Source organism: Euleptes europaea, chromosome 7 (genome assembly GCF_029931775.1).
Source record: "Euleptes europaea isolate rEulEur1 chromosome 7, rEulEur1.hap1, whole genome shotgun sequence".
Lineage (NCBI taxonomy): Eukaryota > Metazoa > Chordata > Lepidosauria > Squamata > Sphaerodactylidae > Euleptes > Euleptes europaea.
The window spans coordinates 75,603,532-75,741,350 of NC_079318.1; the positions used below are offsets into that span (position 1 = coordinate 75,603,532).

Sequence of the window (137,819 nt, forward strand, 5' to 3'; positions counted from 1 at the left end):
TGCATATGTTTGTCGTTCCTCAGTAGGGTTGCCAGTTCTAGGTTGGAAAATACCAGGAGGTTTTGGGGGTGGACCCAGGGGAGGGTGGGGATCGGGGAGGGGAGGACCTCAGCAGGGTATAATGCCATAGAGTCCACCTTCCAAAGGAGCCGTTTTCTCCAGGGGAACTTATCTCAGTCGCCTGGAGATAAGTTGTAATAGTGGGAGATCTCCAGGTGCCGACTGGAGGCTGGCAACCCTATTCCTCAACATGCTTTGCAACATTTCAAGGAATCTTCTTGAGCAGGTCTCTTGAATCTTGCTGCACAACTCCTTGGGGTAGGAAAACATCTTGGGCCAGGCCTGATCTTGCACCAATAATTTTGGCTGTCCACCCTGGCCTAAAGCACGGCAGTTTATTGGAAGGAATGGTTCATCCATCCTGATTGTTGCTGGGTTTTTTTTGCTGTTGTCCATAATTGTGTCCACAAAGGGTTGCTATGAACTAACTGCTTAATAATGCTCTGGGCTCTTATACCCGATAAATCAGTGTCTAAATTCTCATTTACTCCAATGGGCTCATGATTTGGTTCCAAGAGACTAGCAGATGGATGGGGAATGGCTTTCTTAGCTCCAAGTGTGAAATTACACAATAAAATTCTCAGCAGAAATGAGATTTTATCTCTATAATTTCTGGGAATAATACCAAGAGAAGGTGTAGGTGCATAAGCCAGACCAGGCCATGTGCATGTGTGTGGTGCAAAAGCAAGGGTTATTTTCATTGCAACTTACAGCCCATTCCTGGGGTGGTGGTGGTGGTTAGGCAGAGGCTGGAGGCAGCACAGCCCGGCAGCCTCCACAGCAGGAACCAGCTCCTCCGCTGAAGCCAGAATGCTGCCCATATTTGCAAGCGCCGTGGAACCGCTCCAAAGCGTTCCATGGGGCTATGCCACCTAAAAAGGTGGCATAACTTGCAGTAAGGGCAAAGGTGGCATTCCTGGCCTGAAAGGGGTTAGGAAGCTGTTTCCCAATATGGGAAGATGAATGATCAAGTTTGCTTAATAATATGGCTTATCTTTTGATTAAGATCACTCAAAATACCCCCAAAATAGCAAGCGCTTGATTTCCCTAGAACTTCTCCTTAGATTGGATGTTCAGTACCAAAAATGAGGTACTAGGGAAGAGATAAAAGACATTTCAGGACATCCTAGAGAAAACCCCAATCTGCAGTTTATAGGAGTTTCTCCCAGGTGTCCTGAAGTACTTTTTCTCTCTCCCTCTCTTCTTTTTTGCACTGAATATCAAGCCTGATGAAGAATACTGGGGAACTCAAAAACTTGCTATTTGAGGTCATTTGGTTGGTCCTTTTTAAAAGGCATCACGTGACTCTTGTTTTTGGGGTTGTTTCTATGGCTACCTACAAACTTAAAAGATTAACACCTTTCAAGCCTCTGGTCAGACTGGCAAAAGGATGGATAGTCTGTCTCTGTTCAAGGCATGAGATTTTAATCTATTCTCATGTATGAGCAAGAAATCAGGGACTGGAGTGCTTCCTGACTGATTTTATTTATTTACCTCTTTTATAGTCTGCCTTTCTTGCTGAGACTCAAAGTGGGTTACAACATCTAAGACAATGCAATATACACAGTATAGTACACACAACAATGTGATGAACTGGATTGCAAAATCAGAAAGCAAAGCAACAAAATAGTATAATGCATAAAATGAAACTATGCAATAAAACAGCCTAAAATTATCACAAACATGAAAGCTGTGAGTGTTGTGAGTGGCTTTTTTGTAGAAACTGGAGAGGTGGGGAATCAACATTTCCCAAATCATATCTGCTGAAGATAGTAGAAGCCAGAGAGCACATAACATCAGCTCCTAGAGAACCCACCAATGGCTGGAGAGAATTCATGTGGGACAGCCCAGCTTGGCGGACCAGGGCTAGTGTAATGATCTGCGTGTGCAGGCAGGAGAGGAGTAGCCCTGGCCAAAAAGCTAATGACATCATTTCCTGAAGTGGCCACCACTGTTGTGAGACAATTTCTGCTGTTTATTGCTTAATTGTTTAACCTATTTTATTTTGAATTGTAAACTGCTTTGAATGTCTTGTCAGAAAGGCTGCATATAAATGTATTAAATAACTATCATGAATAAACACATTGTGCATTTCCTCTGATGGTCTACTCAAGAGAAAACAGTTAAAATTAGCATAGCTGTCTGTTATAGAAAGGTCTCCTATATTTGTTCATATAGTGTTTTTTTTTTTAAATCTGCAGTTTTAATAAAGCTTCGCATCTCCTATCAATAGCTGGGGAGGAAACTAGAAGAAGAAGAGTTGGTTTTTATATGCTGATTTTCTCTACCACTTAAGGAAGAATCAAACTGGCTTACAATCACCTTCCCTTCCCCTGCCCACAACAGACACCCTGTGAGGTAGGTGGGGCTGAGAGAGTGTGACTAGCCCAAGGTCATCCAGCTGGCTTCATGTGTAAGAGTGGGGAAACAAATCCAGTTCACCAGATTAGTGTCTGCTGCTCATGTGGAGGAGTGGGGAATCAAACCCGGTTCTTCAGATCTAGTTAAGACTAGGCTGGTCAGTCCCCTGGTTGGCATCAGGAGAAATTTTTAAAAAACGTGGTGGTGTCATATGTGTCACTTCCAGAGAAAATGCGAAAATGGCAATTCCTCGAGCTACCCTATATCGCTATCATAACTGATGTAATGGCACCTGCAATGCCCTGCCATCCATGTGCTCAACCCCAAACCTCCAATTGGTGGTTAGGCATGGCAACCCTAGAGGAAACACTGCCAAAGTGTTAGAAAAGTCAATGAAAGGAAATTTGTCAGAACTTCCTCTGCTACTTGCGAGTACAGTGCGCAAGGAAAGTGATCTGGTTTGTCTTTTTCTTGTGGTTCAATGAAAATGTTAAAATGGACATAACATACCGTTACCAGCATTGAGAAGTTTTGTTAATGCCTACAAAGATTCTGAAAACAAAGGCTATATTTTGAAAATCAGATCACCACCAAACATAAAAGCAGATTCCGCTACTGGTAGAAATGATGCATTAAAGATTCCATATGACTCTCCTGAGGATGGGTGTTCCATAGGATGTGTGTTCAAATGCCTCCTCCAGCCCTTTGAGCTTTAACTCAATATAATAAGGAATTCAGGACAGGGACAAGGGTCTTGAGATGCTGCATGCTTTTGTAGCCCGCTTTTCTTCCAATGCAATTTAGTATGAAATGTGGGTAATAATAAATATTTCAAACAATAATTTTCAACACAAACTAATAATAAACAAACAAACAAAAAACCCCAGCAGCCTATAACCATAAAGCCACAACTGTGCATCCGCACAATACAGCATTTTTCAGTCTCAAGGCCATGAAGACCCTCAAATGCCCCTTTGCAACCATTTCAGCAGCTCATGGCTTTAACAGGAAAGGCACAGTTAGGATGAGTATTGTGTTGTGCATACAGCACAGCAATACAAATCTCCGTGATTTGTCTATAACTTCCATTGACTCACCCTCCTCATCTATTAAGACCCCTATCTTCAAGATCCAGGCAAATACTTAGAATATATTAGAAAACAGACACTTATCTATGCTTAACAGACTTCAGAGTACCTTCAAGGAGCAGCAGCTGGCTTTGACCGAAAGAAGTCTGTCACTGCTGACTCACAGTTTTACAATTGCTGAAAAAGACCCATCAAAGAGCAGCAGCTGGAACAGGTCCCTGATTCTTTTAGTTACTGGGGCAAGAATGCTGCAGCGGTGATCAAAAGAGGGGCAGCCGGATGCAGCTGAGCTAGGGTTACCAAGTCCCTCTTCGTTACTGGTGGGAGGTTTTGGAAGCGGAGCCTGAGGAGGGCGGGGTTTGAGGAGGGACTTCAATGCCATAGAGTCCATTTGACAAAGTGGCCATTTTCTCCAGGTGGACTGATCTCTATTGGCTGGATATCCACTGTAATAGAAGGAGATCTCCAGCTACTACCTGGAGATTGGCAACCCTAAGCTAAGCTGCTCAACCTGGGGCAATTGCCACCACTCACAGGTGGAATGCACCATGAGCACAATGTCTGCATAAGAGTGAAGATTGATAACGTGTTCTTTGGTATCTGAAGAAGTGAGCTGTGGCTCACGAAAGCTCATACCCTGCAGAAATTTTGTTAGTCTTGCTACTGGACTCTTGCTCTTTTCTACTGCTACAGACAGACTAACACGGCTACCCATTGTGATTTATGTTCTTTGGGTTACCAACCTCCAGTTGTGGCCTAGAGATCTCCTGGAATTACAACTGATCTCCACACTACAGAGACCAGTTCCCCTGGAGAAAATGGCTGCTTTGGGTTCTATTACATTATACCCCACTGAGGTGCCTCCTCTCCTCCAAACCCACACTCTGCAAGCTCCACCCACCAAATCTCTAGGAATTTCCCATCTCAGAGTTGGCAACCGGGGGGAGGGGATGTGGCACTATTTCAAAAATATTGTCAAGGTTGTCAGAGAGGGGCCAATATGAGAAAGTGCATGTTCAAGTTTGCTTAATAATACGTCTTACCTTTTTTACTGTGATCACTCAATCTGAAGTTGACAACCCTACATCATCCTACGATCTGGGATCTGGAGACTGCTCCCATAGGATGATGCTGTGATGGTGAAAAAGGTTTTTAAAAATGCCAGGAATACAGCAGAGTTGAAAAAATGAACCAATCTTGTGTACATTGAGAGAGGACTTTGAACAAAGACCCAGGCCTAGATCTCATGGAGGTGGGTGACTGTTTTGGGCTTGTACTGTTTCATGGTATTAAATGCCCCTTCTAACAAAACTATTTTAGACCACATAAGAACCAAGTAGGTAGGGACTGGCCAACTCTGGGTTGGGAAATTCCTGGAGATTCCTGGGGGCAGAGCCTAGGGAGTGCAGAGTATAGGAAGGAGAGGGAGCTCAGCAGGGATGTGAGAGTCCGCTCCACCCTCCAAAGCTGCTGTTGTCTCCAGGGGAACTGATCTCTGTAGTCTGGAGATCAGTTGCAGTTCTGGAAATATTCCAGCCCCTACGTGGAGGACCGCAACCCTATAAGCAGGTCAGGGAGAAGGCTAGGGTAGAATCTTTCTCCCTGATGTTCTAGTTTTCTACATGAAGGGACTGTTTTGTTTAAAGAATCATTTTGTCATGGGAGCATCGCCGCCTGTAGTCTTGAGAATGACACAGTCTAATCTCATCAGGAAGCAGTAGCTACAGATTTCATGAATGACGCTCCCCATCGTGGACTTTACTGGCAGGACAGACTAAACAAAGTCAGACTAAGCCAGATAAATATACAATAATTTACCGATTATAAAAAGAGGGATGAACTGGTCCTGCAATATTTGGCTCTGTGGTTGGCACACAGTGAGAAAAGCCTTTGGATTAGCTAGGCCTAGCATAAATTCTGGGAGCCTGTCTCCAGGACCCACCTGGAAGCTGGCAATCCTAACATTGCAGGTGGGATAAAGGGAGTGTCAGTTCTTGCCCCCTGGAATACTCCATTTACTAGTGTGTGTGTGTGTGTGTGTGAGTGTGTGTGTGTGTTTTAATGTACTCTGACACAATCTCACTTTCAACTAGTCAGCAAGAGGTTTGGAGTGATCTTTGAGCGACCATAATACTCCCTTAAAATTATTTCTGCAATGATTTTGGCCTGGTCCACAGAGCAGGGCCGTTTCCTGCTCTAAAGACGAGTGTGGTTGACCTAGCTGGCCCCAACCTGCCCTAAAAATGACTGTAAGTGGTTTGCCTATTTGATAGGTTGAAAAAATAGTTTTTAAAAAATTAAGAATGCCAAAAGGGAGGGGGGATGAAAACCCCCCAAAAAGTGTCAAGCAACTTTTAGATTTCAACACTTTTGCCAGGTTCCTCAGCTAACTCCAGTCCCATCTTATTTATTTCCCATTCATCTCCATCCCTGATAGTGGGGTGAGTCATACCCATTTCGATAAACATCAGGGGCTGCAGTTCATGGGAGCCAATGATTAGAATAACCTGCTAAAGAACATAAATCAACCTTCTTATTAGAGGGTTGGATTTTCCCCCCCCTCCTTTTCCATTAGTATTTTAGGAACTGATTAGATGACAATCAAGCTCCTATTTACTCTTCTGCAGTTCCACCGATGCTGCAGCAAAAAGAGCAAAGAAGCGCAGCATCTTGGCTTGTGTGTGTGCTGCAGAGAGCCAAGAAGGCCCTTCAAGAGGCCTCATTCTAGTTAGCAGCGTGGTGCAATGGTTAAGAGAGGTGGTTTGGAGTGGTGGAGTCTGATCTGGAGAACCGGGTTTGATTCCCCACTCCTCCACATGAGTGGCGGAGGCTAATCTGGTGAACTGGGTTGGTTTCCCCACTCCCACACACGAAGCCAGCTGGGTGACCTTGGGCAAGTCATTCTCTTTCAGCCTCACCTACCTCACAGGGTGTCTGTTGTGGGGAGGGGAAGCGAAGGTGATTGAAAGTTTGATTCTCCCTTAAATAGCAGAGGAAGTTGGCATATAAAAACCAACTCTTTTTCTTCATCATCATCATCATTATGAAAGTAGCACATGACTTGGCCCACACAAATAGACAGAGTGCCCAGAATGAGCTCCTGCCTTTCCTTACCTAGGGTGCCAAAAGTCCTTGAACAAGCTCTGGCTTGAGCAGATCCTTTTTCAGGTGTCCACATGAAACTTTGGACCCCAAGGCTGACAACTCACTGGTTTGTCACTCATCTCAGACCCTTGGACACTCAAGGTCAGCATTGTCTCTGATGGCAGTGGCTGTCCAGGATCTCAAGCAGAGGCATGCCAAGGACTGAACCTGGGATCTCTTGCGTGTAAGGCAGATTCTCTACGATTGAGCCATGGCCACACCCCTAAAATTTGGGTTGCCATGAAATACAAAGCTTCATTTTCCCCAGATGTGCTTTCCTTTGTACAACCACATATGAAACAGTGTAGTTCCTGCTTTCGGTTGTTTTGCCAGCTTGTCTGGAGAAAAATGACCTGCCCCTTTCGTACAGGCTCAATGGGAGGTTATTTACTAGGTGATACTATTTCCCCTTTCCATACATTAAATGGACACGACATTTTCTCCAGGCCAGTTGGTAACTGTACAATTGATTCCAGGACTACCCCTGCAGCACTGGTTACCACAACTGGTTCATCTTGAAGATGCCACAACTCTGTTTCTGGTTTCTTTGGTTCATTGATCAGCTTTGCAGCAGCCAGTCTTACAGCCAAATTGCAGACTGGGCAACTGGCAATTAGGTGCATGTAGAATGTGCTGCTCTGGTTGAGTAACATATTAATTTGGGAGTTCATCCTCCTTCCCCATTTTCACACACACAAACCATCTCTCGCTTTAGTAATTTGATCCATGCAACTTGCCCTTTTGGGGTGGTTTTTTTTAGGGGGGGGGCTTTTGGGGTTCCACCAGAATTAAACACAAAGTGCTAGTCCTCTAATTTCATCCTGCCACCTCGAGAAGTGCCTGGTCTCCTCCAGCAGGTTACCAAGAAACATGGTGAATCCTCAGCAGGAGCGTTGAGTAAGTCTGGCTGACCTGCCAGTGCTAAGGAAGGGGTATCCTGGCCCTGCGGTCTGTGTATGAACTGTCATTGCAAATTCCACCATTCAAGGCAGGGGTTGGCAGTGCATTCCCCATACCGAGTTTGCCAGATCTCTAAAGCAACATTCATTAGGCATTCTGGGCTCAGTCTCTCCCTGCACCCAGCATGAATCATCTGCTCCAGAGGTGAGATAAACTAATCCCCAGAGAAGTATCAAGTACTAGTGACGTCTGATTCATGCTCGGTATTTGTAACTGCTAGGTGTAGTCCTAATTTCTGTTCTCATTTTCTCCAGTTTCCTCCTAAATTCCCAGTGAATCTCAGTTGAGTGAATGGGGATTAAGCTGTTCTACCAATTCTGTTTAGTGCAGGATTCTGAAACTGGAAGCCTCTCTACAAACGGGTGTGGAAGGAGAACAGGCCACTTCTTACACCACATAGCATTAGGGTTGCCAGCTCGGGCTTGGGAAATTCTGGAGATGGGAGCTCAGCAGGGATATGATGCCATAGAGTCCACCATCCGAAGCAGCTGTTTTCTCCAACTGATCTCTAATCTGGAAAGATCCTCAGGCCCCACTTGGAGGTTGGCAACCCTATGTAGTATCCTCTTGGGTGCGGTGGGTAGGAGTGAGCTTACTTGGTGGAATTCTCTTTTGAATGAGACCAGGGCCCTGCGGGATGTTATGGAATTCCGCAGGGCCTGCAAAACAGAGATATTCTGTAGTTTGAGGGCAACAACAGTTCCATCAAATCTGGCTTTTCTACCCCCTCCCCTCTTTTAGGTTTCATCCAGCTGTATGAGGGGGGCCCTGATTGTGTTGCTGGGTGTGTGGTGGCCCTGGGCTCGAATGATGCACCATTAGTTTTTATGGAATTGATCTATTTTGAGATGATTTTAATTATTTTAGGTAGTATCTTTTATGCTTTTATTGTGTTAATATTTGATTGTATATAATGTTGTGAACTGCCTTGTGCCTGGCCTGGCCATGGATAGAGGGTGGGGTAGAAATCAAAGAATGAATGAATGAATAATACCTACCTGCTGCAGATGACTCTGTAGTGAGCACACAGGACACTCTGGTAGGTTCAGCAACAGGGCTCTTTATTGCTTCCAGCTTGGAAAGAACATTTACTAATGGAGAACACTGATTAGGGTTGCCAACCCCAAGGTACTAGCTGGAGATCTCCTGCTATTACAACTGATCCCCAGCCAATAGAGCTCAGTTCACCTGGAGAAAATGGCCGCTTTGGCAATTGGACTCTATGGCATTGAAGGTCCCTCCCCTCCCCAAACACCCTCAGGCTCCAGCCCCCAATTTTCCAGGAATTTCCCAACCCGGAGTTGGCATCCCTAGCTGCTATGTGCAAAGATCTGTGTATTGATAGCACTAATCCAATAGAACAGAACATCTCTGACCACCCACAAGATCCGTGAGTACTTCTGGAATTCTGAGAAAGTGTAGTTGACGCCACCACAAAATGCCATGGGTGGCAGGACCAACCACAAAATGGCTGCTGTGGGAGGCAAGACCAACCATAAAATGTTGCTATGGGGGGCACTTATGGGGGACAGTTCAAAGCCTATGATGGTGATAGGTGTTTCTGAAGTGACATCCCTGAAGGCAGGAGGTGGAATGGTATAACACAGACCGATCTAGTCAGATCTCGGAAGCTGAGCAGGGTTGGTACTTGGATGGGAGGCTGCTAAGGGAGACTTTTTAAAGGAAGGCAATGGTAAACCACCTCTGCTTAATCACTTGCCTTGAAAACCCTACGTGGCCACCATAAGTTGGCTGCCACTTGATGGCCCTTTACATACATGCACTCATCCTTGCAGGCCCAAAGGTGATGCCTCCAGGGGTCTTCCAAAGCACATTCTGCTTCAACGAGTTGGGTGGAAGAAAGGCAGGACTGACTTTAGGAAAGAGATACTCTTTGGGGAAGAAGCAGCTGATTACTTCTAGAAAGCATGTGAGTCCTACATTGGAGATCACCACTCAAAAAACCAAAGACGGAAACATTGGCAGGTGCAAGCAGCAGCCCTTGTATTTAGCACATTGATTACACTCTACTTTTCATCCACCCTGGAACTCAAGATAGCTTACAGGGGATTCCCGGGAAGTCTCAAAATTAGGCCCAAAGAAGACCCAGATCTGCATTGGTCTGGCTACCAGCAGCTGAACAAAACCTGGTTGAGTGAGCGAGCGAGCGAGCGAGCGAGTGAGAGAGAGTGAGAGAGAGTGAGAGAGAGTGAGAGAGTGAGTGAGAGTGAGAGTGAGAGTGAGAGTGAGAGTGAGAGTGAGAGTGAGAGTGAGAGAGAGAGAGAGAGAGAGAGAGAGAGAGAGAAATAAAGCCAGCGTACATCACCAATGTTCTTCGCTCCTGCCAAATATATAAATGTGACCAAGCAGCCATGCTCTCTACAGCAACCCCCATCCTAACTAGTCTTCTGCCCATGGCTGTTGCAGCAACTATCCGCATTCTGTGGCTGACCTTTTCCCCAGGGAAGTCAGGGTGCCCTCGAACAAAGTGATGCAGTACCATTTGTATAAAGTCTGCATGAGCTTAATTTAGTTTATGTTTTGAATTCTAATTTGCTCCGTGCAGAATAAGATGTTGGCCTGTGTGAACTATTACCAACCAAAGAAAGTTTTCAATTCGGAGTTCGTGTGACAATCTATCAGTCTGAGTTCATTATTATTAACTGGCGAAATGAGTTTGGAAAAGTTGCCTGAGGATGGGTGAGTCATTGCATAATTAGCAAAGTACATTTAACAGTTGTGTTGAAGAGTGAATTTTAAGAAACAAGCATTCCCTTGCTGGATCAAGGTCCATCGGGGAACACAAGAAACTGCCTTGTTGACTGAGAGTCAAACTACGCAAGCTCTAAAGTTATGCAAATAACTTATGCAAATAACACCCCGCTGGGCTGATTTGGCTTGGGAAAAGGCACAGAAGGGGAAGCAGGAGCCTCTGCTGCCCCAACACACCAAGGTCCCAAGCTGAATTGGGCCAACACAGGCTTACAAAACAATCTTCTCTGCAGCCCTCATTTTAGGGTTGCCAACCTCCAGGTACTAGCTGGAGATCTCCTGCTGTTACAACTGAAAATGGCTGCTTTGTCAATTGGACTCTATGGCATTGAAGTCCCTCCCTCCCCAAACCCCGCCCTCCTCAGTCTCCGCCCCAAAATTCTCCAGGTATTTCCCAACCCGAAGCTGGCAACCCTACCCCGTGTGGCTGTGGGGAAAAGAGAGTCAAGTCCAGTTCCCAGACCTGATTTATTAAAAAATGTATAGTGTTGTGTGGCCCTGCATCAGATCACTCGTCCTTCTAACCCAATACAACCTCTGTTCTGACTAGGAGTCACTCTTCAAGGTCTTAAGCAGAGGGCTTTCCAAGCCAAACTACTCAAGTTCCTTTTCACTGGAAATGATGCGGGTTGAGGATGTGGAGATCAACAGATTCCCCCACCACCACCACCACCACCATCACCTTTCTCCCATAACTTGGGGTTAACCAAGAAAATTGTCTGGTAGAGAATTCAAGATAGTTAAAAAAAATTCTTCACAAAATGATAATGACAAAGTTATCTCTGCTTCATAAAGGTTTATGCCATCATAAATGTGTTAGTCTTTAAGGTATCACAAGGCTCTTTTGTTATGTTTATCATATATAACTCACAGCTACAGGATAGCAGGCATACATTTTACCGCAGAGCTTTATGCCCTAGGGCCAACCTAGACAAGACTGTGTCTTTGTGGCCACCACAATGATGCTGGCACCATTTTAAAATCATTTCAAAGTGCCATTAGGCTGCGGCAATAGGGTGCCTCTCCTAAAATATATCCCAGTCAAGAGTTTAAAGGTCCAGGAACCCTAACCCTGAAGCCTGTTCCAACTGGGAAACCGTGCTAGATCTAGGAAGGCCCAGAAGAACACACTATATATAGCATGGCCTCTGCACAAGTCTGAGGAGGGTGCCATATAGGGGTTGCCAGCTCCAGGCTGGGAAATACCTGGAGATTTTGGGGGCAGAGCCTGAGGAGGGTGGGGTTTGGGAAGAGGAGGAACTTCAATGCGATAGAGTCCAATTGACAAAGCGTCCATTTTCTCCAGGTGAATAGATCTCTATCGACTGGAGATCAGTTGTAATATTGGGAGATCTCCAGCTACTACCTGGAGGTGGGCAACCCTAGTGCCATACAAGGCTGTCGAGTGTTTCTCATCTCATTACAAATGGAGGATTTATTGAAAGAACAAATTGTACTCATTTACCTGTCACAGTGCAGCTGCTCATTAGCCTTGCAAGAGTGTCACAGGAGGATGGGAAAGCCTTTGACATGCTGGGAGAGCCACATATGCTTTTGGAAATGGCGTCTTCTGAGTGGTAAATTAAACTTGTCAGCACCTAGCTAGTTTCCAAAGCATAAATTGCCTGAGTTCCAGACAGAAATAAAGAAAGCATTTCCTCTTCAGCCTGAAATGAGGTGGTCTCAGAAAACTCAAAATCTGGTGAATCTTAGCAGGCCAAAACCAGCAGTTGCATAAATACTTTATTATTAGAGGCAACCGAAAGATCATAAAATAGAGAGCACAAGTTTTCAAGTTCCACAGAACTCTAGCATCGGGTTGTTTACAAATAAAAGGGAGAGGGAGGGAAGAGAGAAAAAAAGATGATATTTCAAGGCATGATAGAAGAGCCCAAAGTCTGCAGCTTGTAGCTCGCTTAAAATGGAGACCAGAACGCCTTGTAGATTTAGCCCACTTACTAACAGCTTGTTTGCTAGGGTTGCCAACTTCCAGGTACTAGCTGGAGATCTCCTGCTATTACAACTGATCTCCAGCCGATAGAGATCAGTTCCCCTGGAGAAAATGGCCGCTTTGGCAATTGGACTCTATGGCATTGAAGGCCCTCCCCTCCCCAAACCCCGCCCTCCTCAGGCTCTGCCCCAAAAACCTCCCACCAGTGGTGAAAAGGGACCTGGCAACCCTATTGTTTGTGTTGGTTATGATGCTATTGGGATGTGGGTCCCCACCCTCCGCTGATGCCACTTCCCCACAGCATTATGGTGCTTCTGTGCACATCCTAGGTTGCCCCCATCTTCCCTGTGATCTTTTCCAAACCTGCTTTGCAGTGATGTTTTTGGAAAGATCACGGCCGAGATGTGCACAGGAAAGTCCACCTTTCCCAGTCCCACCCCCATGAATGCCCTTTTCTCTGTTCTAGTCTCCTGCGACCCCCACTGCAAGACTTTTTTTAAAAAAATGGCAATGGACTTATAACAATCTGTCTAGCAGGTTCTCTAAATTCCCAGCTTTAACTGCTTTTTTAAAAGTAAGCCTCTAGCTAGGGAGGGATGGTGGCGTGGTATAGCCGGATTTTGTCAGCACTTGGAAGCTAAGGTGGGTCAGTATTTGGTTGGGGGACCACCAAGGAAGGCTCTGCAGTGGAAAGCAATGGCAGATTGCCATTCTCACTCACCTTGAAAGCCCCTTGCTGGGGCTGCTAGAAGTCACTTGTGACTTGATGGCACTTAAATGTGTAAGTTTCTAGCCCCTTTTGTGGAAGAGATAAACTTTTCTCCTTATAACTCTATCACAATAGGGGCTAGTGACTTAGGTGTTGTTGTTGTTTTTCAATGAAAGCTGGGGACTCAGAGAATCTGACAGCCAGATTGGTATAACACTATAGTGATGTTAAATTGCCGATTAAAAAAAAACAACCTTAAAAAAGTCCTCTGGTAATGTGGAGGGGGGAGAAGGGCTGCTCCAGGGAGCTAGGGCAGAGGAAACCTGCCTAAGGAAGCTCCGTTGCCACTGTGCTGCATCTGCAGGAGCATGAGGAAAACCACACAAGCCTGTACTGTGAGGAAAACGCCTTAGTCCGAATTAAGGGTTACATGGAATTGGGTGGGAAACTGGTTTCGAGATGCCCCAGAGGCTCCTGGGGTGGAGAAACAAAAGCAGCAGTTCATCCGAATTCACCCCAGCATCTTCCGGCGTGGCGTGGTTAGTGAGCCGCAGGGAAAGTGACAATATGGTAGTCGCCTCCGCGATGCGGGAGTATAATTACAGGTGATGCTCCAGGTAGCATCATCGGCATCTCTGTTCACCTTCGCCGGGCTTTGACCGAACCCGTATTTGATTTTGACAACGGCTCGGTCGTGCCACCCCTCCCATTTGCAAACTAGCTTATTTGTAGACCGCCGCAGCAGCGTTCCCAAGCTCGCCTTCCAGCGTCAGGCCTGTGCCCTCCTTTCCTGGCTCGCTTTCATCATGATTCTCTGCTTGTCGAATGCGACCACGCCCTTGTGCCACTCAACGGGGCTGCCGCGACAAGCGAAATGTTCTCCCGGACTCCTTTTTTTCCCTTCCTTTGATCGGGGCACAGCTGCCTTCCAGCCCCCTGTGTGGTTAATGCAGTCAAGGGGGCACGGCCCCCTAGGAAGGGTCCGGCAATCGGGTTGACCCTGAGGGAAGGAAATGGATTCAGGGCCAGCAGCAGAGGCACAGCAAAATGGAAACAAGGCGGGGAGGTCAGCAGAGAGGCTGCTCAGTGCTAATCTTGGCGGGTGTTTTTTTAAAGGACCGATTACATTTATTTTTATAATGAATATCTCCAAACGTGTAAGTGTAGCAATCAGACAAGCATTATTGTTATACATTCTACTCTTTTATAAAGTATTTAGTTCAATGTATACAATGGGCAGGTCGCAGCTACTGGTCCGTAAGAGATGCAGGACATGAAACAAGGGGAAAGGAGGGTTGGTGTTGTATCAAATGACGTCTTCTAGCCGTCAGCTTTATAGCAGCTTCACAGCCGTGCTATGATTCCCTCAAGAAATCCTGCTTTTCAGCCTCTCACCAGTTGCTGATCCATCTAAAAGGCCACAGGAGGAGCTGCCCCCACCCAAGGACAAGCAGGAAGTAGACGTTTCTTTTATGTGTTCCCATGGAGTTGAAGGCTCTATTTACATATTACAAAATCCAGATCCTAAGAAAAGCTAGATTTTGTGATCCCTGCAAATTATATTTGCATTTATGCATTCCAGTATTCATTCTGGTTCTAATAAATAATTATTTGTTTGGATACCACCCTCTTCTTCCAGCCGGCACTCATGGTGGTCTCCAAGTAATGAAATAGTCAGTAACAAAACTACTGTCAGTAACAAACTAGTACTGATTACATTTTTTTTTAATGAAACAGGGTATGGAGGAGGGAAAGCTGCCTCTATGGGGAGTGATCTGGACTGAGGTAGTTGTGCTTTTTTAAAAGGTACTGCTCCGAAATCCTGACTTTCCATTGCTAAGGTAGATTGCTCCTTCTGCTTGGTGCTCTATTTTACATTGTTTATACTATGCCTTTCTCACTGGGACTCAAGGCAGATTACACAGAGTGAGTCTATAGGGGAAGCTAATGTACTGATCGCTCCTGCCCAATCAGCAATCACTAACCAGTATCACAACTCTCTGAATTTCTCCTCTACCACCAGTTCTATTTAATGGCTGAATGCACTTCACTGTGTCAATTAAGCTGCAGGTACCGGGCCAATAAGACACTGCCCTCACTGGGCCTCTCAGTAAATTAATCTGGGTTTTCATTTATTTATTTATTTTGCCGTCAAGTCACAGCTGACTGATGGCAACCCCATATGGCTTTCAAGGCAAGGGACTTTCGGCGGTAGATTGCCATTGCCTGTCTCTGGGTCACCCTGGTGTTCGTTGGAGGTCTTCCATCCACATAATAGCAAGGGTCACGGCTGAGTGTGTGTGACTGGCCCAAGGTCACCCAGCAAGCTTTCATGGTACGACTGGGGATTTGAACCTGGGTTTCCCAGGTCCTACTCTGACACCTTAACCACTACACAATGCTGCTCTTGGTTTTTCATCTACCACCTTAAAAACCTGCCTAATAAATACACTGCAAGGTTCTATATTGCAGCCACACTGCCTTTTGCTATTTTCAAAACTGGATGCAAATTAAAAAAACAAAAAAACAAAATAAAAACCAAAGCTAATCCCCGCTCGTACCACCAAATGGTGGACTTAAGAGTTAATTTGTAGGGAGACCCGCAAAAAAAAAAAAAAAAGTAACTCGCAGCCTACCGGGCTTGTGAGGTGAGCTGACTTCATTAAAAGATAATTTTGCTAGCACCTGTCACCATGAGATAAGAATTCCAGCAGCATCCCCAACCACTTCCATAGGCCGATCATCACTTCCGTTGACAAAAAACGATTTCTTGCTGGGTTAGAACGATTTGGCTGAACCAAACCGTACCTAATTATCTGGATTCTTAAGGATTTGAGCAAACCTTTGTGCTGACGTTTTGATTGATAGGAGCAAATTTACATCTCTTTCCTTTCGATGTTATGCGAGGAGAACGTTGGAGGTCAGAATGGGGGTAATGGTGTCTAACATCTTTGTTCTGCGAGATAATGTTTGAATTAACCACCTGAGCAAATAAAGATTCCGCAGTTCTTCTGAGCCATTTAGGCAGAACACGTCCTTCCGTCTTTCCCTTGCTAGATCTCATCCGTTCACTGAGCAGGGAGGTTCCAGTGATTGACAGGGAAGCTCACAGCAGAGAGCAGTTTTGTGGACCAAATATCAGGATGATTTTAAAAGTGTGACTCACAAACCAGTGATTCCTTATGGGCCCAGGAGCAGCAAGATACACAAACAATTCCAACATTGTGCAGAGCAGATTCTCGGAGGAGAGGTCCATCAAAAGCCACTACCCATGGTGACCAAAGAGAACGTACATACCTGTAAATACCAGTGCTAAAAGACAACGTTGGCAGATGTTTATTTATTTACTTCATTTGTATCCCACCTTTCTCAGTGGGGACCCAAAGTGGCTCTCATCATTCTTCTCTCCTTCATTTTATCCTCACAACAGCAGGTCAGAAATTTGATAAACAAATATTTTCATATAACGGGTGGGGAACCTTTTTTCTGCCAAGAGCCATTTGGATATTTATAACATCATTCGCGGGCCATACAAAATTATCAACTTAAAAACTAGCTGACCAAGCCCCAAGCAGGCAGCTGCCCCAGATGACCACCCCCCGGTGCGGGCAAGCAGGCAGGCATCCAACCAGTGGCGCACTCACCCACCTGGTGGGACAGGATGGTCTGTTGCACCAGCTGGGCATAGCCGTCCAGCCACACTCCGGAGTTGCTCCTGCTCCGCATGGTCGGGGCTGGATTCTACAGCCGGCTCCTGCTACCTCCAACTGCAGGGGTGAAATGAGGGCACACTGGCTAAGAACTCTCTCGCGCCCCCCCCCCCATTCTGGCCCTGCCCCCATTAACCCCTCCATTGACGCCACTTTTGCCTCCAGCCCTCTTGTAGTACAGAGGGAATTCGTTTCTCCATGGCCTGGGTGGGAAAGGGTTAACACAGTTTCTTGGGCGGTCCTAGCAGCTCCATAGCTAATGACTCTTATGCAAGAGGGGGTGTTCCTTTTCTTGGCAGAACAAACTCACATCTTCCTTGAATAGAGGATATTCCTGTCCGCGGGAGGGGGTGGATCACCAGTCTTAGATCCTTCTGAGCTAGAGATCTGCCAGGACCCACAAAGGGCCAGACCAAATGATTTTGCAGGCCTTAAATGCCCCCCCCCCGGGCCTGATGTTCCCCACCCCTGCTGTATAATATTATCACAGATTGTATAGGTTAGTTTGTGATTGGCCAAGGTTACCCCGCAAGCTTTCATGGCATTTGAACCTGAGTCTCCCAGATCCTAGTCTGACCACACTGGCCAGACTAGGATCTGGGAGAGCCAGTGTGGTATAGTGGTTAATAGCAGTGGTTTGGAGTGGTGGACTCTTATCTGGAGAAGCGAGTTAGATTCTCCACTCCTCCACATGAGTGGTGGACGCTAATCAGGTGAACTGGGCTGGTTTCCCCACTCCTACACATGGAGCCAGTTGGGTGACCTTGGGCCAGTCACAGCTCTCTTAGAGCTCTCAGCCCCACCTACCTCACAGGGGGTCTGTTGTGGGGAGGGGAAGCGAAGGTGATTGTAAGCTGGTTTGATTCTTCCTTAAGTGTTAGAGATAGTTGGCATATAAAGACCAACTCTTCTTCTTCTTCTTCTTCGAGTCCACCTCTTCTAACCACCACTCTTAACCACTACACCACGCTGGCTCATGTCCTCACATTCAGTGATCATTTGGGGAGAGGCTGTGAAATGCAGGAAATCTTGCTCTAGCATTCCAATTTGTTATGTAATTTGACTGGCTATGTGGAGTCATGACACTATCATGCTGGCTAGATGATTCCTGATGGGCTGGATCAAGTACCTGGCAAAAATAAGAGTCCCCTTTAAAAATTGGACCAAAGCAGCTGCCCCGAGGGCAGTAAAGAGGAAGGAAATTGAGTCTTTCAAATAATATTTCAGGTCCTCACAACTGTTTTCCCACACACACACACATTGGGCAAAAACGGACGGTCACTTTATCCTCCTTTAATCCCTGTTTTAGCCAGGATCGAACGCACATTAGGCAAAACGCATGCATTTGATCCTGGCTGAATCCTGGCTGAAACAGGGATTAAAGGAGGATAAAGTGACCATGCATTTTCGCCCATTGAAAGTGTTCACCCACTGCAGTTCAGCACTTAAAATTACTTCCAAGTTAGGAAAGACTCTTGATTCTTTTTCTTGACTACCCTCTTATTGGATCTTGTGAAGATGTGGTGCTGTAGAGATTAATAAACCCCTAGAGGGATTCCTTGAGAGCGGGGGTCCATTGAGTGCATCCTGAGTGGCAGATTTTTGGAGCTACCCAGGTGAAAACTGCTATGTGGGAGCTGAGAACAGGAGACACTTCACCTGTCGCATTTACACAGCATCTTCTGTCAACGGGGCTTCTCCCCATACAAAGCAGCTATGCATGCTTAATAAGTGCAAAGCCTGCCTGGGCTATAGACCTCTGGCATGCTAAGTCTGCATAGCTGCTTTGTGTGGGGAGGAGAGGTCAGCTCAAAACAGGATGCTGTGAAAGTTCAAAAGTCCCACAGGAGAGGGCTTTTGCCTTGCAGCATCTTTAAAGCAAGCTTTAACCTGGCTTGAGTGGAGACTAATGCTGGTGCTGCTTCTGTTGCTCCCTTGCCTTATACCCAGATGGCTCTGCTATTTGTAAAGGAACACTGCAGAGTTTGTGCAAGAGGAGACTCAGTGAAGGCTGCCTCTACCTTGAGCCTGTGAGGCAAATCATGCATTGCTAGGGTTAAAAAAAATTCCACTCTGTGAGACTCCGTGGGAAGCTCTTTGAAATGATACCACAGGCCCGCTTCTCCTTGCTCCAAGGCCTATATGTATCATCCAATAGCGCTACTGTTTTGGAAAGTGGGGTGTTATTTGGTCAGAATGCGCTCTGTCTAATTTCCCACTTTCTCTGCTGGGCCTGCTGAGACCCTCTGTTCCTGCTGAGGGTGCTTATAATGTGGCCAGGCAGAAGCAGATCCCGCTGTTTACTGACACCACTGGAAGAAATGAATGGTTTCATAGGAGGAAAAAACACAGTTCGCGTAGTCAGGGCTCAGTTTCAGGGGTAGAGTCCAGAAGTCTGAGCTAAAAGAGTCTGCAACGGAATTAAGTCTGTGATTTAGGTTTCATATCTATTTGTAATGTTCACTGTGTGCAAAAAAATAAATAAAAAAATTAAGAGCTGGAGCACACCAAAGGTCCAGCTAGTCCGGCAAGATACCAGCAAGGTAACCAGCTCTGTTTGCTCTCCAGGATCTTATTCAAAGGCGCGCTGCCTCTGAACATGGAGGTTCCAGGAGCAGCATGGGAGGGCAATCAGAGGTCTACAGCAATCAGCAAAAGTCACTTCCCCTCCCCATGCATGGAAATACTCCACTGGATCCATACAGGGCTAGATGAACCAATGATATAAGGCAGCCACGTCAATTCATGTGTTCAAACCATGAACACAGACAGGATCTAAGGCAGGGGAGTTGAATTCAATTGTTACGAGGGCAGGATATGACATAAATGTCACTTGGTCGGGCCGGCCATGCCTTGCCAGCCCAGATCGAGAGTGGGGGGTGGGGTGGCTGCCTCAGCTGGTTCATGGGCCAGATAAGAGCTCTCAAGGGGGCATATGCAGCCCACGGGCCTTATGTTTGACACCCCTGATCTAGAGGGTGAAAACCCTCTCACAAAAAAAGGTACAAGATGGTGTCATACTGAGTTAGCAGTTGGTGAAAGAATACCTATGTGATACTCTCAAGTTTTGCCTAGCTGAGCCCATTTGCCTTCTTTTCTACAGGGTAAAGATTGTATGTTGTGACTGTTTTTTGACTGCGGTTTCACGCCAGACACTGAATGGACACGACAAGGCCAAGACTTGTTTTGTTGTGCCATAAACCAAGGAACCGTGTAAAGTTATGCTCTCCACTCATCTTTACAGCCGAGTCTTTCTAAATATACTGCCACATTTTTTATTAGGATCTTCAGCCTGGAGTTAACAGAAATCGGGCTTCCTGGATTCCTTGCTGCATTTTCTGCCATAAAGGCAGGGAGACACAAATCACTGACCCAAACTATTGCTTTTTTTTTTTGCAACGGATCATTCGTAGTAACTTTATATATAAACTACCTGTCTATTCTAACAGCAAAGCCAAGTATATGAAGCTAGAACCATTTTTGTGTACTTTGTTACAGTCCTGTGCTACTGTTTGTTAACTTGTTGCTTAAGTAAATCTTTCAGCCAAGATACCAAGAAAGCATATGCTAACCATTTTTTTTTTTTTTTTGGTGCTTAGGAGACCGGAAACTGGCTGAGTTATAATTTTGTATTTCAAATATAATCTCTAAATATAATCTATACCACAGGGATAGTGTGTCTGGGAGCTATGTCATATTTTTCAAGAGCCTTGAGAGCTACCAGTCACAAAATGGCAGCCTGTACAAAAATCACCAAAATCAGTATAGGCTAACACACAATCGAATTATATTAACAATGTTATTTATAGTCATGAACCTTACAGTCCACAGTAGTGCAGTAAAACAGATCATGTATCACACTCCTCTAATTTTCTACCACATAAACGTGTCCCTAAATTGTACAATTTTTAACACAATGAAAGAATCATATCACTCTCAGCTCATGCTATATGTATGTAAATTTAACAACCAAAAGCATATAGTCCAGACTATATGCTTTTGGTTGTGAAATTTACATGCAAATAGCATGAGTTGAGAGTGATATGATTCTTTCATTGTGTTAAAAATGAACCAATGAACTCTGATAGTGAAAGCCTTCGACACTACTTTTAATTGCTTGGAGAGTGACTGGTCAATCCAGAGTGACCTTCTGACCACCCCTGAGCTATACCTGCTATGGTCATTTGCAAAACTGCTAGAAGCTACAGATTTTTTTTAAAACCCATTTATTTATTTATTTAAAACATTTCCATCCTGCCTTATCTTGGCCTTTTTGGGTGGTGGTGCATTTTGGGGTACATTCAGTCCCCGCTATAAAGCTGCAGCAGCGAGGCATCAAAATTAAGCTGGATTTCTTGCATGACATCCCTACCTCTTCAGTGTTCCTGGCTAAGGTGAGGGACGAAGACTTTCCAAAGGGCCCCGAGACCATTTCACTCAGTATATAAGGAGCCCTCTATTGCTATTGCACTTTAGGACACTCTGTACTGAACCCCCTGAAATGAGAGGAGGGCATGTGGTTGGCAGGCGTCAAGCTCACCTCCAAACCCATGTCAAAGTGCCCCGAGCACCTTCCGCAGTAATGGGGTCTCCCCCCCATCAAGTCCCCCTTTCAAGAAAGCAAAAGGACGTTTCCTCTGGCAACAGCACCAAGAACTACAATTTTCTGCCACACATTAAAATCCATCAGGAGCGAGCCGGAGCAGCAGTGAAAGAAACGGTCACCTTTGACCCCCACTACAATGAGCTGCCACGCTTGGGTGCTTCGGCCCAAACGGCAACCGTGACATTTCGTGGGGAAGGCAAAAGAACGCTTCCCCTTCTGTTGCCTCCCCTGATGGAAAATGGGTCGAGGCTCCCCCCAGTTCATTTTCGTTCAGGCAAAAGCTTTCCCCTTTGCTAGGAGGGGTACACAGGAAATCACAATGGGACCACTGGCTCTGAAGAGAAAGGGGTCGGGAGGCAGTGACAAATGTGCAATTGGTGATTTAGGAGAGACCGGTCTTTAAGAGGCAAGACAATTATTGCAAGGATCTATGGAGGCTACTGAAGACCGTTATTTACCCGGCCCATGGAAAATGGAAGAGACGGCCTTAGCACAAGGCACTTCCCAGCAAATAAAGGAATAATGCTTGTCAAAATGCATAGGAGCAAGTCAGGCCCCTGACCCTTCTAGCCTTTTAAAGCTGGAGATGCCAGAGACTGGCAAAGCAACCACATACTCTGTACCATTTAGGCTATAAGCCACACACAAGGCTCCATTTGCTGGTCCAAGAAAAATGCTGTTCGGCTCTTATTCTCTTCCGTGGAAATCTTTAGTTCTAGCTAAGCCACAGTATGTCAGCATGGCTGCAGCTTCCCTTAGAAGACAGAAGGATGCCTTAACACTCTCTGCTATACATTTAACAAAGAAATTTGATGCAACATACGCCAGGACTTCTGTATCTCCAAAACATGTCGTGGAAAGCCTCTCCAAGAATATAGGAGAGAACCATCGTGCTTGGGGTACAGACAGCTGTGAAATACTCGCGTCTGCAGCCGAGATCCCAACACCCCATTTCATTAGACACTCATCACAAGGGGATCATGAAAACCATGCTTTATTCCTGCAAGCAGGCCTACACTGGACAGGATACCTATTTCAAAAGCCTGCCCATATTCAACCCTCACTTTGGTTGCCTGCATGAAGATCTCAGAGAAGCCTTTGCCTCTGATCAAAGAAGCACTCTCAGAGTCAAGTTAATTCACCTAGGAGTGATATTGCATCTTCTCCCCGTCCCCTAAAAAAACAAAAACACCTCTTGGCAGAGACTACCTGTAAACGCAAAGTTCTGTTTAAAAAAAATGTTTACAATTAATGTTCACTGTCTGTTTTTGTTCAGCATTGGGGGAAATTCCAAAATAATTCTGCACTGAGATTCCAAGCAGATTCTCCCTTGCTACAGGAGAAAATGGGTAATGTCGGGCAGCAGGATTCTGATTTGTAGCTTCCTAACAAAGAAGTGAAAAATACTAAACTCCAACACAGACTTTATTACAACACACTCTACAGTTTCAGCATTGCAGAAAAAGGAACTGTGTCAGGATTCCTCACAATCTTGGGAGAAGCCTGGCGAGAGACCAAACAAAAACTCCTTTCTTGGAAGGATGCCCGTCGGATATAAATAACTTCAAAAGATCATTCCCCCTGCCTCAAGTTCTCAATGGGAAAAAAATGGCTCTCCCGCTAACCCAGTGAAAGCTGTTAGAATATGTGAATAGAAACATTCTAGCCCTTTTCAAGGGCCTTGCAGATAAAAGCAGGGTTTTACGCACCCCTCTCCCCCCCCCCCAAATAAAACCAGGATTTCTCATTAAGAGTAAAAAACCAAGCTGGCTGATGCAAAACGGAAATGCAACAAAACATCAATATGGAAATTTCAGACTGGGCGCCAAGCTGCTGCAGAGGGCGATCTCCACTTCATTGCGTGATCAATGGGACTCTGAATATAACTGAGGCCTGCAGTCAAAGGCAACGTTGTTTTGTTTTTGTGTGGACCATAATAAGGGAAGGGCAGCAAAGGTCAAGTCGCCTCTGCCATGCTCGGGGCAAAGGACAGGTCATTTAGGGGAGCCCCTGCAAAGATTCTGGGACTGTGACAGGGACCTCAAGCAGAACGGAGCTCTTTGCAGTCAGCTGATGTTTGCTGGGGACCAGCGTTTGTTCTCTGAGCAGGAATATATCATTTCCTCCCTGCAATGCACCTGAGCAGGATGAACGGTGCTAAGACAGGCGTTCATAATATGTCGGGCTAAATCCATCAGTCCAGTCTTTTCACCATATAGGGTCCTTCCAGCTCATAGCCGATCTTCCGGTAGTAATCCCTGGTGCCTACACCTGCAAGCAAAAACCAAAAGGACAAATTTATCAGTGGATATACTGGCAATGGATATTAAGACTGCAAAAAAGATGAAGTCTGACAAGAGATGCTCTGTACAAGAGAATCCAAATTGACTCCCTACTTCTAATGATTAAATTTATTTTCTGTCACTGCTTCCTTCAAGCCTTTCTTATCTATTTGCCTCAAGCAGCACACAGACCCCGCCTGCCACCTCTCCCACAGGAGGTGCTTTCCCATCTCTCTTTCTGTATTGGCCAGCTAACTGCCTGCCCTCGAGCCATACCTTATTCCTTTCCTTAAACTCTCTGTGGCATGTTTCCGCCACTCAAACCAACCATCTACGTCTCACAGCAGCGTCAATACTTTCTGTGCTTTTCCCTCACCAAGAATGTCTGTGCTCATTCCATAGTATCACAACACCTCAAATCAAGGACAAAGGGTAGAGATTACAGATAAATAGGCAGCCAGTTATTTTGCAATTTTTTCAATATTTCCCCACCCCAGATGTGGAATTCAGGCTGAGACAGTGTGACTTAGCCCAAGGCTACTCAGTGTGTTCGTGACTGAGCAGAGCGCATCCACTTATGCCTCTCATCTCCAACACTTTACCACTAAATTGTGATGGTTCTGGATTGAAAAGCTGCTAACGTGAAAACAAGGATGACTCAAATGCCAATCCAATGTGTGCATGAAACAGACAGATCCAGTTTTGTAAAAATGCTAGTATTTACACAGGGGCCCTGACCTGGATGGCCCAGGCTAGCCTGATCTCGTCAGATCTCAGAAGCTAAGTAGGGTCAGCCCTGGTTAGTATTTGGATGGGAGACCACCAAGGAATACCAGGGTTGCTGTGCAGAGGAAGGCACTGGCAAACCACCTCTGTTAGTCTCTTGCCATGAAAACCCCAAAAAGGGGTCATAAGTCGGCTGCGATTTGACGGCACTTCACACACACACACAGGGCCCTGATTTAGAGAGAGGGGGAGAGAAGGGTTTTAAAATCTACCCTTGTGCAGTTTCACTGCTCACGCTCTCCAGCTCCAGTGCAGTAATTCACCATAAAAAGAAAAAAGACGAGCTGTCTGTCTTTTTCTCTTTTAGAGCTAATTATACTGCGTATCTCTTTTGTGTATATCTGTTTTATAGTTTTTTAGTAAGACCACAAGGGTATGTGTCAAAGAATAAAGCCCCCCCCCCAATGGCCTGAAGATGAATCAAGAGCGGTTAACATCATTTTACAAACCTTGGGAGAATCCCGTCATAGATCTCCCAATATCCTAACTCTGAGCATGGACAGTATACTCAAGAGTGTACTGTGCAGTCAATTTCAGAAGTTGCAATAAGGATCTACTGTTAGGAACACAGGAGCCTACAAAACTTGAACACTGGTCCCCCTAATTCAGTACTGTCTGCTCACAGTGGCTCTCCACGGCCTCGGGCGCAATTACCTTTACCCAGCTTTGTCACCTAAGAGCTGTTATGTGGCAATAATCAGGGACTGAACTGTAGATTTGCTGAACTAAAAGGCAGAGTTCTACCACTGAGCCTTGAGCCAAGTCGTTTAGGGATGAGTAGGTTAACAGTCTTATATTTGCATAAAAAGAGGATCCTCTGGATTTCATTAAGTCCCATCAGTTGAGGTACCTTCTAAATCACTGTCCTAAAGACACACATAGTATGCCAGGCTTTCAACCAGGGACAGAGAGAGAGGCAACACATGGGGGCAGAAAAGCTGCATTAGTTTCTTACTGTGGAGGCACATGCTCGCCTCAGAGGCCTGAACGCGGCTTGACCTCAAGCTACCAAATGTGAATAAGGAGTGACCCATCTGCAGAGATCGTTACCGTGGGCAGAAGAGCCCTGATATCGCCAGAGCGCCGACTGATCTCCAAATAATCCTTGACCTCCATTTCGCAAAGTACAAGTGGGCTCTGCAACCACAATTAAATTTTCTCATCGAGAGGGAAGAGGATTTCGAAGACAATTGTTCTTCATAAAGGCACATTCATCCCCCCCGCCCCGCCTCTGCTCCCTAATCAGATCCTGCAGAGCTCAAATCTTGGATAAATCCCACTCTGCGGAGGAACAGTGGCTCTTTGTTAGCGCCCTACGGAGAGGCAGAGCCATTACAGGAAAAACAACAACAGCTGCAGCCACCCCTGCTAGCCAAGCTCTAAATTGCAGAAAGATAACGGGGCCCTTGCCTGTCACCAGAGACATATCCATTTAAGGTTTCTGTCCCATCACAGAGCACAAGTAGAAAGCCATAAATTCACAGACAGACATGCAACCACCGCAGCAGACTACTAGCAAAAACCGAAACTAAAGCAGCATCCTCAGCAGCCCCAGGGATGGTCTAGTCTTCACTACTTTTCCAGCAAAGGAGCCCGGTGGGCCTCTTTGGGGAGAGAGTGCCATAGCAATCAGACCCCCATTTTTTGCAGTCACCCTTTCCTCACCCTTGGAAGGCAGAAGCACTTTGTGAGAAGGGCCTCCCCATACACTTTAAATTAATATGCTCCCATGTACATGATCACATATTTTTTTGTCTTGCCCTTTTCTTTTACAGAGCTTAGGGGCACATGGAGAGCTACACCATTTTATCCCACTTAGATCAGCCTGAGAGATGGTGACTGACCCAAGAGCCCTCTGCAAGCATCATGGCCGAATGGAAGCCAAAATGCAAGTATTCTTTGTTAAAGCCTTAACAAGCAACTAGGTGTCGGGAAGCCTGAAGCAGTTTAAATGGGGTTTCCATTCAGTTGACCATTCAGGGCCTGACTGGGCTCAGGCCTGCTTAGCTTTAACAAAGTAATAGCATCCCATACCCGTAGTCCATTCTTTGGGGTTCAGAAGGTTTGTAGTTCTGCGCAGCACATTATTAGCAAACTGATCCCAGGAAACAGGTGCAGCCAAGATCAAGGTATCTATGCATTGCAGCCCTTTAGCTTCCAAGTGAACACAAGCCCTGGAAAGTTTAAATTAAGTTTGCCTTGAGCTGGATTAACACTGGAAACTGCTTTCATCATTCAGGGGCTTAAAAGTTTGTGACTGATGGAATTCCTCTTTTCATAAACTCAAGATTCAGCTGTTATTTCTATCTGGCCTGATGAAAATGTGAGTCCCTCAGAAGTTATGAACACAGAAGCTTATTACAGAAAGAACACCTTACCAATTTTTACAAGCCTTGCCAGCAGGGACGGGGAGGGGCATCCTGTTCTCTTCTATGATGGAACCTGTCCCCCCCCCCCATTTCCTGCTGGTGCATGAACAACACATTCCCCTGCCCAACAGAAGAGAACGCAGAGCTTTTGCAAACATGGAGTTCTTCCATGTGTATAAAAACCCCACATGTAGCCCAGTCTCTGAACTCAGGGCACAAAAATGAAGGCACAAACGTGTTGCATTTTATTCTAACATTCTTGGGAACAAGACAGTGGCTTAGATCCAACTGAGTACTTCTATGGAGCCCCGTGGCACAGAGTGGTAAGCTGCAGTACTGCAGTCAAAAGCTCTGCTCACAACCTGAGTTCAATCTCGACAGAAGTCGGTTTCAGGTAGCTGGCTCAAGGTTGACTCAGCCTTCCATCTTTCCAAGGTCGGTAAAATGAGTACCAGCGTGGTGGGGATAAAGTGTAGATGACTGGGGAAGGCAATGGCAAACCACCCCATAAACAAAGTCTGCCTAGTAAATGATGGGATGGGATGTCACCCCATAGGACAGTACTAACCCGGTGCTTTATCTTTTATGGACCGAAGGGATTTTTTGTCCATGGAATGCAACTTTCTCACCTCCTACTTCCAACGGCAGCCCAAAATACCCCCTGAAATGCTGTTGCTAGGGGATAGGGGATTTTTGGCTGCATCAGGAGAGGGGAGGTGAGAAAGTCACACTCCATGGACAGAAATCCTTCTGTCCATGGAAACACTACCTTGGATGTAAGCCAGTGACTTTCCCAAGGTTACCTGCTGAACTGGGTAGCTGACAGGCAATTACACCCACATTCCCTTCCCACTAAGGATGATTCCTCTAGCATATCTGATTGCAATAATGCAGGCGATTTTTTTTAGGTTTCATTGTACGTTGGAAAGTTATATAAATATGCTAAATGCAGTGTTATAATAGCTATAACAAATTAGGAAAAAAAGGTCAGTTTATTCAGGACAATGTCGATACTTATTCCAGTATCCAGCAGCCTGATACCTCAGCCTAGCTTGATCTTGTCAGAGCTCAAAAGCTAAGCAGGGTTGGCTATGGTTAGTATTTGGATGGGAGACCACCAAGGAAGACTGGGGTTGCTTTGCAGAAGAAGGCAGTGGTAAACCACCTCTTGTCAACTCTTGCCTTGAAAACCCCAAGGTCCTGGGGTTGCCATGAGTCAGTTATGAATTGTTGACACACAATTATTATTCATTTTAGTATCTAACAAAGCCCGGGCCCATCTCTACAACAAATTATCAGTTTCAAGACCAATCCCTGAGGCAGGCATTTAATTTATTATCTCAGCGGTGATAACTGCTTTGCTTAACTCTTCCAAAACAAAGGTAAAATAGCTGATCTCCTCTTCTTGCAAAATAAATGAGGGGTGTATATATTTGAAACAATGAAATCCAGCACCTAGCATCTAAAATATGAGATGGCAAAAGCCTTATGACCATCTGGAATCCATTTTTTCACCCCCTCCCCCAATATGTTGGCTGGCGGTGCTTATTCAGTAATGAAGAACAGGCAGTTAGCAGATGCTCAGAGACACTGTTCTTCAAGTATTAATTCCATATATTCTAGAACTCTGCCCTGGAACTGAAAAACTACCCTGGGTTCAAATTAAGCACATGGTAAGTTATTGGGAAGTTTTACAAGAATGAAAAACATTTAATTAATTTGAAATCTTTTTTAAAAAATCTTTTCTGTACATGTTTTTTCTCTGCTGTAGAAAGTGTCTCCTGTCAAGATGCTCAGTACAGCTGGGGATGGGGCAGAGCTGCAGAGTCATTAATGAAATATCACCATCTCTCTAGGAGATCAATGAGATGTAATCACTCCATCTGGAGCCTCTGTGGAAGTTCTTAGACTACTTTCAAAGGCAAGAATAGAAATATAACAGATACCTCAACCTTGTTTAGCTGTCCTTTCATATCAGTTTGATCTGCAGCAAATACCAGGTGATGTTCTTCAGATCCACGCCATGAAAAGCTTTAGCAGCCCATTTCCACACATTTAGCCTCTATTAAAGGGACAGGACAATTTCCCCCGGCTTGTTGGCAAACCTGAACTCTGTATTCTCCCCTTAGTTAAGCATAATAAACTCTTCCACTATTACAAACTTCCCCGTTGGCATTTGATGTACCCCTGCCATAGATCTTAGGGATGCTTTCCACCATTAACTTTGGCACTTGAAAGATGGTTCCTGAAAAGGTCTCCAAGGGCCTGCACAGAGTGTGAAACATAAATGAAATACCCATACAGTAGACTCCCTGATGAACCTCCAGAGGGCAAATTCCCAGGGTGCTGGGTGCCTATGCATTACTTTCCCCTTATACTTCTCAAATAGGAGGGACTTGTAGGAGGCATCCTGTGGGGCACAACAGAAGAAGGCATCTTATGGAACTAACTGCCAGAAGAGGTAGCCATGGCCGCTAGATCAGACGGCTTTAGAAGGCGATTAGATGAATTCATGGAGAATAGGTCTACCAATGGTTATCAGCCTTGATGGCTAAGTGGAACCTCCATGTTCAGTATACTTTTGAATACTGGTTGCTGGAAGTCAAGGGAGGCCTTTGGGACCCATCCTTTGTTTGTAGGCCTTCTTGAGGCAGTCTGGTGGCCATGGTGGGAAAGAGGAAACTAGACTCGATGGATCTTGGGTCTGTTCCAGCAACTCTCCTTATCTTCTGATATTTTTAAGGATTATTCACAAAGAGCCTTTGGAGAACTGGGACTCTCCAAGATTATTACTCACATAAAGTATTTCTAGGCCCAGGTGTCTCCCAAACAAATGGGATGGTTTTGTTGCGCTAGGCAGTTTTGCTTTGCAGTGTTTCCCAGTTTTTGTAATCCTAGCCCTCCACACCGTGGAGGCCTTTGCTGTCTGAATTGCTGGTCATATTTCGTAATCTGCCTTGAATCTTACTGAGAAAGGTGGGCTATGAGTGAAGTTAATAACAGTGATGATTAGGAAATTTACATGCTGCCTCTCCAGAGATCAACTAGAAGACCACACTGTTATCAGAACAAAATTCCAAGTCCCCTATTCATTTTTGCCCAAATTTGCAACCTGCTGAATTTCTATAACTCAGGATCTTTAACAAAGAACACTCTTGTCCTGCTACCCCAAAGTGGAGGTCTGACCCATGGCTCTGCTCACCTTATACAATCACCACCAAATGTTCCCAGGTTATACCCCTGTAAAGTAACTGGTGCTAAAGGAATCTTCCCTTAACTCAAGGAATCTGTGCCTTCTTCTAAGGGAGAGGGGCATGTGCACCAGACCTCTCTAAAAACAAAAAAAGGATATTTGGAGGTTGAAAGCAGCTGTCCTTGCCCCTGGCCATTTTTTTAAAAAACTGGCTAACAGAAGGCCATTGGGCTCGGACGTCATCCATTCCTAGAGTCCAGCCCTCCTTTTGAGCCTCCTCAGCTACAGCGCGCACTCAGGCATGGCACGTTTCTGGCCTGTGTCCATGTTAATTTTCTACTTGACGGCACACAAATCGAAATCTGGTCTGGGGGAAAGCTGATCAACCTTGCTACGTGGTAATTAATTCATAGCAGAGACCGGCAGTTCTTCAAGCTTCCCCTCCTCTTCCCAGTCAGATATCGCCCGTACAAAAAAAAAAGTCAGATATCTTTACCCCACACAATTGAAAAAAAAAAAAAACGCAACACAGAATACTGATTAAACACCTTCAAAACAAAAAAAACCCTTTGCGTAAATGCTGCATGGCTTTGGGCTCTTACAAGGCAGTAGCCACATTCTACAAGAAGGCTAGAAGCCCTGCATGAAGCATGAGGAAAGGAAGCACACCTGAACTTACTTTAAAGGGTGGGGTGGGGAATATGCCCAGCAATGAGGGAGCTTGACATGCTTGATGTAGGGTGGCCATTTCTTTCAATTTCCACAGGAAGACACACTGTGAGCTATGGAGTGTGTGTGAGTGACAAACAAGCCATGATAACAATGAGACGAGGAAAAACAAAGCCCCCACTGCGCGGCGACAAGGCAGCCGCCAACGCCATCCCTTCAGGGTGAAAAAAGTCCTTATGAATCAATGGGGGAAGGGTGGGGTGGAATTAGCTTTCAGAGGGGGAAAAAACGGTTCAAAAGGTTCTGAAGGGAAAGAGTTGGAAAATCCAAGTCCTTGAGGAAAGACGGAAAAAACTGGGCTACTTCGTCTTGTTTAGGTGTACATTCAAGATGTGTTAAACGTACAGCTAAGTGCGGTTCAAAACAGCTACTGACTGCTCTTTCATTTGAGCACCTATTGAGTGGCAACACTGGGGTTAGTTCCTGGGCAAGGAGTAAAGAGGTACAACAGCTTCTTTATTTAGTCCCCCCTTTCCAAATTCCTTGCCCTTCTCTTCCTATTTTCCTGCTGCTCAATGCATGCGAGATATACATTCTTGGAGACTACGTCCTTCCTTTTTTTACACGTTTGCAGGGAGCGCTCACAGATCACCCCAAAGGTAAATTTTTTAAAAAACCCACTCAAACTATCTTTCCCCACTTCTTAAACTGCATTTACCCTCTCTTGTCCTAGCCACAATTTTCCTTTGGAGCTTTATTTGAAGGATGCCTCCCATCCGTCAGCTGCAGCAATTCCATGGCCAGAAAGACGACAGCCGCGCAGCCGTCATTATTTCCCCTGGCTTTAAAATGCAGAGAGAGGAAACCGTGACCATGCCACCGAGCAGTCGTGGCCAAGAACAACACACGTGTCTCGCCGTTCACCCAGAGGCCCCAAGCTATTATCAAGCTACACTTCTGATTTTTTAGTTAGTTAGTTCGACAGCACCAACTAGTACCAGGCCATTCCACGGAGCCAGAAGCAGGTAACAGCACAAGGAACCCAAGCAGTACTCAGGGCAGCATCTTTTTTGCAGTCACCAGGGAAGCAGGATGTGATCCAAGAGGGACAGCCAGTGCTCTCTTCCAGTGTTGAAGGAAATGCTGCAGCTCATGCGTTGGGTCTTGTAGCTGCTTGGGACAGCAAAATGTTTCCGGATAGCACTGACACGTCACCTTGATGATTTCTGTGCAAACACGAGAGCCGGTGTGGTGTAGTGGTTAAGAGCAGCAGGTTTGATTCCCTGCTCCTCCTCATGAGTGGTGGACTCTAATCTAGAGAACTGGGTTTAATTCCCTGCTCTTCCACCTAAGCGGCAGACTCTAACCTGGAGAACCGGGTTTGTTTCCCCGCTCCTCCACATGAAGCCTGCTGGGTGACCTTGGGCTAGTCTCTCTCAGCCCCACCTACCTCACAAGGTGCCTGTTATTGGGGGTGAAGGGAAGGCAATTATAAGCCTCTTTGAGACTCCTTACGATGGAGAAAAGGGGTATAAAAACCAGCTCTTCTACTATTGGAGGTTTCACACACAAAGTCAGAGGTACCAGAATCTTGCACAAGAATCCCAGTTCTAATTATCAGAAACAGGAATGGGTCCTAATACTGAGGATTATGAGCTTGGAGCCTTGTTTCTTGTTTTTGCTCAGCATATCCAATTATCTGCTTTAACTGTGTGGCGTTAGATGTGGAAAATCCTGTGCAGCAGACAAACACCCTACCGCCCATCTTTCTATCCCCACAAGGCATGGCATAAAATGCTGGCGGAGCACACAGGCTTCTTCCACACAGTGACTTCAAAGATGGCAACCAGTTTTCTGACAACATTTTTGGGGGTGGGGAGGGGGAGGAACCCCATCCAGTTAAAACCAAATGCGTGTCTGCAAACCCAATCCGGGAAAGACTAAATGTTGTCTAGATTCACGAATGCAAAAGAAAAGAGAAATTATACACACATACACCCCAACATTAGAAACATTAGATGGCAACCGGAATTTGGGTCAGAACTCCTCTGTGCTCTGAACAACTGGGCTGATGCTTCGGGGTTTCACGTGCAGACGCAGGCATGCTAATACGCTATTCACATTGCAGGAGCAGAAAATTACCTTAAATGAGGATCAAGTTCATTATAAACAAGTTGTTTAATTTAGGTTTGGCGTGTTAAGAGTGCTGGCGGGCGGGAGGGGAAAGGAGTGGCTCTCTCCATTCTGTTGCTATGGACAGGAAGCCCACCTCTGGCTCCCAACAGCAAATCTTCTGAGCAGGAACAATAGAGGCCTGATTTTCTAAATGAGCAAGGTTAAAGTATGGCTGCACAGAGCACTTCAAGAATAAAACCGAAAGCCATTCAAGTAGGCAACCCACAGGTCTCTCCAGCCAGTCTGACTGCTTGCCTTCCTTCAGCCATTCCCCATATACCACCTGCTGCTTCTAGAGGTAGCTGATTCCCAAGGTCTCCACTAAAATATCTCGTGTTCTGCAAACAGGGGAAGCATCCCCCACAACGATCCCAAAGGTCTACCTAGTTCAGTATCCTGTTCTTTATCTGTGGCCAACCAAATACTCCCACAGAGCCTACAAGAATGCATAGAGGCTGAAGTCTCCTCTTTATAGCCCCTCAGCAATTGGTATTCAGAGATGGCTGCCTCTGAACATGCAAATTCCAATTAACCAAAATGATTAACCGCCGTTGACAGACCTGATTTCCAAGAATGTATCTAATTTATTTAAGCAAACAGCTAGCTCTGTACCCTGTGACAGTGAATTCCACTAATTACGTACTGTGTGAACAAGTGCTTTCTTTTATGTCTACCCTGAATCTACTGCCAATCAACTTTACGAGGTGTCTCCGAACTCCAGTATTATGGAAGAGGAATTCTGGGGGATTATCTGCATAGCATGCTGAAGGTTCCAGGTTCAATCCCCGACATCTCCAGTTTTAAAAAGTAACAGGTAGTACAGGTTGAGTATCCCACATATGGAAAGCTTGGGACCAGCCATGGTCCGTAGCTTCAGTTTTGCTTCCTTCCCTGCTGTAATCAAAATCTGGCGGGGGGGGGGGGGGCAGGGGACAGATGTTAAACTGAAAGCTGGGCATGTTCGCCTTCAGTTTAGTGTCCCTCTACATCGCTGATGTTCGATTTAATTTGCAGGTATGCTGCCCGGCCTCTCCAGACTTCGGAAACACCGGGCGGAACTGCTGTGAGTTAGATCTCGGAAATCAGGAGATGCCAGGCTGTGTGAAACTGTCTGCACGCCAGTTTAAGGGTCCGATTTTCAGATCAGTAGGTGAGGAGAAAGACCACTGCTGAGATGCTAGGGAGTCATGGCCAGTTAAAGGAGACAATGCTGACCATGATAGACCAATGGTCTAACTAAAAAGTTCTTCCTATCTACTATACAGAATTTTATAAGCTTCTATTATTTCTTCTTCTTCTCTTCTTTATGACCACTTCTTTATGTAAAGCACAGTCTGCCTAGTAAGCGTTGTGAAGTCTCCAGTTCTTTAGAAGAAGAAGAGTTGGTTTTTACATGCTGACTTTCTCTACCTTTTAAGGAGAATCAATTGGGTTTACAATCTCCTTCCCTTCCTCTCTCCCCACAACAGACACCTTGTGAGGTAGGTGGGCTGACAGAGTTCAGAGAGAACTGTGACTAGCCCAAGGTCACCCAGCTGGCTTCATGTGGAGGAGTGAGGAAACAAACCCGGTTAGCCAGATTAGAGTCCACCGCTCATGTGGATGCGTGGGGAATCAAATCCGGTTCTTCAGATTAGAGTCCACTGCTGTTAACCACTACACCATGCTTAGCTTATCCTTCCAGAGCTTCAATCCCTTGATCACCTTGGCTATCATTGCTGTATCTTTCCCAATGTAACAGTGAGATATAAAAATAAATAGCACCTTTCCCCTCTTGCAAAATTGATTATGTTCAGACCTTCACTCCAGTGCTTTCCCAAACCCTCAACCAGATGGTTTCATGCATTACCCAAGCTGTCTGAGTATCCTGGTCCATGCTACAGTAGAAACATAAATAGAAGTCAACCCAAAATAAGAAAATAGCCTTCTCCAACTCTGGAGTTTTACAAATTTGCTTAGTGTTGCGAAAAACTATCAGAAAAAAATAACACCTCATTATACCAGACTTCAGCCACAGACTTTAGTTAAAGATTAGATTTCATTAGGCTCAGTCTCTGAGGGATACAATACAAACATTCTAGGGAGCTGGTTCCCACTTCTTGACCAACTAGGTAAACTCCCTCAAGGTAGGTTAAGGAACAAGTTCTCAAAATGAGCACAGCTGGTGAAGCTTATCCCAATGAGCTTCATGTATGTATCTCAAATTAGAAAGATTATCTCAATGAGCTTTATATATGTATCTCAAATGTCCTTGGAAACACACCAATACAGAGCAATGCAGAGAGTGATCTGAGCCGTGTACAGATACAGCTTCCAGGCAGCAACTCCAACAATTGAGGCTAACTGAGGTGGCTGAAAAATGTGCGGCCACAATTGGAGAACCGATGCAAGGACGTTATGGCTGCGACTGTGGAGGGCTGAGGATGATTAACAAAGTTTGTGTGACCGCATCTCCAGGGATACTTGGGGTAAATCAGAAGGAGACTTTCTGTAATGCCGGGCCCGGCCTTTTACCAAGTGTCAAGCCTGCGCCTGAGCTTAGCATAGAAATTTTAAACATGCTCTCAATAATTCTTTGACTGATGCATTTTTCAGGTTTGCAGCAGATGGCTTGAATTCATTAACCACTGACCAGAAGCTGAACAAATCAATTTGTCGGCCAAGGTCGGGTGAGGAAGAGGTAGCTCAGCCAAGATCACTGGAGTCCATGAACCAAGATGGAATTCGGGCTTGCTGGGCACTGCCAACTCTGGAACAGGCCATGGCATCTCACATTTCCTCTTGTTTGAGTTTCTTCTTCCTCCTTTCCCTCTGATGCCACTAGATGAACAAGTTCATCCTTCTTCTAGAATTCTTGCCAACACCTCATCTATTTAATGGCCTCCACCAAATACCCCATCCTCTGCTTTACGTATGGTACCTGCGGCCTCCTTTTAAAACAGGAGCCTCTTCTTCAGGCTGAAGTTTCCAGGAAACCAGCCAACCCAGTGAGAAGTTAACATGCCATCTCAGAAGATGACAGACTCATTACTATGCCTCATTATCAGTTCGCTCATGGTGTTGTTCCTGCGGTTGGCACCGTATGTATGGAACTCCCTCCCTGCTGCAGTTAGACTGGTTCCTACTCTTGTGCAGCTCGGGCGGCATGGGAAGATGGCATTTTTGTTTTCCCAAGCATTTGGCAATAATTGTGGATTGTGGAGTTTGTGTTGGATTATTATAATTAAAGAACTTGATTTTATCCACTGCTGCTTTAATTTATTACTATTGCTTAGGATAGCCTGTTGGATAGTTTTTGCTGCTAGGGATACTGCTTTTTTTTTTTTAACCAGCGATGTTTTACGGTTAGCATTGCTGATTTTATGCATTTTGCATAGTAGCCATTTATGCAAACAGCCTTGAGAACTTAGGTAACACAGAAATACTTTAAATAAACAATATATGAAATATGAACTGAGAAGGGAGACAAATCCTTTGAAAGTGGAGCAAGAGCCAATTTAACATGGTCCTCAGTCAGGGCCCGAGCTTTGTTGGCCCTGGCCCCAGCTGGTTGAACTCCCTCTCATAGGAGACTAGGGCTCTTTGGGACTTGTCACAGTTCCGCAGGGCCTGTAAGACCAAGATGTTCCGCTAGGCCTATGGCTGAGGGCAGTAACGTTTTTTTTATTAGAGCTGGCCTCCCTACCACCCCCGACATTTAAAAAATTTTCTTACCATCTAAGCGGGGGAGCCTGACTGCTTTTTCGGTCAGCCAAGGTCCCGTTGGGTCAAAATCAAGCACCTTTGGTATTGATTTAGCCTGGAATCACTGGTTTTAAATTAATTATTGCACTGAACTGACTGTTTTAATTGTGTTTTATGATATCACTGATGTTAGCTACTCTGAGCCCGGCATTGGCCAAGATAGAGGGTGGGATATAAATCCAAAAATAAATGAATAAATAAACTTTAGTACGGCGGAATATTAACCATTGGAATAGTGGGGAGTGGTGAATCCGTGTAAGGAAAGGATTGGTTAAGACATGGCATGGCACTCAGTTTCTTCATGGCAGAATGTCACACATGAACACATGAAGCTGCCTTATACTGAATCAGACCCTTGGTCCATCAAAGTCAGTATTGTCTACTCAGACCGGCAGCGGCTCTCCAGGGTCTCAGGTAGAGGTCTTTCACATCACCTACTTGCCTAGTCCCTTTAACTGGAGATGTGTCAGAGCCTGGAGATGTGCAGAGCCTTTCCGGGGATTGAACCTGGGACCTTTTGCATGCCGAGCAGATGCTCTACCACTGAGCCACAGGAGATCTGTTCTTACTTTCTTCCTTAGCTCTCACTGAAGTGTCAGATAGGATTCTGAAATGTTTTTGGCAGATGAGTGTTTAAGAGAATTCTGCAGGGTTTGGGAGACGGGGTTTCTCAATGGGCGAGAAGATGAAAACACACACAGATAAAGGCAAAGCAAGTATGACTAGAGGTCGGTGGGAGGCTCTCCTGGATGACTGAGGAGGAGGAAAGGCATGAGCCAACCCAGAATTCCTCTGCTGGTCCTGGGTTCTTCCTTCAGCCTCCACTGCTCTTGGAGGGCATTCACTGAGAGATGTTGAAAATATTTTTTTGGCAACTTTTCCGTACTTATTTAGACTGGCGTTTAGTTACAAGCGTTTATCTGCTGGCAACTGGAGCTCAAACAGATTTTTTCATCCGTTGTACCAATTTAATTTATTTGTGTATGAAATGTATTACCTTCTGCCCAGAGTCAGTGTGACTGGGCTCACTTTGAAAAAATAAAGTTATTGTTTCTGACAATATGCGCAAAAAGAAAAAATGCCACAAGCACCCAGCAGAATAAACTACTTTAAGAACATGCTGAGGAACAGAGTCCTTTTGAAAATGAAAAGAGACTTCAAGGATTAAACTGTTCAATAAGCTCAATACATTGACTCCTCTGGAAGTCAGCCTGGACCCAGAGATATCCTGGATAGATATCTATTTACCCATGTCCCTGTGAGGAAAAGCCCATATCCAATATCCCTGTGAGCAAATGAGAGGCTTTGAATTTTTTCATTTGGATAGGCCCAATCCATATCATGCAGGCCCAAACTGGTACCTCTGGATAGTCTGGACAGAGCTTTCATAACTGGCACATTTACCATGGGTCGACCTTCACCTGTTTCAGGTGCAAGCCAGTTCGACAGCTGATTAGTCAAAGGGTCTTCTTTCTAGGTTGATCCATCCATTCTTACTCCCAACTATGGGAGTAACTGAGAGTATGTTCGGCGGGTACATGATTTAGAGAGCTTACTGAACTTAAGCAGGTCTAGGACTATTCAGTACCTGGATGGGAGACCCCTCCTCTCCGATTCCATAATGGAAGAAAGGTGAGATATAAGTGCCATACATAACATCCATTTCTGCAGGCTCCTTGATTGCACTTTTCTGATTTTTTTTCTAGAAAAGACAGGCATCTTTTGATATTGCTACATGCCAGTATATCTTAGAGAGAAATTGGTCCAGAGAATCCCTGCTAATGGCTCTACTTTTTTTGGAAGAATATAGTTTTTAAAACAAATCAAGGGGGAAACCCAGAACCCCTCTGCCTCTTCCAAACAGGTAAATGCACACACAAAGCCCCCTTGCAGGGTCCAACCACTACAGCGTACGATGATGCTATGGCCCTCCATGCGGTCGGAATGATTCCCTGCAAGGAGAGACAAAGAGAAAGCCTGTATCTCCTAATGTACAGCTAAGTTAAGCCAACATCCCAGCTTTTCCTCCACAATGCCAGCCCCCGCATTTCAAGCTGGTTCAAGATGTGCACTTAAGCTTTCTTTAAGTGCCTCCTCTTCTCTGCTGCTTTCATGGTGCAAATGAGCAACAATTACTCGAAATAACCACCATCTCGAAGCAGAATGAGAGGAGGAGGAGAAGGGGGAAAGAAGTGCTGCCCAGGAAAGTTCAGGATGAAGATTTCCTAACTTTCTGAAGGCTTGCTGCAGTTTCATAAAAACATAAAGCAACAGTCAATTAAAACAAAAACTATCTCAATGGTCTCCCAGCAGCAGGTTAGCCAACAAAGGCCCAGTTGAAAATGCTTTGTCAAACACCTGAGTACAGAATGAAAAGTTACCCTGGCACACTTTTCTAGGGAACCTATTCCACAGTAGGGTGCTAATGAGAAGGCCCTGCTCCTTGCAACTGCCCGCTCAAGTGCTCAAAGTGTATTGACTCACTAGTCCTCCCAACAAACAATTACTCATACAAGACCGTTTTAGGTTATGTTGCAAATGGCACGCCCAAATCTGCCGCCCAAGGCAGCTGATTCACTGTACCCCCTGGTAAGGCCATCCTTGAACAGAGATCAACATTACACCATCAGTGAGAGCAATGATTCCCCAACATGGTATCCATAGGTGCTGTGCTGCATGTTGATGTATTTGCTGGCACCCACTTGCTTCTTCTAAGCATCTTGCCTCCAAAGCAAAGCATAAATCTTGGCTTTCCTCCATTTCACTAGAGTAAGAAGTGCTTCAAAAGATCCCAGGGGGTTACCACCTTTGGGTCTGCAGGGAGCATCCATTTGGAAATAGCTGCTGCTATCATAGGAAGATGTTTGGTTTAGAATCTCTCAATGTTTTGTTATTGCTCCCCATGGCAGCCATTTTGTGACTCGTCCTGCCTCCCATAGCAGCCATTTTGTAGTTGTGTCCATTACCTGTTGTCAAAATTCTCAGGCTCAACAGGTTTGGGGACTCTTATGATAAAGAAGCATATTTTGATGTTTTCAAAGACAGTCTGGTTGAACAATCCTAAATGATAGGAACAAAATTAGCTCCTCCTGATAGGGAGCTGGTAATAATTTTGCTGTAGTACCAACTCTCGAAACATGCTACTCTTCTCAAAATTAACCAAGCAGGATTAATGTTCTCTACTACAGAAGTCAACTCAAGCTGCATTTCTATTTAAGATAAAAACCTAAAGAGGAAGTTGAGCTTGTTAGATGGCATTTCCCAGGTAACAGCCTGAAAGTGTCTATTCTTTGCAGGTTTTTTATTAGTCTCTTCTTTTGCAGGCTTAGATTCTAGCTTTGAATTCTGATGCCTTGAAAGACAGAGGAACACAATTATGACTGGATTTCATGCTCGTTCTATATGGAACAGAAGAAACGCACTACAAAAGTTATCCACTCAACACAGCCTGCATCTCTCTTTTAGTATCCCCATTCACTCAGGTACATCCCTAAATCGATGATATTAGCATTAGAATGAGCCCCTTAATCTTTAGCACAGAGAAGAGCTACCCACTTTATACAGAGTCTCAAACTAGTAACATCAGCAATTAAATGAGCTTTTTCCCAACTACCTTCTCTTAACATTACCACAGCGTGCTTTTGAAGCAGAAAGAAATGGATACCCCTTCCCCACCCCCAAGTAACTCCTTAAGAAAATGGGTTGGAAGGAAGGAAAAAGACTGCTCTCTTTAGCCACTGGACATAGTTACGGAGATTCAGACACAGAGAGGGATCATGATGGCATTCTGTCTCTTGGAGAAATTTCAGACATGCCTTATCTAGACTATTGTCCTTTTACATTAGGCTTCAGTTCTGGGAGAAAATGTCTAGGATCCAGTCAAATCCATCTGAGCACAAAAGGAGTCTAGAGATCTGAAAGGGGGGAGTTTTAAATGATTGAAAATAGTAGCAACGTTATAATTGCATGCCATTCTGCCTGTTCCACTGTGACACAACCACTGGAACAGGTACTAGCCAAGTTGTTCATAATTAACTTTAAAAATATTATGCCCATAAGATGTGCACCCCACTGCACAAACTGGCTTACTCCTCTCTCATGGCAGCTAAGCACAGATCTCACCCTTGAGGTAACAGCTCTTAGCTCCTCCTTCAGAAGGGTCAGGCAATTGCCAGGGAGGCTAGAGCTCCTCCAGACCTCTCAATGGTAAGCATCTTTACCGAGCCAGCAGATGGACTGCCAGCCAGGCCCCACTTCCTCCTCAACATGGGAAGGGCAGACCACCCACTGCTGCATTGTGACTGCCACAACTATCTATATCACCATCCTGGTATGCTCCTAAAGAGCCAGGGCTGGCTGTAGTTTTTAGCTGAATGGGTGCTTTGGAGCAAGCTGAGGTTTGATCTTGGAATTAAGGATCAAGGCTCTCCCTCCAAGGCAGATGACAAGGCACCTGAGCCTCAGGCACCTCTCAGATTTAAGTACTGCCTGTATCAACCTTAAGCCCAACTCTGTGGTGGGAGACGGCAGGGTACAAATTGAATAAAACAAAATAGCAGCATTCTGAGACCATGGCCCAACTGGGGAGATCTTTTTTTTTTTCTTTTTACAACTTCCACTAAACCTTATGAGGCACTCTATAACTAACTTGATCTGTTCATTTGTGCCATTGTTCATTCGCTTTGTGGCAGGAAACGGTCTTTGACAAAGACTGGGAACCTTTGCCATAAAGGACTCTCTCTCTCTCTCTCTCTCTCTCTCTGTCTGTCTCCCTCTCCCCCCCCCCCCCAATTTCTGGTGTCTGCACTTCTCACACACTCGGTGGGTCCATCCCTTTCTCTTGCTTGCCCTGCCCCAGTAGATTAGCAGTAGGTTATATCTGGAAAGCAAATGTGTGTGTCATACCTGAAATCACCGCAATCTTCCTTGACCCGTGCTCTTCTGTGGCTATTCTTTCTGCCTCCTCCATGAGCAACATCCCAAATCCCTGCAGAAGAGAAAAGAACACAAAGGAAACTAAGTGAGGGTGTCTTCGGAATACAGAGAATTTGTAATTTAGGGATTAGCAGGCAGAAGCTTTTTATGCCTTGGCGGGTGGGCAGGGGAGAGAAACACTACTGCAGAAGGAGCAGAGTAACAGCTTGAATGCTTGGGGGGGGGGGAACCAAAGCACAACAGCGCAAGTGCATAAAACACTCAAAACCTTTTCTCTTTGCTGACTAGTAGCAACAATTTAGAGAGGAGAGCTGCGAAAATCCACTCCAAAAACAAAAAGTGCTGTAGAAATCACTTATTCCTAAGCGTGGCCATTAAAATAAAAGGCTCAGCCCAATTGTGAGTGCTTCCACGGCTCCCAGCAACTTTTCAGAGTTAATTACCAGGCACTTGGGGACCTGTTTGGGATCAGGACTTTGGTGCCAGGGGAGGCTTTAAAGCAGGGGTGTCAAACATAAGGGCTGAGGGCCGGATCTGGCCCCTTGCTTTTATCAGGCCCGTGAGCCAGCCAAGGCAGCCGCCCCCTCATCCCAATCTGGGCTGGCAAATCCACTGTGGGCTCGCCAGCTGGGGCAGCCACCCCTCCCCCCGCTCCTGATCTGGGCTGTAAGAATGTTATTGTTTTAAGCATGTTTGTATTTTAAGTAAAAAAATAAAGTAAAAAATAATAATATTGTTAATTGGCTTTGCCTGTGTCTTCTATAAAGTTTGTATCTCCAATGCCTGGCATTAAATTTTATGGTATGTATGGCCCAGCCCCACCATGTGACATTTATGTCATATTTGGCCCTCGTAACAAATGAGTTCGATGCCCCTACTTTAAAGCCCTAGCTACCCATCACCAACATGCAGTTTTCTTGCCCTGAAAGGAGCCCAGAGAGCCTGTGGCAGGGAAGGGAATCTGGCATCAAGGCTGCTAGCTGAATAACTTCAAGGCTGAACTTCTGGTGCCAGAGGCACAAGGTGAAGGGCAAGGGTCAAAGGGCTCTTGGCCCCTGGCTTGCAGCCCATCCACTGGATCCAGAATCTGCCGAGGATGTGGGGTTTTATGCTCCCCCCATTTGGTTATCTGAATTTCATTTTATTTGTTTCAATTATGCTAAGGTATGTTTTCAGAGTGTTTTGGGCCACCATCAGGGAGGAAAGCAGGATAATAAACCACCTAAATAAATACATACTTGACTCATGGGGGAAATTTATGTACAGGTGTACAGGTGTTTCCCCAGTTGGACAAATAGTGGATCCCTTGAGCCATTTCCTAGTGGGAGAATGGTATGCAAGAGGAGAGGATTAGCAACCCCTCCCCTAGAGCCACAGTCTGAAAATGAACTTAGTCTCTGCAAGACTGATAATTAAGTTTGAAAAAATGCCAGAAGCAATTGCGGAAACGTGCACGACTGGTCTGAGTCAATAACCCCTGTTCCTGTTTTACCTGATGCATTTCCCAGACAGACACACCATGCAAGAACTAAGAGCATCTTCTGCGGGGCTATTTAGTATATCCCCCCCATTCTTACAGAAAATTCAAGGGGGCATTATAGAGGGTCTCCACAAAGTCTCCCGCCCAGGCACTAACCAGACCCAAATATGCTTGACTTCAGCAATGCTGCTCTGCTGTGTACCTTCAAACCTTACCCTTGCTCTTAGTGTATATCCCAGTGTGAACATGGTGATTAATTACCATGACTACGTACAGCACCGTCCATTATGACGTGAAAAGAAATTAGCAAAGAGGGTATCATTGGCCTGGAAAGATGCTCTTTCCGGGCAAAACTACACAGACCCATAGACCTACATGTTCATTGACTGAAGTGCAGTGAGGGTGGGTATGGGGAAATTCCAAGTGCAATGACGTTACAGCACAAACTCTGTTACCCACACATGAGCAGAGGGAGCCACCAAACTCCCTCTCCCAGCAGCAAGGAGTTAAGCTGTGTTTGGGGTAAAGGCCACCGCAGTCCCAGCTGATTCCCATGAAGTAGGGGTCTTAGTCTGTCCAAGCAAAAGTAAACATGTGGGAATAAAACACTGATCAGTTTTTAAAGTGCCACAAGACTCCTGTGTTGTTTGGGAGGGGATGGGTGGGAACTGCAAACTGCTGCTGCTCCATTTCAAGCTCCGATTGAACTGGAAATGCTCCAGATAAGGTGGCTGGAGTCTTCCACTCTACTGCCGAATACAGGGTAGCAAAATTCCACCCGTGACAGTTCACTGCGTTTACAGAGCAGAGCTCTGCTCACTTCACACTGCTTCTATACCTTTATTTTAAAACCAAGCCCAGTCTTGCAAATGCTCCAACAAGCATCCAAATGGGAACTTACTGCCTCCTGATTCCGCTCACTTTCTGAAGATTAGGGTGCGGCAAAATGCCATCTGGAGCTTTCATAGGGCCAGCTGAGTGTGCCAAAATCCCCTGGAAGTGTCAACTCCCAAACAAAAGCCATTAACAGTGTGATCCAAAGCAGAGGTATACCTTTCTAAGTCCATTAAAGTCAATTGGTTTATAAGGGTTCAAATATGATTAGGATGGTACTGTTAAGTCTTCCACCCACAGCTGAAACAACTCCTTTGACTACTGGTTGTTTATACTATACAAGCATACCTCGGAGATATTACGGGTTCGGTTCCAGACCATCGCAATAAAGTGAATATCGCAATAAAGTGAGTCACACAATTATTATTATTTTTTGTTTCCCAGTGCATATAAAAGTTATGTTTACACTATACAGCAGTCTACTAAGTGTGCAATAGCATTTTGTCTAAAAACACGTACTGTAACAATAATGAAAAAGTTTGAAATATTGAGAGAATTACCAAAACGTGACACAGAGAAACAAAGTCAGCACATGCTGCCAAAAAGATGGTGCCAACAGACTTGCTAGAAAACGCAATATCTGCGAAGCACAATAAAGCGTAGTGCAATAAAACAAGGTGTGCCTGTACTAGCAGAATGGTCTGGTTAGGAAAGATGGGGTTTTGGGAAAGGACTGTCACCCAGCCCCAAACAGAAGGTTTGTAGCTATGTCACAAGTTAACAATGCTGAGTAGCCAATGGCTGTTGGCTGACCATTCCCTTCTTAACTTAACAGCCCACAATGATTAGCTGATGCTTTACCAATGAGACACAAAGGCCAGGAGATCGGGTGCTTGAATGATGTTCAGAGAGCTTAGAAGAGAAAGATTTGAGTCCAGTAGCACCTTAAAAACCAACAAGATTTCCAGGGAATAAGCTTTTGAGAGTCAAAAGTCCGTTCATCAAATACCCAACAAAGTATCCGACAAAAGGATCTTTGACTTTTGAAAGCTTATACCCTGGAAATCTTGCTGGTCTTTAAGGTGCCGTGTGTGTGTGTAAAGTGCCGTCAAATCGCAGTCGACTTATGGTGACCCCTTATGGGTTTTTCAAGGCAAGAGACTAACAGAGGTGGTTTGCCAGTACCTTCCTCTGCGTAGCAACCCTGGACTTCCTTGGTGGTCTCCCATGCAAATACCAACCAGGGCTGACCCTGCTTAGCTTCTGAGATCTGCCAAGTTCAGGCTAGCCTGGGCCATCCAGGTCAGGGCCTTTAAGGTGCTACTGGACTCGAATCTTGTCCTTCTCCTGCAGACAAACATGACTATGCACCTGAAAAGAGCTTTAGTGGAAGTGGCACCCTGGTACCCCAACTAAGGGCAGGAGTGTAAATGGAAAGAAAATAACTATTTTGGAGTCTGAAAGAGACCACTTTGGAAAAGAGGCAGAACTGCAAGCTGTCCAAAAAGTGTCATGCCTGGGCTTGCATGATGCTTCTCTGGGGATCTCCTGCTTAAAATGAATTCCTCTATGCCCCATCTGTATGACTGTAACTAAAGCAAATATTACCAAGACATCATAAATCTTCTGAGCTCAGAGGCTCTTCCTCTGGAACGTCTCACCACTTGGTGAAGGGGGGGGGGGCGAGCATGAACAACATTATGCCTTAGATGGGGAGGGAGCTGACAGCACTGTATTCAATTCTGGGGTATTCTTGGATGCCCTAGTAAACATTTTTTCAGCCTGAATTTGTGCGTCATACACCCAAGTCTCCGTTTTCAATCTATTTCAATTTGTTAGAGCTGGCTCCATTCAATTGATTTTCCTCTCCTTTTGCCTTTCACGTGCGTCAGCCACTTTCCCCGCTTTTAAAATTTCACTTTCAGGAGGTAAGCGTTCCTATTCCATTGCTCTTTTCTCCCACCTTCCTCCCTTATTTACCACTGCTGCCTCATTGCCCAGGGTCATTACTATCAAACCTAAGCTGCATTCTAATGCAGAGACAGCTTGCTTTGAAGAAAGGTTTTTGTTTTGTTTTAAATAACAGCGGTGAAGCTCAGCGAACCCATCAGTCGGATTCTGGTATAAAACAGGCGATGGTAATTTCTCTATCCCTTCCCAAAAGTCCAAAGACAGCCCAAATTGAGTATCTGATGTGCTTATTTTTATCCCAGCAGCAACAGCAGGGACAGGTGCACATCTCCCATTGTAGATTACTGAGATGAAGTATATGAAGTGTGCTTGAAATACATTACATATTTTTAAAAACCACAACTAACCACCTGAAAGACTTAACACACCTATTTGGGGTCAATCAGGTCTGCTCTTGTCACAACAAGGGCTGTTTCTCACCCAAAAAGTCAGCTGGCTACAAAGGGGCTCACATAGTAGGGTAGGGGTTTAATAAAGAAACTCTCCTCCATACACACATACATATACACTGCAAGACACTATAATAAATTCATTGCTGAAACTACTAGTCATCACAGTGAGGTTTTTAGGTGCCATGGCAACGGGGGGTCTGGCATTTGTTGAGCCCCGCCTGAAGGTACAAAACTCACAACCTTATTCTGCAACATAAGACTACTTTCACTGCAAGAGAAGGTTAGACTAAATTCTCAACATCCATGGATAATAAAATCTGGAGACTGGAGCCATGAACAGACACGACAGATCTATCTACAAACTTCAAAAATGTCCCAGGTTTGCAGGGTGGGGGAAATGAAAATCTTTAAAAAAAATTGGGGGGTTAACCACCCACAAATGACATACAAGTAGAACTTATAGCTGTAACAAACAAATGCCCTGTGGTCATTGCTAGGCAACCACACAGGATTGTAATCTTTAAATCCTTGGTTTCTGTCAGTAAAAGATAGGGGCAGGGGGCAGTGTCCTTTCCAGGGATATCTGGTATCTGAAGAAGTGAGCTGTGGCTCACGAAAGCTCATACCCAACCAGAAAATATTTTTGTTAGTCTTTATGGTGCTACTGGACTCTTGCTCTTTTCTACTACTGCAGACAGACTAACACGGCTACCCACTGTGAATTACTTTCCAGGGATGTTTTGGCCTTTGAGGGAGAGGGCTCACTAGGGCCAGCCTTGGCAGCAACCACCAGGTGAATTGATACCACACGACTTGCATGATGTACCCAGGCCCAGCTGCTTGCTATTGTCCGACAGTCCCAGGTTTGCAGAACAATCAGTGGTGGGATCTGCTAACTTGCTGCTAGGCTGTTTTGGTGGCCACCCATGAACTTGAAACTTCCTTCCTCAGGAGGTAAAACTGGTGCTGTTTCCTATAAGACTGTCTGAACCAAAAATGAAGCCATTCCCATTCTTGAATTGTTACATGAAGGGGAAGTAACTGCTGGGTTCCCCCCCCCCCCCGAGATTTGTGGCCAGCACAGCACAACTGGGCCATAGTTTTCCCTGGTAAAGGCTGGCATGCAGAGGGAAGGAGGGAATGAGGACAGGGGCAAATGCGGAGGGAAGGAGGACAGGGGCAAAATAAACAGATTGGCTGGTGGGTGGGAGGGAGAGAAGGATGCAGGAAAAGGGAAGAGGCTATGGGTCTTTCAGGAAAGTGAAAGAGGAAATAGTGAGGGAGGGGGAAATGAGATGCTCCCTGCAAGTCCTTATAGGTTCCCCGCTTCTATCTATATATTTTGATCCCAACTGCACAGTATACTTTAATTCTAACTTGCTTAAACTGTTTTCAGTCTAGGTGCTGTTTTCAGTCAAGGTGCCATAAAACTATTTTTCCTGCAACAGACTAAAACTACGAATTACATTATATACACACATTGAGTGCTATTATGGTCAATTATCGTAAACAAACAGAAGAAGCACAGTATGCAGAATGACCGTTCTTGGCTCTGAATGCTTGTCAAAATGCAGATATACAAATATCACGCAGCCTGGGCTTTGCCTTGTCCTGAAGCACCAACTACCACCCCAAAGGCTGCCTCTCATCCCAAATACTTACTGCTTCCAGAGGCTGTTGGTTCTAGAGACAGCAAAACAAAAAAAGTGGACAGTACCAGTCTTCAGACCATCTATGATACAAAGCACAAAAGGAGGAAACTGTTTCTCATCCCAAGTAAATCATGGCCAGGGAGACTAGTGTGCTGGAAATCATGGTGAACGGAGGGACAGTATGTAAGGCTACAGGCAGAATGGAATCAGTAGATGCGCTGCTCCACCTGAGGCATGGATACTCCCAGAGGATTCTTCAAAAATAGGGCTTGTTAGTTTATGACATTAAAGCTCTCATTGAAGAATGGCAATGTTGGTTTCGGAATAGGAAAATATCATACTAAAATGGGTGGCATTTACAGTCAAGCAAACATGGTAATGCTCTACATATGTCCTGCCTAGCTCTGACACCCAAGAAACCCACCGGTGTATTTTTCAGAATCATTGTCACCCATATGATGCTGAAAATGCCCCTTAAGTTACCACAGCTGAGCATAGGAGGGCATTTAAAATAGGCTAAGGAAACTATTCATTAATGTGCAATTTAAGATATTTATATACCAGCCTTTCTCCTAGGCAATCCAGGACCCAAGGAGGTAACCACAACGTAAAACAATACCAAATAATTTAATAAAAAAACATTAAAACAACACATTAAAACCAAGCTTAAAAAAGCTTATGCCCCAACCATCAGGGTATTCCGCCTTTGCCCAGGCTGCCCCCAAAACTCTCTGGTACAGTTTCTACAAGAAAGGTGTTCGTTTAAACAGTGTAAATGTTTTCAAACTCATACATAACGGTTAGTATTCAAGTTACATGTTTCTGATGCTGACAATTTTAGTGCATTTATGTATATTTATACCTCATTTTTCTCCCCAATGACGACCCAAAGTGGCTTACCACATCTTTCTCCTCTTCTCCATTTTTTCCTCACAACCACTAACCTGTGAGGTAAGTCTGTGAGCCTCTGTCAAGACCTGCTCTGCAATATCTTTTTGAGAAATGGGGACCGGAACAGCAGTTTAGCTTATTGAGACCCAACAGCCAAACTGACCTCCTTTTGTTTTTTACTACATATGTCTAACTTATACCTTGGCGCCCCATCTCCTCCCTCTTTTTCCTCCTAGTCTCCTTCCTGACTTGCTATTCTCTTACAAGAAAAAAAAATGAACAAACAAAAAAACCTAACAACAACAGAAAAGAAGAAGAAGAGTTGGTTTTTATATGCCGAATTTCTCTACCATTTAAGGGAGATTCAAACCAGCTTACAATCACCTACCCTTCCCTTCCCCACAACAGACATCCTGTGAGGTAGGTGAAGCTGCAAGAGTGTGACTAGTCTAAGGTCCCCCAGCAGGCTTTGTGTGGAGGAGAGGGGAAACAAATCCAGTTCACCAGATTAGCCCCTGCCGCTCATGTGGAGGAGTGGGGAATCAAACCCTGTTCTCCAGATCAGACTCCACTGTTCCAAGGGTGGAGGTGCAACACACTTTAGATCACAGTATAGCCCTCTTTTTGGTCCTGAACTATCAGTGGTTTAAAGAAGTCTTCTCCGACCTGTGGGTCATGAAGCCTGTGAAAGTGGAACACAGGCGTTTGAAGTTTAATTAACAGAGGCATTTTTTAAAGTAGGTCTCTGTATCGAGTAAATGTGGACTTGTGGCTCACTATAGTATGTTAGTAAGCAGGCTTCCCTTTAAGGATCAGGAAATATAATCAGCCCTAACCTAGATGGCCCAAGCTAGCCTGATCTCAGAAGCTAAACAGGATCGGCCCTGGTTAGTCCAGAGTTGCTACACAGAAGTAGACAATGGCAAACCATCTCTGTTCCTCTCTTGCCTTGAAAACCCTACGGGGTTGTCATTACTTGGTTGCAACATGATAGAACTTTCCACCATCACCCAGAGGTACATATTTTGATGTAGCCGTAGGTACCTGATGCTGGAATTTGGAGGGATCTCGACTGCTCACAGGAACCACACTCCCATACACATGAAGTTCTCTGACAATAGAAACGCCTCCCTTCAGTTCTGGTCTGAACGTCTCCTCCGAACACTTCCGCAAACGCAGGAGGCCGATGAGGATGTCCTGCTCAGGATCCTCATAGGACAAGAAAGTTTCCCAGCCCCCGTTGGCCACATAGTCTCTTCGAATCAGTTCAACCTGTTCAAGCGGACAAAAGGCCAAGACGAAAATCATCAGATAGCGGCAGCAACAATAAAAAAATAACGGTGTAACAACCTTAAGAGACCAATTTCACAGCAATGCCGGTGCTGGTTTATATGGGGGAAAGGGTGAGAAATGGGTTCACAAAGTCCATCTTACCGCTAACAGAGTTTTAGCGGCATCAGATAAGAGCTGAAGGTGTAATTATTGAATTTTTCACACAAGCCAAAACTGGTGCAGAACTTCAATGCGAACGCACCCTTTCTATACATCTTAGTGCTTCCCATCCGTGAGAAGGAACATATCGAACACTCAGCACCACTGATGATACATAAACAAAAAGGGAGATGGGGGCTGGTCCCACCCTCCCCCTTCAGACTGGAATGATCCATACTGCATGCCATTACCCAGCACATATGAGGAGGCCTCGTGACTCCTCCCTTCTCAAAATGTGGCAAAGGATTGTGGGAGCTGAGGTTTACACATGCAGCCCTGAGTCACACATGAGAACAGGAGAACCATATAGAGCCCCGCTGCCTCTGTATGGTAAGACTGTGAGCTGGCTTTTAGTTTCAGTCACATTATTCATATAGTGCCATACCTTAACTCTGTAACACCGGGATTCTCACCATCACCCTTTTCAGTAGGTTTATGAAGCTGTGGTTGCAGCTACCAATATTGCTTAATGCAGGGATTACCAACATTGCTGAACCGATGGGCACTTCTTAAATTTTGAGAACCAGTATCGGGAACCATAACAACATGGCTGCCTTTGGACACTTGGCCAAGTGTGAAATGTCCGCCATGGGGAGATGGGTCCAATCATGAAACATTGGGATGTTCAACAAAGAAGTTAAGAGGTTCCAAGCCAAGCTTCTTCCTGTGAGAGAAGCAGCTGTTTCTGAATGGATGCTCCCTGTAGACACAAAGGCAAAGGCCTCCTAGACTCTTCTGATGCACTTCCTCCTCCAATGAACTGAAGGAAAGGCAGGATTTGGTCTTTACTTTGGGGAAGAGATGGTTTGGGGAAGAAGCAAGCAGATGCCAGGAAAAACACTGGTAGAAGCCATTATGTCCATGGGTACCATGTTGGGAATCACAAGTTTAACATGTATCAGTGATTCATCTCAAATGGCATTGGGGACCCTTTTAGATGCCGGTGTGGCTCTGGGCTTCTAATTGCTGCATCTGATAGTTGTGTGATGGACTCCAGCCAGCCAACTTAACAACAGCTATAACAATATGTATATTTTGAGGAGCCCCGTGGCGCAGAGTGTTAAGCTGCAGTACTGCAGTCAAAAGCTCTGCTCACGACCTGAGTTCGATTCCAACAGAAGTTGGTTTCAGGTAGCCGGCTCAAGGTTGACTCAGCCTTCCATCCTTCCGAGGTCGGTAAAATGAGTACCCAGCTTGCTGGGGGTAAAGGGAAGATGACTGGGGAAGGCACTGGCAAACCACCCCGCAAAGTCTGCCTAGGAAACGTCGGGATGTGACGTCACCCCATGGGTCAGGAATGACCCGGTGCTTGCACACAGGGGACCTTTACCTTTTTACCTATATTTTGAGACCAAAACATACTTTTAAAATCCAACCAGGCACTTAGCTCATCCTAACAGGATAGTACTCTGGGTCTTTCCCCACATAAAATTCATATTTAATTTTAAAAGGATGACATGAAACAGATATTAGCTGAAGGGGGAAAAACAGCAGTAACAGCTATAAACAACAACAACAAAGACAGATTTAAAGGCTTAACTCTTGAGAAAATCTTATGCAACGTTGCAGCATTCTGGGGAGACTTTAAAGTAAAACCGTCTGTTTGGCATGATTCAGCTGTGGAATGTCCTGCAGGATGGCAGAGGCTGGACTTTTGATTTCTCCAACAGATCTGACATCTCCAGCTGGCTTCTAGGGGTGTCTTGGGAAAAACCAGCCACTCAGATTGCTTCCAAATCCAGGGTCTGGCAGGTAGAGCTACCCCAGTTCTATGGCTGTACCACTTCAGGTACTAGGTGCAAAAGTCAATGTGAAGAAATGACCTACACCCCAGGGTCCACATCTGCATTGCAATTATCGGGCCTACACTCTTTACATTCCTAAAATGCCTTTCTACAGGTAAACAGCTAGCAATGGGAAAGCTACAGGTAAATGAGTCGTCACACAGGCACAGGACAGACAGCTCTGGCTGGAGGTTTCTTCAGCTGATACCTCAGCCAAAGAGTCCCACAAAGGCCAGACAAGAGATCATAAATTCTACAGACATGAAGAAGCAGCTCTTTTGCTCTTATCTCTTGGGTTCTTCTGAAGGAAGAAGTCTTTACCTAGGGACTCCACCTTGACCTTGTGTCAAGGGACAGTGAGAGAAGCCCTAGCTCAGGGAATGCAAGAATGATGGACTTCTAAATGCTGAAGCTTCAAGAATTACTAGCTTATCCTAGCATCAACATTGTTAGGATAAGTTTAGAACTTAGCATTTAGAAGACTGTGCATTTTCACCGTTTCTTTGTATCCTTGTTCTGTGACCCCTCCATTTGCTCCAGTTAATCATGTGTACCTGGAAAGAGACCCAGGTGGGGGGGGGGGAAAGCAGTTTAACCCCTCAACACTCTAGTACACAAGTGAAAATGCTAGTCCTCAGGATCACCAAGGCAAGGAGAACAGGACCTGGCTTGGCACAGAATTCCAGATCCTTTTGGCGGAGATAACAGAGGCATCTCTCAGACTCTTTATATCTCTGTCTGCACAGCGAAATTTAAACCTACCCACACGGAGCAAGCCTGGCTGAGAAGCAACAAGCCCTACCTGATACGGTCTCACTTTGTGATGAATCTCTTGTATTCCAACCTCTCTTGTCCGCACATCACGACACTTGGTGGGAAATTGGGGAAAAAAGAAGAGAGAAACAGCAATTACATAGTGAGACACACCATGGCTAAGGTACATTACATTTCCCACTACCTCCTTCAGAGCCTAAAATGAAGCTGGAATAGACTTAAGCTGATAGATTTCAAATAGGGAACCTTCAAAATAAAAATGCTCACTGATCCATCCCTCATACACTTTGGAGGAGGGGGGAATCCATGATGTTTAAATATGAGGGACATACCGATAGGAATCAGTTTCACTGAACAGCCTGCATCTCATGAGAAAATGTAGCATTTGGTTTACAAACAAGGCTCAAAGGAATTCCTCAATAGTGAAATGCTGACTCTTACTGTGTTCTGAGTTGGAAAGATAACAGAATTGGAAGGGGGAGAGCTAATCTAAAGTTCTGCGAACAAACTCCTGATCAGGCTGTTTCAAAATGCAGGAAGAAGCCTTCGATGAGAAAAAATTGGTTCAGAATTTCTATATTTGTAAATGAGAATGTATGATGAAATTTGTCGGGATCTCCTGTGGATAATTAGACAGAAAACTAAGAGATGGGTGGGATCTATGGCTGATGGAGTTAGAAAACAAACACTAAGGGGACTTAGATGTGACTGCTCAGGTCTTTTCTCCCAGATATATCCAAGATGGGTTGCAGGCTGATCCCAGTTTCTCCTCTTGCATAAAATATTTCTGCATCTTTCCAAACTGATTGTCATAAAAATCCTGGGGGAGATGGATCCATTTACTACCTGACTCATTCTGGAGGCACAGGGTGGTTAATGATAGATTACAAAGGGAATATAAACGATTCAGTCTACGATCCAATTAAAACCACCTAGAAATATGACAAATGCTAAAATACAAAGTCTCCCTTGGCTTTCTTAGTCAGTCTCCAAGAGAAAGGAGTGGCACAATTGGTGGGGTAGAGACCAGACACATCAACATGCTGAAACAGTTCTGACTTGACACTCAACAACTGCGTTAAAAAAGTCTCCGGATGATGCCAGTGCCTGAATGCTGTGGTCAAGGGGCAGAGGGAGAGTAAACTGATACTGAATCCAGATAAGACAGAGGGGATGCTGGATGGAAAAACTGCTGCTCTAGGTAGGGTCCTATTATAAATGGAGTACAGCTCAGGAGTATTGCTGGATCCAGATCTCCTGTTGGAGGAGGTAAACACAGCCACACAAAAAGGAAAAAGAAAAACATCCTTTCAGCTGCCCAGGGCTCAGAAGGTCTCTCCTTTTTGCACATGTAGGACCTGGCCATTCTGATACATACTACAGTAATCTCAGGGAGGGGCCCCGGCTCAGTGGAAGAGCCTCTGCTTGGCATGCAGAAGGTCCCAGGTTCAATCCCTGGCATCTCCAGTTAAAGGGACTAGACAAGTAGGTTATGTGGAAGACCCCTGCCTGAGACCCTGGAGAGCCGCTGCCGGTCTGAGTAGACAATACTGACTTAGATGGACCCAAGGGTCTGATTCAGTATAAGGCAGCTTCATGTTTTCATGTGTTCAAGACTTGGCTATTGCACCACAATCTCCGTGTGGGGCTGCTCTTGAAGACAGTTTGGAAACTTCAGTTGGTGCAAAATGTGGCTGCTCAGCTGTTATGTGGGGGCTTTACTGCTGTGAGCAAAATACAACCATTCTACAATCTCTTCTCTGGCTTCCAAGGTGCTGGTTGCTGACTCTTAAAGCCCTTCATGACTTGGGACCCACCTACTTGAAGGTCTGCCTCTCCCTGTCTGTACCCGTGTGGCAACTCTGTTCTTCTCAACAGTAGTCAAAAAGGGCAAGAGTCCAGTAGCACCTTAAAGACTAACAAAAATATTTTCTGGTAGGGTATGAGCTTTCGTGAGCCACAGCTCACTTCTTCAGATACAGCTAGAATGTGAATCCATAAGACCGATGGATTCACATTCTAGCTGTATCTGAAGAAGTGAGCTGTGGCTCATGAAAGCTCATACCCTACCAGAAAATATTTTTGTTAGTCTTTAAGGTGCTACTGGACTCTTGCCCTTTTTGACTACTAAAAACAGACTAACACGGCTACCCACTGTGAATTATCTTCTCAACAGTGTCTTCCCACCATTCCCTTCCCTGGCTAGGGTGCCATTGGTTACCAGCCAAGCCCAGTTGTTTTTTTTCAGCCTCTACCCCACTACTCTGGACCAACCTCCCTGAAGAGGTGAAGATAGCTCTGGTCTTGCTGGTCTTGTGGAGGGGCTATAAGACCAAGTTACTTGGGAGGGCATTTGGGGGGCAAGCTGAGCAGTGTTTGGGGAGCTGCTGGCATGCAGAAAGCCCTGGTTGCCTTAATCTGGCAACATGCTGGCTACATTTTGAATGTTTATTTCAACCACACTGTCTTGCTATTGGATTGTTGTTTTAGACATCGTTGCCTGCCCCGGGTCCAAGCCTTACTGGAAGAAAGGCAGACTTAGGGGAGCATTTTAAATAAATACTTTTATGCCACGGTTCCCTCAAGGAGGTTCAGGCTGTAATAGCTGGTTCTTTCCTCTTCTGTTTTCTCCTCACAATCATCCCGCGAGAGATGTTAGGCCAAGAGTATGCGATGGGCCCAACATCAATCAGGAAGTTTCATGGTGGAGTGGGGACTAGAAATCAGGTTTCCAGAGTCCATGTTTACATTTCAGGCTGTTCATGCTACTGTAGGCATTGCAAAAAATGGCTCCAGACCATCCCACACTAGCCTCTACAGACACTTCTGTCCATGCTCCTCCGTCACTTCTCAGAGCATGCAAAACAAAGAGTTGCCTCTCAGTCAGCATGCCCAGAGTTGTTTGTCCTCTCTCTCTCTCTCCTATGTTGCCATTCCTCCTTTGTACCATGAAGCATTATGGATGCCAGATTCAAATGTCTAATTGCTAATGGTTACCTGGCGACTGCATTTGGAGAGTCTGCATCCCGAGAGTGACGCCTCCATTTGCTACCACTTGTTGTGAAATGGATGGCACTTTAACCAAATCCCACCGGACCCAAGAGCAGGCAGTTTCTCATTCCGCGCATCAGGCTCTTCTGACGCACCCACGCACTCCTTCTGTATGTGCCTTGATGTAGTCAGAAAGAACCGCCCTTCCTTTCTAACCTTAATAAGGAGCAGGCAGCTGTGCTGAATGGGGGCTGAAGGGGATCTTCGATTCCTTTGGCCTCTCTGGTATAAAGTACCCCACACTGGAGAGACCTCAAGAACATTTTCTCCCTCTCCCAAAACACTAGAACATTTTCTCCCTCTCCAAAAATACTAGAACTCGAGGGCATCCAATGAAGCTGAAGGGCAGCAGATTCAGGACGAACAAAAGGAAATCCTTCTTTACACAGCAAGTGATTAAAATGTGGAATTCGCTGCCAGAGGATGTAGTCATGGCCACAGGTACAGGGAGCTTTAAAAGGGGATTAGATAGATCTGTGGAGGATAGGTCTGTCAGTGGCTACTGGCCATGGTGACTAAAGGGAACCTCCATGTTCAGAGGCAGCATCAGGTAAGGCCTCGACCTCTATGCCTTGTTGTTGGGCCTCCAGAGGAAGTGGATGGCCACTTTGTGAGACAGGATGCTGGACCAGAGGGACCACTGGCCTGATCCAGCAGCCAAATTGGCAGCAGATGCAGGATAGTCAGAAGACAGCACTTGCATGCTCATTGTACGGAATTCGCAATGTAGCCTCTGGCTTACACAGCTTTAAAAGAAGATAAGACAAATTTATGGCAATTTACCATGATGGATAAATGGAACTTCTATGTTCAGAGGCAGGGTACCTTGGAACACTCGTTGCTGGGAGGCATCAAATGAGACAAGCTTTGGCCTCCATGGCCCGCTTGTCGGCCACCAGGGGTGTGTTAGTTGGGTAGTACAAGAAATAGGGTCCAGGAAACAGGATCCATGGACTTTTGCTCTCATCCAGTAGGAGTCTCCTTATGTTTTCAAGTTTGTGTGTTTCAGCTCTACTAACTAGTCTTTGTCCATGCTTGGGAGAAAAGCGGATTTTACAACCACACTTGCGGTTGAGGTAGGAAGAAAACACCACACACAAACATGGAAATCAAAATAATACACTTTACCTCTGTCCCCAGGTCCTTCATCCTGGCAAGAGCTAGTTCTCTCAAGTTACCATGCTCTACTCCAGAACTGACTAAAGGCATTGGGATATCTCTGCAAGCAAACAGACAAACAGGTCAACCAAAGAAACTCTTCAAAACGAAGAAGAAAAAAAAGACGAAGAAAAAGAAGAGTTGGTTTTAATATGCCAACTTTCTCCACCACTTAAGGAAGACTCAAACCAGCTTACAATCACACTTCTCAAAGATCACTCACTGGTGGAACACATGAAGCTGCTTTATGCTGAGTCAAACCACAAGTCTATCATGGCCCATACTGCCTACTGGTAGAGGCTCTCAAGCATCTCAGGGTGAAGTCACCTACTTTTAAATGGAGATGCCAGGGATTGAATCTGGGACCTCCTGCATGTATAGCAGATGGTTTACCCACTGGGTTGCCAACCTCCAGGTGGTGGCTGGAGATCTCCCGCAATTGCAACTGATCTCCAGGAGACAGAGATCAGTTCCCCTGGAGAAAATGGCTGCTTTGGCAATTGGATGCTATGGCACTGAACTCCCTCCCATCCTGACAAACCCCACCCTTCTCAGGCCCTGCCCCAAAAACCTCTCACTGGTGGTGAAGAGGGACCTGGCAACCCTGACCCCCACCCCTGCAATTCTAGGATCAAAGCAAGCACGGTGGTTTGTATGACAATTACTCCACTCAGATGACATAACCACAGGCTCACTATATCATCGGCCCTGTGACAGCAGCAACTGCCTGAGACACAGAATGCCCTCTTCTGCCTAGATAGCCACAGCTCAGGTGCGGGAGAGGCCCACTTGACTACTGATTCGTGTTTGTACTAGAGGACTGCTCCTTGGTAAAGGGAATGGACCTTTAAAAATGCTAAGCAATGAGGATGTCATTTCTAATTCACAGCACCTTCTCAGCCTAAATGACATAGTACATTTTACTGGCACACATTGATGTACCTGCACTGACCCCCACCCCAAAGCAACTTTAAAGGAAAGCAGATGTCACCCACAGAATGGACTACAGGGATTTCAGAGTTCACTGTCCAGCCAGCAGGCTAGATCTGCGCACTGCCACCTTGCCTGCTGTGTTTCTCTTGGGCATGCTGGTACATGAGTGTCTCCTACAACTGCAAGCATGTAGGAAAATCTAACAGCCTGTTCAGCCCATAGGTGCCAGTGGTTTCCTACACTTGTCTCTGACACTTCTAACACATTTTCATTTCTGAACACAAGTCATCATATGACTTTCTTCTTTTTGGGGGGGGGTACTTAAGACATTATTTTTTTGTGGTAGAAGAATTCTATTCCCTATTCAGACTACATAACCCAAACAAACCAAAAAGCCTGCTAACATCCAAGATGTGTCTACCTGTAGAAACTAGAGGTGTGTACCCATCTTGCACTTATTACCCAAATCTACAGAAATTTAGGTAGTGATTTGTAGAGCATATATAAGTGGACTGTCTCAAGGCAAACCGGTCCTGAATACAGCAAGATGCTTTGATGATTAAAAAAGAGCTACATACAGTGCTTCAGATTTGCCAAATGCATGTCATGCTATTCTGGGCTGCTGGCAACAACTAGACACCCACCCAAACCATCTGGAATGGACTGGATGGTTGAGTGAACGAGCCATTTCCTAGCAAGTAATGAGCTGAATCACTTTTGGTGAATGATTGCTAAGACATCATGGCTCGACGGCGATCATCAGCCCAGCTGAAGGTACATATTCAGGGGTGTGTGTGAGTGACATTTTTACTAACTCACAAGTGCCACATCCCTTCTCCAGATTAATCTGCTTGGAAGTAGGTGCGACAGGCAGAGAACCGAGCTTAGGCCAAGGGGAACTAGGGTCCAATTCTGGTCTGAAACACAGGCCAGTCATCGGGATGCAAAGGATGGTCAATAACCTCCAATTTGCATTTAGATTTGGCAAGTGCTGCCATCAGTTGCCACCTGAACAGGATAAAGCCTTCCCGTGCCTGTATGTACTACTGGATCAACTTGGGTAGGAATGTCAAATGGTGAGGCAGACACAGAAAAATAGGGAAGGTATAAGATTTAGGTTAATGAGACAAAAAAAGGATTGGGACTGGAGTAGGACAGATTTAGCTGGAACCATTCAAACAGCACAAGGAGTCCGTGACTAGAGTCCCCCGGGCCAAATCTAGCCCCTAGAGCAGCGATACTCATTCAAATCGTTTGGGGGGGAGGCTCTTTGAAATGCTGCCGGTGGCTCTTCTAAGCACTGTTTCCCAATTTGATATCTGTTCCATATTTTAGGGAAACGGACAAGGCCCCTTCCTGGTGGGAAATGTAGTTGGTGGGTGGCTTTCATTTTGAAACAGCCACCGCCAGGTAAACTGCGAGCCTCTCGGAGGAGCAGGCCTCATCCCAGGAACGGAACTAAATGTGGCTCTTTTTGTGTGTGTGTTAAGTGCCGTCAAGTCGCTTCCGACTCATGGCGACCCTATGAATGAAAGTCCTCCAAAATGTCCTATCTTTGACCGCCTTGCTCAGATCTTGCAAATTGAAGGCTGTGGCTTCCTTTATTGAGTCAATCCATCTCTTGTTGGGTCTTCCTCTTTTCCTGCTGCCCTCAACTTTTCCTAGCATGACTGTCTTTCTAGTGACTCTTGTCATCTCATGACATGACCAAAATACGACAGCCTCAGTTTAGTCATTTTAGCTTCTAGGGTCAGTTCAGGCTTGATTTGATCTATAACCCACTGATTTGTTTTTTTGGCAGTCCACGGAATCCGTAACACTCTCCTCCAACACCACATTTCAAAGGAATCTATTTTCTTCCTATCCGCTTTCTTCAATGTCCAGCTTTCACACCCATACGTAGTAATAGGGAATACGATGGCATGAATTAATCTAGTCTTGGTGGCCAGTGACACATCCTTACACTTCAAAATCTTTTCTAGCTCCTTCATGGCTGCCCTTCCCAGTCTCAATCTCCTTCTGATTTCTTGGCTGCAGTCTCCCTTTTGGTTGATGGTGGAGCCAAGGAATAGAAAGTCTTGAACAATTTCAATTTCCTCATTGTCAACCTTAAAGTTGTGTAATTCTCCTGTAGTCATTACTTTTGTTTTCTTGATGTTCAGCTGTAGTCCTGCTTTGGCACTTTCTCTTTTAACTTTTAGCAGCAGTCGTTTCAAATCTTCACTATTTTCTATCAATAATGTAGTGTCATCAGCATATCTCAAATTATTAATGTTCCTCCCTCCAATTTTCACTCCACCTTCATCTAAATCTAATCCAGCTTTCCTAATTATATGTTCTGCACATAGATTGAAGAGATAGGGAGGGTAATTGTGAAACTGGTTCTCCACAAGTGGTGGCCTGAGAACTGTTCCCCTAAAGCAGCGTTTCTCAACCTTTGTACCCTTGAGGAACCCTTGAAATAATATTCACGTCTCAGGGAACCCCTACATATGATTACATGTGATTTACATATGATTAGCCTATTCATCACTATTTCTCGCGGAACCCTAGGGTTCTGGAGAATCCTGGTTGAGAAATGCTGCCCTAGAGAGACAGGGATTGGTAACTGGACAGGGAGGCTATGTACAGGCAAAAGAAATGCAGAGGAACTGACATTGCTGGCAACAGAATTGGCTGGAAGGCCTCACTAGGTGGGTGAGGGGTTGAGCTTGCCACCCATCACTCCCTTGCCGAAGTGGCCAGCCGAGAAAACTAGTTGCTGTCCAGAAATAATGTCTTGTATGTACACTGTGTGTCGCAAATATTACACACTCATTGTTTTGTCTGGGAATGAGGACGTAAAGGGCCAGCCAAAGGCACCACGGAAGAAATTATTGGGATGGGGGGAATCTGAAAAAAAGGGAAGGGGAAGAAGAGGCAGGGAAGGAGGGAAGGGTGATGGCATGGAAGCTGTTTCAGGGGTACAAAGAGCTCCATGGGAGGACAGAGGGAGCCAATTTTGCATAAATCTCCTGAAACTCCAACGATCCCTGTAAAATTTGCTGTTCCAAGCATGCGGAAGCGAGAGAACCCAAAACTCAACACCGAAGTCTGTGATGGTCCAAAATGCATGGGAAGAGGCTGAGCTAATGTCATGGGGTTTTTAAGGAGGCAGCACATCATCGTATCTGATTCCCACCCCCAGGCCCAACTGGGCTTTAATTCCCTTACCTGCTGCGCTCCCCCCCCCATACAACAATAACTAGCTTGCTAGTTAGTTTACTCTTCTCCTGATTTCTTAGAGAAAATACAACATTATTGAGCCAAGAGACATTAACACAAGTCTCCAAACCGCAGCAATTAGAGCCAATAAGTATTTTGCCGTTCGGTTTAAAAGGACGCGCTGGAGGAGGATGCAATTTTCATCTGGGTATGTTAGAGCAGAGGCAGCCGCTGGGGAGAGTCGCTTCTTTCCAATTACTGGAGAACTCCAGAGGGTCAGGCTGTTGCGTGCTTCACAATGGGGGTGATGATAAAACCACTCTGGCACCCTACACGAGGTCTAGACAGCAATATCCAGCAGGGTGAGTTTGCAGTCTCTGGAATTGCGGCACGACATACTGGAGTGCCCGAAGGCACTCTAAGAGTAGCCATCTGCTGCAAAACATAGCTGAGCCCTTCATCTACGTAGGGAGGGCATGTGACTCACAATTCATTAGCATATTCATATATGCAAATGCAAGCCATTTGTGGCACCTAAATGGAAGCAGGCCCTGCTCTCCCTGTATCAGGGTGATTTTTAAGATCCCAGTTTTGGATTCCCCAAGGGTAAAAACACATTAGAACGTCAGATGTCAAGATGCGGAAATGGAGGCTAAGTTTATGCTTCCAGACATAAATCGTTTCATTTTGCTTTTCACGAACTCAAAAGCAGCATGGCAGGGCAACAGCAGTTATGTGTTGCGAAGGGCTGGGGAATGCTACAAATGAACCTTTAAGGGGACTCACCAAAGGAAGATCATCTTCCTACCCTAGCTCAGTAGATACAGGGCAATGGAAATACTTTATCAGACAGCACATAATTAATGTATGGAATTAACTCGCACAAGAGAAGCAGTAATGTCCTCTAGCATAGATGGCTTTATCAGGGGCACGGGACATAAACTCATGGTGGATAGGTCTATCAGTGGGAAGATGAAGCCTCCAGGTTCAGAGGCAGTGCACCCTTGAACTCCAGATGCTGGGGATGGTTGTGGATTCCATGCTCTGCTTGGAAAACAACACCTCTGTTTGGATTCCATGCTCTGCTTGGCTGCTCAATGAGTGATAAAATTGTGGAATTAACTGCCAGTAGAGACAGTGATGGCCATGAGCGCAGATGGCTTTAAAGGAGATTATACAGATTCATGGAGGAGTGGTCTATCAATGGCTACTAGCCATGGTGACTAAAAGGAACCTCCATACTGAGAGTCAGCAGACCTCAGAAACCCAGTGCTAGGAGGCAGCATCAGGGGAAGGCCTTGGCTTCTGAGTTCCATTTGCAGGCCCTCCAGGGCAACTGGTTGTCCACCATGTGACACAGGTTGCTGGTCTAGATGGACCACTGGCCTGATCCAGGAGGGCTCGTCATGTGTTCACTGTGGAAAAACAGCACCTTGGATCAGACGGACCTCTGGGCTGGTTTATCGGGGGTTTTCTAAGCAGAAGTAACTTAGAAAACCTTCACTTCAGAAGACCAGCCAAAGGAAGCCCCACTCCGTACCGCATCTTGTGCCTCAACAATGGCCAAGGTTCAAGGAATATACCTGAACACACTTTTTATGGTATTAAATAAAAGTAAAACTGTATTAGTTCACCTGGAAAGCTAAGATGAATTACTTTTGGGTTTTTTTTATTATTAACTCCCACCCTTGAGCAGGCCCAGCTGTTATTAGAAATGTTCTCTTTTGTCAATTACAAATATGATATTCTTCCCCACTGGGGAAAAAAACACCAGATAGCTAATAAAGGGAATGATTAAATATGGGGTAATGTTCTCAGTTGACCACTGAGGTCTTGGCTGAGATGAGAGGACACATTTCTTCTCAAATGAAGATAACTTACACTTATTGAAAAGAGTCTATTGAGATATATTTGTAAAGGGCCCCCTTTTCCACAGCTTTGGGTTGTGGCAGTGAAGAAGAAGAGTTGTTTTTTATACCCAAATTTTCTCTATCTTTAAGGAGTCTCAACCTGGCTTACAATCACCTTCCCTTCCTCTCCCCACAACAGACACCTTATGAGATAGGTGGGGCTGACAGAGTTATGCGAGAACTGTGACTGGCCCAAGATCACCCAGCAGGCTTCATGTGGAGGAGCGGGAAATCAAACCTGGTTCTCCAGAAAAAGTCCACCGCTCTTAACCACTACACCACACTGGTGAAGGAGGCACCATTCACTGAACACTAATTCTCAGCAATGCTTGTAGTGCCAGGAAGAGCAGGCTAGCCCCGTCTCACCTCAAGGGTGGTGAACTGCAAATTCCATTACAGAGTCATTTTGCCCTTATTTGTATGCCACCTTTCCACAAAGACACAAGAATATAAGAAGAGCCCTGCTGTCTCACACAGTGGCGAACCAGTTACTCTGGACAGTCAACAACAGGGCACTGAGTAAGATATCATGACAACACATCTGTCTATGGTTCTGGGAAGTTGGTAGTGGTAGATGAGCAACTGTAGCTACCTCAGTGCTTAAGTCTCAGTTGTCGTATTGCTATATTTCACAGAGTGGAGTGGACCAACTGCGAACAAAGTTACCTTTGCACTCTGTACACTCGGGTCCACGGGGGGACAAGAGCCAGAATTCTTGCCACCAAATCCACTAAGGTACTTGGAGGGTAACTCTTGTACCTCCCAGACTTCCAGAGTTCGTAAAGGCCGGTGCCGCGTATCACGAGAGTCGGATAAAGCTTCATGCCGTCTGGACGAAAGGCGGGATTTTCAAAAAACTCCTGTGGAAAAGGAAAGACAAGAGAAAGCCCCACTACTGACCTGTTCTTCAAACAGGCCACTAGGCTTGCCATGCAGTAACGAGTGCAGCTGAGAACGGCCATCAGAAGCAGCAGGAACATGGGGTAGCTGACAGCCCGAGGTCAGCAAGTCCCTGAGTGGGGAATGGCAGACTGACAATTTGAACATCCCAGTCTGTAAGGTTTCACCCACATATGGTTATTTCACTGGGAATGCAGATGTTTCCCCACTGTTTGCTCCCTTCAGGAGCCCTAATCGGATTTTATGAGGCTGTGGATCACAGGATAACTTTTTGTCAGTTCCTACCGGCATGGGCAAATATAAGCGCGAAGACTAAGAAAATGTTTCCTCAAGGAAACTCAATGGATTGATTTTGCTTCACAGGATTAAAAGGGGCAGGTCACCATAAAATGTTCACAGTGTGTGCTGAAGTTCAGCACAAAGTCTTTTCCACATATTTGTGCTGTGGACAAGAATACGGCTGTATTGAATTGCCCTCATGACGGCTTTAGCAGGCACCAAGACTGGCTCTCAGCATGTAAAGAAAAGGTCATCTGGGAAGTGGATTCTTACTATGAAGAGCTCTTGTTTCTCTGGTTCCAGATATCCCAAGCATATCTGGTAAGCAGATAACATACTTTGAAAAGTAAAATTACCATTGTTTTCTTTCTAAAGTAAGAACAACAGAATCTGGAAGTTATTAGTTCAGTGATTCTTAAAGGGGAGTAATATTTTAAAACATTTCTATGCTGCCTTTCCACCCAACTGAAGGTTTTCAGGACCACTCCCATCCACCAGGGGCAATCTACAAATCTTGGGAGAGGGGCATTCAGAAGTTCTGTGTACTAATAGGGATGGCAGTTAACATTTACCAGTTAATGTTCAAGAGTATGTTTTCAGCTAGCTGTTCCCTGTAACACTTAGTGAATCTGAATGCATGTGTTTCAAATGTGACAGCTGAATCTTAATTGAATGTACGTCTGCTACATTATGAATTGCGAACCATATTTTATGCTAGTTTACCCGTTCTTACGCAATATGTTAATGCTAGGAACGTATAAGACTGTGTGCATTTCATGCACCTGTGCTAATCGGGCACCAGATCCGTCATTCTGAGAATCTTCCATTTAAAAATAAACACAGCCAAGTTTCCAGCTCTCGTGGCAACAAAGGAAAAACCTGAAAGAAATGTGAAGGAAAACAAAAAACACAAATATACCGTTCTTACTGCCATTCTAATTGGGCAAACATTTGTGAGTGTAGAAGCTACATATGGTAAAGGAGCAAGGTTAAATTAATCCTCCCTGCCCCCTGGGACACTCTGTACTCTGGTACACTTGTTCCCTCTCCTGGAGAAAATACTTGCACATGGGGCCATTACATCGGAAACCTAACACACTCTGACCCTAAATAAGGGGTCCCCCACGTGGTGCCCGTGGGTGCCATGACTGCCACCTAGTGTTTCTAAAAAGTGGTTGGGGCCAGGTGTGGCACTTGCCCAGCAGTGCTTTTGATCAGCCACTGAAGATCTGATTGGCTGGGCAGATTAAAATAACATTGTTTGGGTGGCAACGGCAACATGTTGATTTTACTCTCACTCCTCTTTCCCAGTGTATTTTTAAAATTAGCCCTTTCTTCCCTGCACTTGGGCTTCCTCTGTGTGAGTGTGTGGCTCCGCTTCTTGCAGCAGCCATTTTGTGGTCATGCCCACCACTCTGTGTCAGAATTCCCAAAGTGCCCACATGCTCACAAAGGTTGTGATAACCAACAAAAAAATTGTATGTTTCAACACTACGAGCTCAGGACTCGTAGATATATTGGCCAATGGAGACGTTACATTCATTTGTCTGACAGGTCCCGATTGTTTTAGGACAAGTGGAAGCCTGTTCTCCCACTGTGTGTAGACTAGTCTATGTGCATAGAGGTTCATTCCTGAGAAAAGTGGAGTGGAGCATGCATTTCTTCTCCTCAACAGTTCATTTGTGAAAATACTGCCAGAGTAAAATTCCTGTCACTTCCTCCGATCACTGAGTGAACGGCTATTTTCTCTTCATGCCGTGACGCCAAAAATGGGGGACACACTCCTCCTTTCTATAAGGGACATGAGCACACAGCCATGATCTCTTGCGCTTGAATAACCCCTACAGAACCACCTACTGGCGTTTGCCTTTGTTCATGAAAAGGCGGCCCCTACGTATCAGAGCACGACTTTCCACAGCAATCAAAACAGTCATCAGGGTGACCTGCTGTTCAAAACGCTGCAGGTTCGGCAGCATTCCAAGGGGCTCGATTTATTTGAATGGGTGGCTGCTGTTCCATGAATTGCAGACAACAAAATGTCAATACAACCTCATCAGCATAAAAGCTGGACAAGTGAGCCAATGCATGTATTGTATGGCGACAATAATTGATTTCACCAGCAAACACACATACACACAAAAAGTTCCCCACTGTTATTATTGCTAAAAGCGTTGATGGGTTCCATTTGTTCACGCTCTTATAAACACACTGCTAGCATAAATAATCAGGATGCAATTGGTACAAATTAGTCATTTCGGTGCCAGGAAACTGCTGATTTTCCATCAGCGTGTAGAGGGCTGTTAGTCAGCTATGCAGCTGCCTTTCTCCCAATCCTAATAAGGTGCCTTATAAACAGGTGATTATCTTGCCTTAGTAGGATAAACTGAATTGGTTGCCCCTACCGCTGTCTGACTTAACAGGTGTCAGAGACGAGAAAGACTCTCTGATGGCTATGTGGAAAAAAATAAGCACAAAAAACAGGAATGCATTGTACTATATGAATTGGCGTACTTCGGTGGTATTTGATAACCAGTCTTTCAACCATTTTACTCTAGCATCTCGACGTTATAGCTGATGATGAGGTACTCCCAAGCCACTGCTCTACTAGGTTGATACCTGCACACATAGTATATGGGAGACATATACTAACCAGTATTACAACTAGAACCAATATGATTAGGTGTTTGAGTAACTGGTAATAGATTTTACAACCTATACACATGCCTGGTTGGGTTTGAACTGTTTGTATATGTATGTATTTATTTCTGTAAATGTGTGCAGGCTTAACATGTGTTTTAATTAACCACTGATGAAGGCCCAATAGGTCGAAACGCATTTGGTATGTGGTTACAGAGATCAACCCTGTGCTATTTTAATGTTTTTAAATATTTTTAACCTTTACTTAGCACTTCTAATAAATTATATTTTAGTATTTATACACACACACACATATGTGTGTATATATGTGTGTATATATATGTGTGTGTGTGTGTGTATGTGTGTGTCTGTATGTGTGTGTGTATATGTGTGTGTGTGTGTGTGTGTGTGTATCTTTCTACCCAACCTTGGGTACCCAGCTTCTGTTTTCAGGTTGGGTTTTATTCCCCTTCTTTCTTCCAAAGTTATTTTTTCCATCCATTTTCTTTTTATCATCATCATCTGTTCATTTAAGATTTTCAAGTTTACTGAAGAAATTTTTACGCTCATCTATATTTGGTGATCTTGTTTTATACAATGCCTGACAGTATTCGGTAATGATCTTAATGATCAAACTATTACTTGTGTAGGATCAAGTAAAGAATAAATTGGTACCTAGAATTTATCCTATAGCATCTGTGAGTGACATGATAAATGCACTGAGCCCAGAATTATCCCCCTTGAGAAGACAGGAAATTTTGGGACTCAGTGAATATAGAAATCTGATAATTAACAACCAAGTAGTCCCATATAATACCATCAAAAATAGTATAGAACCTGGGGTTACAATATTTGAATATTGACAAGTTAAGGGTTATTTGTGTCATCTGAAATGGAATGGTGTTGCGTTGAGACCTATATCTCAATTTGACAAGTTGTTATTAGTAGACAAATAATGTTTTTCCTCAAGTATGTATACTACTTTATGGAATATGATGGTGGTCTGATCAAAACATCCGCATCAGGTGGCAAAAAAACTAACTTAAAATGGAAGTTTATCTTAACCCAGGGTACTACTTTTACAGTTTGTTTCTCCTTTAGAGAAAATCTGCTGAAAATAATTCACAGATGACATTTGACTCCTTTAAGGTTGGCTAAGATCTGTAAGACTGAAGCCAGCAAGTGCTGGATCTATGGAGAAAATGATGTGGACTTCTTCCATATGTGGCAGAGATGTACACATGCCTCCAGCTATCGGAAACAAGTTGTGACAATTATATCAGCTGGGTTTAGAAAACAGATACCCCACAAGCCAGAGACACTGCGGCTAAATTATCTACCTGAGATCTCTAGTGATCTGTTAATGGTTGCCTTAAACATGATTACTGCTGCCACGTTGGTCTTTACAAGGCAACAGAAACAAAAAAATACTCCTAAATTACAAGACTGGTTGTTGAAAATAAAATAGATCTATACCCATGTGAAATTAACAGCACACCAGAAAAGAAGAGACACGCTCAGATTAGACCTGCTATGGTCAGGGGCTATACAGAGAATGGAACTAGCAACAGAATCGACTGAATTAATACCATAATTTCCCTATGCTGATAAAGGATGTCTGTTCCATGGTTGTAAAGGGAAAAGGGATGGTTATGTATATTTATGTATCTTTGCCTTTTATATTTCCTTTCATTGTTCATTTGTTTGAATAGAGAAGTTTAAAAGGGGGGAAATGTATATGCCCACCTCTCCACAGACCTGCTTGTGACAGATCATGAAGGTAAAATACAATAAAATCATAAAAAATAATTATTATTAATAATATTTTAAAAGGCCAGGGACATAAAGAACAGCAGTTTAAAAAAGGAGACCCTAAAACTGTCCTCAGGCTAGAAGCTGATCATAAAAACAGCTAAAAAGAGATGGATCCTCTGCGTTAAAAGCCTGGGTAAAGAGAACTGTTTTATTTATTTATTCAAACACATACACCCCACCTTTCCTCAGGGTTCAAGGCAGCTTATAATAATAGTTAAAAACATTTCTAGATAAAACCGAAATAAAATAAACCCCAAATGTCTTCCTCCGTCCCCCAGGACTAGTGATACCAGCCGATCAGGAACACCACAGTGAAGGGGATCGTGTCAATACACTACGGAACAGCCTGATGGCAAACAAAGCCAGTGCAAGGCAAAACAGTGTAAAGGAACCAATAAAATATTTCTGCATCAGAAAATAGCCAGGGGTGGGGGGAGAAAGCAGGATTCAGCCCTAATCAATAAAGGATCTGCCTAGAAAAATACTCGAATATAGTGGATTTTATAGGTTATCTGCAACAGGCAGCAAATTAATTTTGCGCTCCCGATCCAGGAGTTTGAAATCGTCAACGATTTAAAACTGTGCAACAACCTTCCTTATCTGCTCTCGCATTCCTGGCAGGATAATGAACAACAGTGCCCAAGAGTAACACTTCAAAGCCACGGCTGCTTTTGCTGATTTGGCTCCAAATCCACAGGGTGCAAAACATCCACAGGGCTGTTTATACATACAAATGTAATAAATTCTGTCACTTGCCTTTGGGGGCTTTGGCATTCAAGACTGCTGTAGATTAGGATTCTTCTTTTTCTTCTAATGCTATGCCCCCCCCCCCATTTAAGGAGACCTACAAAGCAGCTCATTCTCTTTCTCAGCGATCATGACTATGCGATAAAATAACCTGGAGATTAGCGGAAGAAATCTTTCAAATGTTGGGAAATGAATTGTGAAAGAAAGCAATAATCATCTTCCAGAGGCTTACTCATACACAAGGCATAGTCACAAAATGCTACCAAGCTTCAGGTACAAAGGAGTATAGGCCGCTTATAGTTGTGTGATGATCTCTCCTGTGGAAGGACCCTGAAAAGGTGTTTGGAAACAAAGCATACCCAGTTTTAGGGGGTGAAGTCAGAAATGTCACCTTTCTCCAAAACACCCCCATGTTCGAGGATGCTAAACCTCCACCAGCCGTGGTCCAGATTCCTTGAATCTCTGCCCATATACGTCTGCTGGCCCCTTCAGATCTACAGGAAAGGCCCCAGTCTGTATTTCCTCTCTGAGAACGTTTCTCCAGGCAGGGCTATGAGCAAAGCTGTTCCAGTACTGTGGAACTTCCTGCCCGGTGCCAATAAAATTTGCTCTAACCTTGCTGGAGTTTAAGACAAAAAAGGGGGGAGGGGTGTAAGAATTCTTTTACATTACTGCCAGTTCCTTAAAGCTTATGCGAAAAGTTTTAAGTGCCCGAAAATGTTCTACATCAGTGATCCCCAAAATGATGCCTATGGGTGCCTTGGTATTTGAAGTAGAGAAAAGTCAGGAGTGGTTCTTTACTTTGGGGAAGAGGTGTTTGGGAGAAGAAGCATCATTTTGGGGATCACTGATGTAGAACATTTTTGGGCATTCAGAACACCTCAGGAGATATTTGGGTCTTCAGGAAGCATCCATTTAGAAATAGCTGTACTCATTACAGAACGATACGTAGCCTGGGCCTTCCCAACATTTTGCAATTGCCCCTCACGGCTGCCATTTTGTGGGGTACACACTAGCCTCTCACAAAATGCCAAAAGTGCTGACAGGCTCAAGTTTGAGAATTCACTCAGTATAGTCTTCCGTTTCTTACAGTGGGTTGCCAGGTTTGTTATATTTCTAACCAGCTCTCCCAGTGATCTTCTCTCAAGCAGTTGATATCAACAAGGCCCTATTGCCTATCCTCAGGTTTACAATCTAAAAAGCAAACACACAAAGAGGAAGGAAACAGAGACAGGTACTGGAGAAAGAGGAGTTTTGACAATTATTATGTACATACAGTGGCACTGAGGGCCAAACTAGATGAGACAGCATCTTGAATTAGCCCTGGGGATGCGTTGTTTTCTAGAATTAGTTCCCACTGGGGAAGCCCAATTCTGGTTAGGACCATGGCAGTGTCTTCCCCCCACAGCATTTTTTCAACCCAAAACAGTACTGGGGGGGGTATTATTTGCCCCAATGTCACCCTGGTGCTATTTCAGGTTGGATAAGAGTGGGGGGGGGGCAGGAGCCCTTCCTCCCGCACAGCAGTGGTCCCAACCAGAACCAGGCCCCCGCAACACTGCTGAAAGGACTTCCCCAATGGGAACACACTTGGTAAAATGGCAGCAGGTTTCCAGGTTGAACTCAGGATTCTGTCTCATCTAGTTTGGCCCTAAGACTGGGGAGCTACCACTTCAAATCCCCACGCAGCCATGCAGCTCAGAGCAAAACTAGATGTGACAGAACCCCCATGTCCACCACAGGAAGGCCTCTGCCACTTTGGGGATGAAATTCCCTGTTTATAAATGTGTTCGTGGTCCGATCATGATCGGGACCACATTGCAGGAGGGGAGTCTGTTCCCTCAAGCTCACACACCATTTTCAAGAGCCAAAATGCTGAGGAGGAGCCCATCCTCCCTCCATTCCACAGTCCCAATCAGGACCAGAGAGTAAACAGAGGCAATTTCATCCCTAAAATGGCGGAGGTGTCCCAGAGGTGGATTGGGAGACATTGGCTGTTACTGCACTAGGTATTCCCAGCGATGTATCAAGAGTTTGGAAATGTTATTAAAAAAATCGCTTTAAAAGGGTTTTTGGATACCACGGCTAAAAAATGGTTGGAAGACGTCTTCACAGCTAAAGGAGCCAAACAAAGTGCGAACAGTATTTTTTATAACAGTTTCAAACTCTTAATACATCGGTGGGAATACATAGAAAGTGCGAACAGTATTTTTTATAACATTTTCAAACTCTTAATACATCGCTGGGAATACCTAGTGCGGTAACAGCTACTGTCACATCTAATTTGGCTCTCACTAGGTGACCTTGACCAATCACAGCTTCACAAGTTTGTTGTGAGAGTAAAATGGAAGACAGAGATCCATGTATGCTATCCTGAGCTGCTTGGAGAGAGGCGGAATAAAAGTGATAGAAAGCAACAGCATTTCACAGTTTTGCTCTTCCAAAATTGCATTTAGTGGTATACTCCCTCTAAACCTGCTGGTTACATTTCAAAACCACGACCAATAACCACTGATAGACTTGTTCTCCTCCACTAATTTTTTTTACTTTTACAGCCATATAAACTAGTGACTAATCTATATTACGTGGCAATGAATTCCATACGTTAGTTCACTGTGTTGAACACACTTTTAGGGAAAGCCTTTTAATCTATAACAATCTCCTTATTATGCCTTAATATTTTAAGAGGCTTTAATAGGAAATGTAATCCATTTGGCCCCATTCTCCTTCCCCCTGCCCCAGAGGAGCTCACTGCATCATATATGGTTCTTTCCTTTCTCATTTTATCCTCTCAACAACCCTGATAGGTTAGGCTGTGAGACAGCCACAGTCCTAAGGACACCTACTGAACTTCAGGGTTGAGCAAGGATTTGAATTTAGGCCTCCCATATCTCAGTAGACAAGGCTCTCATATTATATGCACCTTTGAATTTTTATTAAAAAAATAATTGCACATTATTACAGGTAAAAAATTTTTTCTAAAGAGAATTCCATTGGTCTATATTCTATCACTCCACTAAGAAGTGAAACATTCTCCAGCCTAAGGAGGCTTCCTTCAACTTAAACAGCTCTTCCTCCAACAGAAAAGCTGCTTAAATTCTAGGAAGGTAGGAACTTCTTTCAGACTAAGGTACTCTACAGTCCCCGATATCTAAGATTCCTAGGAAGACCTCCAAATTGGATCATCAAATCAGAATACCTACTTGTGCAACACCAGCATCAGTTTGTGGCCTCTGCTTCCTCTCTCCAGTATCACATGGCAAGAATTCTTAACAAATGAGTAAGGAGGAAGAAGGTAGGCCTGAGAGCACCAAGTTCCAGGCTTGCATTGTGTAAAGTGCTGCAGCTGACTTATGGTGAACCCAGCAGGGGGCTTTCAAGGCAAGTGAGAAGCAGAGGTGGGTTGCCATTGCCTTCTTCTGCAGAGTCTTCCTCGGTGGTCTTCTTTCCAAGTATCGACCCTGCTTAGCTTCTGAGATCTGATGAGATCAGGCTACACATGTTGCCTTTGCTCCCTGTTCTAGGCTTAGGTTAACCATTATCTGGGAGTGTGGTAGACTGGCTGTCTGCAGTTGGGTTGAAGGCAGACACCATTTAATCAATACAGCTGACATTCCTATTGCAGCCATTTAAGAAGCTTGAAATGTCAGAGATGTTATAGCAACCATCAATCCATAAGCAGAATGGTGAGGATGGCAAAGGTTTACCAGTCAGTCCTCCAAACTGCCCTGTGCATTCATCAATTTGTGATTCATAAGCAGTCTTTCCCCTCAGTTACATATACAATGAAAACTGTTCACACAATGATAAGGCTGTACTTCACAGTCCGTATCATGTACATAAAAGTGTTCTTCTGTTTGGTGCTGGATAGCAAGAGGTTAAACAAGAAAAAAATTGTTTTCCTACAGTTTATCATTGCAGCGTTTACTGTACTGACTTCTAACTTTGTTATCCATCTGTATTACACTGTTGTATGTATTTTGTTGTACTATTTTCCAGTCCTGACATGTAACTTGTCACTGTCTATGGGCGCCATGGCACCCACTGACACATTTTCTAGTGCCTGCCAAGTGTTTTTAGGAAGTGGGGTGGGGCCAGGTACGCCTTTTGTCCAGCAAGGATTCTGAATGGCTGTGCAGATTTTTTTTGAAAATGTTGCCTTGGCAGCAGCTGCCACCATAGCACAAGGATCTAAATTGTGTTTACTGATGTTAAGCTGTGGCAATTATTTTGCAGCTGGCTCCACCTCCTGTGGCAGCCGTTTTGTGGTTGCGCCCACCATCCTGTGTCAGAATTCCATATGTGCCCACAGGCTCAAAAAGGTTGGGGACCCCTGGTCTATACTTAACTGTGTTTTTAGCGCAACATTCTCTAATTTTGTTCACAATTCCTATGGAGCAAAGGTGAACTATAAATGAAGTAAGCAAATAAATAAAATCATCTTTCATGGTGGCATTATGGTGTTTGTTTGGGCAGCGTAATAAGTGGAAAGCCTTTCCACTACAGAAAAACTGTGTAACATAAAGAGCACGCACACAAACACTATTTGATGTCACTGTATAGTACAATGGGACAGCCAACAAAACTGAGAGTGTGTGACAAAATGTATTAAACTATTTATACCTCGCCTTTCCTCTAAGCTCAAGAGAGATAAGATGCCTGGAACAGTCAGCAGATCAGTCTGTTCCACAGAAGAGACACACACTTTCCCCAAAAAAATATTGTTTGCCGAGGTCTAATGATGGGGAAAGAAATACATCTTAGTCATAACGGGCTTTGTAATTTTAAAAGAAGCATCCAGGGCGGTAGCACAGCCAAAGTCACATGTTCATAGTGCCCGGCATTCTCATCCCAGCCAACATGACAGTATCCAAAACCAAATATGAGCTCTGATAGTTACGATAACATACTGTAAAAATATTTAGCGGCTTACTGTCAAGGTTCTTGTTTATTATTAAGAAGGAGAGTTTTTTTTTTTTTAAGCAGCCATTAAGTTGTCCACAGTTCATCTGACTGCAATTTGCTTGCAATTTAAAGTGATTATTTCTAGTGTTTAGAGAGCTCGGCACAAAGCCCTCGAAAGTATGCCTGAAGGAGTGATCGGTGAACTCCTTGGGGTCCTGTCTTTGCTAATGTGCTTCAGGGAAAGGCACAAGAAGCTTTTGGCACAGACTCACCAATACTGGTCTGCAAAGAATAGCAGCCTTTCAAGTGAAGGGAGGTCGAGAGCAATATATTTTTTTAAAGTCTTCAGGAGGAACAGCACGCCCAGGACTCAAAGCGAGCCCCCTGAGAATTCTGCTACTTGCGCTTCACAGCGCAAGCGTGGCTGGCTATTCTACATCCAGTATGGGAAATTCAGGCACACCTTGCCATTACAAGGTCTCTGACAGCATGTTGTAGTGGTTAACAGCGGTGGTTTGGAGCGGTGGAGTCTGATCTGGAGAACCGGGTTTGACTCCCCATTCCTCCACATGAGTGGCAGAGGCTAAACTGGTGAACCGGATTTGTTTCCCCACTCCTCCACATGAAGCCAGCTGGGTGACCTTGGGCTAGTCACACTCTCTCAGCCCCACCTACCTCACAGGGTGTCTGTTGTGGGGAGGGGAAGGTGACTGTAAGCCAGTTTGATTCTGCCTTAAGTGGTAGAGAAAGTTGGCATATAAAAAAACAACTCTTCTCTCTCTTCTCTTCAAACAAATAATAAATAAGCATGCTTAACCCTTTCGGGAGAGGGAGGGTGTAATCAATATAGGATTGGCATTACCAGCAGAACAATATCAAGTGTGAGAATGAACAAAAATTGCCAAAGCACATGTATGCCCTAACAGTGCTGCTTAATGCATGCGTTTGCAGCTATGCACGACTAAAGTTGCCTAAGCCAGGGAGCTAAAACCATCCCGGCTGCCAGAGCCTCAAATCCAGCGGGGGAGTTTATAAAACGATCAGATTAATAGATGGCATAAATCAAGTGCTCAGTAGGATTAATGAGGTTTCTAACAGAGCCATCACCTCAACACTGCATTAGGCAATATAAGACAACTTGTGTGTTGTCAGCACACAAGAAAAATGAGGTGACCTGCGGGGAGGGGGAACAAAACAGGAAGGCAGGAGTCATGAATCATACATGCTGCCAAATCAGAATTACGATAAGAACTAAAACCGGGAAATATGCGCTTGGGATTCCCCTATTTGGCTGTTTTTTTGGGTTATCCAGAACAAACCGTCCTTTTGCTTATGCTTGATCTAATATAAGAGGGGAAGGGCCGTGGCTCAGTGGAAGAGCATCTGCTTGGCATGCAGAAGGTCCCAGGTTCAATCCACGGCATCTCCAGTTAAAGGGACTAAGCAAGTAGGTGATGTGAAAGACATCTACCTGAGACCCTGGAGAGCCGCTGCTGGTCTGAGTAGACAATACCGACTTTGATGGTCCAAGGATCTGATTCAGCAGAAGCCAGCTTCATGTGCTCATGAGTGTGTTCAACAGTTTTAAACAGAACACACTCAAGGTTGCATCACACAAAGTTGCGTTTCACTCACTTTTAGAAAATCCTTTGAGGGTAAAACAACTTATCCTACAGTAGTTCAGCAGTGGAATCAGCTGCCTAGGGAGGTGGTGAGCTCCCCCTCTCTGGCAGTCTTCAAGCAGCGACTGGACGAACATTTGTCAGGGATGCTCTAGACTGATCCTACATTGTGCAGGGGGTTGGACTAGATGGCCTGTGTGGCCTCTTCCAGCTCTATGGTTCTATATGGATGAGGTGATGTGGTAGACAATGCACTATCATAAAGCTTCTGACCCTCACACACTCGCCCACTGATGGTATACCTGGAACCCATGAACAGCACCGCTTTGGTTTACTATGAGCTTGGGGACTTGAAGAGGGCTGGTAGATGTCTAGAATAGCATCGGGGAAAAACCCAAATAAACCAGAGTGGGCTACAGAGCTCACTAGAAGACGTATGAGGAAGTGGTGATAGCAGCAAAGAAATCCTACTTCACTGCTACCATTGCACCAGCTAGTTCATGCCTAGTTTGCTTGTTTAAAGTATTTTGGCACTTATTGGCTCTAAAGCCTGAGTCTTTAAATTCCCCAAAAGTGATGATTAGCTATGATGCTTTTGCCAGTTTTTTTTACTGAAAAAAATCTCTCAAGCGTGTTTTAATGTGCAAGCTGGTTGTAATATAGCTGAGACACTTGAACACTAGTACACCATCTGGTCAGTTTATGGATCATTTTGATCCAGTTACTGTGATGTATGCCAACAGGATCCTGCGATCTGTGGAGGTCACCACTTGTACTCTGGATCCTTATCTGTCCTGGCTAATGAAATCATGTAATGATTACATCAATGAGTCCCTGATGTCCATTATAAATCTACCGCTGACTCAGGGCACCTTTCTTGCTCGTTAAAATACTCATCTCTCCGCTACTTATAAAACCATTGACAGAAAAGAATGATGTGGCCAATTATCTCCTGGACTCTAATTTGCCTTCCTTGGCAGGATGATCAAGAGACTGCATTATGGTATGTCATACCTTAGACAGTTTTTTGTGTGTGTGTGTGCACTGCTTTCCAATTCTGTAAACCTAGTCCCACCTCCCTGTTCACTGGAGGTCTTATGCTGCCTGATCAAATTTTAAAAAATATTTTGTAATCCACTTTAAGTGTCAATGAGAAAGGTGGGCTATAAATTACATAAAGCAAATAAAAGATTCATGGAATAGGAAATGGACTAGGTTATGGATCAGTTACTGGAGCTCCTTTTGTTAAACAAACGTCCATCAGTTATTGACAAGTTGATGTCTGTCTGTCTGTATGTCCTTTCAGAAGGGGAAACCTGAGAGGCTGCAAGACTCTAAGAACCCTAAGGTAAGTGGGCAAGTTAGGTCTTGACAGTCACCACTACAACTGAAACCCCATAACTTTAGACGTGAGTGAATAAAAGTACCTTCGCTATGCTAAATGCAACTCAAAGGAACAATAAAACATTCCCGATGCCTCATCCTTCAAAGAGCTCGTAAAGCAGTGAAATCACTCACTCGGCTATTGATCTATTTGAGAAGAGATTATCCAGGAGCTCTATATTTAGACTCTCATTATCTCCAAACGATATGATAAACCAAATGAAGCTTTACATAACATGGTGAGCATCTGAGCAGTCTGTTCCATTATCAGAGGATTGATTATCAGCCTGGCCTAAAAATAGCTTGTTGATTTTCACCAATCTTACACTGTCAAGTACCAGCCCACCCGGAAACAGAAGATTCTCAATGGTCCTAGAAGATCAGGAAAGCAACAGAACCTATCCGTCTTTATTTCCTGTTGAATCCTGGTGGCCTACAAACTGGGATCTCTTCATTCTTGTATGGCCTGCATACGGACACCTTGCTGGAGCAGCCCTCAGCCCACCATTTTGTTTTGAACAGCAGCCAGTTATATTATTCTGGCAATTCAAAATAAAAGCACCAGCAAAATTACACACTTGAGGTAACAACAATGCAATTGCTATTAGAAAAATTTATATTCAGAAGTGGTTCTAATTAACACAACCAAAGTTGAGCAAAACAACACAATAATAGTTTACAAATGGTCTAGAAGAGACCCAATGTGAAGACGCAAAGGAGTTACAAAATGAGTTAATATTAGGCACAGTTGCTCAGTTCTTTAAGAGTCCATACACATAAAGTGCAAATGCAATAATTAGACAGCAAAGACCGGACGTTATATTATTCTGGCAACTCCCTAATAGAGAATTGCAATGGCGATCCCATTCCTGCCCCCCGGCAATTGAGAATTTAACGTACATTCACTCTCAGCATGGAAGATCCATTCCTGCTATCAGCCTTTGGTAAACATACCTGCCATGAATGGGTCCAAAAAGTGGCTATCATAGCTAAAGAGTTCCTTTCATTCATTAGGCATTTTTGAAGTGGAATTTCCATCTGCCTGAGCCTACTACCAAATCATCTTTATTGGATGACCAAATTTTAATTTTGTCTCTCTCTCAATGATTTTTCAGCTTCTATCCCACTGCACCCCCCTGACCCGACTTCAAAATCGTAACCCCACTTCACCTCTCGTTCTCTTTCAGGTCCCCTGCATTCTGCTTTTCATGGCTTATTTGGCCACAGCTTCACCAGCTCTGCAAAGGCTCTTCACCCGTCTAATTGCTCCGACCCTGCTCAAGGCCACAAGTTCCTGACAAAAAACTTGGTCACAAAGATGAGACCAAGTCTTTCATTGCCCTCTCGCACCTATCACCTCAACTCTGAACTGAATTCCTTTTCCAGACACAGCCTAGATTGCCTCATTACTCCCACTGAGAGAACCAAGGATGCAAAAACCAAAAAGAAGTTCCAGTCGAAGTTTGGTTCATACTTACCACAAACTGGTTGATGTCTCTCTCAAGCCCCATGTTGGGCAAATCTGGCATCATATGCGCCACCACTTTGAATCCAGCATCTTTAGCCAAGTGAAATGATTCACACACAGCCTTCACTGTATGGCCCCTGCGGGGGGATGAAAATGTAGTTTTAAAATATGTGCGAGCCTTAAAACGCCTCAGTACTCACCACAGAAGCTTCTGGGATACAGGAGCTGTTTTATAATGGTCAATGTTTATCTAGCCCTCTACTGTGGAATGGGCCATAGCTTAGCGGTAAAACACCTGTTTTGCATGCGGAAGGTCCCAAGTTCAATTTCCAGCATCTGCACTCACTTGTTGGAACCTTTGCTTATTGGTAAAAGAAAAAGAACATCTCAGACTCCTCCTTTCTCCTAGGGCAGTGATGGCGAACCTTTTAGAGAGCGAGTGCCCAAACTGCAACCCAAAACCCACTTATTTATTGCAAAGTGCCAACACAGCAATTTAACCTGAATACTGAGGTTTCCTCCCAGCTTGGCAAGGGGGGGCCCCGCGGGGAGTCCAGGGAAGGGGGGAGTGCGGAGCCCTTCAAAGCCCCCGCCACCCAGAGTCCAGGGAAGGGGAGGCGGCTTTGAAGGGCTCCGCGCTGCCTGCAGGCCCCCGCGAGTGCCCACAAGAGGACTCGGCGTGCCGGACTTGGCACACGTGCCATAGGTTCGCCAACACGGTCCTAGGGAAAGAACTTCTATGCGCAGAATCTCTTTATGTTCCCTCTATGACTGAGCCAGCAAGGTAGCTCTTATAGAAAAGGGTACCCAGTTCTCTGGTTATGAGCCGGGAACCCCTTGCTGGAACAGACAACGCTCCTTGAATTTTATTGACAGCTGCCCTTTGGACTGTTCTGACAAGGACTATTCTCCTCTACCAATCACCAGGTTATCATCCAGAAGGAAGCACTTCCACATGATCAAAAACACTGTTTCATTCTTGCTCTTGGAAAGGGTGAACAAGATCACCTGAGTTTCAACAACGCAACTCAAAGTCCATCCTGTGTAGGACTGGGGCTACTGAGGAATGCCAAATCAATCCTTCATGGCTTGCTGAACAAATTGGCTCAATACTGGTCTGCTGGAAGTTCTAGCCCAGGAATTTGGGAGACTGTGCAGAACAACAAGCTTACATGCCTTTAATTTTAGCATTATGATTTACACCATTCTCAAACCTACTGCTTTTAGCTCGAGATGCCTGGGACTGAACCTAAGATCTTCCGCTTGCAAAGCATGCCAAGAAACCCTGGTTCCTGCAACACTTAATTAATCCAGTAACCACAATTGGTGGGGAAGTTATATCCCACAGCATTCTGGGGGAACCAATGGTGCTGAGCTATACCCAGGAACACTTTAGAGCATGGCATCCCTGAAATTCTGACTCAGTAGACAGTCACAAATCCAACAGTACTCAACGCAGCACGAGGAACAGAAGTGATGAGCCTCCCACATCCTTTCCTGAGCTTGTCCTCATTAGAATTATGACTCAGCAGAAGAATATAAATTTAACAATACCCAACATAGTCATTAAGTGGGCCACAGATTGTCATTTTAATACATGTGAGAGCCAGTATAACAGAACAACGTGATTGTTGGACTGGAGAGATTTGGGTTGAAATCCCCACATTTGTTGGATCACTCTCATGGAGGATCAGTTTTTCACTTCTATTGTTTCCAGTTCTGCAATCCTAGCCCTACCACATTGTTTATTGGAGGTCTTGGCTGTCTGATTGAATTGCTTTTCACGTTGAGTTTCATTGAGAAAGGTGGGCTATGAATGAATATTATTATTATGACAACAACAACGTTAATGGACTACAATGCCATATTATAAGCCATATGCCTGGCTGCTGCAGGGCTTAACTCTCCAGTCTCCAGGCAGAACACACGCACGAGAGCTGGTGACACCAAGTACATTTGCATACACAGCTGTTTCAATAGCCTCCTAGGAAGGTGGCAAATTAAAATATCTGAAGCTTAGAAACACAATATTTGAAGCTGCATGTGTAAAAACATAAGGCTTGCATCCATTTCATTCCAGAACTTGTCAGCATACAAAGGGGCTATCGAGTTTCCTTTTTACAGCTATAAAACTGAAACAGAATTCAATTCTCTCCTCCTGGTTCCAACAGCAACTAAAGGAGGAGAAGGCGGAACATTTGGGTTATGCAATCCAAAATAACAAGGACAAACTGAATGACCAGGTTATGCGTTCCCCTAAACCCTATAGCTATAGAACCAAAAGCTGCATTCTGACATCATAGCAAACTTAAGTTTGCCCATGATGAGCATGAATGCAGCTTGTTCTTATGCTCATATGTTCCCATTCCAACTCCTCTCACATGCAGAGCATGACAGAAGGTTTCCTGGCTAGGGAATCCTTGCATCAAGCTCTAATTTGCTGTGATATCCAAATACAAACTCCTGGGGGGGGGATCAGAATTTGTTTCCTCCTCAGTAACCAGGCTTCTTAAACCACAGTCGAACTCAAGTTTGTAGCTACAAACTCCAATTTGCCCAGGTTCCTACTTTTGACATCACAACCAACTGGAGCTTGATTCAACGTTTTTAAGGAACGTGTGAAGCATCAAACAAATTGCCTTCCCCAGTTGTTTACCCCAGCACCTGAAATTCAGAGGTATACCACCTCTGAACATGGAGGTTCCATCCAGCCATCATGGCTAATAAGCTATTGTCTATCCTCCAACAAATGTGTCTAGCCTCCCTTTAAAAGCTACTGCCACTCCACTTCCATCATACAAGGCATTACCTGTTAGTATCTCTGGCCACGTCCTCATAGACACTCTGCACTCCAATCTCCAGCCTCGTGCACCCATACGACAGCATGTCACTAAGGTGTCGTTTCAGGCAATAGTCTGGCCTGGTCTCTATAGTGATTCCAATGCACTTTGTAAGGCTACGCTCTGAGTACCTGCGGGAAGAAGTGAAATTGCAATTCAACCAAGCTCAAGTCACGGTCCAAATCAATCCAGAGCCCAGACACAAAACAAGATCTGACTGGCAAGAAAGTAGGGGCTGGCAAGGTTTGTTCACAGCATACATTGGCAAAATCAGGCTTGTGATAATAGTGCATTCAAAACTGTCTGCAAAACACAGATCTCTAAAGTCTGCCTTCTATTCATCCTGTAAACACTAAGAGTTTGCTGGCAGTTCATCAAACGAAGATTTGAAGAAGAGTTGGTTTTTATACCCTGCTTTTCTCTAAGGAATCTCAAAGCGGCAACAGTAGGTGGGGCTGAGAGAGTTCAGAAAGAACTGTGACCCAGCAGGCTTCATGTGGAGGGGTGGGGAAACAAACCTGGCTCTCCAGATTAGAGTCTGCCGCTCTTAACCAGTACACCACGCTGGCCATTGCAAATTGTAAACACTGTTATTTTGTCATTTAATAGCTGTGAAGAACAGGAATTCTCATCTTTTTGACGAGTTGCCCCTCACCAGCAACTCTCACGTGGAAATAAGCACCAGGCCAACAGAGTCGTTGACGTACTGGTAGGAATGGTAGCACAAAGCTATTTTTCATCCTGACTATATGAGACAGGAAGTATGTCCCCAACAAACTACACCCTTTTTCTAGCCTGACAGCCCATTTCATGTTAGGTTGAATGCCCTGAGACTGGGGCCTGAGGAGATCCTTTGTTTTCTGGTCAAAGCCAAAAAACACTTGCTCCTGCCGGATGCTGGCCAACGTTGGGACGTAACAACTTTGGGGGCTTTAGAGGCCACAGTCTTCAGCTGCTGGTCTCAAGGTGCCGTAAATCCCATGGGTCACCTGTGAGACTCACCTCATTACTGGCTACGCCTTTCGTTATGTTTCTCTGTCTTTTGCCTGGTGGTGGCTGTTGCTCCAGTTCCAAGAGGGGCCTAATGGGGCTCCCCTGAACACAGAGGCCCCTTTTAACAAGCCTTCCCCTCGCTTTGGAGTTACACCTTGCCCTGTTACGTCCATTGCCTCAGCTGTTGAGGCTGACGATGTTCTTGGGCCACTGCTAGCCTGTAGCAACTTGATGTTTCCTCTGAGGCCTGTGCTGCCTCCCGTCAGGAATGTCCTCACCCCAGGCTGATCCTGGATGGTTGCTGGATTTTGATAATACTCTGCTCCTGGGATGTCACTTCCAATTTGCACAACCAACTGTGACATCACTTCTGGTTTGCTGGAATAAAAGTAATTTTCCTCCATGTGGCCAGTGGCCACCACATCTGCCCGGGCCTCATAACAGCAATCCACTTTGATGACTTCTGCATATTGGATGCCTTACTCCACGTGTAGTCAATGGGCACAGAACATGATGGTTCTAGAATGGGCTGTGTGTTGTTTAATGAAATAGAAGAGCTGGTTTTTATACCCCAGTTTTCTCTACTGTAAGGAATCTCAAAGCGGCTTACAATTGCCTTCCCTCCCCCTCCCCACAACAGCCACCTTGTAATGTAGGTGGGGCTGAGAAAGTTCTGAGAGAACTGTGACTAGCCCAAGGTCACCCAGCAGGCTTCATGTGGAGGAGTGGGGAAACAAACAGATTGCTGCTACTTCTTTCAGCTGCTGTTTAACAAAATGTATTTTGATAATTACTGTAAACTGCTCTGAGCTAAACTGGAAAAATGGGTTATAATTTGCAGTCTGCCTCCAGATTCTGGATGCGGTGTGACAGAGAAATGCAATAGTTATAATGGGGCTTCCCTGAATCCCAAAGCACTTTCTATATGTCACCAGCTATAGACTTCGTTGGACTGTGGTGGTGGAAAGTGCTACCAAGTTGCAGCCCACTTATAGTGACCCCATAGAGTTTTCAAGGCAAGAGAGTAACAGAGGTGGTTTGCCATTGCCTGCCTCTGCGTAGCAACCCTGGACTTCCTTGGTGTTCTCCCACTGAGACACTAACCTGGGCCAACCCTGCTTAGCTTCCAAGATCTGATGAGATCGGGCTAGCTAGGCCATCCAGGTCAGACTAGTGAGTTCAAATGCTCTCCAAATCCAGGTTTCTATAGAACTGCACTGCAGAAACTACTTCTTTTGCTTTCTTAAAAGGAACCTGCTGCTGAGTTTTAGGAACAGAACGTTTAGATTTTTAGTTATGGAAAATCTAGAGCTAGCCGAAATGTTTTTGACAGGGGTGTACTCCTACACTCCATACAAACACTCCCCCAGCTCTGCGTGTGCCTGCCTGCCCACCACAAGATCCAGAGCACATTTTTTACCATCATCCCCATCCCATCCAACATTACATAGGCAGACTCTAGACTCTTTTTGGTTTTCCGATGAATGAATGATGCAATGCCACCTTCCGCTGATGACTAATATACTGTGCATCGTCGCGAAACGCATACCGGCAAGCTCGAGGCAAAAAGGTACCTTAATTTGATTTGAGACTAATCACAACACTTGGAAGTCCTAAGAGAAGCACTTTAGGAGGAGAAACACGATGGAGCTTTAAAAGACACAAAGCGTTTGTGTGAATAATCATATTTCCTGCTTGCATCCAGGGGTCCATTTACTCACAACCGAAACGCTGCATTGCAGTCACAGTCACAGTAACGTAATGCAGCGTGTTACTCTGAGAACGAATTAACTTCCAGGATTACGTTTGTTAAAAGGCCCAAGTCAGCAGCTGCATATCTGGCAAATGTATTGGATGTAAGACGATTAATCAAGTCTAGTTAGATGGTGGGAAGTATTTATTTAGATTTACATCTTCACCCTCTTCCGTGAACTGCAGGAACATAACTACTGTTTGGAATACAACAATACTCTGTTTGGAAGGCTTTAAGAGGGGAGTGGACATGTTCATGGAGGAGAGGGGTATTCATGGCTACTAGTCAAAATGGATACTAGTCATGATGCATACCAATTCTCTCCAGAATCAGAGGAGCGTGCCCATTATATTAGGTGCTGTGGAACACAGGCAGGATGGTGCTGCTGCAGTCGTCTTATTTGTGGGCTTCCTAGACACACCTGCTTGGGCCACTGGGTGAACAGACTGCTGGACTTGATGGACCTTGGTCTGATCCAGCATGGCCTTTCTTATGTTCTTAACAACTGGTACCATATCCCTTAAGGACAATAGAAGCAGAAGAGATACAAACTCAGGAAGTCAGGAGTTGGAAACCAAGAAGACAGACTTCAAAATATTCCTCTTTCATAATACACAGTATTTTCTCCAAAGTGGTAAGTTCAGCTTATGCTCTGTGATCTTGCATACACTCCCAGTTTCTTTCCCCAAATTCAAGAACTGCTGAAGTGTGAACTCACACAAATCTGCAGTATATGCCGTATGTATAATATTAAAGATATTCTCTAGAAGGATCGTTGGAATTTTTTTTGCTGTAATCGCAAGTTGCATAAAACCACTTTGGCATGATCTCTCCCCTCTCACTTTTTTGTACAACCTTCCCTTCCCAATTGGTTCCTAGAACTGCTGGACTGAAAGCAGGCAGCCAAAAAATAATAATAAGAAATGCGTCATGTTTTACGCAATTGCACTGGCAATTAAAACACATCAAACTAATCCAGTCCCTAAACTTCATACTGCTAACTCATTGGGCATTTGATGTTTAATTAAAACTCAGGCGTAAGCTGCAGTCAGAATAGGCGCACGAATGACCTTTGTGAATACGCTGGCCATTCCTAAAGCAGATGGCAGAATTTATTCCATCACAGTGCCACTGCAGGTGCACCGATAAAGCCAATAACCTAATGCTGCAATGACAAGCTTGACATAGTAAGTAAACAGGTTTGAGCAACGGAGACCCCACCATGAAACTCACTAGACAGGTCTCTCTCAGCCTAGCATACCTCATAGGAACAGCAAAGAATGCTGTGGCACCTTAAAAGATTAACAAATATACCACAGTATAGCCTCTGAGAGATACAGCCAACTTGACCAGATCCTCTAGCCCAGAGGTTCCCAAACCTTTTGAGTCATGGAGCACTTTTCAGGAGAGAAATTTGTCATGGAGAACTAATTTTCACCTAGCACCTATATACTAAATTGAATGACAGGAGTATTTTTCTTTCCAATCTCTTCACAGAGCACTAGGAGATGTTTTGTGGAGCACCAAGTTCTCCTTGGAGCACACTTTGGGAACCTCTGCTCGAGCCCATGACAGCTTATGTCACAAAATATTGGTTAGGTCATTAAAGTGACGAAGGATTCTGCTGATTGTACTACACATGAATACTTTCATTTGTTTCTTCTTTTCATTTGGGTTCCCAATGGGGACTCAAAGTGGCTTTCATTATTCTCCTCCATTTTATCCTCACAACAACCCTGTGAGGTTGGTTGACTTGAGTGTGTGTGACTGGCCCAACAACAGCCAACAAGCTTCCATGAAAGAATGGGGATTCGAACATGGGTCTCCCAAATCCAAGTCCAACACTCTAATCACTACTCCACGTTGGCTCTCGACTACCCTTCTGAACTTTGTGTAGAGAGCCAGCGTGGTGTAGTGGTTAAGAGCGGTGGTTTGGAGCAGTGGACTCTTTTTTTATACATATAATAATATTTTTTATTTTCTTAATTAACATGTTAACATATAAAGCAATGTCCAGTACTAACGATACTAAAAAAACACACTTAAAATTTCAAAGTTAACCATAAATTGACTTCCCCCTCACCCTCTTCCATCTAAAAATTTCAAAGTTAACCATAAATTGACTTCCCCCTCACCCTCTTCCATCTAAAAATGAATTGTAAAAACTAATGCTAACGGGATTAATCCTTTTACTATTTTAATTAATGTACTTTTACTCTATCTGACATCCTCAAATTGATGCTCAACATAAAATTAATAAAATGTATAAGAAAGAGATTCAATCAAAATACTCTCAACATGGTCCTATTGATAACAAATGAGAAACTCAATAGAAAATAGGAGCAAATAGGAACCAATATCACACAAAAAATTAAAGAAAAAATATTAACTTCCTCTACACCTCCCTCCTTCCATTGAGAATTAACTACTTTATTAAATTTCCATTTCACCCTAGCTTTCATTTCCAACATATTAATTTCTATAAATCATTCATCTAATTTGAAATATTTTATAATTCTAATTCTATACAAAATGTTGTAATATTTCTATTAGCCAGTCCTTTTAACCAGTTCCTTTAATCATATCAGCAAGAAAGACCAAACTCTTTTAAATTATTCTCTTTGCCCGGAATTTCCAGCATCTTCTTCTTTTCTCCAGTAGCAGTAAACGTTGGGGATCATCTTTGGAAGCTGTTAATAAAATCCCTTCTGCAAACAATTGGTCTTCATAGTAAATCCAGATTGTAGCCTGTTCCATCCCAGCTTCAAAAAAGAGAATCTAGTCAATTCCAATCTTCCTACTCCTTAAGTCCTCCAAGCAAACATTGAAGAAGTCATCTTGCAGGTTAAAGGGACAAGAATCAAAGCCCATATTGAAATCTCCTGCAAACAGCTGGATTGTTGCACGTTGCTTCTTAAAGGTTCCCAGTTCCTCTACAGAATTCTCCTGTCCTTCATGTATCATGTCATCCAAAGGCACCCGGTCTGTGAGGTCTTCCTCCTTCATTATTTGGGTAGTTGACTGGGTAAAGGTATTCATCATATTCATCATTCGTTCCATCTGTTTCAATATCTGCTCCTGTTGTTGTAACAGCTGTTTGTGTTGTCTTGCAGATTTCTCATTTTGCTGAACCAGCAGGTCTTGAATTACTTTTTCCATAATTACTTGCAAGGGTACATCAAGTTGAAAATATTGTGATGTTTTATAATCCAAAAAGTTCTTGTTCTATTTTTGGCGGTTTTGGCAGGTCTTAAAAATCCAGGTTTCCAAAATGTGGGTAAAACAACAGTTCATAATGAACAAAACCACTGAAACATTTTTTAGAAATCTTCAATAAAAAAGTGAAAAATGACTTTTAAAATTTGAAAGTACCAACAAGTTATTACAGACACTCTAGGTGGGCATATACCGGAAGTAGGAAGTTAGCCAGAAACAATACAGCCACGGACCGTCCGTCGTCCCCATTTTGTAGTTTTCTATGACAAACCTTTTATTTGGTGCACCAGGGGGCATCAGATCCGGTCGTGCGTGTTTCAATACTTCCCTTCTCCCCTTTGTCGACAAGCTTGCTGCAGTACGATGGTATTCCTGGAGGTCTTCCGGCCCAACAATTTAAAAGACGTAGCAGGAGGACCGGAAAGGTGAGGTGACCGAGGGGAGGGAGGGTTTTATTCCTTCATTCCCCTCAAACGTCACAAAATCCAATTGGTGCTCGTGCTGTCCATCCAAAGCGCAATTTGTTTAGTCTACTCACAGATCAAATTGATAGAGTCCGTGCCACTTTATCTAATGTTCTATCTTTACAGAAATAATCTTGTATGAAGGGGGGGGGGTCGTGGGGGATTCCCAGTTTTTTCCACCAGCCTGGCCGTCTTTCTGTTCCCAGTAAGATCAAAAGTATTTCTTAGTACTCACTTAGATTTCGGAGGGCGAGGTTTTTCTTCTTTAAAATAGTTCATAAGATGGTAATGGGTAATGGAGGTCTAAGCCTAATGCCAAAGAAAACGCTTGCGGCGATGCAATCTCCTCTCAATGCCAGCGGGGACAAACATCCACACCTCCGGGGGACTTAATAAGTTCCCTCGGAGAGTATGGGAGTCACACCGCTTTCTTCGGGCTGCAGAGGAATTCCTGCATCCCAGTCCACTGTTTAGGACCGGGTTGGTGTGCTAAAAACACACCAATTCAAAGCGTTTCTTGGATTCCCTAGGGAGCTCTCCCTAGGGACGACTGCTTGGAACCAGCTCATTACCGGAAATTCACCAGAAATTCACTGCTCCAGCAGTGGACTCTGATATGGAGAACTGGGCTTGATTCCCCACTCCTCCACATGAGTGGCAGAGGCTAATCTGATGAATTGGATTTGTTTCCCCACTCCTACACATGAAGCTAGCTGCTCCCAGTGATCCCCCACTCCCATGGCGACTCCGCTTGTCCGTCGGTTAACCAGCCCCCCCCTAAGGCCACTACCATCCATCTGGGCGAATTGAATGGGTTGGGGTAGGGCGACGGCTTTCATTTTTAAAGCCTTGAAGGTGTCCTCATTAATTAAAGTGCGGGCGCACCCAGAGTCTACTAAGGCTTTAACAGTTATTTTTTGGGGGGGGGGGCATTGTAATGCTGCAGAATGACGTCGAGATACATAGTGTCCTCCACATCTCTTACCATTAATGGAGGTTTTGTTTGTACGGGTACAAGGGTCTGCGGTGGTCGTACAGTTGACTGGTCACCCATTGGGACCAGGTTCAGGGCCGAAACCTCTTGGGTTTCCTCTTCGTCCGAGGAATCCGCGTTGTCCTTGTTTGGGACGGCAGCATTTATAATCCGAAACCCGGAAGGGTCAAATGATGAGACGGCGAGGTCCATGGCAGGAGACCTTGCAGGCACCTTGCGTCTGCTGGCGGCTTTCCGACGGTTGCTTCCTCCCTTGCGTTCCGGGCTCTCCTGGCGAGGGCTCAAGTTTGGTCGTTCGGATCGTACCGGGCAGACCGCAGCGAAATGGCCCACAACTCCACAGATGAGGCAGGCGCCACTCTGGATCCATTGGACTCGCTCAGTCACGGGAGCTTCGGTGTCGCCTTAGAGCCACCTCCACACCAGCGGCCTCTCCAGAGCCCACAGCCCAACGCAAGGAATCTCCCTCCAGGATGGGTCGCTGGAAGTCCTTTCCCGCAGCCTCCTCTCGAGCGCGCAGGGTCTGTATTCTCACTTCCTCTTGGAGGAGTTGGCGAAGCACTTCTCTGGCTGCAACTATCCCGGGTCTCCCCTCCTGGGACGACCCGTCATCCCTCCCTCCAGGGGACAGGGTGAACTCAGCTGCTGCCGCCATGCAGAACTCAGGGAAGAGGCTTCAGCCTCATTTCCCCCAAAAACCAAAACAAAGAAAAAACAAAACAAAATGATGAAGGGCTTTGACAATAAAGGAAGCTGAGTAGAATCCTAATGTAAGGTCTGAGTTCACCTGTTGAATCCCAATCACCAAACGTCCAGACAGGGTATTCTAAGAGGCTGGTTTATTTGGGAAGAATAAGGTGAGTAGCAGGAACTTACAGTAGAGGACTCTACTGGGGGGAATACAGACAGGTTGGAACATATACAGAAAACCAAAGGCACAGTTGGTTGCCAAGCCGAGCCTGGTTCCCATGGTAGATTACAGTTATCACACAAATGGAGAGAAAGCAGTCATAACAAACTTCTGACAAACAGAACCTTGAAGGCCAGCTGCCTGGAGCTCACACTAGCTGGGTGACCTTGGGCAAGTTACATCTCTGTTAGAGCTGTCTCAGCCCCACCTACCTCACAGGGTGTCTGTTGTGGGGAAGGGAAGGTGATTGTAAGCTGGTTTGATTCTACCTTAAGTGGTAGAGAAAGTCGGCATATAAAAAAACCCCAACAAAACCAACAACAACATATCATGTTCTTAAAAATATAATAACCCCAGACCCAAAGAATGAAAAAACAAACTTTTACTGTTAGCTACTTAAAGAGCAATCCTAAGCAGAGTTACACCCTTCTCAGTCCATTGGCTTTGGATGGCTCAGCCAATTACGAAATTGAATAAAGGAAAAAAGTAAGTTGAGCAAACCCTGGCCAAACAAATTCCTTTCTCCCATGTTCACCCAGGGAAGTCCATGGCATTAGGGCTGTTTGTGTTCTGTCTGCCAAGAGCATCCAGAACCAGAGCACAGGTCCTACTAGATGTGTCAAAGCCAACCAAATGAAGCATAGGCAGTTGAGAATGTGTTGTGGCAGCTGCACTGAACTTCATGGTGGCTGTTGCCTCTTTCATCTGTGCCCTTCCTGGCTGATGATGGCTGGATGGGAGAAGATGCTGACTATTTGCTAGATAATGTTCCTAGAGGAAGGAAAAATAAGCAGCTACTGTGCTGTGAGCACCAACTCTTGTGCAAGTTAGTGGGTGGAAATGTGACTAGATGCAGTAACTTTTGTGCTAGGGTAGCTATGGACTGAAGAGCCATTTCTAATGCATGTTTCAGTAGACAATCAATTTTATACTGGTGGTTCCTAAAAGCAGGATGTTAGAGATGCTCCACAAAGTTTATGATATTTAAGACAAAGTGGCAGAAAACTCTGTAGAAATAAAGGAGCACATGTGTGCTTTTCCTGTTTCTAAGCTCCTTGAACAAGGTAATGGTGTAAGCACTTACCTCAACTTGAATTAGATCTAGGTATAATTCACAAACTAAGCCCTGCCAGTTTGGTTGTTTTTTTTTTTTTTTTAAATCATGGCACTGAGACTGTGACCAAGTTGCAGTCTGAGGGGCAGCTGTACTATTTTGCCTGTCGTACAACGCAATCCTTAGGATTGCACTGTTGGTGCGCACTACAGCATTTAATTCTGTGGTCACAGAAGTGTTGGCAATGCAACTTCAGAGATTCGAAAGGAAAAGTATTCAGGGAGTTTCATTCATTTCTTGTGGGGAGATGCAAATCGCTGCATCCTAAATACACATCTTGTCTCGGGTCTGCTTCATTAAATCGTACATTTTTGCCAAGAGACATTTAGTATGAAGCTGATTTGTAATTTTATTTCGTTTTGGTAGCGTTTCAATAGGAAGGCAGGTTTTTCAAGTCCTGAAACAGATGGTGACTGCAGGGCTGTTTGCTGAGATCAGCTGAATGATAGTTTAGACACATAAAATGTGTAATGTATTGTAGTTGTTTCAGTCTTTGGAAACTGATGCTGTTGGAAACCAGAATTCCTTTTGTACAAGAGAGATTAATGTACTGTGCAGGAGAATTGTGTACAGAGCTATCTGCTGTTGTTAAGGAATCCAGGCTTCAGGTTATTTGAACTCAGCACAAACTACCCTTCTTTTAAAATAATTTATTCTCTTCAGTTATCTGACCATAGGGTAAGGGAATTTGTATATTTAAATTGAAAGTCCTGTAAAACAGAGTAGATGTTAAATACAGTGCAATCCTTAAAGAAATGGTACTGATTGAATTCTTTTTGCTTAGCTGTGTGGTATCAGAAGGAAAGCTCTGCAGCCTGAAAGTGACCCCAGTGTGTTGGTCTTTACTAAAATGATCAGCAACGCAAATTTTTCTAGTATACTACAACTTTGGAGAGCTAGATGTATGTAGCAGAACACTCTGGTTCATCACTTTCTTAATTCTCTGAGAGAGAATGAGTCCTTACTGGACAGGAGGCCTGCCCCTGGAGTCCTGACCTGGTGACCTTCGCTAGCACTGGCATTGCCCCCTGAGCCAGCAGGGCCCTTCAAGCCAAGAGGCCCCAGCATGGACCTGCCCAATGCCAGACCTGCCACAATCTCACCGAGGAAACAGAAGCAGAGAAGGCAAAGAGCTAGGGCCAAGGCCTGGACCAAGCGCAGGATCGGGCAGCCTGAAGCCTCCCCTCTGCTAAGGAAGCACCAGAAGAAACCAGTAAGTCACTGCAGGATCTGGACTTGCTACATCTTCATGAGTAGGATAGGACTCAGCTTGCAAGATGAGCTTAATGGAGGACCCAGCATCACCAGCAGTGAGGCTAGAACTAGTGTGAGATCAACTGGTCTGCAACCTCGCTGATGATCCTTTCAGTTGCTTGAACCTTGTGACCGGAATCTTTGGCCCTGACTGCTGAACCTGGCTGCCCAGGGCTTTGCCTCCAGACTGGTGAGCAGGATACCCGATCATATTCCACATGGGGTCCTAATCCAGAGAAGCCCACTCCCCCAATCTCTCCAACTGCTGCAAATTTAATCCCAGGTACCCGTCTCTTGCCTTGAAAACCCTACTACGGCATCACCGTAAGTCAGCTGTGACTTGACAGCACTTTTTACACACTTACACACACACCTTAAAAGAGATTGTAAGAAAAATTATGATAGATAATACAAATTGCACACTAAGATGCCATTTTTACACCATTTTTGCCATGAAACTATGCCCAAAGCATAAACGTATTTGCCCAACTTTGCTTTCTTACTTTTTTTTTTTTTTACTTTTTATTATTTTATTTATATATTTGAGGGGTACAGGGAAAGAAAAAGGGAACGGGGTAAACGTTAACATTGTAAAAACAATACAGTATTGTAAAATGATTTCTAAATAAAATATAGTTACAAAATAACTTTAGTTTGTTATACTTGCATCAGGGTAATCTCTTATATTTTAAAAATTCTTATTCTTTTTGGCAATTAATTGAGATAAAAAAATATAAAACAGAGTTTGTTATAATATTTTAGCATACATCGTTCGTGTTAATTGCATTTCATATAAGTATAAAAAGATGCCCACTTCTCCTCAAATTGCTCAGTGGATTCACAGGGTTTGGGATTTAGTTCATAAGTCATTTTAGCCATTGTTGCATATTTCAGAAGTTTTTCTTTCCAATCATCAATTTCAGGTGTATGGGTTTGTTTCCATGTTCTTGCTAAAATTGTTCTGGCAGCTGTTGTGGCATATTTGAAAACGTCATGCGATTTCGGAGGTAAATTTGACGGTACTATACTGAGTAAATAAAATTTTGGATCAAATATAAACTTCATATCTAACATCATTTGTAGTTCTCGATGAATTCTTTTCCAGTATAGTTGTAGTTTTGAACACGTCCACCAAACATGAAAATAAGAGCCGTCTGATTCTTGACATTTCCAACATGCACCTTTTTTCCCTGGAGTTGTCATCTGGGAGAGCATATTAGGGGTCAGATACCATCTGTAGAAAGTTTTATACCAATTTTCTTTCACTTCTTGAGAGACAGTGTATTTCAATTCGGAAGAGCAGAGTTTTTCCCATGAGTCCATATTAATCATTTCTCCGAAATTTTGCATCCACTTTATCATATTTGTTTTCACTTGTTCTTCTTCTGTATCGTATTTCAAGAGAAGCTTGTATATTTTTCCTAATACGTGTGAGTCATTTTTAGATATTAACTGCTCAAATTCAGTTGGTTCACGAAATGGTTGTGGGTATAAACAGTCTTTTTGAAAATTGGACCTCAATTGTAAAAAAGTTAACCAATTCAACTTTTGAAATTTTTCTTGAAGTTTAGTCATGTTCTTAATTTCTCCCGTAGGCTCTATCATGTCATTGTAGGTAAAATGAACACCCGGTTTCAGTTTAACATTATCGTGATAAGCTTCAGTTGGTGACATTATAGATGGTGGAGAAGGACTTATTCTCTTTTTGTATCTTTTCCATACTTTCAATAACACTGTTTTGACATCGCAATCTTCTTGTACTTTGTCTTTTTGAATTTTTGATTTGAGGTCCCACAGAGCTTTATGAAAACCTTGTCCCAAGTCCGCCCGTTCTAAAATAACATGCCGACTTTTAGGCTGTTTTATCCATTCGGTTATCCAAGTTAGGCAGGCAGCATGGTAGTATAATTTGAAATTGGGCAATGCCAGCCCTCCTCTTTTCTTTTCGTCTTGAAGGACTTTAAATCTTACTCTCGGTTTTTTTCCATTCCAGACAAATCGGTTAACTTGTTTTTGCCAATTTTCTAGTATCCTGTCAGGGATGTCAATCGGCAAAAATTGAAATAAAAAATTTAGTCTAGGAAGAACATTCATCTTTATCGTCGATATCCTTCCTATCCATGAGATGTTCATCTTTGACCATAAACTCAAATCTTTTTCTATTTCTCCCCAGATTTTCAAGTAGTTTGACCTTAGTAGTGTATTGTTTTGTGAAGATATGTTGACACCCAAATATTTCACTGATTCTTTAGTAATTCGGCATCCGGTAATGTCTTCAATATGCTTGTCTTCATCTGCTGTTAAATTAAAAGTCAGAATTTCCGTCTTTGTTTTGTTAAGTTTATACCCGGAATATTTTGCATATTCGATAAGATGATTATAAACATATGGGAGTGTTTGCTCAGGGTTTTGACAAATTAAGACAACGTCATCTGCATAGCTTTTAATTTTGTGTTCTTCATTTCCTATTGTTAAACCTTTAATTTTTGGATCATTTCTTATGTAGTTTGAGAAGACCTCCATTGATAAGTCGAATAGAGATGGAGAAAGAGGACAGCCTTGTCTAGTACCTTTTGTGATGTTTAGTTCTGTGGACAACTGACCGTTGATCAAGAGGCGAGCTCTTTGCACCGAATATATCGTGTTGAAGACTTTAAGTAAAGTTTCTCCACAATCCATTTGTTGTAGTGTTTTACCGATAAAGTGCCAGGAAACATTGTCGAAAGCTTTTTCTGCGCCTAAAAATATCATTACTGTTTTTAATGATTTTGACTTTGCATATTTTATTGCACTGAGAACCAGTCTCACATTGTCTCTCATTAGTCTCTTAGGAATAAAACCTGTTTGATCTGGGTGTACCAAGTTTCCGATATATTTTTGAAATCTTTTAGTGATTATAGAGACAAAAATTTTATAGTCAATGTTCAATAACGATATTGGTCTATAAGCTTGAGGAAGATATTGATCTGCAGCTTCTTTTGGGATCAGTGAAATATGTGCTTCTTGCCATGACGGGGGAATCTTACCGTATTCAATTACCTCGTTGTAAAGAGAGAGTAAAACCAGAGTTAGTTGATGTTCTAACAGCTTGTAGTATTGTGGTGTTAAGCCATCCGGACCGGGTGCCTTGTCTAATTTTAAATTATTGATGGCATCTACAATTTCTTGAGTTGTTATCTTCTGGTTAAGTATCTCTTGTTCTTCTAGTGGAAGTTTGGGTAGTTGTGCACCTACTAAACAAGTTGAAAGTCCTTGTTCTCGCAGATCATCTTTCAAGTAGAGTTGCTTTCTTACTTTTAAATCAGGTATATTGACTGATCTGCGAAAAAGGTGAAGAAGTCAGGTGCCTAGCCAATGCTGCTTGACCGAGAGAAGCAGTAGGCTGCCTCTGATAACCTTCATGAAAATTTTATTGCCCACTTTACACCTCTTGAGCATTTGGCAGGATCACACCTCTCTGGCACTCTGTACATCAAACATAGTCAGCTTTTCACTGCGCTGGGATAGCCATGGCACTGCCGCAGAAGTTGAAATAGGCTGAAATTGGCATGAGGGGGTGGCAGTGGAGATTGATCACTTTGTACAGATGCTTTTCCAAATTAAAGGCCGGTATCATCATGCTCCAGGATCAACTGTTTATGTACAAAGATGCTGAGAGAAAGTGGCATGGCCAAAGCTAGCGGATACAATTGTGGCCAAGTTAACCCTGTCGAACTGGATCTGTATAAGACTGGAGACTGGTCTGATGGTTATGCAGACTGAGGCAGAGATTGCAGCTATTCTCCAACTGTGACCTGAGGCCTCAAGGTCAGCAAGCCTTGGACAATGAAGCCACCATCTTGAATGCGTTCACCGCTCTATGTCTACTACAGGACGGGGCTCCATGTAGCCCCAAGCTCACCCCCACCTTACACTGTGTACTGAAGGTCTTATCTTGAGGAAGCACGGATGTGCCAGAACTTCCTCATGTAGACAGTGGGACAATATTGCCTTGGCTACCTTGCTCTTTCAAGGAAGATGCCTACCTGATGTTCTAGGATCTGACTGAGAAGATATATACACACCTTTCAAGTGTAAAAGATGGGCCTCCAATTTAATCTGGAGATGATCTGTGCCTCGGGTATCAAAAATCTGGCAAATATTGAGGGAGTAATAAGCTGCTTCATCTATAGAAAGTGTTCAGAGGATATTGGATCTTGTTACAATGCAGCCGCCTCTCAGCACCATTTCAGAACTATCATAAAATGAAAATGGTTGAACTAGCAGAACGAAATTTGTTTTAAGGAGACATCAGCACTGTTGCCATCAACAGAATGTCAATGAAAGTACTAAAATCGCAGCCAAACTACGTGAAACCTATCGTTTATCTTCCTCAAAAAAAATTAAAAATGGGGGGGGGGAATCCTGGGTTCCACAATGCAGAACTAAATCTTTGGCCGGTGAACAAGCAGCCTGCGCTCTTCACATCCACCAGATAAGCCCAACAGAGCCAAGAGATCTGCTCTATGCCAGCTGGGTTCCAGTTCAATTTGTTCAGAATTCCTTAAGCCTTTCAGTACAGCACATAATTAAAGGTTTTATCTTTTTTTTCCCCCTCCCGTGCCAAAAGTTACCACTAACTTCAGAGCAAGTTAAGACTTTCTTGGACTTCATTCATTTTTCCAGATAGTGAGTCACAACCGGATAGGCTTTGGACAGGATCTCCCCGGCCCCTCAAATGAGTCAGAGGGAGAGTTAAGGAAGTAAAGAGAAAAAAACTGTTTTGATTTGCACCTATAATTTAAGTTCATCTGTGAGCTCCCGCTTAGAGTCTCCCTTCTCCTTGAGGTGAAAGCATTTCTCCAAAGGACAAAGAAACGGTGATAGCAGAATAATGCTTCTCCAGCACACACAGACAGCTGTCCTCCCACAGAAAGGGCGCACTTTGCCTTATCGCTAAATCCCCATCGTTGCTTGATGGAGATCCAGGAGAGGTGCCGAAATCCCCTTAATACCTTGTGTTCTCAAGAGATAAAATTAAAACTCCTCATCAGCTTTGTCAAGGTGTTCTTTACAAGGGAAAATCCCTCATGGTGAGGCAAGCTGCTCAATCAGTCCCCCACCCCCAGGGTACTGATGCCACTTGAGGCAATGCCCAAGGAGGAAAGGGCTTTTACCAGAACTTCTCACACCATGGGCTAGCTTCATGAGTTTCGACGAGTCTTAAGGGTAGCGGAAACCCCGCACATGGCAAAGTTCACCGTCCAAACGCAGAACCGGAATTTAGTTCAGAACTTTTCATCGAGAGGACCTCTGCCTATGTCAAAAAGACAACTGTCTGACAAAGATGGAGGCATTCTCTCTTGTGTGGTGTAGTGGTTAAGAGCGGTGGTTTGGAGAGCTGGAGTCTGATCTGGAGAACCAGGTTTGATTCCCCACTCCTCCACCTGAGTGGCAGATGCTAATCTGGTGAACTGGATTTATTTCCCGGCTCCTACACACGAAGCCAGCTGGGTGACCTTGGGCGAGTCACATTCTCTCAGCTCCACCCACCTCACAGGGTGTCTGTTGTGGGGAGGGGAAGGGAAGGTGATTGTAAGCCGGTTTGATTCTCCCTTAAGTGGCAGAGAAAGTTGGCATTTAAAAACCAACCCTCCTCCTCCTTTTCTTGCAGGGTAAGAAACCAAGTGGAGCTAGACAGAATTTGCAAAAGGACAGCAATTGAGGATTTAGCACCTGAGGTGAAAGAAGGCCTGGTAGCACTGTTCCATGTTTGGCTCCTCACACTGTCTCACCTCCCCTTGCCTCCCTCCACTGCCATCCGACACCACAAATTCTTGACAAAATAACATTTCTTCAAAATGCTTTGAAACCTGGGACTGATACAGGTAAATACTGCCGAGGTCGGGGCAATGTGCAGATGTATTTAAACTTGTAGCACCACACAGGTAACAGAAAATATGGAAACAAAGGTCAATCCACTTTCTTTCACTTACACAATAAGGAGCCTCAAACCATTGTAATTCCACAGCACAGGTTCCTAGAGGGGGCTTCACTGATAAGAAACATAGAAATGTAGAGCTGGAAGTGACCTCAAGGGTCATCTAGTCCTAGTCCTGCACAATGTAGGAAATTCACAACTACCACCTCCCCTCACTCCCCCAGTGATCCCTGCTCTGTGCCCAGAAGAAGAAAAAAACCCTCCAAGATCCCTGGTCAATCTGGCCTCGAGGAAAATTGCTTCCTGACCCCAAAGTGGCGATCAGCATTATCCTGGGCAACCCTTCCCGCCCTCCCTCTCATGATCTGTCTAAGTTCACAGAATAAGCATTGCTGTCAGATGGCCATCTAGCCTCTGCTTAAAAACCTCCAGAGGAGGAGAGACCACCACCTCCCGAGGAAACCTGTTCCACTGAGGAACTGCTCTGTCAGGAAGTTCTTTCTAACATTTAGTTGAAAACTCTTTTGATTTAATTTCAACCTGCTGGTTCTGGTCTGACCTCCTGGTAATTAAAGCCTTACTCTCTGGTAACCTATTCTGTGCCTGAAGCATCCCCAGCAAATGCTTCCGGTTGAGAAAAACTAAGGAAAATGGTTTCACAACCTTCTGGGCAGTTCTCTTACTATAGATCTGCTCCATGGGAATTCAACATTCTTATGGGAATTCAACATTCTTTTCCAAGCCAGATCAGTAGTCCAGCCAGCTCTGGACGGTTTGAGTGGCAAAGCTCTCTGGGGGTTCAGGCAGAGAAAGGCCTCTCTCTACATCTCCTGTCTGAGGCCCTTTAGTTAGAGATGCCAAGGACTGAACCTGAGTCCTTCTGTATGCACAGCACACAACCACAGAGCCCCAGCCCCTCTCTCTGAACACCCAGAATTAGCGCATAGCGAACAAATGAAGTTTAACTTCTTGAGATTTGAGGTACCCGTCTCTAAGGTATCCCTGTCTCTAGGAGAGGGTCTGAGACTCAGTGGTTGAGCATCTGCTTGGCATGCAGAAGGTCCCAGGTTCAATCCCTGGCATCTCCAGTTACAGGGACTAGGCAAGTAGGTGATGTGAAAGACCTCTGCCTGAGACCCTGGAGAGCCACGTCCGGTCTGAGTAGACAATACTGAATTTGATGGACCAAAGGTCTGATTTAGTTTAAGACAGCTTCATGTGTATCCATTTCTTGGTCTATTATTTTCAGTGGACAGGGTAGAAAAGGTCTCCTCCTAAGATTACAGAGCACACAGCTATAAACTTAAGATTACAAGGAGATAAAACTGTCCACTGGGGACACTTTACATGCAGGATATCCTTGTATATGGCAGAGGTTGAACACTAGATTGGGCCCTGCTAGTTCTCTTAACTTCCTTCCTAATATCCAGAATTGAGATTACTGTGATCATGTGGCAAAGCAGGAGATGTCAAGCATGGTAATAAATCCACCTGATGTTATGCTTCAGTCACTTCAGGGTAGGGACCCATTTGAAACTCTAGAGCAGGGGTGGGGAACCTTTTTCCTGCCAAGGGCCATTCGCACATTTATAACATCTTTCGGGGGCCATACCAGGTGTAGATCCGGTGGGGGGGGGAGAGGCTAAGGTTGCCAGGTCTCCAGCCACCACCTGGAGGTTGGCAACCCCAGGGGAGGCCACCCAGAGAAGGCCTGCAGGGCGCCCCCCTCCCCCCTCCCAGGTGGGAGGGCAGCCAGCGGTGGGCCCCATAAAACGAGGCGCCAGGGGGGCGCAGCCCACAGTCGATTGCCAAGGGAGGAAGGGAGGAAGGAAAACAGAGAAAGAGGAAAAGGGAGGGAGGGAGAAAGAGAAAGGAAGAAAGAAATGGAGAGAGGGGGAGAAAGAAAGAAAAGGACAGAGGCAAAGAAAAAAAAGGACGGAGGGAGACAAAGAAAGAGACAGAAAAAGAGGGAGGAAGAGAGGGCAAGAAAGAAAGAGTGACAGAAAAAGAGGGAGAAAAGCCTCCCCCCCCACACACACACCCGCGCATGCCGGCCTGCGCAACCAGCCACCCCACCTCCCCCGCCCACACACACAAACACCCAGCGGCGCACAGAGCACCAAGCAACCGGGCCCCAGTCTTCGTGCACTCCCCCCCCCAGAGTCCATAAAAGCCCTCCCCAAGCCTAATTGGTTCTGCATGCATGCTCTGCCGCCGGGAGCCGCCAGCCTCTCCCCCCCCCCCGCTGCTCAACAGTCGACAGGCAGCGAGAGGGGCTTACAATGTGCCACAGCGTTCCTGCACGCCGCAGCTGTAGGGAGCAGCCTTGGGGGAAGAGTCCGTCCCCCTCCCCTCTCGCCGACCAACAACCAACAGTCAGAGAGAGGAGGTCCAAAGGGCGCTACAAGGGCGCTGTAAGCCGTGACCCCAGGAACACCCTCGGGGACGGCCACCCTGCGCCCCGCCCCCGCGGCAGGGTTCCCGGAGCTCCCGAGGGCCACAAAAAATGTCCTCAGGGGCCACATACGGCTCCCGGGCCTGAGGTTCCCCACCCCTGCTCTAGAGGCACCAGGTCCACTTGTCATAACTTTTGATGCTTTACAAGCTTCTTCATTTTAAAATGCAAAAACAGTAAGAATAAAATCTTACTACACAGACCAACAAAATGAACTACAAAGGAGAGCAAGTAGAAATTAGCTGTAAATTGATGCATGCATTAAACAGTACAATATATATATTTTAATCTATTCTATTTTAGATGTCTATTTCAGATGTCAAAATGAGCTCGCAGAGATCAATGGTATCAAAATTAAAACACACAGGGTTGGAGCTTGAATTGGGGAAAGCTTCTTGTGCCGGGGGAAAGAGAAGCCATTAGGGTAACAGACCCCCAAGTTCCAATCCAGAAGGATCACACAGGATTACACAGTAAAGTAGCAAAGCCACACACGACAAGCTTGACTTAACAAAAAGTTGCAAGGCAAATGCAGGCAACTGAAATCTCTATAGCTACTCTGTTGAGACTTCAATCTTGGCAAAGCCACGCAAGAGGAAAGAGGCAGGGAACATGCAAATCCAACATTTACGAAGGTCTGCACCCACAAATCAAAGGAGATCTGTGACATGGGAATATAGCCTTAAAGAGCAGGTGACAGAGACAAACTGGGGGAAATTATGTGTGTGTGTGGGGGGAAACAAAGTGCCGATAGAGAGCGGTTATTACGCATATACAAACCCACAAATTCATGCACGCTTCCAATTGTAATCATCATCAGTCAAAGGGGAAGAAAATTAGGACTACAAATCGATTTTTACTTTTAATTCAGATCATACCAAGGTCAAATTAGTAATAGTTTTGGTGAGCAGTTATTTCTTTGGATGGGTTCACATATCCACACTGCTACCATTAATCACATTTCAGGTCATTTGCCTCAGGGGGTAAGAGGCCACAGTTTCCAGTGACTCAGTAACCACTTCTGGATGCTAGATGTTAACTCTTATTTAGATTTTCAAGGGATTCCTGCATAATGTAATGCACTATACAAATGGTCTTTTTTCTCTTTAAGAGTGAGCAAATCTTTCTTGCTGACCAGAAAAGAGAAGCTATTGCATCCCTTCTCTCTGCTGTCCTCCAAAGGTTTAGATCGTAGATCAGAGCCAGGTTTCATGCAAAAGAAACACGGTTAGCACAGGTGCAGACACAGGGCAAACCACGGTTAAGGGAAACAAGAATCGGAATTTGAAACAGGGAAGGGGGTGGGGAGAAGCAGAAGTGCGTATTCCTAAGACTGATGCCTGATTCACCAGTCACAGTTTGCAGAGAGCAAACATTATGCTTGCACCAGGCTATCACGGTTCAATGCAGACAGTCCCTGACACCATGGCGTCTGTCAGCAATGCTGATTCTATGACCTTAAGAAGATGATGAGAGGGAGGGCATCTTGGCCATCTTCTGGTCATGGAGTAGGGGTCACTGGGTGTGTGTGTGGGGGAGGTAGTTGTGAATTTCCTGCATTGTGCAGGGGGTTGGACTAGATGACTCCGGTGGTCCCTTCCAACTATGATTCTATGAATTGGAGGTCTGTGATAGGGTCACTCCTTCCTCCCTTTCCTCCTTGTGCCCATAGCCTCCTTCTCTCTTTCTAATCTAATGCAAGCCAGTATGAGAGAAGTACTGATTCTAGTTGGGCAGACCAGTGCTCAACAAAGGTTGCCAATTCAGACATCGTTATGGTTGACGACCAGCACATTACCAGAAACGTTACACAGAATTCAGACATTGTAGCAAACCACAGTTGGTAGTACCACAGACACTCTACCTTCCCATTGGTGGGCCAGGAGAGAGCAAGTGACCGTGGTTTGCTTCCAACAGACTGAAATTAAGCCACAGCTGTATTCAGCTGTCACAAACGGAATTTTGTCTGTGATCGGTACGAACACAACTTTTTGGTGTGCTTGCATGCTCCTCCCTCACCTCACAAGCAGAGTGTAATGGAAGGCTTCTGAGTTTCGGAAGCCTTGAATCAAACTAAAAAAATCCAGGGGGGCAGGGACAAATTCCAATTAGTCCAGGCACCTGCATTCAGACATCATGTTGAAGTGCAGTTTTATTCAAGGCTTCCGAAACCTGCAATAGCAGTCCATACACATGGAGCAGAGCTGAGCAACAAGGTGTGTTCAAGTCCACGCAGCCACCGTACATGAAATGTGCTCGTAATACATGAACGCTAAGTTTATTATTGTTAAGTCAGCCTCCTCTCATTATGTTTTCTCTCCCAGAAGTCACTGTGGAGCCAGCATGGTATAGTGGTTACGAGCAGTGGACTCTAATCTAGTGAACCGGGTTGGTTTCCCCACTCCTACACATGAAGCCTGCTGGGTGACCTTGGGCTAGTCACAGTTCTCTCTGAACTCTCTCAGCCCTACCTACCTCACAAGGTGTCTGTTGTGAGGAGAGGAAGGGAAGGCAATTGTAAGCTGGGTTGAGACTCTTTAAAAGGTAGAGAAAATCAGGGTATAAAAACTAACTCCTCTTCTTCTCCTTCTTCTGTACAAGTGCAACCAGGCTACCTGAAGTGAACCTTTCATGTAGTGAACCTGCTTCAGGTGCAACCAGGCTACCTGAAGTGAACCTGCTTCACAGAAAGGCCTGCGAACTGCACAGCCACCTCTGCAGCGTGTTCTTTCAATGGATCAAAGAGCTGACAGGGTGAATTACTCTCCCAGCAATGCTTTCTGTACATGTTTTGAGACACGGGAATGACTCACAGGCATCACCCCCACTCTTGAAGAGAAGCTTGTGACGAGAAGCAGCTTCAAGCAAGCAACTTCTGTGTTTCTGCGCAAGCAGAAAAAAATGAACAAAATATTAAGTATCTGCTGCCCTCCAGAGGAAAAGACTTATTAAAGCCCTGAAAGAAAAACCTGTCCAGTCTGCTGGTCTTGGTGTTTCACAGAAAGACGTATGGCCATGCGAGTCAGCGTGGTAAGCAATGGATTCGGAGGGCGGGGAAACAGTAAGAAGAGAAGGGAGGTGTGGATTCAAACTCCCACTGGGCTGTGAAGCTCATGACTTTGGGCCAGTCACATATACTCAGGCTAGAACACAGCCATGCCGGATGAAGCCAACGACCCATCTAGTCCAGCATGCCGTTTTTGATAGAGACCACCAGGAAACCCCTGGAAGGACTGCAACCGGGACACAGAGGTCAGTGCCTCCCCCCATTATTAAACCCCAGCAACTGGGTCTTCCAAGCTATCCAGCCTCTGAGCACAGAAGCTCCATTGAACTATAATGGTTAACAGCCACTGACGGATATATCCTCCAAGAATTTATCTAATCCTGGTTGTTTAAGTAATCGAAAGTAGTGGGAGCTACTATAATCTGTGTGGCAGAGAGTTTCATGAATTAATTATGCACTGCGCAAATAGTATGTTTTTGAAAATGCGAGGAACTGAAGGTCATGGACGCTGTTGCCTGGCCTAGCAATCTAGGTTGCTCTTCCAGGACCCCGTGACTACATTTCCCATTCCAATGCTGGTGGTGCCAAAGTGCACTGTGACCGTCGACTCCTCCACTGGGCTACCTACCAGCCTATCTAGACAATATGTGAAGTCCGCAACCATCACAGCAGGCATGCAAGTCACATTGCCAAAACACCTGTCACAAAACTCAACTTACCCACATTCCTCCTTTCCAAATCTCTCACTACCAAAAGCTCTCCTGCCTCCAATCCCAGAACGGTATCCTCTGTGTAAAAGGATATTAGGTCATCTTCTGAAGAATGAGTCCCTTCTGAGGAACTGTTACTCCTCCTCCTCCGCCGCCTGATGCTTTCTCTTGTCCCAATGACCCTCAATCTCCTTGTCAGCAGAGGAGCTATCAGATTGGGAGCAGGATCCTTCTAGTGGGGTCCCTGAAGCCTCATCTAAATGCCTCTCTGCTGGACCCAGCTTCTCTCGATAAGCAACTTTAACCTCAAGGGTAGGAACTCCCTGCCCAAGAACCTGTATTAGTCACTGACAACATCTGTCCAGCAGGCTGAAGCTGACACACTGGGTGATACACCAGTTAGGGCCAACCCCCTGCTGCCCAGCTAAGGCGTTTATTCAAGTGCAGAATTATTCAAAGGCCTGAAGTTCTTATCAGGATAGAATGGAAGAATCCCAACATACACCACCACACCTTAACGACTGGATAAAAGGTTTTAAAAAACAACACAAGTGTGACACGTCACAAGCTGATTTCTGGCCCAACAAATCAGCAGTCACCTAATAAAGAGGTATCAGGTTCTCCCTGCTGGCTGCCACTACACCTTCCCAAAGCAAGAACACTGCCTGATGCAACAACGGTATTGCATTCTGTGAAGAGAGAATCACTGCTGGGAGAAGTTGCTCATTGATATAAGGCCCTCCATCCAGGAACTCGCCACCTCTTCAAATGGTCCTGGACAGCCTTCTGAGTCTCCTCTCACCTTCAGTCCCAGTTTGCCCAGCTGCACAAGGAACTGAATAGGCACAAAGATGCCCACACGTCAGAAGTATGACCATTTCATGTTCACAGGGCAGAAGGTGCCCTTCAGGACCAACAAAGCACAGGGCTCAAAAACCCTTCTCTTAAACCTGTCTGCAACCAAGCAAGGTTTAGACATACACAATAATATTAAAAAAATTATTTATATCCCATCCTCCCCTGGCGAACTGGGCTCAGGGTGGCAAACAACAAGTAGAAATACAGTGCACTTTATAAGGAAGCAGACAAGCTCATGCAACTGGGGAAAGAAGGCAGGAGCTTTTTAAAGTGTTAGGAAGGCTAAATATTAGAACAAGAGCTCCAAAGTGCAACCCTTCACATTGATAGATTAAAAAGAGGCAAAGATGCCAGACGCTGGGCATGCGAGAGAGAGCGAGAACAAGAGAAAATGTATGCACAGGTTGCCTACCTGACTGCCTCTGCCACGTTGTTGGAAGTGTGACCTGATAAAGCGTCGTGCAAGTTACGGATAAAATAATCTCGGTACTCTTCAGGAAGTGCCATGAAAGTGCCACCCATCACTATGAATTCCACTTTGTCCACACTGTGGCCAAGCTGCTTCAGCTGCAAGAAAGAGATCAGCCCGTGAGGCAGTGGCTTCTGTGACTTGAAGAAGCTAGAGAAAGGGGACAGATCAACTGGCCAGCACAAGTCCTTAAGAATGCAGAGCACCCTGGAGGGGTAGTTTTGGTTCAGAGGAAATTTTGCCAAGTGATTTTTCATGGGCATCTACTTGACAGGAAAAAAACTACAATAAAATGTTAACCATAAACAAGGCTCTTAAATCCTACTGGATTGCAAAGATTAAGAACCTGGGAAACTTCCCCCTCAAAATCCTGCCTGATGTTTTCATAATGAGGCTTATCACCATGAAGACAGTTGCTTTCAACACCGACTCACCAAGAAATTGTTGCTTAATGATTCAGTCATGCAACATGTAGAAAATGACACTTGGTTAGAAAGCAGACTATGAATCAGAAGAGTCCATATTTTTGCGGCGCTGGGCAATTCAACCTTGGCTCTATTTCCTCCCTTCTTTTCGCCCCCAATGTTCAGTATTAAAACTGTGGCATTCCCTTCCCAGGGAAAATTATCCATTCCCCTCTTTTGCTAGTTGGTGAAGGCTTATGTTTCGTTTGGCATCCCCTTATTGATGCTTCTTCCTGTTTATGTTTTTAACTGCTGTTTTACCCATACTTACTGTTTTTGAAATTGATTTTTAATGTATATTTATTTGTTCACCATCTCAAGGGCCCTCATTGAGCAGAAAGGCGGGACAGGAATGTTTTAAATAAAGAAAATAAAAAGTTCCTTCTTACTATACAGCAGTGTTTCCCAACCTGTGGGTTGGGACCCAAAAGTGGGTCACGAAGTCTCTGAAAGTGGGTCACAGGGCAGGCCTCCCTAATAGTGGCTCCCACAGCCGTCTCTATTATTCCTCCTTGCCAGCTTCTCACATTCTCATCCCCCTCCCTCTTTGTTACAAGAACATGGTGAGAAAAGCTGTCCAGCAACTAGTAACTTTGCGGTAGTAGCTAAAAGAAGGGGGGTTGGGTTCAACAGGCCATTGAAAAACCAGAGGAGGACAGAAAGAGGCATGGGCATGTGTTGCCTTTGTCTTGGTGCTGCTCCTTCAGCAGCCTTCTTGCCCAGCCCCATGCAGTGCCTCACTGCCCTTGACGTGCTGTGGGAGAAGTACTGCACTGAGCCCCTTGCCGCCACCGTCTTCACTGCCATCCGCCATCTTTGCATATCTCCCAAACTCAGCGCCCCCTAAGCGCTCCTCCTCAAACTCCAGCTCTGGCCCAGCTAGCAAAAGAGGAGGAGATTAACTCCCACTTGCTTGGGGCTCACAGCGGGGGCGCTGCAATCATCCAATTGGGCACTACAGAAAATGGAATGCTGGAAGAGAAGGGTGCCAAGGTCATAGTTTGCCTAGGGCACCAAAAAATGTTGGCCCAGCCCTGGATGGGTCACCGTACAATGTAAATTTTGGACTTGTGGGTCAGTCACCATACCACTGCAAGAACTAGACTGTGCTCCTGTAACATCCTGAGACTGAGCCAGCTCAACTGTGGTGTATTAAGTGGGTGAAAATTTAAGCAATTTTATCTGCAAAATGCATTGCAAAGGAATCACAGCAGACTTGTATGTTACCTGGGTCAAAATCCTCTGGGGCTTGAGTTAAAAGCCCCTTCAAAACAACCCTGAAATCTGCACGGGATGGCACTATGCTGAAGCTATGGGGGCAGAAAAGTGAGCTTGCTTCTCTGCCATCCTTGCCACAGAGTAAGCATAATAATGTGCTCTAATCTATGGAGTACAGATATTTCTTTACTCCATCTATGAAAATATTTCTGCCTGACTGCCTTAAAGTGCATCTTTGGAGCCCACTTATGCTTTCAAGGTCATTGACATGTGCAGAAAACACTCATTTTCAAAAAGTGGTAGGAGAGCACACAAAATGCTCTTCGCTTTAACCAGCCGTGACTTCATGCTCCTGTCAAAGCAAACCTTTACCTGTTCCACTCGGTGCCTGGTCTGGAGATACGGGTCATATCTGGCACGAATGGCCCTCATTGATGTTGGCTAAAAGAAGCAAAGATAAAATAAAATTTATTCTTCAATATACTGGAAGGAAGACGTGCCCCAATGGTCCATCAACATCATATTTTAAGCTATCATGATCTAAAAAAATAAGAACAGGTGAATTAATTTCAAAAGGGTGAGCACAAGCCTCATTCCTAGAAATGTCCTTATATTTCACAGATAATATCCAATTAATATTGCAAAGATATCTCCCCCTAGTACGATAGCTAACCAATTAAAAAAAACAACAACAGTTCCAGTTATTTTGCCAAACAAAATTAGGGATAGCAATTGAAACTTATTTAAAATACAATTTTCAACTTTGTTACTAATTATGCAACTGGGAAAGATCTATGGGAGTCAGCTAAGAGCGTAAGGGCAGCAAGTTCTAGATCAGGGGTCCCCAACCTTTATGAGCCTGCACACACCTTTGGAATTTTGAGTAGTGGTGGTGAACACCACCCAAATATGGCTGCCAAAGGAGGTGGAGCAAAGCTCAAAATGGCTTCCAGAGTGGGACCCCACCAAAGCCTGCAAGGGAGACTTTGCCACTGGTCCCTGAAATAACCATAGGCTTTGGGCAGGATGCAAACCTGAGCCCATAGCCCCCCCAAGGGATGCTCTCACTCTGCAGGAACAGCGGCAGCAGAAGGCCCGGGCCGAGGTGGCCCAAAGAAGGCGAAGCCTTTGACTGGCTGCACTCAGCTCCATCCCAGAGCCAGGCAGTGAGGACAATAATTCTTCACAGGATCCTGGCCAAAGCACTGTGCAGCCGCAGGAGCTTAATACCTGCCAGCAGGGCAGCTGAGCCTGATTACTTCCCAGCCTCTTTAGGCCGAGGCTTGGGAAGGTTGCCTTGCCGGATCAACCGGTCCACTAGGCACAGTCCTGTGTGCCACCTCCTTGTCTCCAGTTCCAGCTCCTGGCTTCCAGCACCTATCAACGCTCCCAAGCCTTGCTGAGACCTGCTTTAGAGGAGACCTGACTGGCCGGCCTACATAGCGCAGGACAGTTGTTTTTAAATACACACACATTTGCAGAAGTGGTCTAGAATTTTTTCCTTCCCATTTGAGAAGAATAATTTCCAAATAAGAGGATGTCATTGCCACCTGCCTTTCTGATGGACTAGAGACACAAATCATCAATGCAGTGAGTACGGAAATAGTTGCCTCATGGACACGCCTGTATTTATGGAATCTGAACAAATGCACCTCTCCAGAAATGGCACCAACGGAACCTTTAAAGAAGTACCTCATATCCTGTGTATGACTGTGTCGAATATTCAAAGTCAGAATCGGGACCTCCTGGACAGTATCTGTATCATACCGAGAAACAATGAAAAATAGTTTAAACAACTTTTTTTTTTCAATTTTCTGATGGGAAAACTGAACTTTTGAGGAGTACTGGGAAAAAACATATGAATGATTTCCTATTTTAGAATGAGTGAAATGCTTCTTAAGGCAAAGTTTTTCACACTGAAAATGTGCGGCATGAAAAAAAGGACTTTTTCAATTTTTCCAAATTGGAACTTCTATTAAATAGTTTCTTTTATTGAGTGAGAAAACCCTGGTCTTAAAAAAAAATCTCACTCATTCAAAATGCACTGCCTGAAAAAGTCTGAGCTCTTTCTCAAGAGTTCAGTATTTTCAATGCTATACAGTTTATATTCAAATATAACGATATATTCAAATAACTTTATATTCAATGCTGGTAGCCCTGTCTATTGTGACAGTGTTTCTGTCCAAATAATACAGTTTCCTTTCTTTGCTACAGAATTTGTTTTCTGTCTTCAAATTCTGCTTTTCTCCTATCTCTCAGATGGCAAAAATCAAGATCCATGTGCTACAATAGAATAGGGTGCAGTAGTTTGCAACTCTTTCTTAGGTATTGAAGAAGAGTTGGCTTTATATGCCGACTTCCTCTACCACTTAAGGAAGACTCAAATCGGCTTACAATCACCTTCCATTCCCCTCCCCACAAGACACCCTGTGAGGTAGGTTGGGCTGAGAGAGCTCTAAGAACTGTGACTAGCCCAAGGTCACCCAGCTGGCTTCATGTGTAGGAGTGGGGAAACCACCCTGGTTCACCAGATTAGCATCCGCAGCTCATATGGCGGAGTGGGGAATCGAACCCGGTTCTCCAGATCAGAGTCCACCGCTCCAAACCACTGCTCTTAACCACTACACCACACATATGAACACACAGCAAGATGCCTTTTACTGAAACAGCCCATCAGCCCATCAAGATTGGTATTGTCTGCTCAGATTGGCAGTGGCTCTCCAAGGTCTCAGGCAGAGGTCTTTCATATCACCCACTGCCTGGTCATTTTAACTAGAGATGCTGTGGATTGCCTTTGGGACCTTCTATACGCAAAGCAGCGGCTCTTCCACTGAGCCGTAGCACCCTCCCTCATGGTTATAGAGGCAATTCTTCTTGCAGAAAACAAAGCTATTTACATTTAAATTCCATAACTATGCAAAATGGTACAATTTTATAGGTTAACTAAGTTAACAACATAGAATGCATCATTTATAAATCAGGAAAATAAGTTTAGGTTTGACAGGAACGTAAGTATTGCATACATTTCAATCTTTCAAAATTTCCATTTTCTTCTGTGGCTTCAAGATTTCTGGAAATTCTAGATCTCTAGTTGACAGACAGTATGTTAAGAAAACCTACGGTCTTTCACATTTGTATCACAGCCTTCCTCCAAGATGCTCTGAACAGTAAACACAACAACTCTCTGAGGTATGTTAGGCATGAGACAAATGACTTGTGCAAAGCCACTCCATGAGCCTCATGACTTAGTCAGATTTTAAACTAAATGGCCCTACATTCAAAAGAAACCCTACTTATTGCGTAGCCTTGGGAAGGTCACTAATTGTTAACCTCAAATCCCCACCTATGAACACATGAAGCTGCCTTCTTCTGAGTCAGCTCACTGGTCTATCAAGATCAATATGGTCTACTCTGACAGGCAGTGACTTTCCAGGGTCTCAGGCAAAGGTCTTTTCACATCACCTGCTTACTGATCCTTTTAACTGAGGATGGCAGGGATTGAACCAGGACCTTCTGCATGCCAAGCAGATGCTCTGCCATTGAGCCATGGTCCCTACCCAACCTATGAAATGGGAAAAATAGTGAACTCCTTTCCTCAGGACAGCCAGGAAGATAAACACAATGGCAGTCTGAAATACTACATTTCATTTGCAATGATAGTAACAGTGGCTTGTGTTCAACCAAGCCTCATAATAACACATGCAGACCCCCCTCTATCCATTCCTCGCCCCGGCAGTCTCTTCTTGACCTAAGAAAGATGATGCCTGGGGTCATGGCACCTGTATGTGTTGGGGGCTGGAGAGAAGAGATGGGAAAATTGCCATTCTTCCACAAACAGAGCACCATGAATGTGTCTGATTCCTCCTCTTCACTGCAGTCTCGTGACCCACAAGGCTTGTTGTCCATATGAGTCCTGCAACCCCAGGCATGTCTCCAGAAGTCAAAAGGGAGTACGGGGTAAAAGGGAATATGGGGATTGTGGTGAACTGTGTCCACCAGTACCTGCTGCTGATGGTTAGCTGGACACAACTCAGTGTTACTGCTAAGTATTTGTATTGTGCCATTTAGTGTTCAAAGGGTTTAACGTGCATCAGGAAACCATGCAATGACCTCAAATTTTATATCAAGTTTATTAAAGTATGAATGGTTTGGAGAAAAATGTTTTTCCTCTTTCATATAATAGGTACGAGCTTTCATGAGTCACAACTCACTTCTTCAGATATTAAACGATGGGTCTTGGCACATACACACACGTTTGGAAGTGCTGCAGGTGAAGACAAGAGCCACACTGACCCAGACCCTTGGGACAGCAGCCTGAATGACTAGACCCATGGATGCTTTCCACGGCATTAACTTTGCACGTTTTCCAAACCCAGTGTTAACCATTTTGCACTACCGCAGGATTCGCGACACTGCTACCTACCCACCCACCCCCAGCAAAAAGTGAGTGGAGACACTGAGTCTCTGGATCAGGCTATAAGAAATCAATGCAGCAGATACCTCAAGGCACTGACTATTGTATGGACAAGCGTGGCATAGTGCCTGCAGCACTTGACTGGGACCCAATCATCCCTTCCCAGGCTGCTCCAAAACTCACAGGGCACCCTTGGACCTGTCACTGGGGGTTACCGCACTCTGTATTCCCAGCGATGTATTAAGAGTTTGAAAATGTTGTAAAAAATATCGCTTTAAAAGGGTTTTTGGATACCACAGCTTATAAATGGTTGGAAGACGTCTTCACAGCTAAAGGGGCCAAACAAAGTGCGAACAGTATTTTTTATAACGTTTTCAAACTCTTAATACATTGGTGGGAATACATAGAAAGTGTGAACAGCATTCTTTATAACGTTTTCAAACTCTTAACACATCACTGGGAATACAAGTGCGGTAACAGCCACTTTCAGCCTTCTAGGGTTTGTTTGTTGTTGTCTGAATAATTATTTTGAAATTACAAATCACTGTAACACATAACATACGCTACATATTAGCAAATGTGCCTTCCTTAAACTTAACTAACCATCTATTATGATTTTTACTTCTACCATCCGTTCCACACTATGCCTTGTTATCTCCAAGTTGTGTACTTATGATTGAACATCAAGCTTATATTATAGCTATCTGAAAATATAAAAAGAACGTTTAGTTATAATGTCCCTAAAGTTATAAACCACCGCCTTCACTTTGGCCAGCCAGGTAGCGAGTGAAGGCAGCACCAGATACCAATGCCGGTGTGTGTACATCCCATGAAATCTTAGTTAGGACTAACGATACGTGACGAACCAACCTCAAACCATGGTTTCCGGCCCTGGCATGACAGATCCTAACCAACGACAACGGAGTGTCCCATGTTCAGACAATCACACAAATGACAATTGGTTTAATTACACAATGGGTCTAGATTATGGAAGTTTTTCCTTAATGCTTAAGTTGAATTTGTATGATTTACTTTGCAATCCAACTGTTAAAAAGAAGATGAGCGTATGGGAATAAGTACGAGTACTGAACATACGACTTTGAAATGGCCATACTTACACACATATATTTCCTGTGAAGTTAATGTGTGGACACCGGTGTGGCTTGCACATCACTGCCACAACAGCTATCTAAAAAAATGGAGAATTTCAGAGAAGTCATCACAGTTTTTGTGTTTGTGTGTTTCATTAATTATAAGAGATATTCTCTACCCACAGCATGCCCGCATCCATTGTGCTATCAAACACATTAAAGAAGGAGTTACAGACCCTCCTTAGTTTAATTCCAATTCCTCAACTTCTCTTACAGTTCAGAAAACTAATATTTTACTTCAGTCTACATCCTCATCACTTAAAGTCACTGTATCCAGTCCTTCGTGAATAGAGGGAACCACAGTCTTCCGTAATCTAATGCAAGAATACTGCATTTGCCACACTGACCGATTAAGCAAAGAGAAGACTCACCCCACTAGCAGTGCGGATGGGCTTGGCTTTCAGCTTTGGAACCAGCACCCTGCGGTATTGAGGCGGCACGGCAGCAATGATGTCAACCAGACGGGGCTGCGCTGAGAGGCCGTATTTCGCAGCAGTCTTTGTTTTTATCCTGAAATGGAAAGCAGCACAATTTAGTAGAGTTCTACCTGGACCTTTCCTTAGGGGTGATGAGTATTACTTCTGGCCTACTCAGTTCAAAAACTCCACAGCCATTGTGATTTAGTCAGTGTCTCATGCATACACATCATGCAATGTCTGCAGCTACGAGTGATAGTGCGAGACAATTCCATAGCCACCCCCAGAGCAAACACAGCAGGACAGTGGAAAAGAGCAAGAGTCTGGTAGCGCCTTGAAGACTAACAAAATTTCTTGCAGGGGAATTTTTGCTTTCGTGAGTCACAGCTCACTTCTTCAGATACAGGTAGAAACTGTACCTGAAGAACTGAGCTGTGACTCACAAAAGCAAAAAATACCCTGCCAGAAATTGTGTTAGTCTTCAAGGCGCTACCAGATTCTTGCTCTTTTCTACTGCTACAGACAGGCTAACATGGTTACCCATCATGATCTAACAGCAGGATAGGACTGCTCTGCCAGCAGACATCGATTTTAACATAATACTTTTGCAGCTGAACACTGGGACCGTCCAACAGTCACTATACTGTTCTTCCAAGCAGCAGCTCAGACAAAACCACACAAATTAAGAAAGAACACGCAAAATAAATGCATTTGCTAGACTCCATTACAGTGTACTAATCTGTTCAAAATCTAATTTTGTAAAAGTCTTCTTTTTATTGGTGCAGACAGAAGTCAACCAACCCTGCTAATCTTTTATAATATTACAAGGGGGAAACTATGTATGCCACCCTGAACTTGGAGGAAAGACAGGGCAAATGAGATGGAATAAAGACTCCTAGATAGCTTAGATCATAAGCAGGGACAGGTCATTTGTTTACCTTATGGGGCACGATAATGCTGCTATAAAAATTAAACAAACGATTATCTGATCCCCCAAAACCCTTACTAACTGTTCTTGCAACAGAGTAAATCTGCAGGAGTTAACACTAGAAATACTTCACTTCACTGAAGAGGCACGTGCAGGGATGTCAGAGGGCAAAGAAGATGCTGAGATATGACAGCTGGCACCACTTACTTGTTTAAGTTCACATCTTTGCCCTGGTCGTGAGCTTCAATCAGCTGTTTGATGACATCAGCTATTGTCATCATCATGAGTTCAGCCCGGCTGAGATCTGCTGGAAGAGAAATAGAAAGCTGTCAGCAGGCTGTACACAAAGTTACTGCTCTCACAGACAAACATACAGTGCACTTTCCCCTTACCACCCAGTACCACAAGGCCTAAGCAGCATACCCATTGCAAGCTATTCACTTACCACATTTTTATCCTACCCTTCCCCCAAGGAGTTCAGGGCAGAGGACACAGGATTGGAGCCTGTGATCAGCCAATGGAAGCTGCTAACAGTTGTGGATCTGTCCAGTGTATCTCCATCCAGCAGTTCTTTCCCAGGGTTCCTTTACTTACATGGACTATCATATCAAACACAAGAGCTGGGAGATTGCAGTGGGGAACAGAAGAGGGCAAAACTGCTAATGGAAGAGTGGGTACTTTTGCCTCCCCTACCCACTGCAGCCTCCTGACCCATAGTTCACATGATTAGCCCCATGAATAAACTTCCCCAGGGTTGAAAATCTCTGTTGTGCAAAGAAGAACAAGGGAAAGATCAACAAGCTTTGCATCTGTGGATCATTGGATCCACCTCACAACAACCCTGTGAGGTAGGATAGTGAAGGACTGGCTCAAGATTATAAGCTCCAGAATGGTCTTGCTCACCTTTACTGATAAGCCACACCTCTCTGCCGTATATGTTGGGTGGCAGAGAGCTTAGGTGCCTGTACAAGAGGATTATACAAATTCATGGAAGATAGGGTCTACCAGCAGCTTTAACTTATGACTAAAAAGAACCTTGGGCTTCCCAGATACGTCTGAACGGCTACTGAAAGAAACCCAATGCTGATCTACATGGATCTATGGCCAGATCCAGCTGGGATCTTCTTATGATCTGGGGAAGCTCTGCTTAGCATGCAACTGCACCACACATTGTAGAGGGTGAGGCTTCTCAATTAACACAGTCCAAAATATCTAAGGAGTTTCTCTCAAAGATGGTGGAAGACCACCAGCGATGTAACTCTGGCATATTAATTAGCATAAAATTCCCTCCAAAAATGTTCCATTTTCCTTGGGCATAACAGTACACCCTTCTCACCAGGATTTCTTCATCATCCCTCCTTGCAAACAGAGGTGGACAGCTACAGCCCACTCTTGGGTTTTTTTCCAGTAGTCATCCCTACCATGTGGAATGGCCTTCCTGTGCATGTCAGGAAGGTCTCCATGCTGAAACAAGTTTTATAATGCTGAATTATTCAAGAGATATATTATATTATATATTATATTATATTACTCTTCCTACACACTTGACACTGAGAGACACTGTCCTTCAGTGTGACTCCTCTGAAGATGCCTGCCACAGCTGCTGGCGAAACGTCAGGAAAGAAAATACCAAGACCACGGTCACACAGCCCGGATAACCGACAAGAACCAATGAACTCTGACCGTGAAAGCCTTCGACAATATTCAAGAGACCTTTCCCAACGTGCAGAAAGCACTGTGGCAGTACATGATGCTGAACTATGGATCAGTTTCATGGGCACTGCTGGGGGGGGGAGGGGATTCTAACATGGTTAATGGGCAGGGGGAAAGGTGATCCCATGACAGAACTCATGAATAAGGGGGAGAGGGATGAAAAAACAAGTTGGACTCAAACTGAGTTTTTAACTGGGGTTGGGGAACTTTAAAGGCAAGACAAACTTACCTCATACTTTTTGAAGGACAGAAAAATAGACAAATGCAAGAGAGCAGGAGCACAGAGGAATCGAGTCAGCATGCCCATAAATAACCAAAAACAACCTACGCACGCCCCATCACTAAACTTATTTAGGGAGCAAGGGAGATAAAGCAGTGAACAAAACATCTCAAACCCCTTTCGGCATTTCTTTGTCTTCTTTTAAAACTTCAAGAGGAGAGCCAGAATGTCCCCAAAACTATACAAGGAAAGGAACAAGGAGAGAGAAGTGCAAAGAAACAAACCCACCTTGGGTCTTTGTGAGAAAGGCAGGCCATACACGAGATAATAAATACATACAACTTTTGGGGGTGGGTGGGGAAGCAGAGACATCCAATTATGCTGTTGTTAAAAGTTTATTCAACAACAGTTTATTCAAGCAAAATCTATACTCGAAGTAAATTCGTAACACAAAGTTAACACAAAGCCAAAAGCGACAACCACAAAAACCTGGCATGCGAAGCTCAGCTCGGGCCTGGGGAGGAGGGCGCGGCCCTCGGGTCCGCCTATGCCCTCCCCTTACCTTTCTTCTTCTTCTGCCTCATGGCGCAGGATCCGACCCTGCCCCTCTCTGGGCTGCACACCTTGAACCCGCAGCCTCCCAAAACACAGGCCTCCACGGCTCAGCCGTCAAGCGCGACGCTCAGCCCAGCCACGCTCCTCCGCCTCCTCTTCACAACACCGTCGCAAAAGTCAAGGGCGGAAGAAGGGGAGCGAGACTCCCGCACTGGCGTCACTGTCGTAACGTGCCAGTTTGCTTCGCTTTACGTGCGGGAAGGAGAAGCGCACGCTTTGGAGTTTAATTCACAGTGGGTCGCCGTGTTAGTCTGTCTGCAGTGGTAGAAAAAGGCAAGAGTAGTAGAAAAGGGCAAGAGTCCAGTAGCACCTGAAAGACTAACGAAAATATTTTCTGGTAGGGTAGAAAAAGGCAAGAGTAGTAGAAAAGGGCAAGAGTCCAGTAGCACCTGAAAGACTAACAAAAATATTTTCTAGGGTAGAAAAAGGCAAGAGTAGTAGAAAAGGGCAAGAGTCCAGTAGCACCTGAAAGACTAACAAAAATATTTTCTGGATAGAAAATATTTTCTAGGGTAGAAAAAGGCAAGAGTAGTAGAAAAGGGCAAGAGTCCAGTAGCACCTTAAAGACTAACGAAAATATTTTCTGGTAGGGTATGAGCAAAGCAAAGCTCCTACCCTACCAGAAAATATTTTTGTTAGTCTTTAAGGTGCTACTGGACTCTTGCCCTTTTCTACTGCTTTGGGGTTTGCGAGGATTGATGCCCCATCCAATTCGTTCCTTGTTCTTTACTCGGAAGTCAGGCCCGTCGGCTGTGACGGTCAGTTGGTCTAGCAAAGCCAGGCTTGTCTACTGGTCGCAGTTCTCCAGGGACTCATTTCTTGCCTGATCCTTTTAACTGGAGGTGCTGGTCGTCGAACGTGGGACCTTCTGCATGCAAAAACAGATGGGTTTGCCACTGAGCCATGACCCCATGGCTGGTGAATTTGGTGAACTGGATTTGTTTCCCCACTCCTACACACGAAGCCAGCTGGGTGATCTTGGGATAGTCACAGCTCTCTTAGAGCTCTCTCAGTCCCACCTACCTCACAGGGTGTCTGTTGTGGGGAAGGTGGTTGTAAGCCGGTTTGAATCTCCCTTAAGTGGTAGAGAAAGTCGGCATATAAAAACCAGTTTTTCTTCTTCCCACCCCAATGGGCTTGCAGTGACACAACTCCGATCTGAAGTGTGTTTACTTGGAAGTAAATCCCACCGAGCTCAAGAAGGATCACACCACAAAGCTCCTTGGTGCTGAATGCATAAGCGAAGATGAGAAAGGATGGTGCTTCAGATGAAACCAATGGAGCCACAGATGGGGAACGTGAGAGTTATTGATCAACAGATGTTGCAATGAATACTGCTCACTTAGTTTATACCCTACTTTTCTCCCCAATACATGTTTAATTAATAGAAAAGAGCAAGAGTCCAGTAGCACCTTAAAGACTAACAAAAATATTTTCTGGCAGGGTATGAGCTTTCGTGAGCCACAGCTCACTTCTTCAGAAAGCTCATACCCTGCCAGAAAATATTTTTGTTAGTCTTTAAGGTGCTACTGGACTCTTGCTCTTTTCTACTACTGCAGACAGACTAACACGGCTACCCACTGTGGATTATGTTTAATTAATGTTCAGTTTGCAGGTGATTTTTCTTTGTATTAGCATTGAGCAGTCCTTATGTTAGACAACACATATAGCTGAATGTGTGATTTATATCCTACATTTAGCCAGGTGTTGCGCCCAGTTTTATTTTTTATTTGGCTTTTTCTTACAAACATGTGCATGAATGATGTGCGTGCGTTCCCTGAACCTGACTTATTTCTTGCTTCTGTTAGATTTGCCAGTAACAATGGGGCAAAAAAAGTTGCTTTCCATTCCTTCCAGACCTGTGATGGAGGGGCCATCAGACACACAAAAACCTGCTGCTGGCCTTGGCGGTAGGATGTGGCATGCTGACATTTAAAAATTTCATGAAGTCACTCAGAAAGAAACAAAGTCAGAGTGAACTGATTGTATAAATATATCACTGTGACAGCAGTGGAACTTTGTAAACTGGATCATTTTGACCCAGTCTGTTCAGGTGGGTTGAATGAGATTCATCCTGCAATTATCGATGTAGGGTTAATTAAAGGTTGGCATGAATGTGGTGCTGTAATCAGATTCAGAAGAAATCCGAGTGCTAGTCAGGAAATAGTAGACTGTAAAGACAGTAGAAGATGTGCAACTAAAGTGATGAGGTCAGAATTTAAACAGATTAATTTAAAAGGTACATGGGATGTGTTTCTTGATGAGAAAGGATGGTGCTTCAGATGACCCTAATGGAGCCACAGATGGGAAATGTGAAATCTGTCGATCAAACTGGTGACTCTTCAGCTCGGATCCACCAGAGCATTTCTGCAGACGGATTTCTGTCTGCAGAGTGCAACTTTCCCATCTCCTTGCTCCGGCTGCAGCCCAGAATGGATCCAAGCCTTCATCTCTCCTTCCTCCAGACAAGTTGATACCGGCATCCCCTTCCACTCATCTTACTCCCTTGCTCAGCATCACAGAATAATTCCTCAGCCCCTCCATGATGGTGGCGGAAAGCGCCATCAAGTCACAGCCGACTTCTGGTGGACCCCTTAGGGTTTTCAAGGCAAGAGACATTCAAAGGTAGATTGCCATTGCCTGCCTCTGGTAGCGACCTTGGGCTTCCACCCATAGCCTCTCTGAATTCCGCGGGGTTTGGTGAGAAGAAGGGGAGTCTGGTTTTTGAATTCAAGTTTATAATGCAAATGTTAAAATTCCACTGGGGAGGGGAGGGATTTCAATGCTGTAGAGTCCAATTGCCAAAGTGGCCATTTTTTCCAGGTGAACTGATCTCTATCGGCTGGAGATCAGTTGCAATAGCGAGAGATCTCCAGCTAGAACCTGGAGGTTGGCAACCTTATTTAAGGCTGCTGCCACACTGTAGCCTTAAAGTTAAACAAACACACACGCCACAGTTTCAGTAGCAAGCGGAGTGGAATGGGAGAAAATGGCAGAATGGCATCCACATGTTCTGTTCCCAAGTCACTTGCTTTGCTGCTGCCCCCACAGTCTGCTCCCCTCTATCATATCTACACATTGCTGAGTCTCCCCCCCCCCCCGCCTTTAACCACTCTTGAAAGGGCTTCTTTTCTTTTCCCCAGCTATGCTTTAGTGTTATAGTGTGGCTTAGTAAAGAGATGTGGGAAAAAACATTTTAAGGGGCTGAAATGTGGAGGGAGATTAGCTCCACCCCTCCTAACTATGGTTATGGGGGAACATCCAGATGATTGCTCCTTCCACAGCCCCCCTGCAGTCCCCCCCTTTAAATTGGAGAAAGTTAGGTTTATACTTTCTCCAGAGTAAAGTGGGACAAATTGGAGCCAGACGAGTCATGTACAAATTAGGCATCACGTCGTCTTTGGCATCTCTCCTTGCTGAGAATTACTTAGGTGCCATAAATTAGATTAATTAGAGTAAACATTCAGCGTTGTTATAACCTTTTATTGTTTTATGACTAAATGTATTTATTGTATGCATTTTAACTGTGATGTTAGCTGCCCTGAGCCCAGCATCGCTGGGGAAGGGTGGGATATAAATTAAAGTTATTCTTATTGTTGTTGTTGTTCTTGTTATTATGGCTACTTGCTATCTATGCAGGGGAAATCTGTGTGTGGAAGCAACACAAGTCTCCCATGTGCGGGCAGAATTCCTTGTAATTGCTGATTTCAAATGTGGGTCGTTGTCAAACATCCATAAAGCAAGTGGTGGGCTGATGATTTCATGCTCAAGTACTTGTCTGTCACTGGGCCCGCCCTACCTGCAGCAGTTTAATATATAAAGTATATCAGCTATGCCTAAATATATATTTTTTTGAAGAATATTTTTTATTTTTCATAAAGTTACATATAAACCTTCCAACAAACAATCGAAAGTTACAGAATATTTCATATCAGCCCGTTGTTGTTGAAAATACATCATTATTATATATGGAAAATAAAAAGAGAAACTTCCCCTTCATCCCCCTTCATCCTTTTCTTAACCTGTGTACTCTTTTGCCCTCAAAATTCTAATCCAGATATTGTTTGATATTATGTTATATTTAAATATACTTGTTTTATTGTATCTCTTATCAAGAGTTCTTATATCATCGATTTAACCATAAAACAATTTTAAAAAGAGCAAAACATAATATCTTTGATTTCCCATTGTTGTATATAGCAAAAAAAAAAAAATTAAAAAGCAAGGTGGCATATTAAGTATACCATAGAAGTAATTCTGCTTGTCAGTGGATTAGATCGGTGAATAACCTTGAAGTTTTCCCATATAAGTTTCTGTCTTGAAATATGCTCTCCATGTCTCCCATTCACCCATAAACTGCACATTGTCTTTTTGGTTTACCAGAGCAGTAAGTTTTGCCATTTCTAACATTTTTAATATCCAGTCATTTTTGTCTGGAATTTCCGACGATTTCCATTTAGCTGCATAAATCAACCTAGCAGCTATAGTCGCATATATCAAAAAGGATCTCTGAGTTAATATAGAGTCAGGTATCATACTTAGTAATATCATCTCAGGTATTTTGGGTATGTTGCTTTGTACAATCAGTCTTATTTCATTGTAAATCATATCCCAAAAGTTTTTCGCTTTGTCACAAGTCCACCACATATGATGGAAAGAACCTACTTCTAGCTATGCCTAAATATTGAGGCTGTTTAATAAGAACATTTTTTCTTTCCTTTTGCTGTGAGGCTTCTACAGTTCCAGCAGAGGGAGATGTTAGCAAACCTTACTCTGGGAAGAAGACTTTTACCTCTCTCGCTGAGTGTGTGTGTGGTTTTGCTGTCAAGTCACAGCTGACTTATGGTGACCCCGTAGGGTTTTCAAGGCAAGAAATAAACCTGGTTCTCTCTATGTGTGGCAATAATTGTCACAGTACAGTGATACTCTTCCCATGCACATATCGTTTTAGGGATGTTGTGAATATGACCAACAGTGCCATCCTATCTAGAATTACTCCACGTTATGTCCATGGTCTCAGACTCGAGCAGCTCTGCATAGGATTGCACTGTTAGAATAACCTACCAGGTGATGCAAACTCGGAGCAGATCTTCAGAACATCCCTGGAATAGCAGCTATGCCTACGAAAACAGGGTGACCAAAAACCACACAAGGCAAAGAAAATTCCACACAGATACCGTACTGCTTTGGAAGCAGCCTCTGTAATTTTTACCATAAGGACAAATGTGGCTTGAGAATGAAAACTATGTGTTAAGGTGTCATGACCCTCTTCAGCCAGCCCAGCAACTCAGACTGAGAGTCCTCAGGCGAAGAGCCTGAGGAACCAAGGCCATCAGCTGACGTTCTTCACATAACGCATAGTTCTTCACACAATGTATACAATTATGGAACTCCCTGCCCCAGGATGTGATGATGGCTGCCAACTTGGAAGACTTTAAGAGGGGAGTGGACATGTTCATGGAGGAGAGGGCTATCCATGGCTACTAGTAAAAATAGATACTAGTCATGATGCATACCTATTCTCTCCAGGATCAGAGGAGCATGCCTATGATATTAGGTGCTGTGGAACACAGACAGGATGCTGCTGCAGTCGACTTGTTTGTGGGGCTTCCTAGAGGCACCTGGTTGGCCATTGTGTGAACAGACTGCTGGACTTGATGGGCCTTGGTCTGATCCAGCATGCTCCTTCTTATGTTCTTATGAGGACCAGCGGGACCAGGAAGGGTCTGACATGGCAGAGGTACCAGCAGACATTGTGCCAGAGGCCACCCTGATGTAACCTGCAAGTGAAACCTTCCCACTAGTCCCTGAGAAACAAGCAATGCTATCCTACGCATAGTTACATCCTTCTCAGCCCACTTACTTCAGTGGACTTAGAAGGGTATAACTCTGTTTAGAATGCCACTGCAGATGTGTAAGAATAAATATCTCCAATCCTACAACTGATCTCTGCTGACGAAAGGGATTTCCATCAGCAGAACAAAGCTTCTTCACAGAGCCCGCATGGATCCAACCCATGTGTTGGTCCACAGAAAAATTTCCACAAACCGTTATCATGGAACCCTTTTAGAAGGACCTTAAAAGTGTGTCAAAGCTAGGGATGCCAGCCTCCAGGCGATACCTGAAGATCTCCAGGAATTACAGGTCAGAGATCAGTTCCCCTGGAGAAAATGGATTCTTTGGAGGGTAGACTCTATGGCGCTGTATCCCACTGAGATCCCTGTCCTCCCCAGGCTCCATTCCTAAATCTCTAGGAGTTTCCCAACCTGGAGCTGTCAATCCACCCGACCCCCACCGGTGGGCGGGGGGGACCTGGCAACCCTACACAAAGCAGGGAGTACCAGCTTTTGAGTCCCCCAGAATTTTTCATTTTGCTAGATGTAAGATGCCTTGGGTCCTGACCTGGATGGCCCAGGCTAGCCTGATCTCGTCAGATCTCAGAAGCTAAGCAGGGTCAGCCCTGGTTAGTATTTGGATGGGAGACCACCAAGGAATACCAGAGTTGCTGTGCAGAGGAAGGCACTGGCAAACCACCTTTGTTAGTCTCTTGCCATGAAAACCCCAAAAGGGGTCGCCATAAGTTGGCTGCGACTTGACGGCACTTTACACACACACAAGATGCCTTGGGGTCCCTGTTAAGTCAGCTGTGACTTGAAGGCACTTTCCACCATCAGATGTAAGATGTTTCAGGACTTTCCAGACTGATATACTTTTTGAGCACCTCAAAGCTCTTGTCCAAAGTTTAATGCTTAAAAATCATTCATGATTGAGTTTTTAAGAATGTTTTTTAAAATGCTGAATCACCTTGGAGGGGTAACCATATTGGTGGCAGCAAAAAAGAAACAGGGGTCTTGTAGCATCTTGAAGAACAATGAAATTCTATTCCAGTATACAGCCCAGTATACAGATGCTATGAGTCCATCCCACAGAAAGTTTTTGCCAACAGACGGGGAAGCTCTGACTCCCCTCTCATGCTGTTGTTCAGGGTCCCTTGCACCCCACCCCAGGAGTAGCTCATCAAGGGGCCTTTTGGGCTAAAGTGGAAAGGGGGAGCTGAGGAAATTCCAGTTCTGCTGATGGAAATCCCTTCCGTCAGAGGAAATTTACTGCGGGAGCGACGCCTATGAATGGATCCTCACTAAGCAAACATTTTATGTAGGAGGTGTGGGGGGAAAAAATAAACAGCCTAGTGAGGCAATACAGTTTGCACCTGAAGATGTGGCTCTAGTCCACTTACACTGGATTAAGGTACCACAAGACTCCGACTTATTTTAAAAATAAAATAAATAAGATTTGGATTGGGTTATTTGATGAATTTTTTGATTTAAAAAATATGCTCAAGTTTTTCCTGCTCCCGTGGATTGGCCGCTGTTTCTTTTCTTTTTTGCACTGATTCCGTGCAGCTGGCAACAGCAGAGCCAAACATGAAAAATGGATGTGGAGAGCTTGATAGCAAAATGGCTCAGGAAGACAAATCCCATTTGTCTTTTGTCAGTAGAAAGATAATGCAACACCCAGCGATAAGGCTCGGAGAGGGCTTTCACAATTCACCGGGGACAAGTGTAAAATATTAGATGGTGTGTTCGATACCATGGCAACACCCATTTCTCCAGCACTGCGCTGACATCAACGCTTGCAGTACCTCCTGAGTGATTCATGGCTATTTGCATGTGACTCCTCAAAGCTGCATACATGTTCTGATGCGCACAAAAGAGCTCTTACCCATGTGAGCCCCCCCCCCTTCCGTGGAAGAGAAGACACCATATGGCTGGCAGGGTATGCAGATGGATCAAAAATTAATGGGAGGCTGAGTCTGGGAATAGATTATGGAGCAAATGATGGGCCTGCTGGGAATTGCAGGAGGGGGGCCATTTGGAAAGTCCACCCTTACCCCTGCATGTCCCCCTCCATTTCCTATGGGGCTTGAGCAGGCAGATTTCTCCTCCCTTCCCCCACTCCTTGACTGACATGCAGGTGCTCTCAATATTTATTTGAGTTCTGCTCTTCCCCTCAATACCAGAGGATCCCGAAATGCAGCTTATAATTAATGCGGAGAGTAGCTGGGGATCTCCTTCTCCTCTCACACAGCAATGCTCTGTGGCGGCACCCCAGTTCTCCCAGAATTGTAAGGGCTCTCCAGACTACACAGGACAATTTTCAGGAAAGGGCCGCTTTGGAGGACAGATTTTTGGCATCAGATTCTCAGTGAGCGCCTTCACCTTCCCAATCTGTGGCTGCTCTCCAAGGCCAGCTACCACCAGGTAGAAGTGGAACAAGAACTGGAAAACAAAGAACCCTCGTTGGTTGTGATTATGAAAAAGAATCAGGCCCATAGCTAAAGGGGCATTTGGGGACAATGTCCCATCAGAAATACAGCATGCCTTTCATGAGTGGGAACACTCTCTAGCCCTTTTTGTTTGGAAGATAAAATGGAAAATGTGCTAGCCATTTTTGTCTGGATTAATGGAAGGAATGGGGATGTAGAAGCGGCAAGTCAGTGGAGATTAGTTAAGCCCTTCCTGATTAAATCCATTCTCATGTGGTCTGCCCTCCCTCTACATATTCAGCACATATGGATTTCCCAAGTGGGCCTAATAGCTCTCCCTGGGACCACTTCATGTCAGGAAAATGGTGTTTGTGAGGGGAGGCTCCTACACCATGTACAGCACCACACACATAGGAATTGAGGAGAACCCATAACTCATCCCCAGACCCATCCTGTGCACTTTGTAATGTGTGAATCTAGTTGAGGCAAACAGGTAAATGGCAGAGACAAAGAGAATATTAGTCATAAAGTAAAGCAAAAAAAGATTTTCCCCCTATCTGAAAGATGACCAAAGGAACAGAAAGCAGAGACAACAGAAGAAATGTTAATGGTAAAGGGACTGAATACCATCCATTCATTTATGGAGCAGAAATTAAAAGGATGCCCTTGTGAGTGGGATTTGAATCTGCTTTCGGTGATCCCAGCCACTGGGGGAGACAGTGTGATGTAGTGGTTAGAATGCTGGGTTAGGACCAAGGATACCTGGGTTCAAATCCCTGCTTGGCCATGAAGCGAACTGGTTGACCTTGAGCCACTTACTCTCTTTGTCCAACCTAGCTCACAGGATTGTTGTGAGGATAAAATGGAGGTGACAAGCATCTATGCTGCCTGGAATTCCTTGGAGGAGGGATGGGACAAAAATGGGAAAGAATCAGAATTTGACCTGTTTACACATACAACCCCATCATCTAAACAGCTTCATTTTGTTGTTTGATCATGATGGAACATGGGGAACTGCTATAGATGTATAGGTATTTAGACACTTGAGACTCTGCACAGAACCAATATTTGCCATCCGATTAAGAGTATTAGGCCTTGTTCATGGGTTTTACAGGTTTCTGTTGTAATTCAGAAAACATGGGTCGGTCAGGTTTCAAATACATGTCAACAAAAGAACTTTTGGGTCATTAACATAAGGCTTCTGGCTCATGGTCATTACAGTCCAGTCTTTACAGTCCAGCCTTTACTTGCATAAAGTAATGTGATGTGTTTGGCTGAATGGCCCAGAGTCCCTGGTCATTAACGTTTCTCACGGTAATAACCTATTCATCACTGCTAATCACATCACCTTGAAGGCTCTTTCTCACAGTTTGATGGGTAGCAGTTGGGGGAAAAATAGGGTGTCATTTTGATTACAGACACTTCATTTCCTCTCCACTCATTTGCTAATAGGGTTTGGCTGGATTGATGCTGTGCTGTAGTTAAAGAGGTCAGCGAGGAGGACTCCACTCTGCAATTTCAGCCAAGGCTCTTGGAACTGACCATTTTGTGCCAGAAATACTAGGCCGAGCTGCTGGGCAGCTCAGATCCCACAAAGAGAACACAAGTGTTGTTTCTGGGGATAAGGTGGGGCGTGGAAGAAGTATCATTACTATGACTTTAAAACAATGTACCTTAGGTACTCCACTTGGCACAGAAGGGCAGGATAATAGATTTGCTAACTAAATTAAATAGATAAGGCCGCTTTCTTGGGAGTGACTCCCATTGAATAAAATTGATTTTATTTGCAGCCCGCCTTTCTCGTTGAGACTCAAAGTGGATTAGGACTTACTTCTGAGTAAGGGCTTGCCCAAGCAGCAGAAGAACATAAGAACATAAGAAAGGCCCTGCTAGATCAGACCAAGGCCCATCAAGTCCAGCAGTCTGTTCACACAGTGGCCAACCAGGTGCCTCTAGGAAGCCACTAACAAAACGAGTGCAGCAACGCCATCCCGCCTGTGTTCCACCACACCCCAAATAATAGGCATGCTCCTCTGATGCTAGAGAGAATAGGTATACAGCATGACTAGTATCCATTCTAACTAACAGCCATGAATACTCCTCTCCTCCATGAATATGTCCACTCCCTTCTTAAAGCCCTCCAAGCTGGCAGCCATCACCACATCCTGGGGGAGGGAGTTCCACAATTTAACTATGCGTTGTGTGAAAAAATACTTCCTTTTATCTGTTTTGAATCTCTCACCCTCCAGCTTTAGCAGATGACCCCGTGTTCTAGTATTATGGGAGAGGGAGAAAAACTTCTCCCTTTCCACTCTCTCCAAACCATGCATTTGCCTTAGATATTGTACTCCTTTCCCTTTCCTTACTTCACAAAATAGATGGGGTCATCTGAGCGTAATGCCATGTTTAATTTTGATCTCTCAATATTATCATATTTTACATCTTTTCTAGCCCTCTTGAAAACAGGCACTTGGGTCAAGGGAACACTCAAACATAAAATGCACAGTTATAACAAACTTGCATGTTGATATTTCAATATTGTATAGCCATGGTGGCTGCGACTTTTGTGTAATTCTAATCTGCCGCGCAAGTTTGTCTCTTGGTTTGATATTTCAATACTGGCAACTAGAACATATTTTGCCATTTTCTTCCCTTTCTGAAAACAGATGCAGGGCTTGATGGGGTATTTAGACTTGAAACCTAAAATGGTGTCCAGAACACAAGCACCTAAATTGATTCTGGCATTACTGCAGAGAAAGAATGTTGCAAAGTTGCAAATAAATGGAGGGTCAAACAGGTGAATTACTCAAAGGTGCAATTTTATGTGGCTGTGTTGTCTTACGGATGGAGCAGACCCACACCCTGAGAAATTGTTCAGAAATACTTGATTCCTGCGAAAGTTCCTCAGTTGTTATACTAGAGAAGGAACCTACAAGTTCTCAAAACTGCAAATTACATTTCACACCGATACAGTTAACAGATGCTGATCATTTCCATGCAGTGGCATGAAGGGGAGGGGCCGTGGCTCAGTGGTAGAGCCTCTGCTTGGCATGTAGAAGGTCCCAGGTTCAATCCCTGGCATCTCCAGTTAAAGGGACTAGGCAAGTAGGTGATGTGAAAGACCTCAGCCTGAGATCCTGGAGAGCCCCTGCCAGTCTTGAGTAGACAATACTGATGGATGCAAAAAGCCACCCCACTCTTTGGCCAGATTCAACCAAGAATGGAGACTACTCAGGTTTAGAAGCAAGAGGTAGATTTATTTTTGCTAGCAGGGAAAAGTCAGCCTCATGGCCAAAAATATGACTCTTCCAAAATGTCATGCCTCCCATCTCAGTTTCTATACAATTTCGAATTCTTTGTTTCTTCAAATTTCATCATGACACAGTCTGTATAGCCCGTGATGTGTCCACCCCATGAGCTCAATTTAGCAATTAGTTCACTAGCTTGTTTATTAGTACCTCCTTGTACCAGTCACTGATGTCATCCTTAAGATTAGGCACCTGTACAGACGTTTTAACAGAAATAAACTTTTGTTAGGATATACTGCTCCCTACTGGGTTATATAGATAACTACAGCTTACAAATGCTCCCATAAAATATTATCTTATAAACTTGTGCCTTTATAATTTTTCATATAAAGTAGAATAATACTTTTGGTGCTCATTTCAATATCTTGTGAATGACTAACATGCTAGGATTAAATCAAACAAATTGAGATTTTACACTTCCTTCAATACTGACTTTGATGGACCAAGGGTCTGATTCAGTATAAGGCAGCTTTATGTGTTCATGTGTTCAAGTCACCCCTGCTGAGGAAGCAGGAGCAGGTAGAGTCTCCCCCTTCCAACTGGCTACTGCTATTTTTTTTTTTAAGTAAAGGGAGGAGGAAGCAGATCTCAGCTCTGCCCTTTTGAAGGCAGAGTTTAGTTCTCCCCCCCTTCTGCAGATTAGATGCGGGCCAAACGTTCACACCGACGCCCGCCTACAACCAGGCCTCTGTGTTTCGATTGCTCCAGCTCAAAGGGAAAGGTCCTGGGAGACACATAGGTTGTGCTGAAAATAATTGCAGAGCTGAGTGGAAGCACAAAGAAAAAAAAACACACAAAAAATACTCTCACTCCAATTGGGGAGGGAAGGTGAAGCAAAAGATTTGTGTGGAAGACACTGCAGTCAAATTGGGAACCAGTTATTTGTGCAATGCAGACTCTATGAAATGCTTAGCCAGATCACTCATTAGTAGGGTGGCCAACTGCCAGGTACTAGCTGGAGATCTCCTGCTAATTCAACTGATCTCCAGCCGATAGAGATCAGATCACTTGGAGAAAAATGGCCGCTTCGGCAATTGAACTCTATGACACTGAAGCCCCTCCCCTCCCAAACTCCACCCTCCTCAGGCTCCGCCCCAAAAATCTCCCGCTGGTGGCGAAGAGGGACCTGGCAACCCTACTCATTAGTAGGTCTGGAACCAACTGGTAGTATGGTAGAGTCATTAGTTTTCCTACAACAAGCATCCTTCTTGTTGACAAGTATTGCAAGCTGTTTTGAAAACCCTTTAAAGCCTGTTGGACTACAGACAACAGGGGCAAAAGAGATGTGTGCCTGCTTTGGGAAATGATGCCACCATCATGCCATCTTCAACTCTTGTTGAAAATATATTGTCTGTCTCAATGTATAATGAAAAACGTTCAGAAGCTTTAAAGTGTTAGCAAGAATGTATCCGAAGCTATGGAATAAAAGTGTTGACCGTGTAGTAAAGTTGCATTTATAATAAAAACATGTTTTTGGGAGTGTAATAACGATGATGATAATGGTAAAATAATAATATTCTGCCCTCCTCCAAGAGGCTCCCCTATTTTATTTTCATAATAACCTTGTGAGGTAGGACGACCCCATAAATTTGATTTACAGCTGAACAAGACCCTTGAAATCAGTTTTCAGTTGAATTTAACAGTCACCTAAAGCTTACTTTCACTATTTAGTTTGGAAATAATATAACCTATAACAGGATTAGATTTTTAAAAAGTTCTACACAAAAGCAGAGAATTTTAATCTATGTGCATTTTGTCCCAGCAGACTGCTGTTTTGATGCATTTTTTAAAAAAGAACTTTCACTTACCAGAGTGTTTCCCAAGAAGCAGCTTGAGGGTTTTCAAAAGCATCACAAGAATTCAGAAGAGGGATGTCAGGACTTGTTGGGTTTGGCAGCTTCCAGGTAGGATTTGTAGCAGGATTACATTGCAATTTAAAGCCTTAAGGGGTTTTAGGGAGTCCATGAGAACACCCAAGCCAATTCAGAACACGAAGCCAAGCCAAGCAGTAGCAAGGGAAGCTTAAGTAAGCCAAATGAACAAGTTTTTTTCTTCTCTTTTTTTAATTAAATTTTTTATATATATAAACAAACAAACATGTAATCACACATACATTCACACAGTTTATACTCCTTCAGGGAGTCTATTTCATCTTACATCTCAAATGTCTATAATGAATAATAAATTCCTTCAATTCTAGTTATTAAATTTTATATAATCTAAATTTGCTTCTAAGAATCTATCCCTTTTGTTACACATAATCCAAGTAACCTTCCCACTTTCGTTGAAACTCATCAGTTTTTTTTCTCTTTCATCAAGCTAGTCAGTCTGGCCATCACCACAAATTCATCCATTTTCTGTTGCCGCTTTTCCACATCTGGAATATCATCCTGTTTCCAAAACGTTGCCAATACCAATCTGGCCGCCGTTGTCATATAGCCAAATAGTTCTCCCAAGTTTCTGTCCAAATTATTGGGTTCAATTCCTAATAGCATGATCTCTGGATTCAGCGGGAATCTAATTTTTAAAACTTTCTGCATTTCTTGATGTATTTGTATCCAAAATTTCTTAACTTTCTTGCATGTCCACCACATGTGAAAATGTGTTCCATTTGTGTCTTTGCATTTCCAACACCAACTATCATATGACTCATCCATTTTTTTAATGTCCATCGGTGTGTTATACCACCTAAAAATTGTTTATACCAATTTTCACGTAGATTGTTACTGGCCGTAAATTTAATAGTTTTAGTCCAAAGTCTTTCCCATTGTTGAAAAGTTATCTCCTTTTAAAAAAATTTCCATCCATTTTACCATGCATATCTTAACTTGTTCTTGTTCCGTTTCATTTTTAAGTAAAAGTTTGTAAATTTCCCCCAGGATGTGATCTGATTCTTTACTAATTAATTCTTCAAATTCTGTATTTTTCCTTATCCCGCCATGTAATAAGCAGTCCTGTCGTGCTTTCATAATCATTTGGTTAGTCAACCAATCAATATTTCTGTTCGTCTGCAACAAGTTTTTTTTTCTAATGGAAAGTGGGTGATGGCCAGTCCCACACTGAGTGAGGGAGAAAGAATTTTTGAGGTGGGAAAGAGTACCTCATCTCCTTCCCCACCCCTCACACACATACCCAATTAATGGGACTAAGAGCATCTTTGAAGGGGGAATTTAGATTGAGGAAAATAGTGTGGGGTGTATTAACTGCCACAGGGAGGGCATTCAGCCCCCAGCTCCAGGACCATTTCTAATCAAATGTAGAGTTCCCACAGCTACATGATTAAAACAAAAATCAGATCAAATCATTGGACTCCTGAAGAAGCTTTTGATCCAGAACTCAAGAAGTCTAGATAGTAAGCCCTACTGACTTTAGTGGAACTTGCTTCCAAGGAAACATTACACAGACTAAGGCTGCAGCGATAACCACAGTTACTAAGGTCTCCTGAACTTAAATGCAATGTTAGAGGTGAAGGCTATCCAAAGGGCCTTGGAGGGTACAGGAAACAGGAGCTTTGAGTCACTCCCTACAAGCTGAATGAGTAGGAAAGTGCTGAACTCGCCCCAGGCAGTCACATGACAGCTACGTGTCCTCTCATCTTGGCTACAGACCACAGCCCCTTATGTCTCTGGGCATGGAAGCCTTTCTCTGTGGCTGTAGGCAAGCACAAAGTGAAAGGCAGTAGGAAGTCTGTCACTTACAGGCCGCAACCAGTCAAGTGTTTGCCTCAGTTTACAATTTGCACTGTGGCTCCGTGGTAGAGCATCTCCTTGGCATGCAGAAGGTCCCAGGTTCAATCCCCCGCATCTCCGGTTAAAGGGACTAGGCAAGTAGGTGATATGAAAGACCTCTGCCTGAGACCCTGGAGAGCTGCTGCCGGTCTGGGTAGACCATACTGACTTTGATGGACCAAGGGTCTGATTCAGTATAAGGCAGCTTCATGCGTTCATGTGCATGCATCCATGAGACATGAGGGAATGGGTAAATCCCTTAACTTTTCTCTTTCAGCACAGACTTTGGAATCCTAGAACCACAAGACTTGTGCATGGGCTTTCAGAGCTAAGCCTACTTCAACAAACCCCACGATTGTCACACTATTTCAGCACCATTCCGATAAATGGTGGAGGTGGGGCTCACTCAAGCTGAATAGCAGACTTGTGCATGGGCTTTCAGAGCTAAGCCTACTTCAACAAACCCCATGATTGTCACACTATTTCAGAACCATTTCTATAAATGGTGGAGGTGGGGCTCACTCAAGCTGAATAGAAGAACTTCCTTTTCCTTCTGGGTGCTTGCAGAACCTCCCCTCCCCGTTAGCATCAAGGAGTGCAAATGGCAAGAGGTTGCAGGAGAGGTGCCCCAGGCTCAGGGGAATATTCAGGAGAAAGAATCCGTCTAATGGGTTTGGATGGTGGAACAGCTGCTGCTCAGTCATCCATATGCTCTGAGAATCGGTAGGGCTTTTGTGAGACAGCTGGGTCCTATCCAAAGAGGAAAGAAAGATGAATCAATCTCTGTGCTTTGTGGTATGGAGAGAGTGGACAGGGAGAAGCTTTTCTGCTGAAACTGGCGGGTGAGAGATTAAAAACAGATAAAAGGACCTATTTTTTCACACAAGGCATCGTTAAATTGTGGAACTCCCTGCCCCAGGATGTGATGATGGCTGCCAACTTGGAAGGCTTTAAGAGGGGAGTGGACATGTTCATGGAGGAGAGGGCTAGTCACGGCTACTAATCAAAATGAATAACAATCATGATCCATACCTAATTCTCTCCAGGATCAGAAGAGCATGCCTATTATATTAGGTGCTGTGGAACACAGACAGGACGCTGCTGCAGTCGTCTTGTTTGTGGGCGTCCTAGAGGCATCTGGTTGGCCACTGTGTGAACAGACTGCTGGACTTCGTGGGCCTCGATCTGATTGAGCATGGCTTTTCTTATGTTCTCTGTGACACAGGCAGGGTCAGTGTTGCCCTTGCTAGATCCCAAGAAAGGTATTGATAGCAGCGCAACAAACTGAGGGAAGCTGCTAATCTGCCTGGGACATTTCAGCCAAAGCAAGAAGTGCCCTTCCCTAACAGCCGGAGTCTTGCAATTTAAGAGGACAAAGGTGATGCTGAACTGCCATGGCTTGAAGAATCTGTTGGCAGAGGGAGTCGAGGTTAGATGCTGCGCAAGACCCACTGCGCATCCAGTGGGAATGATCTTCCAGTATGAATTTTGTCAGGCAATGATTTGGAAGGCTTGAATTCAGGACCTGTTGCTGCCCAAACAGCAGCAGGAATTACTGTTCAAGGAAGATGGCTGTTGTGTTAAGCAGCAACATTTGAAGAGAGTCCGGAGGTATTTGAGACTAAAGAACTGTTCTCTCAAAGTTCCAGCAAAAAGCCTCATAATAAATGTATAAAGTAGTCACAGTCAATAAATGACAGATATTTCCAGGATATACTGTAATGTTTATTTAGGGCAGTAAACTAATCAAATCTCATGGGTCAAAGGACCCAAAACAGGGCCAGCTGGCAAAATGAACCAGACAGCTCTCTCTTTTTCAGATAACTGGAAACACGACCAATTTGTTGTTAAAAAAACAATGCTGGGTCAAGTTTCTCACATCCTAATAAATGAAAACAGTTGAACAAGAGTAGGAATCTAGCTAGCCCAGTAAACATTTTGTTAATCAGAGTGTTAAGCTGCAGTACTGCAGTCAAAAGCTCTGCTCACGACCTGAGTTCGATCCCGACGGAAGTCAGTTTCAGGTAGCCGGCTCAAGGTAGGTTGACTAAGCCTTCCATCCTTCCGAGGTCGGTAAAATGAGGACCCAGCTTGCTGGGGTAAAGGGAAGATGACTGGGGAAGGCACTGGCAAACCACCCCGCAAACAAAGTCTGCCTAGAAAACATCGGGATGTGACATCTCCCCATGGGTCAGGAATGACCTGGTGCTTGCACAGGGACCTTTACCTTTTTTTAAATTTTATCAAGTCACCAAATAAGTATGTCCAGAGTAAATACGCTATGACCTGTGTAAAATATGTATATTTTCTTGCTGACACAGAGGAATGCTGGCTGAAAAATGTATTTGTAGGGTGTGTGGGTTTGTAAAAATTAAAAGGTATTGTTAAGAGGTTTGTTTTTTTATTACAAAATATTTTATACCAGCAATCTCGTTAAAGTAAGACTTTAGTGCTGTGTTCACTGGTTTTTAGCTGTTGTTTGCCAAAAGCCTTGGAGTGATCTTTCCCAATAAATATTTAAAAGCTATTGAGTGATCTTTGTATATTTATGCTTTCATTGTACATGATGTTGTGGTTTGCAAGCCACCTCAAGAGCCTGAGGAGTGTGGGGCACACATTTTAAAAAGAAACTTTTAAAAAGAGAGCAAAGAGTTGGCTTTACTTTTGTTCACTTTATTAAAAATTCCAAATGGTCTTTTAAAAAACAAACACATACCCCAAAATGTTTATCAATGCTACGGTAATCTATTTTTACACTCTCAGTTAAGGTGCTAAAAACACAAAACTGAATAGTTTACTGGCATACTGTAAACGAGAGATCAAACCTACAAGGAGCTTAGTGCAAGTGGGACCAGTTAACAATGGAGATAAGGTACAATGCTAATAATCTAAAAGTGTCTGCTATATGCACACCTCACATACATTAAAGCATTCCTCATTCAACTACAGATGGCAAAAGTCGAAGTTTATGAATACAGTAGATCCAAGTAATAATGAGAATAAGGGGGCAGAAGTGTTGACCAAAGATACAGAATTATGAAACAATTGCTGTAAAGGAACAAAGGACTTCATTAATTTCCAGACCGGTATGGCAGTTAGGGTGCCAAACCAGACTTGAGTTCAAATCCACTCAACACACAGTGACCTTGGGTCACTCATTCTGTCTCTCTCAGCCTTATTTAACTCACAGGGTAGCTGTGAGGATAAAACTGGGAGGAGGAGGATGTCCTAAGCTCCTTGAAGAAAGGGTGGGGACAATGTGCATGTTAAATATTTTTACTTACTTCTTCAGTCATGTTCTATGTTGCCCAAGGAACAAGCCCTATCTCATGCTCACCTGGGCGCAGCATTCAAAGCTGTCATGAGAAAAGTAAGGGACTTGAATACTGAGGACTCATCTAGTTTCCTTTCAAATGAAAAGTGCAATGGATGCAACATTCTAACCACAAAGGATCTAACAGAGTGTTTGGCTCCCAGGCAGCTCAAGCAAGGCAAGCTTTCCGGGAGAAGGACCTATGCAGACCACCAAGAGAGTCAGAGTCAAGGTAAGGGAGATATGAGAGCCAGTGTAGTTGAGGAGATCAAGTGCTGCTCTTGGGTTCTAAGCTCCAAAGCCAGTGTTGCGTAGAGGTCAAGAGGGTCAGACTAGGATCTGGGAAGCCCAGGTTCACATCCCCACCAAGCTATGGAAGCTCACTGGGCAACCCTGGCCCACCCACTCTCTCTCAGCCTAACCTAACTCACGTGCTTGTTGTGACAAGAGGAGAGGACACTGTAAGCTACTTTGGGTTCCTGTTGGGAAGAAGGTTGCAATATAAATGAATTAAATTCTGCCATTTAAGTTCTCTGGAACTCCTATTCTGCCACGAAGCTCTCTTGGTGACATTAAGCCAGTCACGTTCCTTTCCTTCCAAACTCCCATGACCCACAGGTCTTGAGCAGTTAATGTGGAGTTTTTAAAAAATTGTTTCCATTTCTTTAAGGAAAATATGGTGGATACTTGGCCACAAGCCAGTCACTTTCATTTTTAGCATAAAATGGAGCAGAGCGCTGTGTACCTGAGCACTTTATTAGAAAGGCAAGATAAAACGGTAGTAGAAACAGAGGAAGAATGTGGTGTGTGAGAAAGACATTTGAGTCTGCAGACCCTCACCCATCGATGGTAGCAAGAAACTCATTTGACAAAAGAGCTCATACCCTCCACTCCCTGTTGCAAGTGTATGACCAAAGGGCTCTGGGTATCCATTTGGAAGGGAAGGGCAAAGGCAGAACAGGTGGGGTAGGGAGGAGTGGACTTGCTGGCTGATGGTGTCTGGTTCAAAAATAACATAAGCTGAAGTTGGCAAGGCAGAATTGCCAATCAGCAACAGCAAGATCAGGACAGTGAGCAGATATGTTTAAGAGTAGAGGCAAGGGCCAGTAGTTTATTGAACTTGGTGATGAGGGATTATTCAGTTGTAATGGCAAGTCCTCTAACCAGCACCCTCCAGAGAGCCAAGCCCAAAAGAACACTCAGCAGGTTCACATATACCACAAAGTATTTAATTGGTAATACGTTGGCAGGGATGTGTAAGATAAAATAATGCGAAGGGCCATCTGGTAGGGGACGGATGAGATGACTTTCACCCTCCTTAAGCTGCATTATTTTATGATCCAATGACCAGAACAGGAATAAGAGGATGACGAAAAAACGAAGCCGATATTCCTCATTAGACTCACAGAGTATCAATCAGCATTGTTCTTACCCAGACTGCCAACTAAGGATACACAGATGAGCTTCACTGATCTAACTCAACAAACATGCCTTAATGAAAAGACAGAACCAGTGCTAAGGCTGGAAGAGTGGCCATTTAAGTCCAATCCCTCTTTATGTTCCAGTTCTTGTTCAGTGTCATTTTGCAAATGCCAGGATAGGGATAAAAAAGTCCCTATGTAAAGTGAACTCTCCTATGCTGATTTGCAATTTCAAGGCCCTGTCCTAAACCTTTTGGCTTATTGAGCCAATATATTTCAAATATGATGGTTTCTATGGCAAACAAGGGAATGACGCATAACCCAGAGATTGTCTGATTCATCCACTTTCCCAGAGGCAATGCAGTAAAATCTGGCAGATCATTTCAAGTAACACCTGACTCTGTTGCAACACCGACAATCCAATGGGATGCTTGGACCTTCCATGGCTATTAATGGAGTCCCATGAATATTGAAACGAACAAAGAAACTCCAGGATTCGAGAGCTGGAATTAGTTTTCACCTCTATTTGTGCAATCTTAACCTGTTTACTGATGTACATAATTAAAGAAGTCAAGTTGCTGCGAAATGAACCACACTTCCCATTTCGGTCAGATATACCAACCACTTTGTAGCACTGAGCTAGGAGAAACTGGTGCTTCTAGTCTGCATCATGCTGCTACTCCCCTTCTCAGTTTTAGAACTTTAAAAAATTCAACTCAATTCTTATTTTCAAAATAAGGCAGTGAACAAGTGTTTAAAGTGGCTAAACTTGTGCCAGTAACATTTGAGAAAAATACTTTTTCTTAAAAAGGTAAGCAACCCCTTTGAAGCAGGACAGCTGTATGAAGAGGCTGTCAACCTTTGATTTGCAAGCAAGTCATGCATTAGTTGA

General features: G+C 44.4%; 1 protein-coding gene across 1 annotated transcript; it reads right to left on the reverse strand.

The window, feature by feature from the left end:
• Positions 1-23,551: 23,551 nt before the first annotated feature.
• On the reverse strand, positions 23,552-116,860 carry ELP3 (elongator acetyltransferase complex subunit 3). The gene is made up of 15 exons (XM_056852807.1): positions 116,839-116,860; positions 114,551-114,647; positions 113,371-113,509; positions 112,967-113,037; positions 109,127-109,190; positions 107,807-107,875; positions 105,696-105,850; positions 81,605-81,766; positions 78,806-78,932; positions 63,706-63,899; positions 56,963-57,053; positions 52,812-52,877; positions 49,779-50,006; positions 41,485-41,566; positions 23,552-23,632 (listed from the first exon to the last, which is right to left on the reverse strand). Exons 1-15 carry the CDS (start codon positions 116,858-116,860, stop codon positions 23,556-23,558), a joined length of 1,644 nt encoding a protein of 547 aa, XP_056708785.1. The 3' UTR covers positions 23,552-23,555.
• Between the last annotated feature and the right edge of the window lie 20,959 nt (positions 116,861-137,819).

What these genes read in the sequence shown, in the direction of transcription:
- ELP3 (XM_056852807.1), bottom strand. Translation starts at nt 116,860, where the DNA reads ATGAGGCAGAAGAAGAAGAAAG. An exon ending in GTGGCCAGAGATACTAACAG is followed by an intron (nt 78,933 to 81,604) that starts GTAATGCCTTGT and finishes ATCCCCCCGCAG; the next exon opens with GGGCCATACAGTGAAGGCTG. An exon ending in GAAGATTGCGGTGATTTCAG is followed by an intron (nt 23,633 to 41,484) that starts GTATGACACACA and finishes TTTTGCTTGCAG; the next exon opens with GTGTAGGCACCAGGGATTAC.